This window comes from Necator americanus, chromosome X (assembly GCF_031761385.1).
Source record: "Necator americanus strain Aroian chromosome X, whole genome shotgun sequence".
In the NCBI taxonomy this organism is placed as follows: Eukaryota; Metazoa; Nematoda; class Chromadorea; order Rhabditida; family Ancylostomatidae; genus Necator; species Necator americanus.
The window spans coordinates 4,431,354-4,553,445 of NC_087376.1; the positions used below are offsets into that span (position 1 = coordinate 4,431,354).

General features: G+C 34.9%; 6 protein-coding genes across 14 annotated transcripts; 2 read left to right on the forward strand and 4 right to left on the reverse strand.

Moving 5' to 3' along the window:
* Positions 1 to 969: 969 nt before the first annotated feature.
* Positions 970 to 10,707, forward strand: RB195_021466 (uncharacterized protein; the record flags this gene model as incomplete). Its single annotated transcript, XM_064208210.1, has 13 exons — positions 970 to 1,100; positions 1,161 to 1,236; positions 1,314 to 1,404; positions 2,469 to 2,610; positions 5,044 to 5,267; positions 5,337 to 5,494; positions 5,561 to 5,649; positions 8,619 to 8,748; positions 8,815 to 8,949; positions 9,006 to 9,154; positions 9,484 to 9,636; positions 10,240 to 10,369; positions 10,561 to 10,707. The coding sequence occupies 13 exons, from the start codon at positions 970 to 972 to the stop codon at positions 10,705 to 10,707; spliced, it is 1,755 nt and encodes a 584-aa protein (XP_064064091.1).
* Positions 10,708 to 23,087: 12,380 nt separating this feature from the next.
* On the forward strand, positions 23,088 to 115,317 carry RB195_021467 (uncharacterized protein; the record flags this gene model as incomplete). 8 transcript variants are annotated; one of them, XM_064208215.1, is made up of 112 exons in its annotated part: positions 23,088 to 23,343; positions 24,427 to 24,531; positions 25,648 to 25,772; positions 26,393 to 26,482; positions 26,546 to 26,617; positions 26,681 to 26,828; positions 27,945 to 28,048; positions 28,109 to 28,213; positions 28,276 to 28,381; positions 28,447 to 28,568; positions 28,642 to 28,743; positions 29,948 to 30,042; positions 30,155 to 30,276; positions 31,419 to 31,564; positions 31,637 to 31,753; positions 33,367 to 33,535; positions 33,601 to 33,708; positions 33,833 to 33,906; positions 33,971 to 34,081; positions 34,193 to 34,283; positions 34,473 to 34,528; positions 34,624 to 34,753; positions 34,832 to 34,927; positions 35,002 to 35,153; positions 35,802 to 35,925; positions 36,310 to 36,479; positions 36,784 to 36,876; positions 37,536 to 37,663; positions 37,752 to 37,835; positions 37,896 to 37,995; positions 38,111 to 38,233; positions 38,330 to 38,449; positions 39,036 to 39,170; positions 39,238 to 39,306; positions 39,947 to 40,028; positions 40,129 to 40,187; positions 40,271 to 40,373; positions 40,428 to 40,538; positions 40,605 to 40,708; positions 40,775 to 40,864; positions 42,062 to 42,149; positions 42,218 to 42,402; positions 42,455 to 42,557; positions 46,773 to 46,888; positions 49,222 to 49,378; positions 49,655 to 49,805; positions 49,873 to 49,981; positions 50,524 to 50,664; positions 50,746 to 50,884; positions 51,501 to 51,646; positions 51,705 to 51,872; positions 51,923 to 52,036; positions 52,108 to 52,231; positions 52,332 to 52,444; positions 52,510 to 52,591; positions 52,655 to 52,732; positions 52,840 to 52,951; positions 53,599 to 53,679; positions 53,744 to 53,872; positions 54,057 to 54,225; positions 54,281 to 54,362; positions 54,438 to 54,556; positions 54,718 to 54,812; positions 55,176 to 55,240; positions 55,330 to 55,441; positions 55,740 to 55,841; positions 59,627 to 59,768; positions 59,829 to 59,921; positions 61,141 to 61,199; positions 61,543 to 61,607; positions 61,688 to 61,794; positions 62,454 to 62,628; positions 62,903 to 63,063; positions 63,216 to 63,333; positions 63,404 to 63,519; positions 75,102 to 75,173; positions 75,230 to 75,311; positions 75,382 to 75,461; positions 75,526 to 75,591; positions 75,663 to 75,786; positions 75,872 to 76,023; positions 76,211 to 76,334; positions 78,106 to 78,179; positions 78,269 to 78,399; positions 78,482 to 78,546; positions 78,640 to 78,771; positions 78,844 to 79,001; positions 79,425 to 79,489; positions 79,713 to 79,869; positions 79,943 to 80,056; positions 80,129 to 80,218; positions 80,287 to 80,368; positions 80,838 to 81,007; positions 81,373 to 81,471; positions 81,531 to 81,624; positions 82,319 to 82,398; positions 82,523 to 82,637; positions 82,696 to 82,868; positions 83,626 to 83,749; positions 85,440 to 85,577; positions 85,641 to 85,781; positions 85,847 to 86,010; positions 87,877 to 87,988; positions 88,050 to 88,161; positions 88,279 to 88,351; positions 88,415 to 88,511; positions 88,570 to 88,736; positions 88,803 to 88,908; positions 89,030 to 89,188; positions 89,473 to 89,586; positions 89,654 to 89,766; positions 89,847 to 90,044. In XM_064208215.1, the coding sequence occupies 112 exons, from the start codon at positions 23,088 to 23,090 to the stop codon at positions 90,042 to 90,044; spliced, it is 12,930 nt and encodes a 4,309-aa protein (XP_064064092.1). The 8 variants fall into 8 exon arrangements, with proteins under 8 accessions (XP_064064092.1, XP_064064093.1, XP_064064095.1 ...); XM_064208216.1 differs by lacking the exons at positions 23,088 to 23,343; positions 24,427 to 24,531; positions 25,648 to 25,772; ... (38 more) ...; positions 42,218 to 42,402; positions 42,455 to 42,557 and adding exons at positions 46,568 to 46,601; positions 95,020 to 95,086; positions 95,203 to 95,270; ... (14 more) ...; positions 112,029 to 112,111; positions 112,179 to 112,300 and having other exon boundaries at positions 89,847 to 90,006; XM_064208217.1 differs by lacking the exons at positions 23,088 to 23,343; positions 24,427 to 24,531; positions 25,648 to 25,772; ... (38 more) ...; positions 42,218 to 42,402; positions 42,455 to 42,557 and adding an exon at positions 46,568 to 46,601.
* RB195_021468 (uncharacterized protein) lies at positions 44,312 to 46,313 on the reverse strand (the record flags this gene model as incomplete). The annotated part of the gene is made up of 6 exons (XM_064208219.1): positions 44,312 to 44,362; positions 44,443 to 44,600; positions 44,671 to 44,813; positions 45,702 to 45,817; positions 45,878 to 46,009; positions 46,230 to 46,313. The coding sequence occupies 6 exons, from the start codon at positions 46,311 to 46,313 to the stop codon at positions 44,312 to 44,314; spliced, it is 684 nt and encodes a 227-aa protein (XP_064064094.1).
* Positions 65,692 to 69,841, reverse strand: RB195_021469 (uncharacterized protein; the record flags this gene model as incomplete). Of its 2 annotated transcripts, XM_064208220.1 has the most annotated exons (4): positions 65,692 to 65,818; positions 65,872 to 66,042; positions 67,032 to 67,163; positions 69,750 to 69,841. In XM_064208220.1, 4 exons carry the CDS (start codon positions 69,839 to 69,841, stop codon positions 65,692 to 65,694), a joined length of 522 nt encoding a protein of 173 aa, XP_064064098.1. The 2 variants fall into 2 exon arrangements, with proteins under 2 accessions (XP_064064098.1, XP_064064099.1); XM_064208221.1 differs by lacking the exon at positions 65,692 to 65,818 and having other exon boundaries at positions 65,868 to 66,042.
* Positions 90,660 to 93,785, reverse strand: RB195_021470 (uncharacterized protein; the record flags this gene model as incomplete). Its single annotated transcript, XM_013446016.2, has 4 exons — positions 90,660 to 90,737; positions 90,812 to 90,994; positions 91,838 to 91,902; positions 93,713 to 93,785. The coding sequence occupies 4 exons, from the start codon at positions 93,783 to 93,785 to the stop codon at positions 90,660 to 90,662; spliced, it is 399 nt and encodes a 132-aa protein (XP_013301470.2).
* Positions 115,318 to 115,709: 392 nt separating the features above from the next.
* RB195_021471 (uncharacterized protein) lies at positions 115,710 to 119,372 on the reverse strand (the record flags this gene model as incomplete). Its single annotated transcript, XM_064208222.1, has 7 exons — positions 115,710 to 115,772; positions 115,844 to 115,912; positions 116,930 to 117,013; positions 117,266 to 117,346; positions 117,423 to 117,512; positions 117,574 to 117,644; positions 119,315 to 119,372. The coding sequence occupies 7 exons, from the start codon at positions 119,370 to 119,372 to the stop codon at positions 115,710 to 115,712; spliced, it is 516 nt and encodes a 171-aa protein (XP_064064103.1).
* Between the last annotated feature and the right edge of the window lie 2,720 nt (positions 119,373 to 122,092).

The window sequence follows — 122,092 nt, forward strand, 5'->3', positions numbered from 1 at the left end:
AACGGAGAAAATATTAATCGGCCTCATTATCCATGTTCTCTACTTAGTAGTCATCTAACACTTAGCGAAAATGTCATGATGTGAACATTTTCGATATTCATCTTTATGACTATGTTTGAAAATATGATTTTGAAATTTTTTTTTAGAAAAACGTTTTCTCCCAATTACGTTTCAGATGATTTTTAAAAGAATTATAAAGTCAAATTATGTGTATATTTCGTACATTTTTTGACTTTAATGATAATTTTTGCTTTAAACATTTTAAACTAAAAACACGTACCACCACTTTAATTAATTTGCTTCTTCCCCGTCTATGAATTTGTGTTTTTTTTACTGCTACTTTTTTTCTACTGGTTAGGGACCAAGATTTCTTGCAACACTTTATTAAGATAGCATTGTTAGGGAAAATTTCTTATTAATGCTATTCGTTGACTTATTTACAGCTTAGAAAAATAAAAATAAAGATATTTTTCGAAATTACATACTTATTTCCACGAATTGATGTCGTAAAAAATATATTAGGTAGAGATATAGAAACTACTATTATCTGATTACTCTAGACACTTATTTAGTAGCCACTAAGCGTTTAAATGAAGAAGTTAGATTATCCAGAAACCGCTGTGTATCTTATCTTACTCATACATACCTTATTTTTAAGGGACGTGTCTTATCTTTTTACTATTTTTTAAAATTTTTTCTCTGAATTATATGTGTAGATGTGACCGAGAGAAAATATGAGAATTTATATTAAATTTTTATTTTTTTCTTTTTAAGCGTTAAGATCATCTCTCCTCACATATTTCCCACTCTTCGTAGCATTTAAATTCTATGAACTCGTCCGTTTTCCAACGTTCATTACATATGCACAAACGTTCATTTCGAGAAAATTTCGATGCATAAATTAATTTTTAAGAAAAAAAATCTATGGTACATATATATTTCACTTGAACCGCAATATTTTTCCAGAATATGACGAACAATTCCCTTCCACAATTCCCAATGATCGATTGGTGTTTCGATATTGAAATGTATTATGCAAGTTCGGAACAAAATATTGCTGCACAAATGCGTAACACATTCCAGGAGTATAAACAATTTAGGTATGTCATCCAGCTATTTTTTTCCTAATTTTATTGATTTTATGAACATATTACTTTTAGTTTTCGATACAACGGTGTCCTCACATCCATACTAGTCGCTCTTGGTCTCGCTGGCAGCCTTTTATTGCTTAAACAGGTTTGTACTTATAGGTTTTTGTTTACTTGTTTTTTTTTTAAATTTTCCTAGTAATCACTTAAATTTTTTCTGTTTAGATTTACAGCTCACATGTGTTCTCGAAACGCTTGGCAATCCATTTAGGAATGATTTGTATATGGGACAGCCTTTATCTTGTAGCGTGCCTCGGTGAGGTTTTTGAGGGTTTTTGAGGGATTTTAGAGTAGATACTTACTGAATACTGATATGAATTCCTCCTGAACTGCGGATAGTATTCCACAGAATCGGACCCATATAATCGTAATCTTATTTTGATGCTGAATATATGTAGCTGTCGATAAAATTAATAATATAATTTATTTATAATTTATAAAGACATGTTCTCCTCAGTTCAACATGGAAATTGTCAGAAAATTTTGATTGAATTTTCAAATTTTCAAACATGTTTACATACAACAGTGCCTATTTGTAGAGGAAATTGTTCATTTTTGTTAAAATTCATACTTATTAATATATGTTTACCTATGGTAATGAAGCGGAGTTTTTCAAATTCCATCTATCATTTCGTAGAGTCATTGAACTCTAGGAAACGTTTTCCATGAAATATAATCGTATTTCTTGTATGTAGAATAAATTATGGATGTGAATTGGCCACATCTTTTTATAACATCAATATACATACATTAATGCACGTTAAAATTTCACTTGTTTTTTGTTTGAACCTCTGTTTGAAAAAAATATACGTTATTTCCATTCTAAAAAGAGAATATTTTAGTGTATGAGAAGTTAAATAAAATTTCTTTTGTTTTTTTGTGAATAATTTGATTTTAAATCTTATTTTATTTCCTAGGTTTGATGAATCATTTTCAATTATTACTAAAGCGTGTTGTTTTTTTAAGTCAGTTAATTTCAGAAATTTTTCCTTAATTCTTTTCAAAGATTTTGTTCCCAAGGTAAATTATCATCATTTTTGTGAAGGTGCTAGGAAAAATCCTTGCTACTTCTATCAGCTGTTGTATTTCACAACTGATCAATAGTACGTCTAATCCAGAACCAATCCATGATCCATTCATGTTCGTTTTTTTTCTTATCTATCCTTAAATGGTCAACTCTGGTGGGGGAAAATCTGTGCGACTTAAGCGGTAGTGTGTACTTCTTATTTTTTATAAGGTTAACATCTTTAGAATTCGAAATAAAATAAAATAAATAAAATTTTTCACTTTATTAGCAATGTATAATCTGGTTTTTTTCAGCAACATACGGAATTCCATCATTATTGTACGGAATGATTCCCGTTTATGGAATTATGGCCTATATTCTATTTCTTCTTCAACCGTTTGCTTCATTTTGTGTCTCGTGTACGATCTGGCAAGTATTTGCAATCACACTGGAAAGGTAATATTTTTATTTATTTTTAAACTCTAAATACATCCATTCTAACTTGACAGTAATATTTTAATAGATGTTGAAGAAATAAATTCGATAGATAGTACTAGTACGGATTTCTTTAAAATATTCCCCAATAGACAAAATCCACCTCTTTCATCTTTGCTTCTATAGTTGAAAGAATCCTTAAAATCCTTCTTCGACTATGTTCTTCAGCAATGACGTCATCTCTTTGTCTCTCTTTGTTTTTTCTCTTTTACATCTTCAAAATGCCACCCGCACAATGGCATTGTGTGCTCTTAGAGGAAAAAGAGTCAGCGCAAGCTAAATTGTTTTTCTGTTTTTTTTTCTAAATCAAAGGAAACCTAGATTTACTCTTATATTAAAGTTATTACTGTGTATCGATTTTGACAGGAGGTTAGGATGATTTTTAAAAATTTTTTAGAAAAAAGTATATTGTGGACAAATTTTGCAATTTAATTTTTCTAATTTTGCAGTAGAGGAATTTTCTAAATAATTCTTTTTGTAAGACTTTTTTGTAAGACTTTTTGTAAAGCTACCAGGGGAGGAGGCCATTAAGAGAGAGGTAGGAACCAGTCTCTAAGCTCTCGTACACTCAATACTTCAATGAAACAATTTTCATAAGTTGTTGTTAAGTTGTTAATAGTAAGTTAGTTGTTATAATTGTTAATAATTACAAATCAGTAAGAACTTTTTTCTCTTTTATGAAGTAAATAAAAAATTTAGTTAATTTAAAGCTCTGATCAAATAATGGAGGTCACATCTCCAACTGACCAACTATAGCCAAAGGCGATATTGCTCAAATCGTCCACAATTTTTCGCGAATATTGATCGTTTCTAAAATTTTTGAAATCTTCATCAATCTCTACCAAATCCTGTCTTCAGATCCATCACGGGAATTCTTTCTCGTACATGTCCTATGCAATTAAATCCTACTTTTTAAAAAGAAAGTATTTTGTGGACAAAGTGTCGGAGATTACTTCAAGACCATCTAGAATTCCCATAGATTGTTTTGTTTCGATTGTATAGTTTAGTGCCGCCTAAAAATTTTATTCTGAATTTTTTTTTTCAATTTCTAAAAAGCGCACCTCAGATTCGAACGAAATTTCACATTAAGTCGACGTTCAATTGGATATTAATATAATGCTATAAGTTTTCGTTTGTAAAAAAAAAAACGATATTCTTAGAAGATTCACTTATCAAAAATAGGGGCAGTATAGTAATGAAGGGAGAAAAAAAACAAGATTACATCACTTGGTTTTGCTTTAATGGTCCCTTTGAGAACGTTTTTTTTTTTCCTCTGGCCGCATTTTCGCCAATGATGAGCGGGTTCCTCATTACAATGGGAGCGGCTACAAATATATCAAAGGAAGTTGTTTCTGTCTTCTGGATTTAACGGATTTCCGTTTCCCGGATTCGCTGATCCTCTGCGGATATTGATTGTCGTTTGAAAGCTTACATGCTTGATGAATAAAAACTCTTAGCGGTAAAATTTTCGGATAATCGTTCTACTCGTCAGGTTTTGTAATATTTCTCACTGAGTTTTTTCAGGAATTTCATTGTTTTAGAAAAAAATACTCTCGAATCACGTTTGAGGAAAACCATTCCACTACTTTAGTGATTCCAAACATTCATAAAATGTGAAATTACCCCTAGAAAAACTTTTAAGTCGAATTTCTTGGTATAAATGCTGATTTATAAACATACGATGCTAAAAGTTCTGATGAAACTTCAACGAATTCTTAAATTTTGTTTTTGATGTTGTTTCTTCTGGAAGTTCAACGCACAACATCATTTTCCTTCCTTTTCTTGTTCTCATTCCTGCAACAATGCACGAAACTATCTCTGGATTACGATCAAAATGTGAATTGGAAAGTGAAATTGTATTTATTCTATGGATATATGCATATTAGTTGTGTCCATAGCTTCATGGATTGGTTTTATGATCTAAAAGAAAAACATGGATTCCAAAATGATGGGCTGGAGTCATCAAAAATTGCTAATTATTTTATTTTTCTTTTTGAATTGAATTTGTTGGACGCTGCCACTTTCATTTGACCTTATCTTTACTAATTCTCTCTATTTATAAAAAAGATATTCAAAATCCTAATCAATATAGATTTTTGAGGGGCGGGTGTAGCGCAGTCGGTTAGTGGTTCCGCTTCCTGCGCGGTCGATCGGAAGTTCGAATCCGCCCCGCTACTTACCAAGCCTTTCATCCCTTCGGGGTCGAAAAATTGGTACCAGACTTGTCTGGGAGGATAAAAACACTGATTTGACACATCGGCTATCCATCGCAAGTCATTATATAGGCCAGTTGCACGTTCGTAAATCTCAAACGATTTTGAATTGAAGTGAATGCGTGGGCGGATCAGAAGCGGAATGATTAACGCTAGACACTTTATCCTTTATTCATTATAGATATTTGGCGGTATCGAAACCTCTGGAACAACGAGCTCGTACAGCTCGATTTGCTGCTGGATGGTTATGTGCTGCAATTGCTGCCGGAGCGTTTGTGCTCAATCTATTACCGGTCCCATTCGAGCGACAACTTGTCCCATGTTTTGAAATTGTCGGCAGCCGTCTACGTAATCATACACTTCTAAAACCATATGATGACAGTAATAGTCGTCTGTATAGATTTGGTAAATTTTTCTTTTTTTTTTCTCTTTAAACAGTATAATTATTCTCTGTGAAAATCTCCACTTTTCCAGTTGTTCATTTCTTTCCGGATTTGATATTCCGTGCACCTCTTCCTATTATTTTTATTGGAACTTTAACGGTAAAAACTATTCATGCATGTAATCAAAGAAGTGTTGGAAATGTGCATCTTACGGCACAAATAAATCGAAATATACCAATGCGGCTATATGTAAGTGATTTTTTAAAGAATTTTGAGAGGTATTCATCCAGAAAAACTCATTTCCGTTATTTATAGCTTCTCAACTTTAAATTTATTCTTTGTAATACATTGTATATGTTCAATACGATATTACTGGAATTATTTGGTTATGGAGAAAGTGTCGAGTAAGTCCATCTATTTATAATTTAACTACCGTGTCCCATAAATGCAAAAAAAAAAACTTTATTACGAACATTTCTCAGAGCTTTGTTCTGCAGAATTTGCAGAATAAATTTATCTGTAAAAAAAAATTCCTGCATATGAAGTATATGTTTTTTTCTTTCTTTGCAATTCTGATGACGAATTTTGAGGAGAAGAAGAAGAGGGAGAGAAAGTGCAAGACTGATGGTGCAAGATGCACTAAATTCTATTGTTATGATGACGTTTCGAGAACATATGAAATGCTACAATGCTAATAAAATAATGTTTTTAACAGTATAATAATTTAAATATCACGTAAACGAAACGTTATGAACCATTTTATGGTGAAATTATTATTTTATTTTATCATTTTGTGAATTTTTGAAAGCTGCTGTGTCGCGTTTTACTCCTATGCGCTTCACTGCATCTGTATTCTCTAAGCACATTTGCCTCATCAGGTTCCCAACATCCTTTCTTCAGGAAATGAAATTCAGGGAACATGAATGAAACCGGCTGCTTTAAGGTATCACCCCACGAATCTGAGGTGGTGCGGGTTTCAGGTGGGTTATGCCTAGACGGGGTCGTAAATTATGGAAGGAGGGTGATTCCGTCCATTTTTTCCTAATTGCCGTAAAAAACGGCCCGCAAAATGCAGCTTTGAGCGTTTCAGGGCGCTCTTTTCCACAATGAGTTCGATTGGAGCACGCCAGCCTTGTGCACCGCCACATCTTAGGGGTCGTTTTTTACGGCAGTTAGGGAGAAATGCACGGAATCACCCTCCTCCACATAATCTATGACCCCGCATAAGCATAACCCAACTGAAACCTGCACTGCTCCAGACTCCTGGAGTGATGCCTTTAAATAGTAGCTAACAGTTTACATGATCTGACGTAAAACCTTACCTATATCAGTAGATGATTGTATCATTTTATGTTAAATATCATTCTGTGATAACTGTTGGGAAAACAGGAAGAAAATCCATTCTTCGGCTAATGATCTCAGATTGTGTCCATATTATATTGGTATCGAAGGAGTGTTTGAAGCTAAAATTTGAATGATCTCTAAATGTAAACTGACGAATTTAGGATGAGGACCATGAAATCATCATTTCAATTAGTGGTCATTTTGTGAATGCTTAAATTTCTAAAACGAAAGAACGAGAAAAGCGTCGTTAGAAAAAGTATGAATTTAATTTTCCGGAAAATGCCACTACGTTTAATTTCTATTGATCAGCGAAAAGAGACGAGGCGGGAGAGGTTTGATGTCCCGCGCTAGCCAGACATCCAAACTGGTAATAGTACAGTAGTATAATACTTAACATTAGTTGAAGTAAAAGTTCTGAGCGTTTTTGCTAGATATCTTTAGTTAGCTATATCTGACGATGTAAACATTATATCGGGTCATACCCTACGGTGATTTAAAGGTGACATTACGGGAACAGAAACGAGAAAAGATTGTGGTCCATCGGCGGTGAACCGCCCCAAACAAGCCCGAATTAACGGTCAAGAAGGTCTGCTCAGTGTTTGGTGGGATTGGAAGGTAACCATCCACTATGACCTACGCCCATCCGACTAAACACTCATTTCGAACCTCTACTGTCAAGAATTGACCAGATTGAAGCAGTCGATCGACCAGAAGCGGCCAGAATTCGCCAATAGAAATAGTGTTGTGTTCCATCAAATTAACGTCAAGCCGCAGACATCTTTAAAGGCATCACCCCACGAATCTGAGGTGGTAGGGATTTCAAGTGGAGTACTCTTATACGGGATCGTAGATTATAGAGGGGGCTGATTCCGTCCATTTCTTCTTGTATCAGTGGAAACGGACGACCCCGGAATGCTGTTTCTTACGATTACCTCAATTGCAGCGCGCCACCGTTGCGCAACCCTCGCCTGAGATTCGTCCGAATGGGTTTTCCACGAATCGCAGGCGGGGAGGAGTTGAACGGAGCCCAAACGTTGCGCATTGCAACATAAGCGGTCACAAGAAACAGCATTCCAGGGTCGTCCGTTTCCACTGATACAGGAAGAAATGGACGGAATCACCTCCCTCTCCATAATCTACGACCCCGTATACGAATACTCCACCTAAAATCCCTACCACCTCAGATTCGTGAGATGATGCCTTTAACGACAAGACGGAAGCTCCGAGAGCGTGGATGGGTGGTTTTATCTTACCTGTCGTATAGTCCACACCTGGCACTACTATCATCTTTTTGAAGCATTTGTAAAATTTTCTTTATGGAACAAAGTTGACCTCAAGAAAGGCTTGTGAAAATAGGCGGGGCGGTCAGGTTTTTTGCCAGTAAGGACGAGGACTTCTTTAATTGCGGAATTATGAAATTCCACATTAAAATGGATAATATCGAACAAAACGCTGCATATTTGATATAGATCGGTTGATCTTAACTATGTTAATTTCATCATCGAAATAAACCGAAAAAAAACACGCTTAGAGCCCTCTACTTCATATAATATAAGAAAATTCTACTGCAATTCAGGAAAAATTCCCATTTCATAGATTTCCAAGGATTTTTTCGACTTTATGTGCCCAAGGATTTCAGTGGCATTAACACTGAGTTAGATGTAGATTTCCAGAGATCCGTATAGACAAATATTTTAGTCAGATATTACTGATTCCAGAATAACTATTAATTATGAACACGGTCACATTTGCTCGAATCAATGAGAAAACTAACCCACCTTTTTTCTACTAATTAAGTTAATTAAAATTTAATTTATTTTCCAACTAAATATGTTAGTTATAAATTTGTTTTAAGATAGATAAATTGTACTAAAGTACCAAATTCATGTGGAAATTAAAAAAATTCTTTAATTAATTATGTCAGTCTGCTAAAAATCCCCGTAAAAATTCTTACCATCCAATTTCTGATCAATTGACCAATTTTCCTATTATTTTCTTAAAATTGAGAAAAATTTTGTCAAACTTTTAGATCTAACGAAGAAGGACTTATTGATCGTTACATGAATTCTTTCTATTTAACTGATGCATCCAATATGTTACTGGTACTTCACAGCGCTACAAACTGGTTACTATTTTACAGATTTCCTACCATATCAAAGGTGAGAATGGTGTGTATATTCAAAATAAGTATAATTTGAAAAATTTATTTATCTATGTATTTTTAGAATAGTCGTCGACTAGCTAGTATAACTTTTTCGTCATCTTATCGAGTTATCCCAGTAAAACCACGTGTAGCTGAATTTGTATTGAGAAGGATAGCACCTTCAAAACGATCGATAGGAATGGAGATTTTAACTAAGGTTTTATTTTTGCTTTGGCTTTTTTTTTGTTTGAGTAAAAAGGAACATAATTTCAGATTTGTTCAACAAATCCTGAAATGGTATCCTTGATTGTGGATACACCGAAACCATTACCAAAACCAGATGGTGAATTATATTCGTGTTTACCGTCCTTTCAACAAAAAGGCGAACAAGTTGGACATTTTGTCGAACAGGTTTTAAAATGGTAAGATTTATCCTTAAATAGTTCCAAAAAACTTGAAAAAAAAACCAGAAAATCTCTTTGCTTTTAAACTTGATCCTTATTTTTAGTTTCTCCTCTTCTTTTTTATTTCTTTCTTGATAAACAGTGGAGTTTTGCATATGATTTGATTTTGAAGAGAAAAAAAACAACACGAGTTTGTTCCCATTGAAATTAACTGTCTTTTTTTAGAAACGAAGAAAAAACAGAAAAAAATGATACCGTACTCTGCGATTTTTTTTTCTTTTCTACTACATACTTTTATTATTTCTTGTAACACTGTATTTTCTTTGCGCAAAACTTTTTTTTCTTAGGTTCTGTGCTCGTGGTCGACAAGAGGAAGGAATACGACAGTTAGGAAGGCGTTTAGGTCATGCATATTTTCATTCAAATATTCAATTCTCAGCAGAACAATGGAAAATCTTCCGAGCACAAGTTGTCGCTATAATTATTCGACATACGTTGAGGTTATTATCCTTTTTTTCAATTTTTTTTTGTAAATACACAGATACAATATTTATTCATTCAAATATACCAATGACGCACTCTTAAAAGAGAACACATTTTGCATAACTCAGAACATTTTTAAATTTTTTTTTTTTAATCGGAACCCAAATTTATTATCAGTACAATCTAGTGCACTGGTTTTGTGGCGGACAACAAATCAGAGAGCGGGTATAGTGCAGTCGGTAAGAGGTTCCCCTATCTGCACGATCGATCGGTGGTTCGAATCCGTCCCGGTACTCACCAAGCCTTTCATCCCTTCGGGGTCGAAAAACTGGTACCAGACTTGTCTGGGAGGATAAGAACACTGACTCGAGACATCGGATTAGCTCCATTAGGTCACTCTATAGGTCAAGCTACACGTTTGTAAACCTCAAACGATTCTGGATTGAAGTGAACGTGGGGGCGCATCCCAAGCAGATTGATTAACGCCAGACACTTTATCCTTTTTATCCTTCAACAAATCAGATATTCTTACATAGGACCTGATCCAAAATCATTTACATTCACAATCTCCGGATATTCACACGCTTACCAGCTACCAAAATTTTTTTTCTTTCTTTTAGGGAGCCACTACCCAAGGAAGGATGTTGTTCGGCGGAAGAATTACAAGAGAATCTCACTCGAGCATTTAATTTTGTACTTTGTGAAATGCGAAGTGGTGTATTATGTGCAGCTGTAGAAGCTAAGAAAAGAGTATGTTTTTTCTTCCTTCTTTCAGAGAAATAAAAAAAAATTAAAATTTTTAGGCGAAAATTTTATTATTTGTCAGCATTGTGTGTATGTGTGTGAGCGTACGTACGTCTGTGACGATAATATTAAATAATTTCCGTTTTCCGCAAAAAAAAACGTTGCAGTAATCATAAATATTTATCATCTAATTTCAGAATAATCGCTCAATTTCATCTGGGATTTGGGCAATTACGAATGATGTGCCGAAAAAACCAAGATCTACACAGAATGGTCGACTACGTTACAGTACACAAAATAATGGATTATTACCGCTGCTCATCAATGATACATCATCACGATAGAAACACTCTGATTTATTTTCTTATACCAAAAACAAATTACATGCGATTATTATTGTAAAAAAAAAAGTTCAGCGAAAATTGTAATGAAATGAAATGTGAAACGGAGAAAAATTCCTTCGATCGATCCGAAGATATTCTAAGCAAACCCAAGAACAATTTCCTTATTTTTTTTTTCGAAGATAATTTATGTTTTTTCTACGATGAATGGAAGCGATGACTTCGATGTAAATGTCAAATAAAAAACGAATTACGGATGTTTTATGATTCATTATTTTTAGTACGGACTGAATTGAATCGAATCCATGTTTAGATAGAAATCTACGGTTCCTCATACGAATTCTTTTACATGTGAAGTAGACCATGTTTATGTACCGATGATTTTTGTTTCTTTTTTTTTCTTTCGAATAAAATTAGAAAATGTTCCAGAAAATAGTTCTCATTGTTGAAAAAATATTCTTGAGAAGAAATAGTTCTTCGAGAAAAAAAAAACGACTGGGTCCTAGTTTTGTTGTTTGTTAGCCGGTACGATAATGAAGATGTTCATTAAATGACACATCTCTATGGAATCAGTCATGTGGATCGTTGTGGATATGGACAAGTTATAATGTGCATCACCTGGAAATGTATTTATGTCAAACAAAAACTGTTTTACTTTGAATAAATGGAAAACGAGACGATTTATGGTGCAATTACGTAACCATTTGTGATCGCGGCGGGATCTTCGCAAGCTCCAATCAGCTGCAGGGGTTAGCGAAGGATCAGTTTCGCAGCGTATTTGCAATTGTAGGGCAAGTCTAGTGGTTTTGAGGTGAAAATTATATAGAAAACAACTCCAAAGCACTACGTTCACGTTATTTGTTCACGTGATTTGTTCGTGTGCACGTGCATTGATATGCACAACTGGTGAAGGCTCTGTGGAAACTCGTGCACGGAGTTCAAAACTGATAGAATTGATCCGTACTTCGACAATTTCTCCGGATCTAATTGCTTTTAACGCATTTTGATAGACAATTCTTCTTCTGTAACCTATATCATGAGAATCCATGAAAATCACATGGGACTTAGATTTTCTGTATACTGTTTTTCGTGAACAGTAAATATCGTACAGTTCACCAAAATTGTTCAACCACACCGCCGCAAGGTACGTTCGATTGCGTCAGGCAGAAAGAAGAGAAGCAGAGGTGTGTTAAGCAGAAAAACTACGTGCGTTGCGGCTATCCGCTTGCGGAATTTCGACGCAAACTATAGATCCAAAACGAGGGAGTTTCAGAGAAAGAAATCGCGTAGGAAAAAAAATTATGCAGATTCTTCGAGTTGTCCATGGTTTTTTACTCATGTCACGAGTTTCGTTGTTCGGTTATTTCAGTCATTGTCACGACTTTCGTTTGTTCATTGTATACGGCATAGAAGATTATGGGGAGGAGAGTGATCCCGTCCATTTATTTCTAATTACAGTGGAAAACGGCCCGGAAGATACGACTTCGAGCGTTCCGGTATTTTCCACAACGAATTCGACTGGAGCGCGCCAGCTTTGTTCACGCGCCGCATCTACCGGGCCGTTTTGTACGGCAATTAAAAAGGAATGCACCTTAAAACGTTCAACTTCATTTCGGACACCTCAAGTTTGTGGGGTGATGCCTTTAATCAAATATAGGCTGACTGAAACATGTGAGATACAGATCTATCCAGAAGGCGAACTCTCACAGATACAGGAAGAAAACACTATACACGAAGGGTTGAAGTGGATAAAGTGCATGGCGTTGGTCAATCCATATATGGATGCACTTATACGTTCGTGTTCATTTCAGAATCGTTTGAAGACAGCATACAACGAATCTAACGTGACCTGCATTTCTCATGGAAAGCTTTCAAACGGGATCGTAGATTGTGGAAACGGGAGTGGTTCCGCTCATTTCTCCCTACTTGACGTACGAAAACGGCGTGGGATCCGCTTTAGTTCCTACGAGGTGCGTTAGAACGCACCTCAATGTACACGTTCCCTTCCCCTCAGCAGTCTATTCATTAGTTTAACTTGAATAGGCTGGTGAGGAGACCTTATTAATCCTCGAAGGCTTGCTCGTTGATGCGGTGCGTGCACAAGGGTGACGCGTTGCAGTGCAAGCCGTCGTAGGAAAAAAAACGGCGGCCTCCGGGCCGTTTTTTACAGCGACTACGGAGAGATGGACGGGACCATCTGGTTTTCCGCCATCTACGACCCTGTATAGAAGCTTTCCATGAGAAATCCATACCACGTCAGACTCGTGTATGTTGCCTTTAAGGTTTATGATTGTGATGTGAGGATGTGTTCATCCTTACGATGACTTGCGTGGGCGAGCCGATATGGCAAGTCAGGGTTTTTCTTCTCCGAGACAGCTCCGGCACCAATTTATCGATCTCACAAAGAAAGATGAAAGCCTTTATTAGCATTAGAGCAGTTTCAAACCAACCGTATACAAAAAATCTGTAAAGGGAAATTCATAGAAAATATAAAATACCGACATTCAAAAAAAGCATAAGCTCTTAAAGGGCTCTTATTCCTCTATCTCAAACAATGTCTCGTCTCAAAATTAAAGGCTGCATACTGCAAAAATGATGTAGTGTGGAAACCTGATGGGAAATATATGTGGAGCTCGGGGTGTAGATTACGAGCATGAGCGTTGCCTCACTCAATTCCCCATAGTCATCCTGGACGATAGTGTGGAAACTGTCTTAATTAGTACGAGGTACGTCAGAACACCCCAGCCTTGCACATATTTCGGTTCTCTCAACAGTTTATTTATTGGTTTTACTAGAATAGGCTAGTGAGAAGACCCCATTGATTTTCGACCGCTCGCTCGTGGATGCGGCGCGTGCACAAATACGGCACGCTCTCACATTATATCGTAGGAATGCCTCCCCCTCACCTACATTTTGCCCGAAACTTGGAATCATTAACATCTAATGGGTGGTTTTTGAAAATGCTTTTTTGGGTAGTAATGGATTCATTTTTATTTCTACTACGATTTATTTTAATGAAAACATCCGATTTTCATGATCTTCTGCTGTACGCGTCGATACGCACGCTACACTATTGATTTTTGAGCGTAGAACAACAAATTCTACAAGCGGCAAAGAGTTGTCGTTGTCCGTCACGGAATGTGCGTAATACATCCGACTATAAGCGTAGCGAGAGTTAAAGTGTGATCTACGATTTTAGAGGCGATGACCTCTTGTTGGTCGAAAAAATCGATTGCTCCACGATAACCCTCTGCGTATGGATTGTCTTTGTCGTTGAGGAGAGCGTAAAGGATCAGTACTTTCTGGAGCAATATAATTTATCGCGGATGTCACAACAATTCCAACATCCTCCAACTGTAGAACGTCAATTCTGCAACTATTTTTCTGAAAAGATAGGTTTTTTTGCTTTTATTCCGTATATTTTAATTTTTTAAGTTCTTAATTGGAGTGAATGGATATAGTCAAGTATGTAGTTCAAAATAATAAATATACTGTGGATATAAGTTTTGTTTCCAGTAAAAAGAAAATTATTCCACAACGCGTTTACCGTTCCCTACATATAGTTTAGTCAAAACGAAATGAAAGCAGTTCCGTTACTGGCTGCGATAGAAGTTTTGCGGTGGAGCGTAGCGGTTAGGATCGAGAGGAGATCCTTGTTAGCAGCACTCATTGCTGTAGTTCGCGATGGTCCCACCTCGATTCCGACCGCTTGCTCCACCGCGCCGCCTCGAGCGCAACTGCTTACGCGACTGCGCCGAGCTTCTTGTCAGCGTTTTGACCCGGCTATACATTTTTTTTGTGAACAAATTCTTTTTTTGAGGGGGAAAATGTAGTTGGGGGAGAGGGTGAGGGAGGCACCTAGTGGGGCCCTTATTTCCGGACGTTCTAACTCACTTTTTTCAGTAAGTAGTTTTTCTTTTTTTCCACTTTTTTAGTAACTTTAGCTTACATGTCATAGATCCTCTAAGACTAATGCTTAAGTCTTAGGACTTCGATTGATTCAATTATTTACTTTGAAAACTAAGGACCACTGAATGCCGCATCCTAACCACATTTTACCCTTTTTAAAAAGTATGAACCTGAAAATTTTTGCTATTTTGATTTCCTAATAGATAAATTTTTAAGTTTTAATTTCTATCCATTTTCCTAGCAGTCATATGAAAGCTCTACATTGTATAAGAATATTTAGAATGATTTAAATCTATATTTATTGAAATCTGGACTGAATCATAATCTGTGAATGGTTTCTCAAAGTTTAAAGGTCGCATTCTTCTTTTGTTGCACTATTTTTACTGTATAATAATGACGGAAAATTTTCAATCCTTCCGTGGCAAGCCATTGATTTCTGTGTTTTATACTGTGAACATATCTGTCGAGAAGATCTAAAAAATTTGTTTTTGTCACATGGACACATTTCGAGAGCTGTTAAACATATCGTGAACACTATAGGAAGTTTCCTTTTTCTACGTCCCACTCCTTTTCTCCCTTAATTTTTGAGCTTCATTTTCTTTTGCATTTCTTTCTTATACATTAGGTATTGTTTTTTTCCTATGTGCCAGTCTTTTTCTCGCTTAGTTTTTGACGTTCATCTCTTTTTTTTTGCATTTCACTCTTTTATATTAATCAATATTAATTATATCGATTAAGATTTTCTTTACTACGTATTTTCATGTGTATTAGATCAACACAGTGAATTTGTTTTGTTTTTCTCTCACACTTTTAACCTGTAATTTAATGAAATAATGGTTTCTTTCTTCTTTTTTTTTGCATTTTGACCGTTTATATTAATCATATAGTTTTTCCTTGTAACGTATTTTCATGCGTATTAGATAAAGATAGTGAAATTTATCATTTTTTCACTCGATTCACAAATAATTTAAAGAAACAAGGATTTTCGAGCTTGCTGCTTGCGTGCGTTACGCGAACCGCACCGCATCGCTGACTAGCTGATCCGTTCAGCGATGGCTGTCGAAGGTAGAAGTAGGTCCCAGCGATAGTTTTTCTTGTTTGTGAAGTTTCTTTATGTTTTCCAAGGTTTTTCAAGTTTCTGCCCTGTCCTGTTTCTATTTTTGTTTTTGTTTCATATTATTTTGTACGATTTCAGTTGAATTTTATTCGTTTAGAGGTAAAATGCTCTCTTTTATGGCACTATAGTTTTTCTTTTTTGTTTTTTTTCTTCATCCAACCATTAATTGTAGCTATACCCTCCACAAGTCATTTCTAATTATTATTACCTTATGAGAATTTAACTATCAAACGTGGATTCATCGTAGTGTTCGAAGGCAGCAAAATAAATACGACCATAAAAGAATTGTCATGAAGAACTCCATAGCTTTTTCTAGCCTCTGAAGAAGTATGTGCTTGAGGATTTTCCTCCCAAGGACATCTTTCTGTTGAAAACAGTTTCTGTCTTCAAAATTTCTTATTGGGGTGCTAGAAATACTCATCAAAAGATCGATAACTATGCTTTGAATTGTGGTGCGCTATTGAAGTTCCGCGAATAAAGGTGGGTATTTCGAGGTGTCATAGAAATATTACCGCTTTTATTTCTTATTCTGAAATTACTTCTGATTGCTGTGTTTCTTACAGGAAGAGGAATCGAATTTAACAGAACTTTCACAAAGAAAACCAGTCCTCCAAAAACCTACGGGCCTTACTTGTGAACTAGAAAGTGTAGTTCATTGTCTGTTCGATGGAACTCATTAACATATCCTCGTTTAAACTCGAAATAATCAAATATTTCCATGTGTCCAGATCACTAGAAATATTGTTTTCTCCTGTACAGCTGAAAAAATATAAAGTAAAATCTCTTAGAGGTGTATTTGATGCTAAGATTAAAGCTATGATTGTTTTTTTTTTTTGGAGATTGGAAGGGTGGATGGAAGGGAGTTGTTCTATTGTCCGGCTCTCGAGAATCCTTCTTAGACATAATCTCTTTTGTTGTTCATCTTTATTTAAAATACGACTTACGAGAACCTACGCTTTCTACATAAAGGTGAGACAGGGAAGAGTCAACGTTTGGAAAGGTTTTCTCGGGAATCGGGCATGAGTACTCCCGCTTCCTCCTTTCCCCGTTTGCTTTACATAAAGCATGCTGCTTTATTGATGGATATGATCATCATCCTAACCCCACCATTCCCCTTATTGGCGTCTGTCACGTGCCATCACGTACTACCTCGTGACACGCGCACGCGACGCAACGCAAGTGCGGGTGCCCTGCGACGTAGGCAAGACTTACTTGCGTCTATGAGAGTCGCGTGTTTTGTAAGTACTTTTTTGTGATTCGTGTTGGCACGTGGTAGATGTCAGCAACAGACGCTTAATTGGGTTGGAATGTCACGATGGTACCTTCTTCAATGGGACCTTTGTTCGAAGTGCTAAGCCTTTTCTTCTGGCCATTTTCACCTTCAGTAGTAGCGATCCTACGGATTGTTCATGTCTTCTACCAGAGTCGCTTGGATGAGTAATACGGCCTAGGAGCATGTATCCTGTAGAGGCAGTATACCATAAAACAATACAGTACAAGAGGGAGGAACCGGGCCTCCTCAGGTGAAGGGAGTCTACCTCATGAAGTGCAGCTCAAGTGATGAGGATCCTTTCCCCAACCGTACGAAAGTGAACAGGGTTGGAGCATCGGCCTTGACTATCCCACGTATGCCATGAAATAGACGATGTTAGGATCTGGCCACAAAAAAAATAGTGTTGTGGGTGTAGATCAATAGTATGGGTGCGATTACGCTCGATTCCTCTTCCTTGTCCCATCGAACGACGTGGGAAGCGGTGTTGTCGATCGAATTTCCCTACGAGGAGCCTGACAACGTGCCACGTATGCTAGAGGAGGCATATGAGTGGCGTTTGGGAGCGAGCGAAAAACCAATCGCTGGCATGTTATCATGCGCTTTATTCCCAATTCATTTACTTCCTGGAAGGAAGTATAGTCATGTCAAAACGACGTGAAGTTGGTCACTGGAGCAACGCGGTTTCTGACCGCTCGCAAACGGCCTGCGAACGGTTTGCTTGTCAATTTGCCAGTTTTTGCCAGATGACGTCAATCAGACTAATATTGGCCGCAGTTTTTTGACTGTTTTCATTTTTCTTTTGCTTTATTTCTGATTTTTTTCCTTTTTTCTTGTTTCTTTTTTCGTATTTTCCTTACGTTTGGTGTATTTCCTTTGGGATACAGATCTACATTGTATGTGTGTTCTATAAGTTATTGTATTTCTTCTGTTCGTGTATTTATTTTTATGTTAATGTTCTTTTTCTTTGTAAGGGAGGAGAGAGTAGGCGAAGAAACAAAAAAAAAAAAACATTAACATAGAAGCAAATTCAGTTTTGAACCAAATTTTAGAAGCAAAACATGAACAGAAACAATACAATACTTGAAGGGAACATTCCACGAATCTGACGTGGTGAGGAGATCCGCGGGAAAAGCTGGAGGGGGGGGGGGGGGTTGTAGATAGCAGGATCCGCAGTGGTTCCGCTCACCTCTTCCCGATCGTTGTAAAAAGGGCGTCGAAGACGTGGTTTTTCAGAAGGATTTCAGTCGCAACGCGGCACCCTTGTGCACGCGCTGCATCCAAGTGCGAGCGGTCGGGTACAACTGATGTCTTCTCACCAGCCTATACAAGTAAAACCATTGAATAAGCTGCTGAGTGGACCGGAGCTTGTACACAGAGGACCGTTCTAGCGTATCTCGTAGGAACCAAAGAGGTTCCCACGCCGTTTATAACGACGATTACGGAGAGGTGAGCGGAATCATCCCGGATTCCACAATGTACAACTCCATCTCTAGTTTTTCCCGTGGATTCCGGTTTCACGTCAGATTCGCGGTACGCTGACTTTAACAACAATGCAGATGCAGTATAGATCTGTATAACAAAAGGAAATACTGCAAACATGGCAAAAATACGAAAAAAAGGAACATTAAAGACGAAAAAAAAAACCAGGAAGAAAAGCAAAAAGAATGAAAACAAAAAATAACGGAAAATATTGGTCTGATTGACGTCACTTGGCAAAATTTGGCAAATTGCCAAGCAAACCGTTCGCGGGCCGTCTGCGAGCGGTAAGCGGTCGGTCGTTGCGCCAGTGTGACCGCTCGTGCAACCAGACCGTGCTTCACGTCGTTTTGACCCTATATACGTGTCTCACGCCTCCTTCAGCCTCAAATGAGGCTTTCCATCCTTCCGCGCTGCGTACCTACAGCTTAAGTACCAAAAGAACTCACATATAATTATCCAGGAATTGCATGTTAACGCATTCACGTATCGTAAAGATGACATACAATGGCATATAGTCGCCTCCGAACGTGTTCGACCAAGTGAACACGACCTTGCCAAAGCAAAGGGAGGGATGAGTGTCTGTCGAGCAGAGATGGAGGGTGCGTTGCGACAGCGTCACGTTTGCACCCGTGTGAACCATTTCTAGTATTTTCCCGGGAAGACTCCAGAGCTTGTAAATTGTGAAAATGTGGAACAGCACTTTTTATACACAACAAATGGTCCCTTTCGTTCATGGACACCGTCTTCGTTTCTGGAAAAAGCTTTCCTAGCTGGTGAAGTACTTGATGACAAAAAATTACAGTTCTACCAATACATTAGTCTGCTCTAGGAATCATGATGGAGATTCCTTATATGGTTACTGTTTGGTGAAATAAGTGTACAGTAGTAGTCAGTATGAAGGATTTGAGGTGTCCACGTAATCCGTGAAAAGAAAAATGTTTAATTCTCACTGGAGCGCGCCAGTTAGAAGGGCGCAGGTAATTGACGTGTGGTACACTACGATGTGATTGGTTTTTGAGGGTGGTTACGTATAGTACTGATACTCGTTTGATTACGGTACGACTGTATGCATTAACATATATTTGTAGTTTATTTGGTTTACTTTATTTACTACTTGTTTACTTCTTCTACGGTGGAAACTTGATTTTGGCCCAAAATTTTGCACAAATTTTCAGTATTTCTATGCAAGGAACTTTTTCCGCGATGGTTTGTGTTAGTGCTTCTTGAATTTCATTCAGTTTTTACTGGATTGGTTTTTTTTTAAATGTGGTTATTGTATGGTGGAACTCTGAGGGAGGACCGTCACAGCGCTTTTATAAAGTATGCCGCATTGTACAGTGCCAAATTTTGCATATACGGTAGCTACAGTTTTTTCAGGGCATATACTTTACTTAATTATACAATAACCACATTTTGAGGAAAATAATCTAGTAAAAAAAGTGAAAAAGTTATATATATATATATATATATATATATATATATATACAGAAAGATTCAGTATGGATATGTGTATAGGATTTATATTGAATATATATTTGATCCTGAAAGAATTTCACGTGGAACATGACATTTTTAGAAAGGAATTTTTCTGCATGGTTTTTTCTCGACAGACTTGACCACCTAAAATGTTTCGTTTGAAAAATTAAGATATGGATTCTATAATTTTAATTCTATAATTAATATAAGCCTACAATTTTTTATAATTCAATATCTATTGGGAACATTTTGCGGTCGTTCGTGTTTCTCTCAGTTGTATAGTACTCGGTCGATTTGGTTTAGTGGTCGATTTTGTAGTCTGTTATCGATTAACATTCATTTCATCTTTCATTGCCGTTCAGTTCGAATATTATTCGTTATCTCGAAAATCTTTCGAAATGTTTCAAGATCATATAACAACTAGTCATCACTGTCCGTTTTTTCGGATATGTTGTGAGATGCTTCTCCTTTAAATCCATGACTCATTGCACATTCGTGCAGTTGATATCATTTACTGTAATTTTCTAGAAATGATGACCAATCCTTGAAGAGAAAAAAAGGCAGTGCATACGGTTTTATAGAATGAAATGCCGTTCAACTATCTATGACAAGCATCTGTGAATTCCTTCGAGGACAACGGAGCAAACATTTCGAGTTCGGATTCTCTTTATAAATACTTGAGAAAAGTTTCACTTCACCTCAAAATGCATACGTTTCTTCTTCTTTCATTTCATTTTAGGAGTATGAAGCACATATAGCCTGATTTCCCAAATAAGTCAATGTTTTTAATGTGTGTTGTTTTCGTGCACTCAGTTTTCCAAGAAAAAATTCATTTTCTAGAAATTTCTTTTCTCTTTTTTTCTTTCTTTTTTTTTGGTTCAAAGTGTCAGCTTTCCATGTTCATCATATTATGGACTTTTTCAAGGATAAATATATATATATGCATAGAAATATCTTGGAGAATAAAATGCCATCTAGCGCAAAGATGAAAAAAAGTGTCGGCCAGCCCAAAGATAGAGATGAGTATTAGTGGAATTTCAACATGTTTGCTGGAAAAATTACATTAAATATTCCTGACAAATATTTATGTATATAAGATCCAAGAGCAGTCATGTCTAAAATATTTCTGAAAGGTGATCTACATTGATCATTTTTTCGATTTATTGCAAATTTTCCTTATTTAGGAAAACATTTGATGCTGAATACGTTACCGAAAAAAAAAAAAAAACTACACAGATACTTTCATTCTATATGCGCCTTCGAAAATTGTATTTTCTTTATTTTTTTTTCCTGTAGATCTGACGGAAATAAAGAATTATCGATAGATTTGCAATATTTTTAAATTTAAACATAGGATCTTTTGACATAGAAAGATTTCAATCGTCGTAGAATGAAAGTACATACATGGAAATTATTTTTCTTTGTCCTATTTCCTCAATTAATTACTTACAAATATTTTCTTAAATGCTTCAAATTGTTACTAAATCATTATTACTCTTAGTAGATAGGTGAAAATACTAATATTTGATGGTGTATGGGTACCACAAATAAAACTTAATATTTTTTTTCGGAGTGCTATAATATTAGTACACTAATTTCCAATATACAACTACTTTTTTCTTCCTTGAAATTTATATTTATGGACACACGATGACGATTTATGAATTGGTGCACTCGTATGAAATTTTATATATTGTTAGCAGTTCACAAGTTGCACGCTACAATATATGTCATATGTCCTTCTTACCGGAAAAATACCTTTAATTCTCTTCATATCTATCATTAAATATCCTTTAAATATCCTCTAAATATCCTTCTTAACTATCCCTTAATGAGTTAAGTCAGAATAGCTTCAGGCGTCTTTTAATACTGTGTTTATTGTGGTTATTTCCTTTTAAATTTTGTTCTTCTTATCGTTAACGTAATTTTTTAAATTTTTACGAATTTTTTCGAATGAATTTTCTCGTCCTTCTTTTGTCCATATTCCATAGGTTTTTCGTAGTCCTTGTTTCATTGAAGTGGAGAAACTTCCATGGATTGAGAGAGAGTGATAGAGATGCTGGGAAATACTGCGTGCTTTCGTAATTGAATTTCACTTTTTAAAAATTGATTTTATTCGTTTTCCTTTTCCCTTATATGTGAGGTGTATCCTACTCTAATGGTTAATTCTAGAATCGCATGCAGTAAGATATCAGTGATTGTCGATTTTTCTCTTCATTTTACGTTGTTTTTAGTCTCTAATCCAACATTTTCTGGATGTTTCTACTATGTCACATGATCGTTTTTCGATTCCATATGGTTTCTTTCAGAGAAATTCGAAGCAATAGAGTTGTTCTGTTGTTCGTGGTGTTCAGGGCAGTCGTCACATTTCCCGCCCACTTGGGGATGGAGAGAGAGAAGGACAGAGAGAGTGAGTGAGGGAATGAGTGACCAATCCAGAATCTCTCCTGCACGGGTGCATTTCTTTCATTGATCACTAGTAGAAGTTCACTTCCTCTCCACAATTATTTCCTAGATTCACAGACAGTTCGGGTATTTTTCATTTCCTCTTTTCATTTTTGTAGAGTTCACATATGAGGTGAAAATTCGGCAAACCTCCACATTTTTTTCCGCTCACCTCACTAAAAACCAATCAAACTTTAACGGGCAGGATTTCCTCAATATTTCAACCAGTAATTATTTTGTGAAATCCATAGTACTATGAAATGAAGTATATAATAAAATTACATTACATATGCGACTATTTCATACTGTCTCTCTGAAACAGTTCAGCTATTTCTCCGGAAGAGTGGTGTCATGCTTGATTGACGATCACCTCGAATCGATGAGAGTCACACCTACCTCTGGCATCGGATCCATAGTTATTAATGAGAGATTTGTGCAGCGCTCAACATCTCCTCTCAGCGTCGAGAAGCTGTTTTTAAATTTTATAGTCTGTTGAAGCTTATGGATTCCTTGGACATCCTTCATCAGTGTTATTGTTCCTTTAGTCTCGTAGCTTTGGATGTGTGTGTGTGTGTACTGGTATTATGTTACACTTTATGTTACACTTCATTTTCATGCTTTACTGCCTTATTTACTACTTTGAAGAAGTACGGTAAATATAGTTAGATCAATTTTTTTAGGTGTATGTTTCCACTAAGGCTGCTGCTGTGCTTAGCAGCATGCGTTGGTGGAGCTGCATCAACCGGTGGTGGTCAACGTTCACAACCGGTAGATGATACGGCTGGAAAAAGTTCGCTAACATTCGTTTTCGATATTACTGGATCAATGTTCGATGATCTTGTACAAGTACGAGAAGGTGCAAGGAAAATCTTCCAGACAGTAATGCAACAACGAGAGAAACTTATTTACAACTACATTATGGTACCTTTTCATGATCCATGTAAGTATTGTTGAATTTTTTCTGGAGTCATTTCACCATTATCCTATCTTATATACACTTCTAAATAATATAATAGATGATCTACATTAAAAAAAAACTATACCAGCTCCATAGTCCTATATCCTGAAACGTGTAACAATTGTCAGTTCTTAGCGTTGGGGCTACAGGACAAAATTAATGTGGATTTAACTCGAATTCCAGCGCTGTCCGCCAGCATCCATTCATTTATCCATTTCGGGAATGTTTGCGTCTCTTTTTTAGTTACAGAAAAAAATATCATGTACTTATATTTGATTACTCGCATTTTTGCGGTAATTTTTTAAAATTTCTCATTCGAAAAATTATCACCTCTTACTGCTTGACTCGGTTTTTATTATTGCGACTTCCAGAAATTGTTTGAAGGATAGGAATGTAGCTTTATCATGGTTAATGTTTCATGATTCAGTAATGGACCAAATTATCCAGTAAAACATTTCGAATCCATGTTTTATCGCTACGACTTACCGCAGCAAACCTCTCTATACATATCAATCACTCTTTCTCCTGGTTTCATCCATCAACTAGTGTGAAAATCTGCAACAACGGTGATCGAGCCCATTAAACGTAAGAATGTTGCTCAAAGTATACGATCAGAAAAAAAAACGTAAACAACTGTTTTGAGGTGAACTTTGGATTCATTATTATCCTTGGTATGAATGTAGTTCTTTGTGCTCACATGGATCATATCCTTATGATTTTTGTACTAAGTGTGTAGAGTAAAAATTCATGTTATAAAAATCTTTTGGCTTAGTCATAGCTGCAAATTTTCGCTAATCAACGCGCTTTCTCAGTTACACTGTCGACTCTCTTCGAGGACTTGATTTATGGACGTTAATCACATGAGTCCACGATCGAAAATACAATTGATGAAAATTTTAGATCTTAAAATATGCAAAAGAAATACTATTTTTCTATTACCACTACTATACTATTTTTTCTACTACTACTAAATTATTTTTATATACTACTACTATACTATTTTTTTTCTCTCCAATAAATAAGTCAATTTCAACAATAAAATAATAATAATAGTAATATTTACAGATTTGGGCGAAATCATCAACACTACTGATGCTGCCTATTTTATGCGTCAATTAGGAAAGGTATACGTACATGGTGGTGGTGATTGTCCAGAAAAAACTCTCACCGGTAAGATTTTCATTAATCCACAAATTTTCTATGGAATGATGATGGTTTCGGCATGTTAAAGAATTCATAATTTTCGATCTAATTCTATTGATGAATAGTGGTCGTCACGGTGGAGCGATATCGCATTCTAATTTTCATATATGTATATGCAATATGAAATCGCTGCGATGTAATAACGTCGGCACGATTCGATGATTTCATCGGCGAATCTGTAAGCGATTTCGGATGATTTTAGCGTACGCTGTTGTGATGTAAGGACCGACCGTTCGAGGTCGTGGAGCGGCATCCGAGCATTGAAACACGATACCCTCTTCGGAGTATTCAGATAGCGCTCGAAAGTTGTGGATGTAAACCCAGTGACAGAGACAGCTGGCTATCGCAAGCTATCACGAATTAGAAAGATTAACAGAATATCTAAAAGAAAAGTTTTCTCGAACGAAAATGTTCATGTGAATATGTGTTTTGTTTTTTTTTTCCGGAGGTAGATCACTGCTGGATTTTCTTAAGCGGTGATTAGGTAATAACTGTGGATTGACAGTTCCGTTCTTTTTTTTGCCATTTGACAAAAAGGAAAGCGTGGGGTGATTCTATCCGATTTCTCAGAAATTCCAACTTTTGCCTTCTATGCGTATTTGATGGATATCTGGAAAACACCTTCGAATTTAAGAAATTCCAGAATTATTTATCTGTAAAACTCGTTTACTCAGTATTTATAGTAGAAAAATTCTGGAATTATTGTAAATGATCAAAATCAATTGAAAAGTTGCTTCATTTTGAGGTTACAGGCAGTACAGGATAAAAAACTAGAAAATAAATAATAAACAATGGAAAAAGTATTGAGAGCGAAAACTGCTCTCATGCTTATATTTCAGGATTTTGAAAACACGTAGTAATATCAAATTGGTTATGCAACGAGCAATCAAAAAAAAAGAAGAAAGAAATAAAGACAGGATCAGTTTTTGCTAAAATTTCGTCAACGTAACCTACATAAACACATTTGATATCCTTGAAAAACACTGTATCGTATTTTTAGCTTTATTTACTCAGTGCCCATCTGCAAAGTAAAAAAAAAAACCAGCAAAAACGAAATAATTGCTTGAACTCTAACTTTTCTAGGTATCCAAAAAGCGCTGGAGATCTCACTACCTTCATCATTCATCTACGTCTTCACTGATGCACGATCCAAGGATTACGATCTCGAGGATACCGTATTGAACATGATCCAGGAAAAACAGAGTTCTGTAGGTTTTTATTTATTAATATTTTTACTCTAATTTTACTTGTAATGGACCAATAATTATATATAATAATCATTCCAACAATTCTTTTCTTTCTAATAGTCATTTTCTTTTTAAATCAAAATTTTTGAGATCATAGCCACCTGAGTATTATTTACAATTGCCACGTACTTGTGAACAAAGTGAAATTTGCAAGATCGCTTCAATTTTCCTGAAGAACCAGGATTTGATGCATTCAGATCCGTCCTAAAACGTAGTTTTTCCATATATTTATTTTTCAATAAGAATATTTTGAGTATGTACCGTAGCTGAATTGCCCATGTGATGTCAGGAAGGGTACTCAAAAGTATCATAACTGTTTAACTGTTTAATATTTGGGTATTTGTCGTCAAATGGCTTCTTGATTACATATGTAATTTTTATTAGTATCAATATTTTGAATGTTAAAAGCTTCAGTAGTATGAAACTTCATGACGGACTAAAATGTCTGGAGTTTTTTTTTTGTGTAGGAAACATGAGGAAATGTAATTAAATTATAAATTACTAAATAATTTTTTGAACATAATTGTAAATCAACAAATATTAGGTTGATTAATGGAAAAAAATCTTGAGAATAATTTAAGGTAGTATTTGTGATGACTGGTGATTGTGGAAATAGGACTCATCCAGGATTTCGTGTATATGAAAAAATTGCAGCAGCATCATTTGGGCAGGTGGATGATTATTATATAATATTACTTGTAATTTTTGAAATATTTGTAGTATTTTTTTTCTAGGTGTTTCATCTAGAAAAGAGTGATGTTTCAACCGTGCTCGAGTACGTACGACATGCTGTAAAACAGAAAAAGGTTTGAATAATGGTTGATATTTGAAGCGAGACGGCGGGCCCATAACACGTTTTCGTTCGATAGGTGCACGTGCTATACGAGGTTCGTGAACGAGGTGGAACAGTGGTGCGAAATGTGCCAGTTGATGAACACATGACTGAACTAACGTTATCATTGTCTGGTGATAAGGATGATGAGGAAGTTCTGGATATCACACTTAAGGATCCAACAGGTTCTGTGGAATTTATCCTCTATTTTCTACTAAAATTCGAAGTAAATGGAATTGTTGAAGAAAAGAATACAATTGAAAAGCTTGCTTGGTAAATGATAATCAGTCAGAAGGTGCTAGAATTTTTTCCTGCAAAATAAATAAAAAATATGAAATTAATTATAGAACAAAGATGACATCCTTCAATAAACTAACATAGTATTTCTTGATTCGTTTAAATTTCCACAATTTCCTATCTCTTTCTAAAAATACTGTGTTTTATGGATTCCTTGTTCTGTGTTTTCTAGAAATGCTGTTTCTTTCCCCAATATGCAGTGACATTTTTTAAGATTTTTTTAAGATCGGCACTAAGTTTTTTCGTATTCCATGGATGTTTAAAATTTCCATATTTTAACCCTGGAGTTCTAATTTGAGGGAAGACTTCTCTGAATTTTTTCGAAAGAATAAAAACAAGGATTATGAATCACTCACATAGCATTCTATTCTGCACAGCGACATCTTCTTAAGGAGCTACTGATTCCATGTTTTTCTCGGACTCTCCCTCTATTCTTCTCTTCACCTCTCTTTTTTTTAGATAGTCTCAGCTTACTATTTTTACTATTATTTTTTTATTCACTTTGCAATGGCCAAATGTGATGGGAATACAAAGGAATTTTCAATTTTTAGAAAAAGTTGGAGAAACTTCAATCCATATTTTGAGCGATGTAATAGCAAATTTTATTTCTAAAGATATAAAAAAATATTTATATCTTTTTACATCGCGATGGGATGAAAAAAGAACTGCTCATTCAAAGTACTGAAAAATGATGTTTTGGTAAGTGTTCACAAGAAGTAGCGAGAAAAAAATCCTATAAAAAGAGGAATGATGAAAAAAAAAGATGGCAAATGACACAATACATTGATGTCGGTGAATGTCGATTGATGTAAATGAACATAAATCCAGGCGTGTTGCCGCTAATATTGCACTTTTTATCGATTGATCGAAAATCCACGTTTTCTTGATTTTCTTTCTTGGACCAACATTTGTCCCCTATCACAAATACAACCATTTAATTGAGGTTAAAGGAGAATACTAAACAGATGTCTTGTAAGATAATAATATAAATATCGTTATTAAAGGAAGACCTGTTGACAAAAATGTCTACAGTAAGGAAGGAGGTACAATTGATCTGAAAAATGTGAAATTAATTCGTCTCAAAGATCCACAACCTGGAAATTGGCAGGTAGAATTTATGAATTATGTGTATTATCCTGAAAACTCTTGGATAACATGTGTCTTTAAGGTGATCACGAATTCTCGTCTGAAGCATACGATTCGAATTTTTGGTCATGGTACTATTGATTTTAAATACGGATTTGCAACAAGACCTCTGGATCGGATTGAATTGGTAATAGTTGGATTCTATCCTATAGAAATTACCCAATTTTAATTAAAATTAAATTATTTTAGGCACGTCCTAGGCCAGTTTCCAATCAGAACACCTATTTACTTGTAAATATGACAGGCTTAATACCACCCGGAACGACCAGTGAAATTTCGCTTCTGGACTACTTTGGTACGGTATTTATCGAGTTTTTTTTTTGAACAATTTGTCTAATTTTTTACTTTACTTCTTTGTAGGTAACACACTTTACACAAATGCTGCTTCACCACATAGAAATAATCCTTCGATGTATTTTGTTGGTCCTTTTATTCCACCTAAGGGTCTCTTTTTCGTACGAGTTAAAGGTGTTGATGAGGATGTGAGTTATTTTGATCGGAGGAGTTATCCAGAACAGTAAAAAAAGACTTCACATAAGTGGCATAGTTTTTCAGGATTATGAATTTCAACGTATTGCTCCCACCGCTATTGGAAGTGTTAATGTTGGAGGACCACGTGCTTATATGAGTCCCACAACGACAGCATTTGCTACAACGGTTTGTGAATAGTACCATTATAAGGTCCCGTATCCAGTATATTTGTCCTCGGAGGATAAATTCATTGGAAACGAATCTGCGGGCGACTTCTTTTTCGAATCGTGCTTTGGAATGTTATTTGGCGCGGTGCGACGGCACTTCGCTGCGGGACCTAGGCGTTTGCCACCGGATCAATTCCAGGGCAAAAACGACTGGGAACGTAATTCCATCGCGTGATGTGTTTATCCTCGGACAAATTTCTACTGGATAGCTACATACCGAACCCAGGAAGATTTTCCCTCTATCCTTCTCCGCTTATCCAACTGGGAGAATTTTATTGGATACGGGTTCAGGATACATTAATAATCCAGGCCTCTGCTTTATACGAACATGTATTGATGACAGTAATCTTCAGTATCGTATACATGTGTCATTTGCATCCATATAACTCTGCGAACACTTCAGAACAGACTAATGTCAAATCATTTCATCCGGAATTCTTAGAAAATCCTCAATATTGAACCAAGTTTGATCGCTTACGACGAATTTCCGATAACTTCGTTTACATAGCCTGAGATCTGTGTTTCCAGGATCAGTTATTTTATTATTCCTGACCCTTTTACTTTCACCCCTTTTACTTTCAGTATCTAGGTACTAGAAGTGTTTATATGCGTTATAAATTATCCTTGGGTGAGGGTACCTAGTAGGAAAATCCACTACGTATAAAAATCCTTATGATTCCCACTTTGCTTAGGATATCCTTAGTTTGATAAAGCAAGTAAGATCAGTGTCGAATCGATTTTCGAGCATCGTCATTTTTCCGTAGAAATTCTACAGAAAATTATAATAAATCGTATGTCTTATGACTTTTTACAGGTGTTGGATGCTCTATATTTAGTCCAGAAAAGTTTTCTTCCATTCTCTTTTCTTTTTACTTGATATTCTTAGTATTCCTACACAAATTTCTTGTAGTTTACTTTCGTTTTTCATTTCACATTTTGCATCCAGACTTTTGCAAAAACTCGTCCCGCATCCCTGCAATACTGTAGGTTCATTGACCTGGGTTTGCCATAAGTTCATGGTGTGAAAACTTGAAGATAACTGGATTACTCTCGAGCGCATATACGAATAGAAAGCCAATTTTGAATGTTAAATCCAACCTACATAGTTGTCATCCATTCTCCTGATTTTTGATCCTGAATCGAAAATTTCTTGTAATTTTCAGGACGCTAATCTTACTTGTACCATCGAAAGTGCATCTCCGTTTACATTGTATTGGATGAAAGGTAGCGAACGTATTGGAGGACCATTATTTTACCAGTAAGGGACCGTATTCATATTCTTCTTCTAATCTAGGAAATTACCCACTAACATCTAAAATTCGTTTTTGTTTTTCGAATATTTTTTTCCAATATTCTACTCCTATTCACAGGATGACTGACACTGCGATTTGGACTTTGCCGGAAGTAACGTTGAGAGATCGTGGAGAATATTTTTGTGTTGTTGTCAGCGAAAATGGAAATCATACTGTGAAGACATTCTTGGACACTCGAGGTATGTTAAACGTTGTTTTCTGGATTTTATATGCACATACATAGATATTGATCAGTACGTCTAAAATTAAAATAATTAGCAATACGTCAGAAATATGCGGGATTGCGCTAGAAGGACCAAGTGATTTTAAAAGTTACTGAAGGTGATAGCATCGTAAATAAAAGCAAAATTATTAGTAAAAATATTATTAAATAGATTATTAGGTATTAGTAAAAAATAAGTGGCGTTGATGGATTCTTGGGAATCCATAAAGTCTTCCCGTTGCTCAAAATTGTCCGCCTCAAAAATTTAATCATTGATGAGATCAAAATAATTGATTTTACTGCTGCACTCACTACAATCGTACTGTAACGATGGGATAATCCCTTAAAAATAAGGAAACCACTGCGATATTTTCTTTAAATAAAGTATAAGAATGTTTATATCAGTTTTTAACCGTTTTGCCAAATTATTTAAATAGAAATGACGGTAAAAAAGTGTGAAGAAAAGTAAAACAAAGCTAGGGATGAAAACGTGAAAAAAAAAATCTTCAAAACTTCTCTGCTTTCGCTTCTAATCATACTCTCACAGCACTATCTTCCTGGATTTCCGGATCCTTCCATTTTTTCTTTTGAATATATTTCCTTTTTAGTGTTTATTTGCTTCTGTGTAACTCAAATATACATTGATGAACTCAATGTTACTGGAATAAAACTTCTTGGATTCATCGCATCCTACCCTAGAATTTTCTGGACTTTTCGATTCTGATTTGCTAGTTCTTTGATTATCGTAGATCAATGGTGATATGCTGGCTGTGATCTCTGGATCTGTATTAGTGTCAATTTCGTGCATTGATTTCTTCTCAAAGTTCATTCGATCCTCGTTCTTTTTTTTTCTTCTTTTTCTGCCTCTGTCTTTTCTTTTTCTTTCTTTTTCTTTTAGTCTTCTCAAATTTCGAATATGTCTAAAAAATTAGTAGAAGGGAGGGAAGACTTTAGTTTCTCCATTCTCCCGCCTTATTTCAGTAGATCTTTAACTAATCTCTAAATCCTCAAATTCCAGACACCTGCAGCAAAAGTTCTGGAGTTTTTTTTTTGCGGGTAACATCGAAAATAACATTAAATTTAATCTACGCTATTTAGAGAATATTTGTGTTTTTACAGAATCACCTCCTCTGATTACTGGACTCACGAATACCTCTACACCGTTAGGTCATCCAGCGTTTCTTCATTGTCAGACTCAATCATCCAGTAAAGTAGAAATCAGATGGTTACGTTATGGAGTGACTGTTTTAAACAGTGTGAATACTGTAAGTGGTTACTGTAGATGTTTTTTTTTTGTTCTATTTTTCTTGTTTTTCTAAAAAATCCCTTTATCGTAGATGGTATATCCAAATGGTACACTTCGAATCCATCAAACATCTCGTGCTGATGCCGGTGCATACGAGTGTCAGGCTCGAAATACTGGAGGAATGACAAGTCAGAGTACAGTACTCAAGGTATACGGTTTACGTCAAAAAAGTCCGCATAATCCTTGTAAAAAGTATTTCTAATCTCCTAAAATACTTTTTCTGTGACCCGAACTGTGCGGCCAATTTTTTCATTGCTGACCCTTTTATTTATTTTTTCAAACGAAATTTGGCAGTTTTTCTGTATTAACTGGAATAACTTTACAAAATTTGATGTAAGAGAGCCTGTTTTTCCGAATCTTCAAACCCCTATATTTCCCTTTATCTCTTCTCTTTCTCTCAATCTCTTTACTTTTCTTTGAGATCACTCCTATGTGAATACTGTTACTGTTCTCGAGCCTTCAGAATTAAAAAAAAATTCTGTATATGTCAGGATAGCGAGAAATCGGTTACAGTGTTTGTTTAACAATTTGAGACGTTTCAGTTTCAACATTAACGCGAGGGAAGTATCCAAACATCCCTTTCTTTTCTCTTTTGGAATTGTACAGCTTTGTGCGTAACACCTCGAACATAAATAACTCCTTAATGTTAGACCCCTATCGAACTTGGAAAGATAACTTTCAAAAGAAAAGGAAGAAGCAGCGTAACACGAATCCCACGAGCTGAGGGAATCAGTAGAAAAAGCTATAAATGGGCTTGTAGATTGCGGGAACCCGGGTGGTTCCGCTCATCTCTCTCTGATCGTCGTAAAGAAACGGCGTGAAATCCGCTTTAGTTCCTACGAGGTACGTTAGAACGCTCCTCTATGCACACGTTTCGGTCCCCTCAGCAGCCTATTCATTGGTTTTACTTGAATAGACTGGTAAGAAGACATCATTGATCTTTGACTGCTCGCACGTAGATGCGACGCGTGCACAAGGGTGGGGGGCTGCAACTGAAGTCGTCCTGGAAAACCATGCCTTCTGAGTCATTTTTTGCGACGATCAGGGAGAAATGAGCGGAACCATCCCAGATCCCGCAATCTTCAGCCCCATCGATAGCTTTTTCCGTGGATTCCTTCACCACATCAGATTCGTCACATGCTGTCTTTAAAACAGCTGGAAACCCCAGCGTCTCCCCAAATTTTCGGTAATGAAAGGCAGTTTTATGCCGTTACGTCTTTGTGGATATCTATTCATAAATGGACATGTAATGCGTTAAAAATCCCTCAAAACAGGTAACTTGGATGGATGGAATCTCATTAGGAAACTAAACTTGTTTGATTGTTCGAATTTCCTTTCCTGTACCATCATGCGAACGTCCCACGTTAAAATCCCATGCCTAAGGGGACTCATAGGATTTGTAACTTTATTTGGAGTTTCAATTTCATTTTTTGTTGCATGTCGACCTAGGAATTGCAACTTTATCTGGAACAAAGTAAAAGTAGTGAATCCTAACGAAGAATGAAAGTAAGTACTCTTAACGAAAAATGAAATTAAAGTACAATCAGTACAATTCTAGACCTGACAAATATGCATAGACGGTTTTTTTAAATTAATTTTTACTTATTTTTTGAATGAGTACATATACATGACAAAGGTGATGGGCACATTTTATTAATTGTCATTATTTGTTATTTATCTGTTATTTTTTATTATTTATTAGAACCTGTTGAGCTTCTTTTCAAATATCATCCGTAAAATTTTGTGGATTTGTATATTTAGGTCCTTGAGCTACCCAAAGCAGCTGTATCACCAACAACACTCTACTTTGTCCCACGAACAACATTTAATATCTCCTGTTATGTTGACGGTGATCCGAAACCGCAACCACATTGGTTCTACAACGGTCGACGAATTCATCCGGATCATAAATACTATATAACGTTTAAAAGTAAGCGGTACACATTTTTTGTAAGGATCTATATACAATTTTTGCTTATTTATTATCCTATTTAGATGATTTGATCGTTCGTGATCCATCACCAAGAGATGTTGGTGTCTATGAATGTCGTGCTGTTTCGGCAGCTGGAACTCATGCCGATTCCGCTACCGTCTACGTAGCAGGTATTGTAGATCCAGGAAGTAGAAAATCCACAAAAACTTTATTTTGGGACATTTGGATTATTTTTATTTTTTCGAAAAATAAGAATTTGTGTGTTTTATTTGTATTTTTAAAATTATTTTTAAGTTGCTCCACGTGTTGAGCTGAAACAAAGCAAAACAATGATCGGAAGAGGAGACAGCATATCTTTTGATTGCATTGTACGTTTCCGGAGAGAATAGCTCGACACCCTTCTGATTTTTTTCTGGAATTTTAATGATTTAGGTCCTCGAAGGAACACCACCACCAAAAATTCAATGGTTCAGAAATGGAAGAGAGTTATTACAGAATAGTAATGAGTATATGACTGTCAATGGAGCTCATCTAAGTATAGCCGTGCGTCCTCTTTTTTCTTGTTTATTTTTGTTCTTTCTTGTTTATTTCCTTGTTTTCGCTTAAATTGACTTTTGATGGGAGATTTTTAGGAAGAAAATCAAATGGTTTCAGGGTGCTCAGGATACAGATGCTGGATCTTATTCATGTGTTGCCGAAAATATTGCTGGAAGAGATATTGGAGTTGTGAAAGTTGCTGTAGGAAGTGAGACTTTGGAATTTTCTAAAATAGTTTAATAATATTAATTATAGTAAACTATTTAACTGTTTGTTCAATTATTTAATTTTATAATATCAATAGTAATATTTGATAAAATCACTATTAATAATAAATGATAATAAATTAGATAATTTATTCGTTATGATTATTTATTTCTTCATTTCATACGTTAAGGTATGCCTTCGATTGTTCCATCACCGGAAACTGTACGAGTGAACATTGAGAGACAAGTTTGTTATGATTTTAATATATTATTGATCACTACAGTATTTCTTTTAATATTCAAAATATTAAGAATATGATCTATTTATTGATTTTCTTCTAGGCTACTCTTCAATGCAGAGCGGTTGGTCATCCACCGCCAACGATCAGTTGGCAACGTGACGGGGTCCCACTCGAATCTATTGACCATTCACGATATACTATATTACCTGATGGAAATCTACTAATTACTAGTTAGTTTGAATGTTTTACTTATGTTTGTTTATTTATTTATTTAATTCTGGTTTACATGTTTATTTGTGCTCTTCCAGATGCTCAACTCGAGGATCAAACACGTTTCACTTGTATAGCAAAGAACGAATACGGTCAACAATCAAAAACGACTATGGTGATGATTATAGGACTGGGTATTGTGGATAATACGATATTTTTTTTTTGGTTTTTATCATGAGAAGTATGCCTAATTTACATCGTTTTACAGTATCCCCCGTATTGGGTCACGTCCCACCTGAGGAACAACTAATTGAGGGCGAGGATCTACGTCTTTCTTGTGTTGTTGTACTTGGAACACCGAAACCTGATATTAAATGGTTCAAGGATGGGGTACCGGTTGAACCCAGCTCATCACTCATTGTAAGTTTATTTTTATTTATTTTTTTACAGTAAATGTTTTGTTTTATTTTAATACTGATGGTTTCTTGCATTTGTTTAACTTTAACCCAAGGAAATCGTTTGTTTAACTCAAGGAATTTTTCTGGATTTTTTTAATATCATTTTTTTTAATGTCTTAAGCAGTTTTGAATTTTCTCCAAAAAAAAGGTTTTTTCAACAAGGATCCAGAAAAAATTGGGATTGCGCTCAGCAAATGTGAAACTACAATGGTGATAGTAATAATAATAATAATAACAATAATAATAGCAGTATTAATAATAATCTAATCAATAATAATACCAGCTATAATACCGATAATAATAACAACAATAAACATAGTTTATTAACTTACTTATGTTGACAATTTAATAATAATAATAGTAATAATAAAAATAAAAATAATAATAGCAATAATAACATTATCAATGATAACAACGCGAATCATAATATCAATAATGATAACAATTTACTTGCAATAATAATAATAATAATAATAGTAATAATACAGTAGTCAATTATTGATTATTTAATGAGGTGGTTTTGAGGACATGAACAAACAATGTAGCTTTATTTGGTAGATAGAATTTCTGATTTTTTTTTTGCATTTTATTTTTTTTTTACAAATTTTAGATCGAAGGCGGTGGTTCATCACTTCTTCTTCGTAACGGAAATCCAGCAGATGAAGGACGTTACACGTGTGCAGCAATATCACCAGCAGGCAATGCAACACTGAATGTGAATGTACAGCTAATCAGTATGTTATCCATCAATCCATGACGTTTCCATATCCATCCCTCTGTAAAAGCATGATTGCATGCTTCGTGTGATTAAAGAAGAGCAACAAAAAAAAACGGCGATGAAACGTTCTACAACGCTGAATCGGAACGGTCGGAGAGCATGCCTGGAGCTTTTCCACACTATACCGATACCGTAACCATATTACCAATATATCATACCTGGTGTAGGCGGCTAACACAGCTCCCATCACCCATACAACTCTATATACCTCTCTTTCTTTCTCTTTCTCCCTCCCTCCCTCCCTCCCTCCCTCTCTCTCTAATCACACAAAGCGTGCAATATCCTCACATCACCTCTGAGTTGTCTTTCTGTGTTGTGTGGCATGTCCGTATGTGTTCAGAGAAGCCAGAGTTCATCCTGGATGAACTTGAACCACCAGCTGAACTAAGTGTACGTGAAGGACAAAGTATGGAATTGCCTTGTCGTGTACGAGGCACTCCAACACCAGCAGTTACATGGAGTCTTGACGGAAGACCTATAAGTGTCAATTCTAAGGATTACACCATTACGGTATGCGCCAATGATCCAATGATATTTTTAACCCATTGACGACAGCGCGCTTTTCTGCCACGGTCCATGTTTTCATTCTCCATTTGGTCCATCTTGTGTGAAATATTATTCGAAAATAATAGATCCATTAAGTACAAAAATCTTCCGAAGAAAAAAATTAGAAAATTGTTGAAAATAACAGTAGAAAAGTGTTCTGTTCATCGGTTAGCCGCGCTGTCGTCAAAGGATTAATTGTTCGGAGGATTTTTTTTTCATAAAAAAAAAATCAATGCTAAGAAAAAGAATATTAATAAAAATTTTGCAGCAAGATAACACTCTGGTCATTATCAACGCCGATAAAGCAAGTGCAGGAACGTATACATGTACTGCAATGAATCCGGCTGGTGAAACTGAACAGGTACTATTGAGATATCCTGAAAATTTGGGAAAAAACAGATTGAAACAGGCGTTTTTTTTAGTAGAAAGTAGGGATTACGGGAAGTTCCCTATTATGTGGTACATTTTTAGTGAAAATCAAAGGTTAGTTTTAAGCATTTGAAGAAAAAATGCTTTGAAAGTTACCCTCTCCACAATAACTTTGGATTAAGTCCACTATTCTGCTGGACGTAATTTTGCACATTTTTGTGGGGATTTTTTTCAATTTGACTTCATTTTTTTCTTTCCAAAATTCACCTGTTGCAGAACTACTTTCGTCTGTTTTCATTTGTCACATTTATTTATATATTTATTTATTGTTTTCGGTTTATTTACGACCACTTACTCGGGTTCATAGGGGCGATGGTAGAAAAAAAGGGAATCTTACATTTCATAAATTACATTATTTAAACATCTTTCCCACCAACTGTAAGCTTTTATTTATTTTTCCATGAACAGTACAATTTTAATTTTTTTTAAATTTTATTTCTAACCTTACCGAACGTTATGGTACATATCAGATAAATGGAATTTTCTCTAAAAAAGGAGATCAAATGAGAAAAGAGGAGTTTTTATTGATTGATTTTATTTTTTGTTGACATGAATTTACCTAATTTTGTTTTAAATTTGTACTTCTTTCAGTCAACGTACGTGAGCGTCATAGCTGTTCCGGTGATATCGCCTGGTCAAAGCTCGTTCAATCTAATCCAGGGTACACCTGTGACAATTCCTTGTGACGTTTATATGGATCCAATGCCAGAAATTAAATGGTCAGATCGATATTAAGAATAAAAATCGAGAAACGATTACTTGTAAATTTTCTTTGTAAATTTCACTTGTAAATAATAAATTTTCCAGGTATCTCAATGGTGAACCGTTTGAAGGTGGTTATGTTGACGAGAATGGCGCTTTAACGATAGAAGATGCGGAAGAAATCCATAGGTAAATTATTGGATGCTTCCTGTTTTTAGTAGAAATAATTTGAGGTTAATTTTCCCTCAGAGGTCAACTGAAATGTGTTGCATCAAATGAAGCTGGAGAAGATGAACGGGTAGTCACCCTAACAGTACATACAGCACCTATTATTGACGGTAGTGGTCAGGTGAGTACTGTACTTAGCAGAAATTTCTTTCATGTATTTTTCTTTTCTTATTTTTATCGCTGTCTTTGCTTCTATCCATGTATTTTTGATCACGTCTATCCTGAAATTCTTGTAGACAATCAGCAAAATTGTTCTTGTCAATGAAACCGTATCATTACCGTGTCCAGCACGTGCTATACCACCACCGATTCGAATATGGAGTTATGAGGGGCAAAATATGGATACGATTCCTATTCAAGTACATTATTTTTGGCTTTTTTGCTGTTTTCACTCACACTACCTTGTTTTTTTCCTTTTTTTTGTAAATTTATTTTACTATTTTATTCAATTACAGCATGAACTGACCGAAGAAGGTGCACTAATTTTACCATTCGTTCAACTGGATAACACTGGACATTACACATGCCTTGTATCAAATCTTGCTGGAGACGATTCTATCACTTACAGTCTTGAGGTTAACATCTTTTTCTGGATATTCTTCCAGTGATACAATTCGAAAGCCGGTGGCGCAATTTGCCCCAGGAATAGCCACGACTTTCTCTTTTTTGTGTGTCGGGATTCGGAGTTATCCTTTAAAAAAAGAACAGTGCCTCCCACTTTAGAGTGGTATCAGTGATGGTTGATGGATGGATGACTATTTTTTCCAGAAGAAAGATGATCTTAGGAGAAATGAAGAATGAAAGAAAATCTTTTCTCAAGGAAAAAAGATAATTTTACGAGGAAAATTTTACTATTCCGGAATTCCTGCAAATTAATAATTCATTACATTTACGGACAGAAAATTCCGCGATTATCACTTTTTCCTGGTGAATTTCAACACCAATAATCCATGCTTTTTCCCTATAGAACCTCCAGAACCTTGAAAAGTCAATATATGATCCGCAAAGTTGACGTTGTAATAATAATGCCATCGCTTTTTTTTTCTTTTGGTAATCCTGTTTTTTTATAAGTATGAATGAATATTAATAGTGTTATCTGTTTAATATTTATTAAAATAAGATTATATGGGAAAACTTTGAGTTTAATTCGCATATCTTTAGGTCCACGAAAAACCACAAATTGTCTCTGAAACACCAGGAACAATTGACGTTGTACGAGGTTTAACATTGGAAATTCCTTGTAAAGCTAGAGGAACACCAGAACCTGAGAGGATATGGAAAAAAGATGGTATCCAGGTGAGGAGGAGATTTTTGGAAAAAAAAAACTGTTGAAAAAAAATATTATAATTGTAAAAAGCTTTAGATTGGTCAAGAAGATAAGGATATTACTAATATTGACTCTGCTGGGACCCTTAGGATCATGAATACCCAGGTATATTTTGCCTCATTACATTTTTACATCTATTTTTTAAAATTGTTCCATGCATTTCCGAAAATAGTTTCAAGCATCCCAATAATAGTTGAGAAAATTGTGAAAATTGAGATATTTTTGCGTGTTGAAGTATTTTTTTCAACATTTCTTACTTTAGATTGTGATTTAATGAGGAACTTTAAGAGAAACGAGTTTTAAAATTGTTCTGGATATTAAAAACTAAATAAGAGATGAATAATAATGACAAGTAAAATGATAAATAATAAAATAATAAAATAATAAAATTATTATTGAAAAAAAACTTGTCAAAAAGTATTTTGGCAGATATCGCATTATGAGTTTTGTCTGTGAATTGTGGGATTCATTTCTTAAAATTTGGCAAAAATTATTGAAAAAAAAATATATTAAACTCTGGAAGAGTTGAGTCTTCGAATGAACAAGGATGCTTATCTGACTGTACTCTACGCTATTTTAGATGGAGAATTCGGGAAAAATGTGTTTTATACTAATCAGAACGCATAAAAATTTACAACTTACTATGTAGGAATTTTTTTTTTCAATTTTCGTTTTATGGAACACATCCGGAATTGCACTCATCCGTATACGTGTTCAATGTTGCAGCAAATGAAGGTAATTTTAGACAAGCCATGGTGGTCAGTATACTTGTGAAGTGACTAACGCTGTTGGAAGCGATAGCCGTGTAACTACTGTAGTTGTACAAGGTTAGGGATAAGAATTTTCCAGAAAATAATCTCTTTTTATTATTTGAATTATTTCGTTATTAGCTAATTAATTTTATTTTCTAATTTTCTCTTGCTGCAGAACCACCTGTTATTCTTCCGGCAACAATAAGCAATTATACTTCCGTGGAAGGTGATTTGGTAAGTTACAGTTACACTACAGTAGTTTTACAGTAACCCAGTCTACTGTATGGAGAGAATTCTCTAAAATAAAAATATTTCAGGTAGAGATCCGATGCCATGTCGAGGCAAGCCCACCTGCAGAAATTCAATGGACAAGACGTGGTGTTCCGATTACCGAATCCACACCTGGTGTATCGGTGAACGGTCGGTAATAAAGAATCCAAGGTTGTTCTGGAAGAGTTCAATACTATAATTTAGGCGGTACACTAATTATACAAGCAGTTAGTAAGGAAGATGCCGCTTTTTACACCTGTAAAGCATCGAATCCAGCTGGAAAAACAGAAAAAGTTATTCGTCTTAGCGTTATTGGTGAGGATTTTATACAATTATTGATTAATCTTCCTGGATACTACTATGGTGTTGATCATATTTTAGTGCCACCTGATATCCCGGATCAGGACAGTGTCGTTATCGAATCCGTGAAAATTCATCAACCTTTCAGTCTCTATTGTCCTGTATTTAGTACACCTTTGCCAACGGTTTGTGGATTCGTCTATGTACATAGTCTTTGATCCATATTCATCTATTGAAGGTTATATTTTTAGATCACATGGTACCTTGACGATACGGTAATGTCCGATGGTGATCCAAATGTGATTTTATCGGAGGATAAACGAAGACTACATGTTATCAAGGTATCCTTTTTTACATCTAATCAATAATTAATTGTTTCGGATGATTTTGATCCGATATTCGCTTTATGCATAGGATATCAGTCATGGGCGTTTCAAAATTTATTGTCGTTTTAAAAATTCTTTTTTATTGTTAAGGCACTATAATTGATGTGATTTTAGGCAACCGTTTTATCCTTTACAAACATTTGAGTACTAGAAAATCATTATTCCAGGAAATTACTCACATCCATTTTAATTCACAGTAACATATTTTTATTCTACGGGTTTTAAGTTTAAAAAAAAGTATAGCTATGATATAACCATGTAGGTGAATATATGGGATTAAATATAGTTTTTCATTCTTTTTTTTCTAAGACATATATATATATATATATTTACTTGTTATAACCGTGAGGATTTGGGTTCTGGGTGTTTCCTGGAAGTTTCCCAGGCATCAAACATTTCTGACATGTGCACGTTTGTTGGAGTGATTAAGGTGGAATTGCTCGAACAGCAATGTTGCAGTTTACTGACGTTTCTCCTGTGAAGTTCTGGATTTAACTCTTTGTCTTTGAATGTTATATATCCACAAGTGATTGTATTTGAGAAATGTGGAGCTTTTTTCTTTCCAGAAATTATGATTTTTCACTATAGAACTGATGGCTTTTGCGTGTTTTTACTATTTTAAGGGGGAATATGTGCTTAAAGCAGTAATTTTTAGGGTCTTTAACTGGTAATGATTATCTCGAATACGACCAGATCCAGAATCTGGAAGGAGTTTGCGAATACTGCCTATTTTATCCATTTTACGGGCTCTTAAAGCTTTTTTTTTCTTGCCGAAAAGAGGATTTCCTAGGACTCATCAATGGTTGTCCATAATTTTGGATGTTATGCTTCACTTTTTTCGGTTCTTTAGGAAATAGCAATATTTTGGAATGGTTAATTAAAATACGTTTGCAAAGATGAATTTTAGGGGATCTTCTATGAATAAACTTATCAGGTGTTTATTTACACAGTACAGTTTATTTTATGTTTTATTAAATCCAGAAACAAATAATAATTATAATTCAATTTGCTTTAATTAATTTTTGTTTTTTTAATAAGTTAATTTTAATTTTTTAATTTTCTAGGAATATCGAATGATTCCTCATACACAACAATAAATAGGTCCATGCAATCGATATCGATTTCTTTCTGAAAATTTGCGCACGTTTTTAGGCACGTACTACGGACGCTGGTGTATACAAATGTGTTGCACGTAATCTAGCTGGAGAAAGTAGCAAAACATTCGACGTTGAAGTTATCGGTAAAGCTTTCTTGATTCGAATAATTCGACATTCGACTCGAATATTCGTCGAATGAACTCTTTTTCAGTTCCTCTAAACGTTGACGAAAGCCTGTATAAACGAAAAGTGACCGTATTCGAAGGTCAACGTGTTGAATTAGGATGTCCTGTAAGTGGACATCCTGCACCGACTGTAAATTGGGTAGTTGGAGGACGAATTTTGAATCCTGGCGAAAATATCAGAGGTGTTGAAGTGTCTGAGAGTGGTAATTTGGTGAGTTGCGTCTTTCATTCGTACGATTTTCCTGAATAACGTGGATTTTTAGCTTGTCATCGATAATTCGACTGTCGATCATGCCGGAACGTATCATTGTGTTGCTCAGCATAAAGCTGGAAGTTTGGACGTTGACATTGAATTGATTGTTAGAGGTAAGAAAATTCTTTTTTTTTTCGAAAATAGCTCAACCAAAGGAAATTGGTAGAAAGGAGAGAGGATTATTGTGGCTTTCTGGAAAATAAGCAGCATCCGAATACATATTTTAAGTACTATTAATACATTAAGGAGATTTCGTATCTATAATCCAGAAAAGTTAGTAGAGTTTGTAAATGAACCCATGGAAATGAGTGAGGTGCCATGACCTCATCCTCATGTTCATTCTTTATTATGGACACATCTATTCTCGTCCCCTTGGGTTATACCCTCAGGTCAGTAAATCCTCTAGGATAACTACGGACTGTAGACCGATGAGTCGTATCCGTAGTCTCCACTTTTGCATCGGTAAAGGAGCAGCAGTCCTCTCATAAGCAATCCACAGTAGTACACTGATCCTGAGAAATTCCCGTCGAGAATTTCTTACCATTAGGAAATCAGGGAATGAAAAGGAACATTTTCCAGATGTGGAAGAAGTGAAACACAAATTTATCAAAGTTCTAGGTTTCTGAAAAACTTATAAATTATCTTTCAGCCTAATCTTATTTAATTAAGCTAGTTTTTCAAAATTTCAAAAATACAAACTATATCTTTAGAATAAGTTCCAGTAATTTTTTCCATTATGTTCAGCAGTAATTTGAGTTAATTAGTGATCGATTCACTCGGAAATTTTCCTGAAAAATTTTCGACCTCTTTATTGAGTTCAGCCGGTAATTCCTCTTCCTTTCACTCTCGATTCGATACGAATATCGGTTTGAAGTACATTGTAGACATATTTATATGATATCCCATCATCTCAGTTAGTTTTTGCAGTAATTATACAAACTATATTTTCTATTTTTAAAAATGTATCCTTTAGTATTGTTTAGAAAGAGTTAGAAAAAAAAGCAACCAGCTCTTTCCTGGCTTCAATGTTTTGAGAATATTCTATGGAAGAGAGGGGAATGGCTCTTATTTGACCTACCGAACTTTTTTTTCTAAATTTATTTATGTTTTGATGTTGAAGAAACTATTGACGACATTGGCAGAGGTGCATCATCATCCTTTAATACTTCCTTAGTCTTGTTTACTTGTGTTATTGACGTATATTTAGCGGATTTTCCAGACAGCTCAGCTCACAGGATATTTATTATTTACATTACCGTATATAAACGTTCCATCACAACACGATAAGAAGGTCAGGGAAAAATAATTTTTTTCTACCATATGGGCTACCAGTTTTACTAAAATAACTGAATAACTTGACCAGATATGCGGGTCCTCAAACATTAATAGAGTTGTTTTTCTTTTTTTGAAGTGTATCCAATGAAGAATTGATGGAACTGAAGTAAGTAAGCGATAGCCGTATTTCTCTAGGATATTTGTTCAGGAAAGAAGGCGCATATAATAAATAACTAGGCGGCTTCGCTATTTTACAAAAGATTCGCTAAACTAATAGCCTACTTTATCAAAGTATACAAAAAAAAGCATCATTTCTTAACGTTTTACTAAGCAACCAGCAATATTTGCGTTTTTGCGTCGAACTCTATGGAAACAAACGAAGGAGCGAGCGAGCGAGCGAGCTTTTTTTTTTAGAATTCAACTATAAACTCTCAAGTAAACTAAATATGCGTTGTTTTTTTTCTTTTAAATTTAAAACATTTTTTGAATAAGAACACAACACTGAAAGTTAAACACGTAGTACGTCGTGATGAAAGTAAACAGATTCTTATCTGTTCACAGACACACACACACACAAAATCGTTGTTAAACTTTAGAGAGAACGTATTGTGATGTGAGGAGCCGGTGCGGTGTATCGTCCAGACTGAAAATTATGGATTATCTGGAATTTTTATGGTATAAGTAAATGCTACAATTTAAAGAAAAAATACCTACTTTACTTACCAAAATCAATTGTTCCATATGATGGAGCATTTTTCCGAGTCCACGACAGCACGCGATCATTCCAAATACTCCAGTAAATACCGTACCCATCAACGATACCATCTCAACAACGATCAGTGCAAGTAGAGCGTTTGGATTAGCCGTTGTGAACATCGCTTCTAAATATTTTTTTTCAGCATTTTTTCCTGGAAAAATCCATGAAAGCCGAGTATTTTTTTTGATATTAACCTGTACGGAAACTTGTATGAAGCTGATATTCAGTTCCATATAGTGAATAAGCAAGCCAACATAGGCTACTCATGTAAATCACCGTCTGGAACATCACCATTCCACAATACGCAATCACATGCGGATATGAACGCCATCTTCCGCTATAAAAAACACTTCTAAAATCACCTTACATCTTTTTTTTCCTATAAAAATTATGTTACAAATCATTTATCATCAAATCATGTTTTTATCTCTTTTCCTGTTTTTTTCTCACAATTTTCCTGAAGAATACTCTTAGGTCATAATTAGATATATTTATTTTATTTTTTTCTTTTATCATTTTTTAAGATATATTTCCATAAGGTTAAGAGTTTCAAAAAAACAATAATAAAATTAATGGTTATTCTATTACTATTAAATTACGTCTTATAGGTGTTTAACAGAGTCATAAACCCATTATTCTTTTCTGGATAAATCATTCCGGAGTTGTTGAGGTATTTTTGAGGCCACTGCTATAGGAAACTACTTAGGTTTTTTTTTATATCTTTTAAAATATTCACTCATTCCTGCCTGTTTTCAGGATCTATTCACCGCTTTCAATCATAAGTGCATGTTTCTCACGTATCTTAAATGTTTTTCTACGTATCCACGTTCCATAAGGGATTTTATCTCGTCATTTGTTCATTAATTTCATCATTGGATTGGGAAGTTCAGGAAATCATTTTCGATTTTGGATTTAACTGTTTACAACAGTTATGTATCATACACTTTAGTGGAAATAATTTGGATTTGAATGATTTCAAATTCAAAAATACATTTTTCCTCTTAAACTGCACTTTTCCATTTTGGATTCGCCGCCTAGCCTATTCAAAAATAGTAGTTTTATTCAAAATGCGCTATGGATCGGATATGACTTTGGTTCCTCAGGATTCTGGAAATGGTTTAGTGATTCCGCCTGAAATGTCAGTGTTTCTGGATCAAATTGATGACTTATTTACTTGTTTAATGTTAATTAATTTTAATATTGTCTTAAAAGCAATTGTTCTTACGCTCTGACTGCGATATAAGCGGTTGACATGAGGTAGGTGGTCCAAGCTGATGAGGTAAAACGTAACAGCGAGAACCCAATGATACTCATTGTTGCAAGAAGTGAGACGGAGGCGATCTGAAAACATAAATGAGTTCCAGAGATTTGAGTTAATCCAAGAAAATAAGTTAAACTTACACATGACAAAAGAAATTGTATATTTCCCATTTTTGCAATAAGATACCAATTCATCCCGAGATTGTTCTCAATCACAGGATACTCTGATTCGTTCGTATTTGTAGCCGATGAACAGTTGCTCTGCTGTTGATGCTATAAAATAAATTGTGAAATTATTGAGAAAAATATTTTACCTGAGAGAGGAACCTGATTTTTCAAGGTTTCACACAAGTTTTTTTCAAGTTTTATTTCTTCCAGAAAAAAAAATTCCGGTTTTTTTCAGAAGCTTTGGTGTTAAGGGGGTTTTTTCTTTTCTTTTTTTTTTGAGAGCAGTAATTAGCTGTACTTTTTTTTCCGGAAATAATGATCATACCTGTTCTTCTGTCTCTTTCTCAGTTGGTTGTTTTGTTTCCGGTGGTGTTCCACCTTTTTTGTTGAAATCAAAGTCGAGTTTCATTTTAAAATCTAAACAAATTGATATGTAAAATGATTGAAATGGTTCTAAGAGGATGAAATTTTATAGTGAGGTGTGGAAGAGGAGGAATTGAGGGATGAAATAGTATGAGATAATTATAAGAAGAAACAGGAAACAACTGAAATAGGAAGAACTGCTGGAAAGCATTGGTCAGCGCCAGCTGGGCGGCGCAATCAATGTGCGTTTGTTGTCGCGGCAACCGAGGTCCAAGCAAAAACAGAGTAGAAAAGAGCTGAATGACTCCTTCTATGGATATAATCCACAAGATTCGTTACATGTCTAGAATAAATCAATAAAAATCCACGCGAAAACATGCGATTACTTTGCGAACCTCAATACACTATCGTCAACAATGAATTATACGGCGCTAAAAAAAAAGAAAAATATTTTACACTCATCTGAGAAGATTTTTTTTCCCAGAAAAAAATGTTTTATTTCTAGCTCCACCGAAGGTCGGTTCGGATGAGTCAATTGAGGTAGTTGTCGGGAAAGCTGTGACATTGTCATGTGACGTGGCGAACTCAGGTGATGACAGGACAACCACGTTATGGCGATTGGTGAGATTTTTATGATTGATCCGTGAAAAATTGACACCTAAGATCCAATCAGGAACTTGAAAACATGAACAAAAAGTTTTTTTTTAACTGTAGTTGTTTTAAGTTGCAAATGTACTCAAATTCTAATTTTACTTAAACTTTAATTTTAACCAATAGTTTAATATTACTTTTCAAAGTTACTCGAAGTAACGAGTAGGTATGAGTAGGTATTCGTTTTTTTTTTTGCATTTTTTCCCTAAAAATCCATGCTGTAAGTTAAGGATAAGAAGAAGGTGCAGAATTATGGAGAGAAATCACAATTCCAAATGTTTTATGCTGTTTATTTCAATTTTTTCGGCTTTTAACGCCGGCTATTCATTTTTCAGGACTTGTGGGGAACGGAGTGCTGTCGTTTCTTTTTTTTTGTATTTCTTATACGTGGCAAGGCTACAAAGAAAAAAAAACTACTTTTTTGCGCTCCTTTCAAGTCATGAAGTATTTTCTTTACATTCATTTGTACTGTAAAAATGATAATTTGTTAAAAAGGGTTTTATTTCTGGACAAAACCTGCATTGGTTTTTTTTTTCCATTTCACTTTCAAAGATTGCTATCACCTTTAACCTAGCCGTAAATTCTTTCGCTGAATGCATCAAATCCAATTTTATAAGAACATGGAGGAATAATAATATAATATAATGATATAAGAACAAATTTGCATATGCACTTTTTTTACTCACTATTATTGGTCTTTTATTGTTATTTTTTTAAAAGTTTGACTCCGATCTGCAAGATTTGTCACCATACTTAACCCTTAGTTAATAATGCTACTAATCGGGATATATCTCTTTTTTCAATTTTTTACAGATTCACATACATTTCGATCGTACAATTTAAAAAAAAACCAACTTTTGAGGGTGATTTTTTTGTTGCCTTAGTTCTTACAACAAAAAAACTACACTAGCTGTAGTAAACTACAGTAACTTGAAGATTTTTTTCTTCTCCAGGGCAGTAGTTGTATGAGAACATTTGCAGAATTGTAGATGTTTCTTTTTTTATATCTCTATTTATACCTTTTTTTTTTCGGAAACCAATGGATACAGTGCTCTGGAATTTCAAACCACCCTGAATTTCTACATATTGTTTTTTTATTTTGTTTATTTCTTTCCTTCCTATTTGAATTGGACATGATAATTGATTAGAACATGAGAAATATTGAGTCTCTGTGCAAAATCTCTATGTTTCTGGATTGTTTCGATAGATTCGTTTTTGTTTATAACATTACATAGGTGAAAATTTTCCTTAAAGCTGAAATTTTGTCATCAAAAAAATACCGAGAAATTCGAGTTTTAGTTTTGCGTGTTAAAGATTTTGAGTAGCAATATTTGGCGGAAATGAAGAAAAAAACAAACAAGTATTCATTTTTATGAAGTTATCAAGAAATTTCTCGTTGAAAATACTGCCGAATAAATAAAAAATCAATTCAATGAAACAAAATATGTGCATTTTAAATGAGGCGCTTTTATTTATTCGGTGAGCAAATGTGCTTCAATATGAAATGTCATGCATAAAAGCTGACAAATTCTATGAACACATGAAAAGTGTATATATATATGTATATGGTGGTGTACTTTCGTACATATTTGCTTAACTCATCTTTTTTTTCACAACTACGATACGGTACGTACGTTAAAGTTAACGTATAAATGTTTATACATGTCGAATTTATAAGCAAAATATGTATTTTAGAGAAAAAATCTGGAAAATTGAACCTCTACAGTTCTCTAGGTCTAAGGTTTAAGTCCTGAATCATCCTCAAATCCATCTTCTCTGGAATCCGCTATGCACACTCATTACAATCTGACAGTGATCCTTCAAATGAGGAGATCCTCACTGAGTTCTCCTCCTCATTCACTGGATCTTCACATTATGTAACTCTACTGATATAGCTCTTAACTACGTATTTTTCATTCTTTCCTGATTTTTCTTCGTTTTTTTTTCGGCTCTGTTGTGTGATCAGAGCTTGGAAAAATTATATTCTAGGTGATAGTGGAAAATAAGTGTTGGGTTCCTCTTTAAATAAGGTAACAATCTTGTAGGAACTATTCTGAGGCTTGAGAGATCAAATCCTGGCTTAATTGTCCTCATTTAGTCCCTTCCATCAATAATTCTCAGGAATAAACACAAATATTACCGGAAAATTCTGTAGTTTTAGGGATTTTCCGTATAAATTCTAGGAAACTAACTTTCTGAAACCCTTTCGAAATTTTAATTTGTGATGTTATTTAGGTTCAAATAGTGCCACAACCAAAGCAGATATGTAAATTTTATTAAAATGAATGTGATTATTTTTCTAGAACAACTCGGAAACACTACCACGAAATGTACAAGTTCCTTTCGATGGTCAACGTGTATTCCTTGTCGATGCACTTCCTGCAAATGCTGGGATCTATACTTGTATTGTACGAAATTCTGCCGGTGAAAGTCGAAAGAACATTCATGTCACTGTCCTTGGTCAGTTTATACCTTATTTTCTTGATTTGTTTTTTTTTTTTGCACGGAATTATTCAAGAACCAGGCTTTTCTATCCTGAATGGCTACAGCTGCATTGTTTTAACCATGAAAATGCAAATTTTTCAAATTCAAAATGGTGTTGTCAAATAAGAGTATAGAAATATAAATATAATACAAATATGTAATAATATTTATACAGTGATATAATAGTATTAAAAATGTAATTGTAGGATTTCATTGGAAATATGTTGCTTCATCCTAATGAATCCATTTCAGAACCACCGGAATTCATTGAAAAACAATTCGACCAGAATGTCCGAGTAATTAGTGGATCACCATTGAGCTTAGCTTGTCTTGTCAAAGGTTCCCCAGCTCCACTTCTGGAATGGAGAAAGGATGGTCAGACAATCACTGAAAATGTATTTAGGTAACAGGATTTTTTCAATGTCCATTTTTTTTTTCTCAGGAATTGTCTTTTAAAAGCGATATTTCAGTGACAATGGACAAAGATTGACAATGGATTCACAAGGAATGACAACACATCGCTTCACATGTCTTGTTTCTAACAAAGCTGGATCTATTGCAAGAGATTTCTTCGTGCAGGTACCTTAAACTCTCAACTATCACTTTCTTCTGGATATCGGATAAGAGGTGCTTGGATTTTGAAACTAAATGGATTTTAGCACGGCATCAACAACAAAATTTCGGTGTATTTTTTCAAAATTATATTATATTTTTATTGTTATTATTATTAACATTATCATTACTATTATTATTATTATTATTATTATTATTGCTATTTTTGTAATATTATATACTACCGAGCGCGATCAATTAAATGAACAGCGAGTGATTAAATAATTAAATGTGCCATGTAAATACATTTATTTATTTGACTTACTTCTTCAAATATAATTTATATTTATAGATATATACTTATTGTATTTCTAATTTTTCCTTCCTAGTTTTTGGAGAACTATTCAACTTTTTAGGATAATGGTGACTTGAAATTTCTATCTCTAATTTCAAATTTCTCGCCTTTTTCTGGGAATTTATATTGACTAATGTGATCCTCTAATGTAGCCAATTTCTGGATATGGACGTACACTAAATAATAAAAAAAATGTTTTAATTTTACTCTACAGAGTGTTGCCCCACCAACAATCAAAGATGCCGGTGATCGTACGATTGTTGAAGTAACCGAAGGACAAACGGCTATACTTCAATGTCCAGTAGTTGGTGGAGACGTGGATATTACTTGGAGGAGGCAAGGACGAACTATTGAGGTTCGCTCATGATCTCTATTCGTGGATAGCTTTTGAGGATATGTAAAAAAAAAATGAAGTGATGAACGATTTTTCTTCCAGGCATCTGAGGGGATTTTCACTGTGGATAAAACTCGGCTGATGTTAGTGAATGCACAAAAAGATCATGAGGACACGTTCACTTGCATAGCAAAAAATAGTGCCGGTGAAGCGGCACGAGATTTTGAAGTTGTTGTGTTAGGTAGGTCCGATTATCCTCATTTTTTAAAATTCGATTTTGTTCTATTTTTACTGGGAACACATAGATAAACTTGTGTTAACTTGTTTGATAACTAGAAACAGACTCTGTTTTGCGCTTCCACCAAGTGTGCATCCACAATCGAATATGGCTTAGTTATTTCAGTCCACAAAATTAGATCGCAAATTCTTTAAGATTACTCTTTTGAATGAAATGCAGCTTAATACTTTGTGGTTGACAAATCTTAAAAAATATAGTTTTTTTTTTCCAAAATCATGCCAGAAATACATGCAACAAAAATTGGAATAGGTTTCCACGTTTTTTCCCTTACTTTTAAGATTTAATTTCTTCGTCATGCGTGGATAATAATACCATTATAAAGATGTATTATGGCATCGTTTGAACGGCGAGAACTGATCCCTGCTATTTTAATTCATTCAGCGCGTAGCAGTTAATCACCCTTACATATACATACCATCCTACATTCGATTTCTACATGAAAGTATCTGCAAACTTCTCACCATTCCGGATTTCGTTAATACTGTTTTTTTTTCTGAAAATCTTCCACCATATGCTTGACGAGTTTCTGGATCAACTTCCGAAATACAGTGATTTTTAGTTGCACCGCATATCAAAGGATCACTGGTAGAAGATGTGGAAGTAGTAGAAGGATTCGAGATGACTCTGGATTGTGACTATGATGCAAGTCCTGAACCAGTCGTACAATGGACCAAAGATGGTGATTCTCTTCCTAGAACGGCACAGGTACATGTGTTATCCAGAAATCCTGATGTTGTTATCCAGATAATATCGTTTATTCCAGCTACTGAACGGAGATCATACTTTGGCGATGAGCGGTGTAACACGTAACAGTGCAGGCGTGTTCCGTTGTGCATTATCCAATAAAGCTGGATCTGCTGAAAAAACGTTCAACGTTCGAGTAATCCAGAAACCCGATTTGGAGGGTAGTGATGAGATCACGATTGTGAAGGTATGGTCTGTTTTACTGTATGCATGGCATCCATATGTATCGATTTTTAGGTGAACATAACTCGTCCTGTCACTCTGGAATGTCCTATTAAAGATCCAATCGGTGTCGAATTATCATGGTCCCGACATCAGCTACCTGCCGTTAATGGTGTGGAAAATGTACAGGTAGTTCAATTGGCAAAAATTTCATCCAGAGATATTGTATGAGGAGAAATAACACATTTTTTCTTTTCCAGATCCTATCCGGGGGACGTCATTTATTCATCCCATTCGCACAAGTGAACGATGAAGGAACGTTCACGTGTACGGCAAAAAACGCAGCTGGAGAAACGTCAAAAACTTATAAATTGGAGGTCCAAGGTTAGTAATAATGACGTCATTCTCTCTCCATATCCGTGAATATACAGGATTATTTGGCTATAAAACCGCATAGAATTTCCTTCATCTCTCAATCTTTTAGTTCCACCAACAATTTTGAATGAAGGTGGAGAGTATACGGTAATTGAGAACAATTCGTTGGTACTTCCTTGCGAAGTGGAAGGTAGTCCTCAACCAGTGATCGTTTGGACAAAGGTTGAACTTCTTCTGTTTTTTTTTCTTTTCTTTCTTTTTTTCTGAATAAAGTATTATTTTTGTAGGATGGACAACCTGTGAATGGTTTGAAATCAGTCAGAACACTTTCCGAAGGCCAACAATTCAAGATTAGCCACGCTGAAACCAGTAAATTATGGATAACGTTTGGCGTTCATAGCAGAATTATTTAGTTTGTAAAATTTTTTTAAGGTCACCGAGGATCCTATGCGTGTCACGCTAAGAATGATGTGGGAAGTGCTGAAATTAATTTCGATGTGGATATTATAAGTACGTTTTATCGATTTTTCCCCTATCATTCCTTAAAATTTAGTAAAAAAAAAATCGTAAACCGCGATTAAAAATTGCACCATTGAGCTGGAAAATTTTTTTTAAAGCTCGTCCGGCTGTCCTACGTGGTATCAAGGAGACTGTAGAGGTATTCGAAGGTGGAACTGCACATTTCCGTTGCCCTATCGTTGAGAAAAACTTTAAAGGACATGTTGGATGGCGAGTTGTTCCCTTTTTTCAGGATATAATTTTACAATTTTATTCGACAGATTTTTTTCAGTGATATGTATATATGTGATATTTTTGTGCGCTTTACTCTTTTTTTTTCAAAATTAGTATTGGTGTAAGTGTTGAATTTGGAAAAAGGAAAAAAATCTCAACACATGCGGCTCTTCTAAAACTATAGAGGTCCTGTATAATTTGTAATTAGTCCCTGTTCTAAATTTTTTTTTGCACTGGGATCCAACAATTCCATTAAAAATTTTGCGGAAACGTGTGTAGCATTTGAATAAGGCTAATTTTAGATATGAATGAAAATAGAGCTTTGCACGAGTTTCTGTGTTATCTATGATGGTTACTAATTTTGTATTTAAAATGTGATAGAAAAATGAGGATATTTTTTGTTAATGTTGTTATAATTGTGACTTGCTCTACTCGCTTCTATAATATACATTGTTATTTCTATTTATTGCTGAAAACTCTCCTATCACGTACCTTTTTAAGAATTTTTATCTGGATTTATTTTTTTTTTCCTGTGTAGTCACTGTTTCATTTGCTAGAAACTGCCTTGAAACGTTTGGATCGTTTATTCATATTTTTTTATATATTTTTTATATTTATATTTTTATTCTTGTATATTTTTTCAGGTTATACGATTTCAAGCCAATCCCGACAAATAATCCAAGATTTTCAAGAGGACATGGTGATAGGCGGCTTAATGTGCAAAAGTTTGTTTTTAAAACTTTTTAAAATTTTTTCACAAATGATATCATCCAAACCGTTTTTGTTAAGCGTTACGCTATCGGACGAAGGAGCATACAGCTGTCGAATAAAAAATGATGCAGGCGAAACACGCGTCGACTATAAACTCGTTGTTCTTGTACCACCAAGTATTATTATGTTGGATAAGGATAAAAACAGGTAACAATGCCATTTTGTGCCAGAATTTCTAGAATTTTTTTTTTAATTTGGTCATTTATTGATCCTCTTAGATTTGCAGATGATGTTTAATGAATTTTGGATTTTTTTTAGAATTTATGTATTTATAGATTGTTTACAACCTCGCGTAAAAAAATCTCATCAAAAATCAATACAACAATTATAGATCCGTTACTGAAGACAGTTCTATCACCTTATCCTGTCCAGCAACAGGAAAACCAGAACCGAAAATCACTTGGCAGAAGGATGGAGAAGTTCTTCATCCGGAAAACATCAGCAATGTTATCAGATCAGCACAAATGTCTGGAAGTGAAATAAAAATTGCCAGGATTAAGGTGAGGTTGATTAAAGTTGTTAGTTTTTGTTTGAAAACACCTCATTACATTACAGCAACATGATTCTGGACGATTCACCTGTGAAGCTTCGAATAAAGCCGGAACATCCGAACAAGATGTGTTAGTGAATGTATTGAGTGAGTTTTTTTTTCAGGATTCTTGAGTTTTTCTTCTTTTCCTTCAAATTGGATCTAATACATATCTTTCTTAAGCACCACCACGAATCGAAAAAGATGGAATTCCGTCGGATATTGAGGAGGTCGCTGAGCGTACTGTCACTCTTTCCTGTCCAGTTCACGGAAAACCAACTCCTGCTGTTACATGGCTCAAGGTTTGAGTTATTTTGTATGTGAAAGCTATATTTTTGTAATCGGCTGAAATATCTCAGTTAATTTTGGTAATTTCCTTTTTTTCTACCTACTTTATATTTCTGCTACTTGTAATTTTTCTTTTGATTTATCTTTTTTATTTATTTTATATTTAAATTTACAGGCTGGTCGTCCATTGAGCCAACAACAAAACGTTAAAACTTCTGCAAACGGACAGAAGCTTTACTTCCTTAGTTTGAGCAAGGACGATGCGGGAAGGTAGGAGAAAATTGAAAATTTTTTGCCTGATCCTTACGTAAATTTCGTAAAATATAGAAAAAAAAATGCAACAAATTACCCTAATTCGCTTTTCTGTGATTCGCAAAATGATAACGGTTTCGTACGTGTTGGGAGGGAGTAAAGCACAAAATTTTTGTTATTTCCAGAGAATGATATTAATAATTTGTTCAGGAAGAAAATTTCTTTGTTTGTATTTCCTGGATATCAGAACTCATGTAGCACTTGAAGAACCCTACTTCACTTTTTTTACTGCTATCTAGTACAAAAATTACGTACAATTAGAAACTGTTAATGAAATAAAATATGTGTAACAATTTTTCATAAGGTTATCCTGAATTTCAGGTACACTTGTGTCGCAAAAAATCCTGCTGGCGAGGATAAACGTGATTTCAATGTGAAACTGCTAGGTATACTATTTCACTTTTTCTTTTTGTAAATGTCAATAGGAAAAAAATTTCACTGTTTGATATGTAAATATATTTAAAAAAACTTCCAGAAGCACCATCATTCGAAGGTCCAAATCTTGTACGTCGTGTACAGGTGAACGCTGGAAAACCTTCAATACTTACTTGTCCGGCAACTGGATCTCCTCTACCGGCGATTACTTGGTGAGTTTTTGGATGAAACAAGGATAATCAAATTATTACGAATGATGCTGAACTTTACTATGCAATATCTGGTCAAAGATGACGAATTGTTGCAAAGATTTCCAATTCTGTACTTGTTTGCTGTCTTCAATAACAAAAGGAGATCCTTCGGTAATCCTGAGAAATTTATTTGTGGTTGAAAAAATAGAAGAGCAAAGGACCCGCTCAGCTGTTTAAAAATAATATTATTACCTCAAATAATAAAGTGTGCCTTGACTCCATTCCATTTTTAATTTTTTAAAATTTAAACATAATTTAGGCTTCGAGACGGACAAACATTGCTACCATCACCACGACATGTGTTCCTGGATGGCGGACGTCAACTACAAATCAGTAACTCACAGTTAGAAGACAAAGCCAGGTGATTTACAGGAGAAGGAGAACAAGGATAGTTAATTGCTGTATAGCCTTTCCCTGGATTATTCGAAATAATCCTTGGAGAATGTTGATAAAAATGTGTTAAAATGTGTTAATCTGCATAATGGAAGAAGAATCTTCTCAACATAAACTGTTGTTCTGTTATCCAGAATGTAGTACCGTAACGATGGACAATGTTTAGTTCCATGGTGAAAAGGTTCTCTTTCCACAAAGCAGATTAACACGAATTTATTCTCCAAGGATTTTTCAAATGATCCGGAAAAAGGCTATAACTGAACTATTTTATTGTTAGCTGGGCGTAACAGCGGGCGAATTTCAGACGTCATCTGAAGTATATGAGCTATTTTGTGGATAACATACACCTATACAACATCTCATAAAATTTTCTGGGATGTAATGTTGTTTTGTTGTTATTTGACAGATAACAACTGTAAACATAAAGGGTATACTATCTATAGTATTCTTTGTGCTATATATTTATTTATATTCACTATTATTATTTATTTATTGTTATATTATAGTACTATTTATAGTATACATTGGGGGATTTTCTGATGGAATCTTTTTTCATGGATTTTTTTTTCCGGCAGATACTTTAACAAGTGGGTAGGTCGCCCTCATGTATTTAAGCATGAGGTTCATAAGGAGATTAAGGTTAGGAGACACGGAATTAATCCACTATTTTGAGCTGCGTAGATTTTCCCCTACATACTTACAATCCTTGAGACGGTCCCAAGATCCAGGATGAACTTCTGTGTCAGTTTTTGAATTATTTTGATTACAATTATTACCGTATTACTCAGAGATTGATCAATTCCGTACAACTTAACCTTTATCCTTTTACCGTGTCACTTAATATCCTAACGAAGGTGTGCTACAATCCAGAACTGGTCCCGGAACTATTCACTAACGTATTTTTCCCCCTTTTAATAATATCTTAGAATGAAAACACAAAAACAGGATATAAATCTTCGTTCAGAAAATGAGTATGTAAGGAGGGATCGAAGTGAAAATGTTCATAAAAACAATCAAAACGTTATGTTTAGGTTAGGAGGAAACAAAGAAAAGATTGACATTTGTAATTTTTAATAATGGATACATGTAGAAAAATACTATAATATACGTTTGCGCTCTTAACATATAATTATTGATCATAGATCATCAGAAAATAAATTTGTATGGTGCAGAAATAACATAGATAACATTAGGATGTGAATAAAATGACAGTTCATTGCCGTTTTTGTATTTGTATTGATTAAAGTGAATAACAAGTAAGTGGAATGTTCCTGGATAAAAGTTTTTTTCTCCTGAAAAAAATGAAAGATAAAAATGTTTTCTTGAAAAAAATGAAAGGAATACTTGACTAAATCTGACTGATATGTATCATTTTTGGAATAAAGTTATCATCTAGAATCCTGCAAGTCCATGAATCCTGCAAGATTCCATGAATTGAAAATCTAATCCCAAGCACTTTTTTCAGTAATTTCCTTTTTAAAATGCGAAGATTATGACGTGGGACCTATATGAAGCTACTTATCGTGATGTTCTACGTGGATTCCGGTTTTTTCATCTGATGTTTTTAAATATTGCAACAAAATTATATATAAAACTATAATATCAAGAACGGGTCACTTTTTCTCCTACGAACTTGCTATAAAATTGTTTAGAAACCGGTAAAAAAGCTATTATTTATGTAAACCGGGGTTTACCTGATCCTGTAATTTTTACAAAAAGATGTTTTTTGTCATTTAAAAGGGCTAGAGTGCTGCATCGTTCAGGCTATAAAACTGAAGCAAGGAGATTTTTTTTTGAAAAATGGAACGATAAACCATCTCCATCAGGTTAAATATTTTATAAAATTTCTAGGATATTTCAGAAAAATTCGATCTAGGAAATTCATAATTTTTTAATGGAAATTGTTTTTTTAGTATGATTAAATGTGAAACAGACATAAGGTTTTTTCATTATCTATTTCCTTATCTCTCAAGGGTTTTTCTGGATCTTTTTCCTCATCTCTCCTTTTTCCTTATACTAATTCACTTATTTATTTACTACTTATACTATAACACTTTATATATTTATTTTATGTTTATTTGTGTGTTGTTTCATTTTTTTCGCTTGCTTATTATTTATTATTTATTTATCCGGTTATATTTAGAAAGAAATCGTAGAATATGTACGATTCCCCTCCTTGTTTTCATTTCACTTTGACCATTAATTACGAAATTTAATTCGACTAAAATGGAATGTCCCTATAATGATTTTCGTGCCAAGACCTGCATCGTATGATTACTTGGATGAAGTGGAAAGGACTACACAGCTGCTATAAAAAAGGAAATATTCATCTGTTGACATTTATGAACTTAGGAGCTTGGTTTGTATGATAATCGAGACGATGTAATATGAGAAGTTTATCCAAGCATACTTGTGTGTACTTTACTTAAAGGCATCACTCCACGAATCTGAGGTGGTACGGATTTCAGGAGGAGTATTCGTATACAGGATAGTAGACTATGGAGAGGGGGTGATTCCGTCCATTTCTTCCTAATTGCCGTAAAAAACGGCCCGGAAGATACGGCTTCGGGCGTTCTGCCGCACTATTTTCTACAAGGAGTTCGATTGGAGCGCGCCAGGCTTGTGCGCGCGCCGCATCTTCCGGGCCGTTTTTTTTACGGCAATTAGGAAGAAATGGACGGAATCACCCTCTTCTCCGTATTCTCCCCTCCCGTATAAGAATACTCCTCCACCTGAAATCTGCATCACCTCAGATTCGTGAGGTGATGCCTTTAAGGAGCTAAGGCAGTAGAATTATGTTGGGTGAAGTATTATTAAGGTTTTTTATTTTATTCCATTGTCATTCTATCAAATTATTTAATGATTTATTATTTAAAAAAATAAATCAAATCAATATGTTAAAAACTTTATAAATAAATTGAAGAACTACTGCGTTTATAATAGTTTCCAGAAGAGGGATCCTTTCCCTTTGGCTAATTTTTTTTTGAGGAATTAACTTCAAATAAAGAGTGTACCTGAATTTTTTCCGCTCATTTTTGGTTATGATTTAAATTTTGCAGCATTGCTGAGCCGTCAAAAAAAAAAAAAACTAAGTCCGAATAGAAGTAATTTAGTATTCATAAGGGTAGAACAACCTTCTTATTTTCATTTATGAATTTTTTTTTTGAAGGCGTGCTATCAGAGGTACTGTTAACCCTCTCCATATTTCGTATAGCTAACCCGATACAATAAACAATTCCTCAAAAAAAAACAAACAATTGACTAGTGGATTACAGGTGTATTGATTTTTGCAGAGTTTTCATAAATAATTTTTATTTTGTTCAAGAAAATAACTACATAATTTTTCTATATTTTGTTACATTACTGTTATATACTTGTTATACAAGTAGAAATCTGTTATGATACGTATATACGCGACTCGACACGATGAAGAGATTATTTGAGGTGGCGACAGAAAGATTTAAAAAAAAAGATTTTATTACTGTTTACTTTACTGACAATTACTTACTTTGCTTACTAATTATAACTAATTACTAATTACTATTACTGAAAAATGATTACTGTAAAAGGGAACGTGAGTGTCGATGAAATCGGGCATTTTATTGCTCTGAAAAATTCTTGTGGAAATGACAACGTATGAGATTTTTCCCCACAAAAATTCTTTTTTTTTTAAACTGAAAACCTAATTAGTTATTTTTTTCAGGAAAAAATCAAACCTATGAGCTGTACTTTTTTTGAAAAATAACTATTTAGATATACCTGCATTGCAACAAATGCTGTCGGCTCAGATGATTTGGAAACGAGTCTGGATGTGGTTTCAATACCGGCAATTCTTGGTGATAAACACGAGAAGCTTGAAGTGATCGAAAATTTCCGTCAGGATTTGATTTGTGATGTAAGATATTTTCTCAAATATATCTGGTTATTTTAGGATATCCTAAAGTTTCTGTTACAGTTAAAAAATACGGATTCACCTGTGGATATTGAATGGCAGAAAGCTGGTCAGACAATTACACAACAAACTCTACGAGATGATAGTTATTTGCAGGTATGTGATTATATGTAGATAAAATTAAGGTTTTTTTTCCAGAAAATTTCAACAAGACTAAAATGTGTTTGTTTGTTCCGTTTATTCTCGAATAATTCCATGCAATTCATTCAATTGTGAAGTGCAAACTTGCTGCTGAGGGCTGAGGGAAAAAAAAAACCGGGACACTTGAGAGCAAACTTTTCCCCCCATCCGCATTATATAGCGCAATGCCTTTTAAGCGTGAAGCGGTGCTGAAGAACGAATCCGAAAGCATCGAACTGCAGATTGCTTCCCGAAAAAAAAAGAACTCTGCTAGATCCAGAAAGAAAGCTAGGATGTTGATTCGTTTCTGAATTTGTGTGCTTGAACAGAATAAGGATGAACTTGGGGACCATCTTTATCTCGAAAGGAATAATTTCGAATTTTCTCATTATTTTCGAGATTAATAAGGTAATATTATCCATTATTTTGTTGTTAGTAATATTTTTTAAAATAATGCATTGTTAAAAGATTGTCGAGACTGAGAGACTGGGAATTCAAACTCGACCAATTTTCTCGTATTCTTTAGCATTTTTTCAATTCTTAAAATAAGATATTTACTTTCTGAAAAATATTATTTGAATACTTTTGTGATATAGTTAAAAGTAGTGGCTGATTGAACGTTAAACTACAAGCCAAAACTCGGAAAATGTGAATTTTCTTTTAATCACCATAGATCATCATTTTTAAACAGACTCAGCTGTTGTTCTGGATTTCTGATTTGAAAATTTCAGCTTTCATCGGAATATGTTCTTTCATACGGGGATTTTTGTGTTTTTTTCATAAACGGAATTTTATTTTCAGACATTTCACATTTTTTCTCGTTTTGCAGATAAGTTGATAGCGTAATGAGAACCTTGGAAATCCTTTAATTTTTCCTTATTCAAGGAAAAATCGAGTCTTTTTACTCCTACTTTTATTTCCTTTGAAGAAGATTCATTTCCTAGGGAAGTGTAGCATGGACGAATAGGTATAGTAGGCAAGTACATCATGAATACTGAAATTTTCCCATGAACTTACTATCCATGAAAGATTTTCCGAATCAACAGTTTCCTAGAATAAATTCCTTATCAGATCTATGAGAATTTCTCTCCAATAACATTGTTATTGTGATATTCTTCTGAAATAGAATTTTTCTGCTACTTAGGCTACAATTGTGGATTGATCCAAGCGTTCAATCGGCAGAGCTATATTTCAGATCCCGTCATCTGGTCGACGATTGCACATTCTATCCGCCCGGACAACGGATACCGGAAGGTTTCAAATGATCCTTTTCGCACATAAATGCACAATATAACCTCCAAGCTGATTTCTGGAAGGATTCTTGATTAACATCATGTACATCAAAATATAGAATGCTATTCGTCTCATTGGATCCTATCAATGAAACAAAAATCCTTCCAAACGTCTCTAGAGGCCAAATGTCAGTTGTTTCGCTTCCTGTTTTTCCCTGGACGAAGTCTTTTATGAGAACATCAGGACACCAGTGTAATTAGTCTCTGGTGGCGCTGAAATCTGCAAAGCAGCTTTCCAGGAGGTTATGACGTGTGTTTGACATCCGAAAATATGTTAAATGCTAGTAATTATGTCAATCTTTGAGGTATACATGTATTGTTCGAAACGCTGCCGGTGAAGCACGAAAGACTTTCGATCTGAAAGTGCTTGGTGAGCGTTTACACCTCATAAATCATGTGAAAATGTCAGGATAATGGGAACAAGAGCCGGCGAAAACGTTTTCGTTTTAGTGCCACCATCCATCAATGAATTGAGCTCGTCGGAATCGCTGCAGAATGTCATTCCAGGATCTCGTTTAAGTCTTGACTGCATCGTTGACGGTGATCCATTTCCGGAGGTGCTTTTTATTGGAATTTTTTTTTTTCGGGCAAGGCTAGGCTATAGAAGATTTATATACCTTCAATTATTTTCATCAAAATACTGGAAAATAGTTACGGGGATAATCCGTAGGGGTATTTATTGAAATATTCCGGAACTCTATAAGCAGTAAGCAATTACGTTCATAATTATTTCATAGATGTCTTTTGTTGTTTATAACAATTAGTGAGAATTTGCCTTCATAGGATAGCTTCAAATAGCTTCATTTAATATGAACGAACAATTGTTGACATAAAAAAATATTTCATAATAACGTTTAAAAGAGAAACAATAGAAAAAAAACACCAAGAAAAAAAGAAGAAATTGTATGAGCTTTGTTATCACCGATAAAGGCTAGTATTTCACTGGAATAGGTGAGCTCATTTCGAGAAGAAGAAAAAGAAGAAGAAGAAGAAAAAAAATAACCATAGAAAAATCGTTTACAATGACCAGAGCGTTGGAGATCACTCGGAGATAAAATGACACATTTTATGAATGGATTTAAATCCATACGAATTACTGTAACGTTGCATAATTCTGAGCATTGCACATACACAAACATAGATACATAGATGGATGGATAAAGATATAGGATTGCCTAATAATATTACAATATATGAAAGCATTTTTTATTTTCAGATCAGTTGGACACGTGACGATGTTCCTATTGAAGATGATGAATTATATAAAATAATAAATCAGAAAGAAACAGTTGTTATCACGAATGTTGATGGGCAGAATGCTGGCAAGTATACTTGTCGTGCAAGTAATAAAGCAGGAAATGTTACCAGAGATTTTGTCGTACGACTAACAGGTATGTATATAAAAAATATTTTTCTAATCAAAATTTATATTAAAGCAGTAGATAGACAGATAAAATGAGAAGAAGAAATTTTTTTTTGAAATAAAGAGAAAGAAAAAAATTCTATTCAAAACCCATGTAAGGCAACTGAGAAGTGAGAAAGTCAGGAATGAAGGCATTGTTTACCTCAAATCCAGCATTTGATTTATTATACGCTCACATACATACACACACATAAACATATCTGGCAGAACACTCATATATTCACTAACATTCTTCACCTTAGGACCACCGGTGATTGATCAAGGTGCTGAACAATTGGATATGATTGTTGGTGATACGATGAGTATCACATGTCGTATAGTTTCCGGAACAGGAAATGTCACCGTTTCATGGATAATTGATGGGAAACCAGTATCGAACGGTGTGCTTAGTCCTACGGTCGAGGTGGATTTTAAGGAACTTTTTATTTTTCGTTTTTTCCAGCGGTTGGAATCGATTAGCTTTTTGGACTACTCTAAAAAAGGAACTAGATTATGTGTGTGTGTTCAGTTTATATAGAGGTGATGATCCAGAAAAAGTTCCCGAAATCCTTATAGGTTCTGGATCGTCGTGTTGAAGTGAGTAATGCACGTTTAAGTGATGCTGGGAAATATATCTGTGTAGCTCGTAATGAAGCTGGTGAAGCACGTAAAACATTTGATCTATCCGTATTAGGTGAGTTATTGTTGCTGAGGGAATTCAAGTGAGGAAGAAAACTGAGTGAAAATCGTTTCTTTTACTTCAGAAGTACCACGTTTCTTGGATATGACAAATGTGAATCCGTCAATTATTATCGGACGTCCATTAATACTTGACTGCTCCGTATCAGGCACACCAAAGCCGATAATCACATGGATGAAGGTGAGCGGGTATATAAATCAAATGCGGATCCATTATATATAGAAGATTTAAATTGTGGATTTATTTTTTTTCCATCTATTTCACCAAAATACTCGTAACAATAATGGAATAAGTAGAATTAAACCGGTATATTTTAATTTGCATGCAGCGCATACACCGTATTTATTACAGGTTTTACCACCGGCACATTCTAAACCTACCCTCCATATAGGTTTCTGGAATAAATCCATCACTTTATATTTACGATATGCATTTTGGCAACGTCGATTTGCTGGTTTCTGAAAAGAAAAGTATTACAAGTACTATTAAATTCAATATTATGACTACGTTCAAATTAGAATTCCTAGAAATTCGGATAAGCTACTTCTGGAAGAAGCTTTTCAGCTAGCTTCTTCTAGGAGTCGATTTGAGGAGATTCGCCTCTAAATTACACGTTTCGGATGAGATTGATGGGCTGACTGGGTTTTGGTTAAGCGGCGCCCCAATACCTAATCGTCAATCTAAATTCCAATTCCAACTTCATTTATCCAATGGTTCCCGTTAGATTTAGAAGAAAATTTTTTTTTCTGGCCTAAAATGTTCTATTATTTTTTGTGGTGCACCACAGAAGCGCCATTGAACGTTTAAGAAAAAGCATACTTTGAAACGGACGTGAAGGTAAAAATTCCAATTAAAATGTAATTTTTAAATTTTTATAAAGTTGAAAATATATAAGGCTAATTAGAGAAAAAAATCCATTACTGTTTCCCCTCTATTCCTGGCCAGATTATCATAAATCAAATTTCATCTCCAACAGCTTATAGTGCGTTTCCATGAGCAATAATTCCAAATGAAGTTAATGCGAAGAGATGCGTATCCAACGGAAACCGAGTCAAGAGCGATGAAGGATTTTTAAAAAAAAAAAAAGAAACAACGTCAGAAAATTTATCGTACTTACTAAATTGAAATCATAACAGCATAGTTGACATCGATCCTCGGATGCGAATCCTGTATCCTGATCGATTGCCGGACAATCACAAACCATAAGATGTGGTGCGAAACGTGCACATGGATTCTCACATGTGTTATCCACACAAATTTTCTCCATTCTAAATTTTAGGATTAAGCGGAAACGCACAAAATTCGTCAATATATTGAACTATTTGAATTGTAAGGTTCTTTCGCGAAAAGAATCGACAGCTTTCGAGTTAGATATCCATTTTTTTTTGTTTATTGCCTTTGCCTTTTTTTTTGCTTTTCAAGGCAATTTTTAACTGGTTCATATTCAAAAAACTAAATAATAAACGAAAGAATAATTAAATAATTCAATAAACTAAATAACTATTCATCAAACTTATTGCAATTCTGCAAAATGTTTTGAGCATTGCGGAATTTCTCACATCAACTTTCTGGATGTTTGTTTTAAATTTAACAATAATTCTCAGTGCTTTTCTTCCGGAGCGTTCGTTCCCGGCGAGGAATGTTTTGAAATGGTAGCCTTGTGTTTAGTTTTATTTTTCTCGTCAACTCAAATACAATCAGTGTAACGTTGTGAACATGTGAACATTAAGCGAAAGGAGAAAATCTGGGGAAAAAAAATAGAAATTTCTTTGTCCCATATCTAGTCCACACGCTCTTTTCTCATCCAAAAATCGAACACTATGGATCTTATACGGCTAATTATAGCAATGGTGTCGCATAAATCGCATTGGCGACGATGTTCTCGCACAATCCAACAAAACCCGCAGGAAAACCTCATTTCCTCCAATCTGCACATGTTTTGCTGGGATGCATTTTTGCTGAACCGTCGCTAATAGCGCTAACTGATGAGAATCCCCCCCGTTCAATCGAATATCAATCCCGGCGGAAACATTTTTAGTGGTTTATGTAGTGGATTTAAAAAAAAAAATGTTTTGAATCTTTCTATGGTGACCTTTTGGTACTGCTTACACGCTTTTTCCGCACATTTTACCCCTTCAAGGTATCTAGAAAGTATTCGTATTTCGGTTCTCGTCAAAATTGCTTGATTTTGAGGGCGATAAAACAATTATGTGGCTACGTTGTATACACAATGCCTCTAATTCCGGCATATTGTCCTTTTTCTGAGCGAAGGTGCTGGGCGCCGTCGTCATCGTCAATAGAGAGAAAAGAGCCGTAAAGAGCTGTGTGTAGTGGAGTTACACGACTGGAGATTTACTCAAAAGCTGGACTCCTGGATATGAGTAAAGCATCGAGAAACATTATGCAAAGTCCTGATAATCCACCCGAATCCAGAACACTTTGTAACACACCAAACACCCCGTTGAAGAATTTTGTAGTTCTGGATTCTCGATGAAAAAAAAGATCATGGATACATGTGCAAATGACACTTACTTGCGATCACAAAATGATCCAGGTTGCCGTGTATGACATACAGAATTCGAACAACGTCCAGTAATACAAAGTCTTGCCGAATCCGTATCATCGCATGGTAATCCTTCCAATTCTGCACCATGCATACGACATCGTGAACATGCTTCACGTTCCCATCGTTCACCGTTTGGCCTGAATAAAATCGGTGAGAATATTCCGGAATAATCCGTAAACGACGGGAAACAATTTTAGTTGTGGAATGAGACGTTACATATGGCAATCACCGTTGTATTCCGTAAAATTTTGAAATTTTCTGACGGATACAACGTATTGTACGCATGAACACATTTGTTAAAATGTGTAATTTCATTAGAAATTTATTACAAATTACTTTCACGCTTCTACGCGCATTTCTACTAGTATATCTGTGTATTGAAGCATCGTAGTATGATGAGGGTGTATGAGGCGTTTTGCACCTCCTGTCCTAACACCTCCTCATCACTCACTCGCACTCACCTTACACGTCCTCCTCTCCACGCACTATATAGCTCAGAACTAATGAGTTGACGAGCGTATATGTCACTGAATTTCTGATTGCCTTCTTCGATTCTACCTCAACCTCACTACGGCATGATTTGAAAGAAATTCCATGGTGATAAATGAGGTTAAGGGATTAAACATTACCTACATACACCTGGTTGAAATTGTGAAATAAAATTCGTACACATTCTATCATATCACGTACATATACGAAAGTTCACAAATATATATCTCTCTCTCAATGCTGCACATATGACTTCATTTCCCACAGATGTGCGCATTTCACCTTTCACTGCTATCGAGAATTGGTTAGTAATTCAATACGTGAGCGGCTTCGTTCATCTCTCACATCGCTCTACGAAACCAAATTAATAATATTATTAAGAGTAGAGAGAGAGAGAGAGAGTGATAAAGGAAGAGGTAGAGAGGGAATGAGGGAAATTTCATTCACGCTACCTTCCCGCCTCAACTCAAACTCTTAATACTTTTCAAAACGCTAACACGAACGCGAAAAGCTATTATGCGTGAATGGTAAAATGGAATCAAAATGTGCTGGAGCGGAAATCCACGAAATGTAATACACATCAAAACTTCCACGATGAGCTTGAATATCGTTTTAATTCAATTTTTCGAAATATTACCGTAAAATATTATGATGATGTGCGGGAAGACATTGATGATCCGCATTTCCACAACATAAATAACAATAGTTGTCCTCTTCTGCATCGCATTGACATTCCCTCATACCTCGTAGAGAACAAGCCGATATGCATCTAAATGAGAGAAAGACGAGATTTTCCGAGATTTTCCATTAGTCCCATTGAGTAATGGTGAATATTCTCGCTCGTTTTTTTTTTTCTTCTTCTTCTTTGAATTTCTAATGTGCTACAGTAATCATGAAGTGAATGGTGCAAATGGAGTATCTTGAGAGGAAATTGTCATCTATTTTTTTTTCGTCCAGAGTTAACGACCTCGTTGAAATTTGAACGAAGCTATTAGCTTCCGCATTTCCCACTGACACCCACTCACGTCAATATGGTCATTGTTGTTTGTTTGTGTTTGGATTGGTGGGAAAATTACGGCTAAAGAAATGTAAGACCTGTTCGGATTACCATTTACGTTGTGTGCGTTTCCGGTGGGTATGTTGGCCTGGCCGCATCCCTCAATGCTTTATCCTCGTGTTTGGCGGCGAGTTTCAGTTTCGTGGATAGATCGATACGCAACATAATGGGGGGTCACTGGAGTGGCTTACACCACCCCGGAAATCCCCGGCTCTCCTTCTCGACTCCTCGAGAGAACTTCTTCGGCGGAAGTGAAGCGCTGAAGTTCATGCTAAGTCGCTCGATGCTACTTACTTAGCAGTACGCGGCGGGGTGAGATCTGAGTTGTAATTGAATGCAGCGAAAATGCTCGCATATTTTAGCGCATGCAAATTGTTGTGTAGTCTTCGGAACGAATCCGTAAATCGCCAACACACAGAGACAGACACCCGTTCACACATGAAGACAGGCAATTAGAGGGCTTTTAGGCATTAGGTGAGACAATGCCCGAATGCATTTGTCGGGGAGGTTTGTGGAAGAATGTGTGCGCCGTCTATAGCATGAATGCTAAAAGAGCACTTACATAAAAGAGAGAGCATCAAGCCTTATAAGTAGGGGGCGAAGATTTTGTGCCAGCCAGTTTTCGTGAATCCCTAAGGACTTGAAAATCTCGTCCAACTATCGCAAACGAGGATGGATGGACGAAATGATCGTTAAATAATGCACATAGTTGGTCCGCTAGCAGCGGGTTCTTCTGTGGGGACCCGACAGAACTGCGGGAAATGTTTATGTGAATATTTAAAATGACTTGAAAGTTAAGAGTTGTTGAATTATTGTTAGCGATTCGACATAATCGAAGGAAAAATATGTGAACAAAATCCGAGTGTTGGACACCATCAATTATCTTCCACGAAAGCGGCTTTTCCCAAAGGAATTGGGCCAGTTTGGCCCATTATCGTAGATTTAGTACAAACCTCCCCCCCCCCGACATGGCAATGCACTGAAGCATAAAATTGGCATATTAGCGTTTTGCCATGAATCATGAGTTGTGTGATGGCGTTGACAACTTGTGGTGCATTACGGACGTATCCACACGACAAGTGTATACGACACGAAAATCCACAATATTCTGTGAGTCGGGGGCAGGAGAAATTAAGGATCAAAATCCTAAGAAGAAAGCTTAATTTGAAGAGGGATTTGTTGGTGCAAGAGCACATGTCATGACGAGGCCACAAGGGGAAACTTCAACTTATGTTTATATACAACATTGCGCGCCGAAGAGTCGCTTTTCCACACTCGACTCGATCAGCTGTTTCTCCGGATAAGACTGCCTGGCCTGGCTAACTCTTCTCAATTCTCGTTTTACCCCATCGTCGGCCGGCCATGTACATCGAAATAGATTTGTAAGCAGAAGCGAGCAGATTAAAAAAAAAAGTGGCACAAGCCAAAACAATAACGAAGGTAATTGCTGGTTGTTGTCGACGCACATTTCTCGTGTGCTTCCAACATTCATCTCGATGACAAGCTTTGTCATTGCTAATAAAAAAAATGCTAATATAATTACAACTAATCGTAAACTTAGTTCAACTTTTGAATGTGTGTTCGTTTGAAATTCGCGCCTATTCCACGTATCACTGACAAAAATACACATAGATATTAACTGAAATTTCCTGTAGAAGGTGTAAAACACGTGTTCTATGATTTTTTTTTTGCGAAAGGGATAGAAAAAAATCCTTGAACTATTCGGTCAAGTTACGAATGTCGGTGGGCAGCGGATATCATTTTGTTTTTGTCACCAGCAACTCGAGACGAGTAAGTGTCACGCAATACTATGCATGAAATACCTTTTTCCTCATAGAAGTAAACAATATTTCCTCGTAATGGAACAACAATTCGTATACAAAAATGAAGTGCAGTTATTGAAAAATTTTAATGACGTTGAATGATGTTGAATTTTAGCATGATGTGTTTTGTTTCTATAGAATTCGAAACAAGCTGCAGCTTATAAAAGAGGATATGCAAACATGCTTTCGATAAAGAGAGGCTGAAAAAAAAACCTCAATTTGAGCCCTAGGAAAAGAGGAGAAGCTGAATGAAGTAACAGAACTAAGAAATAGAACTGCAAAATCGACTGCAATACCCGGATATTTGCCGGATTTCCTTCCCGATGTTTAAGACGGCGGATTTGATTTAATAATCTATGCAGTAGAGCATGATAATAGAGAAGTATTTTATGATTGGATAGATTGGGAATTGGGAATGAAAGGAAAAGAAAGAAGAAAAAGAAAAAAAAGGGAAAAAAAGAAAAGTGGTACTCACGTTCCATTTTTGCATACGCTAGCATTATTCTCCGAACATATCGTACCCTCTTTTGTACATGTTTCACTTGTAGTACCAGCAATAAGTATCATATAAATATAGGTAAAAATGTAACGTGATGAATTTGATCCTAATTTATAATGTAGAAATCGTATCATTATTGTTATTGATTCCACAATATACCAGGATATTGATGTGAATAGTTGTGAATATATTCGAAAGTATGAGGTATGTGCAGACAGTTTGCGCGGTTTCATAGTCACGGGCAGAATTACTGCGGTGGGGGCATTTGCGATCCCGCCCTCCTGCTTTTCCCCGCCCCATCCCGGATATATGCAACAAATGCACACAAGCGTGTTCAAAAGCATATAGCAACGTTCGTCGATCATCATCTACCTCAACGATTGTCGTCGTCGTCGTCGTCGTCGTCGTTGTCGTCGCATCGTCCTCGTCCTCCTCCTCCTACTCCTCCTACTCCTCCTCCTCCTCCTCATCCACGTCGTCATCGTCGTCGTCGCCGTCGTCGTCCTCATCGTCGTCGTAAATGCATGCTCTTTGAAGGGAAAACGATTAAGAATATGTTTATCCGGAAGTTTGTATGGATTCCTGATCATATATTGACCGGAAACAACGAAACAATCGCTTTCCGTCTGGACGCTGATGCCGGAGATGAAGGGAGAAAAACGAGAAACAACAGAAAAAAAATCCACATATTTGATTTCTTGAGCAATTTTGAAAAAATAATATCAAAATCGTACCTAATATTTTTTCAATCCCAAAAAAGCTGATTTAAGCCTTATGATTTGTTCGCAGACAAAAATTTTTCGAATGAACTTTGAACTCATTTATGGATTCGTCGACGGCGGCAATCCTTTTAATTTTTGGAACAGACACCTTAGAACTCTTTCGATGCCGTTTTTGAAGGAAAAAAATCTTTGCAGTTTTTTTCTGTTCCTCAGTTCGTGAAGAGGTTTGTGCAGAGTCAAATGATGCCACTGCAATTACCATTACTTTTTCTCGAACTTCACTATGCTTAGTGGATTTTGGTGTCTGGAATTTTTTTTTTTGTGCTGAAGTTGAAGCATTGAATGATCCTAAAATGATAAACTCTCATATTGTGGTTTTTGATCCCTCTTGGAGATAATCTTGTTTTCTTTTTGCTGGATTCTAGGGCTTCAAAAATTTTTGGATTTTTTCTATAATTCGAAATTAGGCAAAATTATCATAAAATGTAAATATATATAAACTTATTTCAATTGATTAGGACAGTAAATAAAAACCAAAGAAGATATGAGGAAAAAAAAACACAATAGTTTTTATCTCAACGGAAGTTATCCGTTGTTATTTTACTTCTCCTTGTTTCACTCCTCCTATTGTTAAATCCTTAGAATTGTGTGATTAGCCTAAGCGACTGGCATCCTGCTTTGATAAATTAATCCTCTATGTAAGCATCAAAATCCATTAAGAGTGTCATATAGTTGGGGGTGAAAAAACAACTGTCAAGTTATTAGATGAAACGATAACGATGGCGGTAATTTCAAATTTCTCCGGGGGGATGTAAGATGAGCTGAACTCGTTTTTTTTTTCTTTGTTGGTAAATACACATCAAACATTCTACCAGTTAGCGATAAGCACATGTGGACGTTGTGTTTTTCCGATCGAGGGCGACATATGTTTTCCAATACGCCTATAAATAAATGATGTGTCTTGTTTGTTCAAATAGAAACGCCCCAACAAATATTACATCCAGAAATACGTTTGAATGTTTTCAAACATACACATACAAAATGACCAACACGTATTTATTTCGATGTGGCCGTCATTTCCCTTCGTTCACAAATTCCGGACAAGCTGCTCAGCTGTTGCAGCATCGATCGTCTTCCGTTGTTCGTTCTCTTACGGCCGTTTTCTCTCTATGTGTGTGTGTGGCAACGAAGAAAACGACGCTAGGATTCGATCCGTGTCACACGATGAAAGTGATCGCATCCTATATGGGCCTCGGCCGAGTTTATGCTGTTATAAAAGGGCCGAACGTGTACACGGATAGCTTACATGCATATTCTAATTAGAGAATCCATCCAGAGAATCCAATGCACATCACACAAAATGTGGTTAGTGTTCGCATCAATAATGTTAATTTTATTTGTATACCGATTTTAGAGTGTGATACCCACGTTCTCCTCCTCCTCCACATCATCGTCAACACCTCATTTCTGAGGAAGTGCAACGAGTACTTCATCTTAAAGAGGTCGTTGTTACGGGAAAATCTACTTACATTAATATCCGAACTCATACAAATACGGTATTCGGATCATTCGCTCCTAATACCGGATAGTACTCGTGTTCAACTTATAAAGCAATCATAGTATTTGATGAGAAACATCCGGTTATTAGATTACGTGATATTTCTGGATGTGCGTATAGCGTTTAAAAGCCCAAGGAAAAGAAACCGTGAAGTGCAACTTTAAAGCGAAAACGTTTCAGGATTTGAAAATCAGGAAGTCAAGGGCTGTTTTAAGTAAAAAGAAAAAGTTAAAGACCTTACATAATAGATTTTTCTACTGTTTAAATGCGTATGTTTCAAGTGACGCATTCCAAACAACAGACGATGTGTGTTCACTGGGATATAATCCTAAAAATTGATCTTAATATTATTTTTTTTAATCTCATGCTAATACCTTAATTTATTACATCAACATACATGGGATTATTAGCATGCACATTTCAATTTTATCAACTTTTTTAAAATTTTTTCACTATTATTTTATTCTTTTTTACTAGTACACTTCAATTATAATTATACTACAATTATATAGCATTAACAATACTTTCTTGTTTTTATTTTTTCAGTGGTGTCAGAAATTTCAACAGCCAAAAAGTGAGGAAATAATGAAATTGTTAAAAAAAAATTCATTTTTTTCAGCGGGAAAGTTTAGATTTATTCCAAATTCACGCCATTTTCCGAACACCGAAGCTACACTGTTAATTTTTCATAGCATTTTTTTCGAACCAGTTTTTTTTTTGGAGGTTTTTCTGCTGACACGCTATGAAATTCCATGAAAAGACCTCTTTTTCGTAGAAAAAAAGGCATTTTCGATCCGTAGGATGACATCAGGATAGATCATTCCTCAAAAAAATTGTGGACTGCTGCTGTGGAAAGTTGTTCTTATTCTAGAAAATTCACGAAATTGGAGTTTTCTTGTAATAATTTAATTTAATTTAATTGTAATAATTTAGGTAATTTATCTCCAATTTCCATGTATAGTTCAACAAGAATTTTTAATACATATTGGGTTTTTGTTAAGCTCAACGGTGTTTGTTACCTTGTCTTTAAATAATTATAATTAACAATTCTGAGTTCTTGCGATAAAAATTCGTTTTATTTATACTCTTCCTCTCATTGGTACAAGTTTCTTCAAATGTTTTCACGCTTTATTTTAATTTTATTTTTTAAATTCATTTCTCAAATCATGGAAATATGTGTTGAACTAGAAATACGATGTTTGTGAATGTTTGAATAAGTCTCAACATCCTGTAATTATCCATGAAGTACAAACTAACTGCATTGCATTTCTGGACTGCTTCCGAAATGTTTTCATAGCACAAAGGGAAAAAAGGGGAAAGTTTGGAACAAACGACATTGGCATTGACTCGCATTGTCCAGAAAAAAAAAGTTTGACGTTAGTTCTGAAACATAAACAAAGTTATTTGAGCTGTAATTCGGTGAGAAGAAATTGTTTTTACTTTTTGAACTTTACATATAACAGTCATTCCTGAGAATTGAGGATATGTATATGTTGTGTAAGGATCGACCTTAACGCTTACCTCTTTTATTTCTGTTCTGTCGTGACGCACATTCACGGACACGTCCGTTCGACGGACGTGCATCCTATTCACTTTTCGTGCACTTTTAGTTTGAAAGTTGTAGATTATCTCATGCACGAGAAGGTTTCGCACTCGACTCTCGAAAAATATGAATAATTTAAAATTGTGCAAGTGAGCAAGACAAGAGGGCATGCGTTCTAATTTTCTAGAATACTTCTCTATTCTTTTTTTTCTCTGGATGAAGTTAGCTTATTCCGTGACCAATTTAATTATTCAAATAATGTGTATGATGTGCAAGAAGAGCACTGTAATTATCGGATAGCGAGGATATTTTGGATGTGGGAGAATAGGAGCGAATACCTCGTATCTAGGCCTTACTTACTCACTCATTCACTCACTTTGCTTTCCTTCTTCCTTCAATTATCATAATTTTCGGCGGTAGAAGCAAATGGAAAACAAGTGGTAATAAAATTGATTAATACGAGCTAGGAGACTAACAAATAAAGCAAGATAGACTGCTGTTTGTGCTAGCTTACACAAAAAAAATCTCTACGATTTACATAATGTGAGCCAACTCGATAGTGAACCTCGTAATTCTGGAATATTCATCCAATTTTCTGCACACGTTGGAAAGTAAAAACAGTGCAGCATGTGTTTTAAAGCGCTCTATTTGGTTAGAAAAAATGTGGTCAGAAACAGATGTTGATCTGTTTACGGCCGAAGATGAGATCCAGAAAAAAAAACTCGAATAAATTTTGTCATAAGATGGATTTTAAATGAGTCGCCGAGGGTATTTGTGGAGAAAAGCAAAGCGTTGGGAACAAATGATTAAGGGAACTGTCTAAATTAGAAAAATAAAGAATTAAAGTAAGAACCTTTTGTCTCTGCTAATTCATTATCGATTCGAGCTATTTTTGTCCTCTAATTCGTTAATAACAAAAAAAAATCTCATGTTTTATTTTGTATTATTTTTTCGGATCCATACATGCTTGTACCCGAAAATCAACATTCACCACGAATCCGTAGGTTTCCAGTTTTTTTTCCCTCAAATAATTATAGCCACAGATTTCTGGATGTCTAAGTTTTTTCCGTTGATTCCTCAATAGTTTGCTTTGCTAGATATCCTCAATTTTTCTTTAAGGTAAACAATTGCTCTCCTATGACGAAGTGCCTGGATAGTTACCGCACCACAGTATCCAACTTTACGTAAGAATAAGCAAGCGGCTGTTCTCTTGTGCCTCTTTTACGACACTTTTCTATGAGGCTGTAACTTTAGCGGAGTGGAAAATGATTTTTTCTTTCTCGGATCACTAGTTTCATAGCTATTCGGAACATTTTGAACGAAAACTGCACGTTTATTTCCTCAAAATACTGGATTTCAACCGGCATTCTCGTGTGTAACTCAATGTATACGATTGCACAAGTACAAACAATTTTTTTTTCCCATGACCTTCTTTTCCACTTGTACCTTAATGAACCTTATTGAGGAAGAGATGAGGAAAAACCAAGTTTAATTTTCTTTTCCAGAATGGCTATAAACTCAATGATACCGGTGTTTACATCAATGACAAGCAACAGCTTCACATCCAGGAAGCAAAGGTTCTCGATTTCATAACGTTCACATTAATTGCTAGCTATAAATCCAGAAATTTTAGGCGGAGGATGCTGGCCGTTATTCTTGCATCGCTGAGAATAAACCTGGACGAGCTGAAAAGGATTTAGTAGTGTCAATCCTTAGTAAGAAATTTTTTGACATTATTTTGTATTAAATACAATAGAAAACTAAATAATTATTATTTATTATTAGAACCTCCACTAATGGAAACACGTTTTGCACCGAAAGAAGTTCAACAAAGCCATCAATTGACGTTACAATGTCCGATAGATGTAGGTGTTTCGGGATTTGTTTGTTGTATGTCATCAATCGATATTCCTAAGGATAACATTTCAGGATCCTACAGTCGAATTCTTTTGGACTAAAAATGGTATTCCAATTACAACATCTGAAAAGATCCAGGTGGATTTATCTTATACTTTTTTTGAAGAAATAATAATTAGAAAAATAAAAGAAAATATCCACGTTTTTAGATTTCTGTTCGTCGTGATAAACTGTATCTTATGGATGCTGAACCATCGGATAGTGCTCAATATGCATGTATTGCACGAAATGAAGCCGGAGAAGATCAATCCGTGTTCGATACGATTGTTAATGGTAAAGGGAATTCAGGGGAAAAAAACAAGAAATGATCTAACTGTCCAGAATTAATATTATCCAGCTATTTTTTTTTCGTGTTTAGTGGCACCAAAAATTCTTGGCCCATCATTTCGATCAGTGGATGTGATCCTTAATCAAACGGTTGAATTAATATGTGATGTTGATGGAACACCTGCACCAACAATCACCTGGTTAATGGATGGAAAAGCTTTACTTCAAACTGAAAATGTTCAGGTAAAAGTACATTGTAATGTCGTATGTACGGAATTGAAAGTTGCTACTCGTGAGAATAATTCACTTAGATTTCAAGAAACTTCTTTGATGAAATTTTTTCTTTTCGCCTGGAAAAATTAGATTTGTGGGAAAACAAATCGTATAATGAATGTTAGATTGAGAGGTTTTTTTTTGTTCTTCTGTTTAGTTCCTGGAAAATGGACGTATACTTGTACTTAATCATGTACAAAGTGAAGAAGAAGGACGTTACACGTGTAAAGCAGAGAATAAAGCTGGTAAAGCTGAAGCGGATACATATGTACAAGTTACTGGTAAGTTAATCGATAGTTTGCTATAAAATCAATCTGTTGTATAGGTTTTCTGGATCGCTTCCGGTAGCGAAACGGGCTTCGTCAAATCTTATGTTTGGTTAACGAGGTTTAGTTTAGAAAAAAGGACCTTTTTCGAAAAATTTCAGGGGAAAATTTTTGTGGATTTTGTGGATATATGTAAGCTTTGAGCAGATGATGATCATCTGTTATTCGTTATGTAACGCAATACTCGTAGAGAACATCGAACATTTGAACTTGTTTGCAAGTTATGTGCACGACAGCCAAAGATTTGTGCTTGTTATTGGGACATGTCCCATCTCAGTGCAAGTGCAATTCGAACAAACACAGCATCATCTTTGTGCTGATCCTAGCAAAGAAAAAAAATGTCACGAAATACTACTGTATTAGGGTGCATAATGGGGAATTTCTTGACAAATATCTATTTGCTGTGTAGGAATGATCCTTAAATCTAAAGATCCAGAAAATCAAGAAATCTTTAAATCAATTTAAATCAGATAACAAACTAAAGATAAGAGATTAATTAGATGTGGATTTTCCCCTGAAACTAGACTACCCTGATATGGATTTTGCAGTTACAGTCAGGATTTCGACTTTTTTTTTTTTCGCTGCAATGATTTTACATATATTTTCGAAATTTTTCAAAATGCAGAGATTGTTGACTTTTTTTTAAAGAACACTTGAAGCTATACGAACTAGGTGTGGATTTTCCGGTTAGATCCAGAACTTCAACTCTTTTTTTTTCTTCTACTGATGATTTTGTTTGTACTTTCAACATTTCTCAAAAAGCACAGAATTTTGACTTTCTCAATAAAAGACTTATTTAATTTAGTTTAATTATTTAGATTTCAATGTTTTTTATCTGCTTTTCACCTAAACCTAAAACAATTAGGCCCACAGTATTTTTTTCAGTGTAGCACTGTTTACAATAAACTTGCTGGAATCCACATTTCATATTATTTCCATTAAAAATATGGAAGTGTGGTTCTGCTCCCGTTGTCGTTCACTCTATTTTCTTTCATCTAATATTGCTCTAAAAGTGTCAGCTAGGAATTCTTCTGGATCCTCTCTAACTTTTGACGTGGTAATTCTTCTGGAATGAGGATTTCAAACTCATTTCATCAAATTTTACTTCGATGAACGTTGAACGCTGATTGAACGAACCAACACATATTATTGCTTGGATATTAAACATCATACGTTTCGTGGCAAAAAAAAAACTCCCTCCATTTCCTCCTCAATCTCCAGTTTAATGGATCGAGCTTCGAGGTTTAAAATATGAGAACATCTATCAAATTTTCTTCTAAAAAATATCATACCACCATTTCACATAAAATCCACCATATGGAGTGGAAAATTTATAGTGATTGAATAGAATAGAATACTTTTTTCCTATACTTTTCATCATAATTCTTTATTTTGGAGGTACTACTGCCACTCATCCTAAATCAAACCTTCGCCTTCAATTTTTTAAAGGACGGGGAGACGCTTTGAAATAGGATATTAAGGATTGATGTATTGATTCCGGAACGGAGTGTAAATTTAGCGCATAGGGATCCTTATCTCATGTGATGCATAGACGAATCCATAGATATAGAAGTGTTTTATGGATTCATACATGATATTTTTCCAAAAAATTTTATTAAAGAGACATTATAATGTATATTATAAGCGTTTCATCATTAAAATTTAATAGAGAGTAGGATCCGTTCCATATGTTTCAAGAAACTTTAAATACCTCTAAATATTTTAGCGCCACCACGTGTATTCATGCAATCCGAGGAAATGAAAGTTGTAGCGGGAAGAGGGGCAACGATACGTTGTGAAGTTTGTTTCGAGATTTTTTAGGACATTTTTTTACTTTTTTTTAAAGTCAAATTTACATGATATTCGCACTTTTTCACTTTTAAATTTAGGTTTTCGGTAATCCTCCACCAAAAGTTGATTGGTTAAAAAATGGACAACTATTCCAATCGGAACTTTTACAAAGTTCAACAAATCTCCGATATTTACATCTAAGAGAAGCAAGTGTTGAGGATGCTGGAAGGTGATTAGAGAAATACACTGATCTGTAATTGAAATTTATTAGATTCGTGGATTTATTATCCATTTATCTGTATATATTGTAGATACACATGTATTGCTATGAATCGTGCTGGTGAACAGAGAGCAAGCACCCAACTTCACGTATTAGGCTAGTTAAAATTACATATTCGCAAATTTTCTATTTAAATACTAGCTGATCGCTTTCGTTTTCGATCGATATCTATGTAAACCACATTTTCAGTGATTCCCGTCATTGAAGATGGTGAAAGAGTGATCCAAGTGAAGGAAAATAACACACTAAGCATTGATTGTGCTGCTGGAGGTATTCCTCCACCACAAATTACATGGAAGAAGGATGGTCAACCTCTTGATGGTAGAACCCTTAATTTTTCTGGCACTCTTGGCGTTTATCCTTAATGCGTTTATATTTTAAAATTTATTTCAGATGTCCAAGGAAATCGATTAATCGTTCCACACGCGGTCCCATCGGATGCAGGACGTTACACGTGCACAGCACGAAATGAAGCTGGTCACGTATCCGCTGATTTTGCCGTGGACGTTTTCAGTAGGCCGAGATTCAAGGATATAAAAGCGGAAGTTCAGGTGAAAAAGAGAACGACTTTATAAGATTTGCGATCTTATTTTGCTCTAAAATTACGCTTTGAGACACGAACTTTTTCCTTTATTCCCGTCAAATTAAATAAAATTTACACGGAATGTTGCACGGTCACCTGTAGTGGTGCAAAAGTTGAAAAAAACTGGAAACTGGCTTCAGAAATCATGAAATTAAGGCTCCCTATAGGACTTTTATTGGCTTTTTCTGGCTTATCTAGATTTACGTCTACCCAACTAACCAGTAGCAGAAGAGCTTCAAAAAAAAAAAAACACGGATTGATTCCAAGAAAACATCCTTTGGAGATTGTTTTAAAATTGTGATTTTTCTCCTCGTTCTTTCGTCCCGTTCAGTCGATGAAGCATTGAAAAACAAAAATATTTTCTATTCATAATCATGGATGAAATTTTCAGGTAATTGATGGGGATCGAGCTCGACTTGAGTGTAAAGTTGAAGGACATCCAGCACCAACTGTCAGGTAAAACTTTCTCGGATACTTTTTGGAAAGAAATACAATCATCGAAGTCTTGTTGACCTAACATTACTTTAATGTTTCTTCATAATTTATCCTTTCTTTAATCATTTCATCCTAGAATTCTTCTTCGCTTTCATACTACTATTTATATGAAATTTATTTTTCTCATTAACCCTTATTTTTACAAGTAATATTATTACTACCAATTAAAATACTAATTGTTAAGATGGCTACGTGGAGGTCGTCCAATCGAAGACATGTCAAACTTCATACTGTCACCTCGTGGAGAGACCCTTATGATCCTGAAAGCGAGACGTGCGGATGCTGGATCGTATTCATGCGTGGCAAAAAATGCGGCTGGCGAATCAGAAGCCAGTTTCACCGTTAGTAGTAATTAAATAAAGCAATTATTAGTTAAATACACTTCTCCGGATCTTTTGACGTCTATTCTCCTAGGTTTCTGTACTCACTCCACCACATATAGAGGAATCCGTGGATCAAAATCCTCATATTGTACAAGGTAAAACGCTCACTCTCTACTGTCCAGTGTTGGGAAATCCTGATCCTAAGGTGATTTTTGTGGATGAACCTAGGTTTTCATTGAGAAATTTCCGGATCTTTTCGCAATTATTTTTTTCTTAGGTGGAATGGCGTAAGGACAACGTTCCTTTGGTGGATGATCCACGGTTTACTGTTATCGATGAGAAACACCTACAGATTCAACAAGCAAAGGTATGATTTACTTCGGGTTACTTGATAGTTATTTTAAAAAGTAATTATTACCATTTTCTTATTGACAGAAAGAGGACGAAGGTCGCTATACTTGCCATGCGTTTAACCAAGCCGGCACGTTGGATACGGATTACAAATCCGAAGTTATTGGTAAGTATGAATAAAGCTAAAAATAAAAAATAAAAAAAATTATTCTTGAAAAAAAACTTTACAAAAGTTATTGTTGACGTTACCCAGTAGTGATGTGGTCCAGGTCTTTCCTGATCTTCTATTCCATTATTTCCGCAACGAGCGAAATCTAACAAGAAAAAGAATACATTTAAAGTTTGAAAAATTCGTAATTTTTTATTCGTAATCTCCATTGGTCCTAATTACGGAAAAAGGTGTGGATTTCATTCCGGGTACAACTAAAAAGCAACTTTGTGTTTCTTTTCTTAATTACTCGGGTATTTTTCCATGTATTTCATGAGATTTTCTGAATAAATGGAAATAAAGTCGTTTTCGGATGTCTTCAATGCTAGAATTTTGTGCATTGATTTCAAGGATTTTTTTTACATCTTAATAATATTAAGAAATAAATTACTTCAATATCTTTGCTACTATTGTCTCATAATTTCAGCACCTCCTAAATTTCATCGCACCGGAGAATCTGTGTATGAAGTTGTGGAACACGATGCTGTCACTCTGGATTGTGCCGTTGCTACCGAACCAAAACCTGAAGTTATATGGTATAGAGGCGAACAACCACTTTATCTGGCTGGAAATATGGCACTTTCTCCGGATGCAATGGTTAGTGAATCAAATAATAGTATTGTGAGAAGAAATAGAAGAAATATAATACAAAAAAAAATCAGATATTACCTCTTCGCTTCCCTTCTAAAAATACCATTCATCTAATTTTTATCATTTATCTTTTTTTTTTTACTTTTAGTGCTAGAAAAAAAATTCATATTTTATTTTTGGATTCGAACTTTCGTTTTCAGAATTTTCACAACTTTTGTTGACACAATTTTTCAGCAAACATCATTTCTCGTAACTTCCCTGTAGTGTATGCTCTCCTATAAAAATTATTTTTATTGTAAAACATTAAATAGTTTTTTTATTGATCGAATGTAATTGAAGAATTTATTCAAAACATAAGTATCTTTTTTCAGCAACTTACCATTCGATCCGTATCACTTTCGGATGGAGGAAAATACACTTGTAAGGCGAGTAATGAAGCCGGTTCTTCAGATATCGACCTCATCTTGAAGGTATTCGTGAGGAATTCGTTCTACAGCTTACTGCATGATCTTGTTGTTAATAATTTTAGGTACTTGTTCCTCCAAAAATCGACAAATCCAACATTATCGGTAATCCTTTGGCGATAGTGGAGAGAAATATCTACTTGGAATGTCCTGTATCAGGTGAGCGCTGTGACTCGGAAAGCAAGGACAGTCTTTTTTTGTAACCGTAAATTACTATCGGAAAAAATTTTATTTTATTTTGCAACTGAAATAAAAAGGTGCTTTTGAAGAAGGTAAATGATACAAAATCCGTGACAACCGGAAATATTTGGGATTCAAAAAGATCAGCATGGATGCTCTGAATCTTCTGATTTGCTATTTTACTGCGCATTTTGTTCTTAATTGGCCTTATATTACGCAAATATATCTATACTATAATAAAATAATAAAATATTTATTTTTTAGATCGATTGACGAAGAATAGGTGGTGTAAGGTTTCAGTGTTCTGGAACTCTTAAAAAATTATCGATTCTTTTCTGAGTGTGTTCAAAAAGTATCGAGAAACTTCTGTCGTCGCAAGTACTCTTGTAAAAACTCAAAAAAGTGACTTATGGATTGTGCGATATCCATGAGAGTTTCTGGTTGGAGCAGTAGCTGCTATGGTAGGAAAAATTTGGCTGAACTTCTAATATACTATATTAAATATTCTAATATAGGAAAAGTTCTCCGGACTGTTTACATCTACAGTATGCTCGGTTCGAATAATTACTAAATGTAATTTTCTTCCGAATACATAGCCCTTTAAAGGCTCGCATACCGTATTGAGTCATTCTTTGAAAAAAAAAGAGGTTTTCTCTATGAATGAGCATTTCAGGAATTCCACAACCAACTGTTTCATGGATAAAAGATGGTAATCCAGTGGATGTGAACGACAGTAGAATTGTTTTCGCTCAGGTTCATTTCTCAATATAGAATATATTTACTGCTTACTATTTTTTTCTCGAGTTACCGTATTTGATTGTATTTATTTTCTATGCGAAATAATCTAATTCTCTGTTAATCTGTTTTTTTGTTCCAGAATAATCAAACATTCGGAATAGAAGGTGTACGAGCGTCAGATCAAGCAAGATATACATGTATTGCTTCGAATAAAGGGGGATCCGTTGAGCAAGATTTTAATTTGGAAGTATTAAGTAAGTTTTCTTGTACTTTATTAAAGTTAGATAAGTTATATGCTACAAATTTTTAAAGCACCACCTGCTCTCGAATCCACTGAGACTCAATCGCATACGAAACGTGAGGGTGATACCTTGACGATCACATGTCCGATAAGATCCGCTGTTGATGCCACGTCAGGAGTTTCGGATGTTAGCTGGATTAAGGATGGACGTCCGATTGAAAGAGAGAATAACGCTGGTGTTAAGGTTCATTTATTGAAAATTTACTAAGAAAATTATTACTTTAGATTCTATATTTACTAGATAGATTACTAGTAGATTACATTTATGAGAATTATACGAAAAGATTGAATTAAAAATTAGAATCCAGAATCATACAAATTATCTTCGTAATCTGTCTTTAAATCGTTGATCTTTTTTTCCAATGATTTCAACCATCTTATTTTTAATTATTTAATCATTTAATTCTCTAAAAATTGAGAAATTAAGATAACTCACGTATTTACTGTGTAGAGAATCAAATATACGAGTTTTTTTTCACTCCAACCGTGTGTTATCCGAGTATCCACTAAATTAAGGATAGTTCGGCTGTTTGGCTGCAGTATATTTTTAAAGAAAATAACGCTAACAATTCTAGAGCAATGTCTCACATTTCTCGGACGTTGATGCTCTTGAAAATTCTTGAAATAATTGGCAGTATTGAATTCACATTACGTAAATTGAAATAATTTTGATGAAAAATATCGAATACCCAAAATTTGTTAGGATATTCGGGGGAATCACTTTATACAAATGATTTTGGGGAACACCTTTATTTATTTAATCATTTATTTGACGAATTATTAGGATGATCTAGGTGTGATTAAGTAGAAAATAATTGTAATAATAAAGGCTATCCATGTCGAGACTGCTCCTGGATAAATTTTAATCGTATGATAGCATTTCTTCTGGTTTTTTTTTCTCAAATGTTTGTTAAAATCCAATAGATTAAAAATTTTTTTAGATCTCAAGTGATGGACGACGACTACAAATTCCGGTCACATCACTTTCGGATGCTGGATTGTATACATGCGTTGCGATAAATCGTGCTGGAGAATCGTCGTTGGATTTCAAAGTGGAAATATTGTGTACGCATCTTGGAACCCAGATATGCCGTGATTTAGAAGATCGACATCAAAAAACTTATCACTATACACAAGCCTCTACTAATTCATATCCATCTATTTTTCGTACTGTACCGATCATAAGACATTCGGATACAGCACCATCTGAAAGATTACCTAACTCAAATACGGTACTGGATCCTATTCATTCAAATCGTACTGACCCTATAAGGCAATATAAACGGCGCATAAAACGAAAACGGGAATATGAACGCAATTTTTTCGAGTATATCCTCAAAGAACTGGAGGAAAAAGATGATTTGGAGGCGTTAGCGCGTAATCAGAATGATTTGGAAGTCGGGAAAAGAGTGTATGATGACCCTATTTTGGATACACGTCGCGTTAGTGGATCTAAATTCTCAAGGAATTCTCGCCGAAATAATTTGCGTCGTAAAAAATCAAGGATTTCACGTAGACATTTGAAAAAACCTCATTATTCTTGTAAATATGGCAGAGGTCATAGACGTCGTTGTAATTTTTGCTGCCGTAAAAATATCGGATACAATAATTATTGCCGTTGTCGGCGGCGGCGTGATCGTTCCAGAAGATTTCCACTCAGTTGATCTCCATACTATATTTCATTATTTTTTTTCCAGGGAACTCTGGCTTGTCTATGTCTTGTGATATAACATTTCCGAAATTTCTAATTGCTTGTGAATAAAAATAATTAACTGCATGGTTTGCTGTGTTGCATGTTGTCTTTATTCGTATGATTTATGTGAAATTGTCGGATTTGTCATTTGAGTCCTCCATTGAGGAGTTCAGGATCCTCCATAATTGTGAAATTATGAAGCATGATGACCTAGTTCACTAATTTTCTGGAATATTACCTCCAATACAGGGAAATCATCCAAAATCTCATAACTAGTGGTATACAATAAAAATCCTTTACAGAGGAAAGTCTCTTATACTTTTAATATTATTTCGAAACGCATATTTTTGTCCACATCTAAAATTTATTGCGGATGTACTGTCGGGACCAATTTTTCTTTTCGATAACAAAAAAAGCTTTGCCGGCTAAAAGTCTTTTGAAAAGATATTGGGGCCATTGCTAGCTTTTCCGTAGTAATTTGTATTAAAGCCGATTTTTTAAAATTCTTTTTGTCCTTTTTTTTTTTAAACATTCGCATTTCTTAGAATTGCGTAATTGGAATGAAAATTGAATGAAAAAGAATGAAAATTTAAAAGATTGTATGAAATTTGAATAGGTACGTAATTTTGAGAAAATACGAGAGGGTTGCGATATGTTTCAGTTCTTGATCTTCTGATTAGTTTCTAAATAAGTATTAATATAAATAAAATATTAGCCAAATAGTAGTTCCTTCTAGAATTTAAAATAACTATTCGATTACTAAATAAACATCATGTAAAATTTTTTATGGGTACTTGCACATATGTCCTTGAATAAATGTTGGAAAATTCCTGAAAATCTCGGATATTATCTTAAATTTCCCTGACATAATGTAGGACCACCAAGGTGTAATCAACGTTAAATTTTTTTATTATGGACTTGGAATATGTTTGACCAACAAGGTCCCTATTCAAGAGGTTTTTCTTTATTGTTCTTCTGTTCTGCGAGAATGCATGTCTTTTTCTTGACTTTAGCCTAAAAATTATTCAAAGAGTCAACGTAGACAATGCTGATCGCTTTTAGCACCACCAGCTATTGATGCATCCAGAAATGATGCTTCACCAAGAGTAACAATCGGTCGTCCTGTAACCTTATGGTGTTCCGTTAGTGGACATCCATTCCCAACAATAACATGGAGAAAAGATGGTGAAGAAGTGAAACGTATGTCATTTCGGGGGCGCATTCTGAATTTAAAAAAAAACCTTTAAAAAGAGGATATTTTAGCTAGTGACGCGATTCGTATCCTGGATGATGGACAAATGCTTGAACTCTTGGATACTAAGAAAGAACACGCTGGTACATGGACATGTACCGCTGAAAATGATGCTGGTGCACGTGAACTTGAGATACAATTAGATGTTTGGAGTGAGATTGATTCATTTATTGTTTCTGGATACATAATAATTCGAGAAAATCACCACTTATTGCAGTTCCTCCGGTTGTTCGTGTATCATCAGAAGCTCCTATTAAAGCGATCGGTGAAACTGTAACATTGTTTTGTGAGGCAAGCGGAAATCCACCACCATCGCTAGGATGGACGAAAGGCGGTCAACCGATCATCAACAGCGTTGAAGGCGTTCGTATCTCTCTTAAGGTACGGGATGATCTTTTTTTTTGGCCAAGAAGAGTGAATTTCATCTCAAAAAAAAACAAAGTAACATTTACCTTTTTAACATGTCTGTCGCGTTCCCGGATGTTAGGTTCCCAGGTCCAGTTCCGGACACTCATTGATGTGTGGGTCCCGTGAGAAACTGGCACCAGGACCCTAACATCCCAGGGAATGTGTGCGGACAGTCGAGGCCGGAGTTGATCCGCACGAAGACATAGTAGCCACTAGGCTTGCGTTCGACCTCGATGGTTCACTCCCTGCCTCGCGGAGCACTACCTTGGGAGGCCCTAAGGCCACTTTACCCTTACTCTCGCCCCATACCGGCCTTACAATGGGCTCTGGCACTTGTGCGGTACCGCTGACCACCGTCCTGTGGACGCGGACGTGGGCTCTTTGAGTCCTTGGCAATACACGTACGTACACTTACAGTGCACGTACGGTTTGCCTAGCCACTTCCTTGTGGCTCCTGTGTAGTCTACTGCACTCAGCACACTGAGTACTTAGTCTTCATCCCACTCTACGCATATATACACAACTACAATACTTATGCGGTCGGGACCTAACCAGCCACTCTCTACGGGTCCGGCATGTACAAATCCCCGAACGTATGAGCGAAGTCCTGGTCGCGAGAGCACGTGCTCCACTCCGTCGGATAGCCTCAGGGGCGTCGGTTACCTGCTGTTCGTGCCAGCTCCTCCTCCTCCCTTTTGGCAGATGGTATAGCTCGAAAGTGGCGCTGGTGTTCGATATCGATCGTATCCGCTCTTTGAGTCCGTTCCGGTTGCCGCTTGCCAGGAGACATGTTGATGGAATGAATTTCGAAACACGGAACAGCTCCTTTTATAGCAGCTAAAATGGGCGGGGCGAAAAGCGCGCGAAACGGAGGAGAGCTGCGGGACCTTTGTCGCGTCCGCGGCACGCGCCCTTTAGATGTTGTGAAAAGAGTCGCGCGCAGTCCGCGACAGTGTCCGTTAATCCAACATATACTAGAATAACCAGGATCTTTCGGGATCTTTACCTGACGGACTTCTCTAGCTTTGATACTTACTGTTAGTGAAAATTCATTAATATACGAAGTAATTAACTGTTAATGTCAAGGTACGATCAGGTCCTAAAATTCCAAGTCACCAACTTTTAGCTTGTTCTAATTCTAATTTTATTCTCTAAATTCTTATTCTATTTTCTTTCTCTAATTCTCTGACAATGTGGTGCAGTACGAGTGAAGACTAAGAAGTTCTCTAATTTTGTTAGTTTTCGCTCGGATTACACCACATTTATGTTGAGAAACCTAGCAAACAATATTATTAAGTTGTATTAAATTAATTATAAGTCATATAGCGGAGAGATCCGAGCAGCATTCGCTGTCTGGAAATTTTCTCATTTCTGGACATCTGCGTTTATTACGAAAGAAGAATTGAAGGCAACATGACATGAATGTGACGATATTGGGATCTTTCCAAGAAAAGATAGTGTCAGCGGCATGAGAAAACGTGTTTCCGTGCGAATTTTCCTACGAGACGCCGTATAATGCACCAATTACTGCACGCCCCGTGCCTGCAGACGAGCAGATAGCACGGATAATCAGTGAAGCTCTTCCTGCTGCCCATGCAAGTAAAACCAATGAAAAGGCTGCTCAGTGGACTGGCGATTGTACAGAGGTGGCATTATAAGGTGTCTCGTAGGAAAATTCGCACAGGAATGCTATTTTCCTCGCCGTTTTTCGTGATGATTGGGGGGAATTAGACGTGGAGATACGTGTAATTTACATCTCCTCGCTCTATTTTTTTCTGGAATATCCCAACATCTTTAATTTCCTGGTATGCTGTACTTAATCAGAACTACTTATTATAGGGCACTCGCTTGGATATTCCACATATGGAAAGATCGGATGTCGGTGACTATACGTGCAATGCACATAACGAAGCTGGAAGTGCTGAATCCACTATCCATGTCGATGTTCTTGGTACATACTTTTTAATGAGTTTACTGTAGACAATCCATGAAATCCATAAAAATCTTTTCAGTACCACCAATAATCGCTCGAAATAATATCGATATGTCACCACGTCTTCCAACTGGACAAACACTTATGCTTATATGTGATGCAGGCGGGAAACCACAGCCTGAACTTAAATGGTCCGTGTTTTTTTTTCTCTTTTTTTGGTTTGAAATAAGAAAATTAGAAAAAAAATAGCTCAATTTTATTTATTTTACCATAGAATTTTCATCGAAGTCAACGATTTGTGATTACAGGTACGTCAACAACACCGAAATCACATCTTCAACTGAAAATATTGAGTTAGGAAATACTGGAAAATTCCTTAAGGTATCGGGGATGAAACGTAAATGTCCAGAAAAAATTATTTACTTATGGAGAGTTCTGTTGTAGATCACAAATATTACTTTACAAGACAAAGGATTCTATACATGCGTTGCATATAATGTAGCTGGAAACGATACAGTACTCTATAATGTGGATGTTGTTCGTAAGTCTTAGAATAATAGCCGGCTTCAAATTCCAGAATTATCAAATCCATATTCCAGAAGCTCCTATTATCATTAACGGAGGTGCACAACAAGTGATTGAAGGTGAATTGGCCCGGATAGAATGCTTAGCGGAAGGACATCCACCACCAATAATTAGTTGGCTACGAAATGGAATACGAGTTGAGACGGGTGTACAAGGAGTACGGTACATTGCTGAGGGGAAGGTTTGAATATCTTTTTTTTTTTCAAGGATCATAGCTGACACTATAATTCCTAAATATTAAATCCAGGTTCTGAATGTGATCGAAGCGAGAAGTTCGGATTCTGGAATCTACGTCTGTGCTGCCACCAACGAGGCTGGCACCGCACAACAAGCGTACACCTTAGAAGTGTTAGGTGAGCAACGTTTCTTGAGTTCTGGAAATATTATCCATGCATCTCTTACTGTTTTATCTGTACAAAAAAAAATTGAACAGTTTTTTTGTTTTTATTGCATTATTTCATATTTTTGGTTCAGTATCACCAAAAATTGTCACGACATCTCCGGCGAAGATATCCGTGCCAGTGGGTTCTCCGTTCACCCTCAAATGTGGCGTACGCGGTTATCCTGAACCGAAGATATCCTGGACTGTTGACGGTCAACCACTTGTTCATGGAAAGGATGGAGTATCTATTGGTATGTTGAATACGGAGCTTTTATTGACTTAATGTTATCTATTATTATATTATTGTTATATGTTTTTTATATTATTACAGTATATCTTTTGTTCTATATTGTATACTATATTATTCACTTGCCATTAATTACTATTTATTATTTATTATTCATTATTAATGTTGTTTATTTTATCATAATATTATTATTGTTACTTAGTCATTTGATTATTACCCGTACTCATATTATATTATATATTATTCTTTCGTCGAAACATCTTTAAAAAAACTTTGTAAAATTTCCAGCTGATGATGGAACACTCAGTGTGGACGCTGCGTCTGGGCGTAGCTCAACTTACAGATGTACTGTAAAAAATGATGCTGGTACTGATGAAATGGAATATGAAGTACATACAATAAGTAAGTCGACGTGATCTGATCATTTAGGATGATCTTATCCGGAAATTCGCTAATATTACAATTTTAGGTGCCCCAGTAGTGAGTAATGAAGGTCATCGTACAGTAAATTCCACCGAAGGTGAACCGACATCGCTTCCTTGTGATATTGTTGGCGATGAACCACAAATTCAATGGTTTAAGGTATATTTTGACAACTTTCTGTTCGTTCCTGGATTCGAATCCTCAGAATAAGTTATGTGCTTTGATTTCTATGATTCCAGAACGATGTACCTCTACTACCCAGCACAAATGTTGAATTTAATGAGGATAAAACAATAGTAAATATACTTTCAACAAGGCTAAGCGATGAAGGAGAATACACATGTGTGGCAGTGAATTCAGCTGGAAAAGCAACACAAAAGACGCAAGTTTACGTAGGAGGTAAATTTTCACCTCTTTTTCCCCTTCTCTATAATTAAAATCCATTGAAATAGTGGAATTCTGTTCCACTGAATCATATGATTCCAGGAAAAGAAATTCCATATTTTCTAAAAAAAAATGCTCTTAGATCATCCGTTGTCTTAAATTTCTGTTGGTAATGCTTAGAAGGTCTTTTTCATTGGTTTTGGTTTCATAAATCGACCAACAGGTTTCTATTACTATTTAAATAATAATAATGAGCAATGTATCCTTTAATAGTGGATGTGCATCGATTATGGTTATCGATTTTTTCCGACGGATTTTTGTTGCGTTATTTGCCGCTACGTACAGTTAAGAGGTGAAAACATAAAAAGGAATTGAATGCACCTTTCCATAACAGTTGATTTCATAATTCTTATGGATCAGTTGCTGTTTTACTAGTAGCCGTAAGTAACCATGTTTATGTTTATGTTCATCACTGTTGATTAGAAGTTTGAAAAATATGGATTTGCACAATTTTCGCTGAAGGTCGTCGTTAAAAATTACACGTTCATATATTTTCTGTAACCATTTTACCATAGATGAATTAATTAAAATAGTCACAACGTTAACTTAGATTGAAAAGATCATTAAGATCATTTTCAAAATTTAGTTTATTGCTCAAAATTGCTGAATTAATGAGGTGGAGGAAAAACTATATGGTTGTTCGGTTTGTGCTGTTCTCGTTGAGAAACATCTCTCGGATGGATTACCTGAATAAGGATAAGAATTGTAAAATATACGCTAAGAAGTGAGGATTAAGAAAAGAGATAGAAAAGATAAACACCTGTATTTTTCCTCTGTTCGATGGTTCCTGGCTATTTTGTGATTGAAGTTTCTCTTGAAAACGATTTGTTTCATGAAAATCCTCCATTCTTCTTCCGTCATCGTGATCATTTCTTACAAATCGAGAAAACTCCTTCAATACTGCATCATAGATTTCTGGATCAAATGTGGCACCATGTTTCTCCTGAAAAGAATCGAACTGTGTGGGAAATATGCTAGATTTCGAGAGTGTTCTGCAATCTATAAACACTCTCTTGAGCTTAAATTTAAAAAAAAATATTTTTAACTGATTTCTAATAGGACTCGATCGATACTATGCTGGGTCCTCTGCATCTACGGACCCACTGTTTTGCATTTTTGTCCTTTCTTCTGTTTTTATATCTAAATTAAAATGAGTCTATTAAAAATGCTCAGTCTCGACATGAGGCGTTAATTGGGAGAAAAAGGAATTCATTCTCCCTCGATTTTTTTACCTTCATTACTTTCGTCAAAATGTAGTGAAAACTTCAGAAAAATCCTTTTTGTTTTCTGGACACAACAAATGGTAGTCCGTATTTTGAAACCCCTAACAATTGTTTAAATATCCAATCTGATAACCAGTGAATGCGCAAGAAAAATATTTAATTAGGAAAAAAATCAGATAAGAATTGGCATGAGAAGTAATTTCTTTTTCAACAACGTACCATGCCAAAACATTTTTCCATCCTGAAAATGAACCACTCGAATAAACTTCATCTTTGATCAACTAAGGAAAATGGGTTGAGATTTATCCAGAATCCATGGTATGGTAACATTTAAAAAAATATTAGGAATTCTTCGTGAGTTTTGGGAAAATACGCTTGATTTTGAAAAAAGGCAGAATACTTGTTTCCATCGTTTTTTAGAAATTTCCTTTTTGTCAAACCAATCAAATTGGCGTAGCATAAAATAGGAAATAATCCTATGCATGTCTTGACTTTGTTGTGATCGGATGAATAATATAAATTCTAATGAAATAATTTTTTAAATAATAATATTCTATGCTAACCTGTACATCGTATTGTTCGAGATCCTTCATAATCTGGTCTGGATCAAAATTCATGAACTTTGTTGCTGAAAAATGTTATCGTTTAGTTGAAATAGACATAGCAAATATACATATTCTATTTTTATCGAATTCATTACCACGACCATTTCTGAGTTTTCTGATTTTTACATTTTTGAAAGGAGCCCTTCTATAATTTCGTTATTTATACACTGATCTACAGCTGAAAAATGAAAGAAAAAAATATCGCGTGAGACGACATCATTTTTCAATTTGTTTATGTGCTGAGGTGATCTCGTTCCTATGTTGAATTATGTACGTCATATTTTTTTCGTCCGAAAAAAAATTGTTTATCAACTCATCTGTATAGATAGGAAACATACTGAATCATATGTCCAAATATACTGAATTGTTAAGTATTTCTGCACATGGCGTGTTCAAAAAAACCGTATCGAGTATTTTTAGGAACTCGTTATTTTATCAGAAACCATTTTTTTTTAAATCCATGTTGTTTCCCCGGTATTTCTCAGTTACCTGACACTAAGAAATGAAAACAGGGAGAGAGTGTTTTCTTGAAAAAAAAAAAGAATAAAGAGTTGTGATTCCAAAAAATAAATAATGAAGTGAGAAAAAAAACGACTAAAAAGTTATGGAAAAGCTTTATTCAGGTCCTAGCCGCGGACAAATATATTAATTAAATGTGATTTACGATTATTACATACTTGAGTGGAAAACTATTGGATTTGACTGCTATGACAGCCTACATACAGTACATGTATAGTATACGTATACGTACTGTAGTACGGTATATACAATCGCTCTAATATTGCGGCTACATATGCACTCGGCAAATCCACGTCTTGTTTTGTGCAATCAATTTTGTCCTTGAATTATTTACTGTATTTTTATTAAGATAGTCAATTTTTATCTAACGGATTGTAGGCGATTAAAAATTTTATCCGCCGCCACGTCCTGAATAAAACTACTCCTCTCCCTTGATTTTTTTATTTATTTATATCTCATTGTTTATTTTTTACTACTTCAATTATTCCACACGTAGAATTGGATTACTTTTTAATTTTAAAAAAATCCGTTGTTTTTATATAATTCTAAGTGTTGGAGCTTGATACATGTGTATGAATTATAACTTTAAATTTTCGAAGTAATGAAGATATACTGATAGTTTTGTTATTGTCATTTTTTTTCTATTATTTTCGGCTAGCAGTTAGTCGTTATTTGAAAATTTTAAATTTGTTATTGTTCTCGAAATTGAACGGAAAACTGTTTTTAAAGGAACAAATTGAAGAATATCGATGGTTGATGCTAAACACCAAGAAACAACGCAAAAATATATAGCCAAGTATAGAAAACTTGGTAAACAATTGTGTATTAACCTAGATTTTTGACCATCCTTTTTGATCAATAGAAGCAGAAATTAGAAAAAAAAAACGCTTTTACGTTACAAATCTAATTTTTATCGAATGTGAGTAGTGAGTAGAGTAGTCCGAATATAAAACAACTATTAATGGTTATCCACAATATCCCAGCGATCTTATTTTCAGTTAAAAAAAAACTTCAGTATCAGATGTTCTTTTAATTTTGTTCTATGAAAATTATTAAATTTGGATCCAGTAAATGAAAAATCAATTCTGGATTGGCTTAGAACTTTCAATTGTAACCGGGAGCTTATAGATTTTTTCGTCCAAGTATAGAAATTCGTAATAATTCTTTTCCTCTAGTGACATTATAATCTTTCTTAGTATATTTGTGTTTTTTGCTACAAGTTTAAAATTCATTCAGATTATGTACCTGTAGAAAGTGGCTTATTTAATGTTATTCTAATTTTTTTTTTGCAAAAATTCTCAGTATAAAACTCACCTGATATCGTTTCCAAAGAAACTGCAACGATAGCAAGGATATAGATGGCATTGGGACCCAAATTTCTCAGCATCTATTCTAAATAGATTGTTCTTTTTTCACAAATTTTATAACAATCACTTATCTATTATTCGTAAATGTTTCAAAATTCAAATAGGAAAATAATTAGTGAATAAAAGAGAGGAATAACACAAGGTTCCAGGTGCTAATAAGATGAAAAACATCATTTAAAAAAATTCCTTAACATGTCTGAGCATTGTTTGTAGCAGTCTGAACAGATGAAACATATGATACAGGTGGGACTGCGTCAGGAAGTATTTATTCAAAACTATATTGTGGAAAATATGTTAAATAAACAAACAAAAATAAATAAACATCAGCTACGAACTGGTTAGTATTTCTGTTGTGGATTTCTCCGAAAATAAAATAGTTTATACGATTTCTTTTCCTCAATAACTTTTTTCTATGTCAGATAGTACGAATTCAAAGAAGTCATCTTTTTTTAAATTTTGAATATTAATGAAAAATTTTGAAGAGAGCATGAATAGTCAGACGAAAGTATCAGAAATCACAGTTTAATCTCCAGGATTGTTTGCAAGCAATCCCTGATCGGTTTCCTCACAAAAACACTCTTCTATGATTTGGAATAAGTAATTTCCATGTAATTTCCATCTTTTGATGTAAATACAACAATTATACAAGCCATTTCATTATTGATGTTTATAGGAAATCATATTTTTCTATTAATTTTTTTCGTGATTAGTTTTGCTCGATGTTTGACGCAATTCAATGGCAATGTATTATGTCCTTCATCTGTTTAGTCGGCCATAACAAATTCTTTGAGTCGTTCAAGAGAAGAATAAAAAAAATAGAAATAAGAGAAAAATATAGTCATGAAGTTAAATCCTACATACATTTACTTAGTGATCCTGGCAATCTAAAAAGCTCTGGGAAGATTTCTGGTCATTAGAATCCTTAAATACACAGCAGAGGCGTGATTTTATCTCCTTAAAAGATATAAGAATGGACAAAATATCATATGACACGCTTTTAATGTCATCAATAACAATCCAAGAATCCAAAAAAAAAACTTGCTCCGGATAACAGTTTTATCTTTCCAGCGCTTTTATCAGTCAGAAGATTACCAGAATGATTCAGTTATGCCACAAAATATTTTAATGAATAGCCTTGCCTCGGTTATATCTCGCATATACAAAAAAAAATATTCCAAAAAAGTTAAAAACTTGGATTATAAACAATTAAGCAAAAATAAATACGTACTAGTGAATTTGAAGATAATTTTTCAGTTCCACCAAAAATTATCGAAAGTGCCAAGAAAGAACTTGTGAAAAGCGGTGAACTAGCAACTATGTGGTAGGTTTTGTTTAAAATTTGATAATTTCTGAAAGGTTTATGGCGAACTTTGATTGATTTTATTTGATTTTTATTGATTTTAGTTGATCATTATAGCTGATGACCTTTCATTCCAGGTGCGAAGCCGTTGGTGTCCCGAAACCAATAATAACTTGGTTAAGAGACGATCAAGTGCTAACGAATAGTGAGTATTTTTGGGAAAACTTTTCCAGAAAATATTTTCCATTATTCTAACTGAACAGTTTAATGTTAAATGAGTTGAATAATTCATTAACTATCTATTTTTACATATTTATATTTTGCAAACCAGTAAAAAATGAAAATCGTTATCATTTTCTGTTGAAAGAAAGATATTTATCGAAGAGTAAGGAATTTTTCCTTCTCATCCCTCAAAAGTGACTGTGTTAGAAAAAAAAGCTGCCTTAATTTATTAATCTTATGAAAGTTTGAAAATGGTCTTTGAAAAAAATTATTTTTTTTCTTCTAGAATATAAGGAATTTCCTATCGTAATCTGACTATTCCAGAAATTATCATTCAAGACGTCAGACTCATTTCTGCTTTGCCAAAGATTAACCTCAAAAATTTTTTTATTTTAGATACTGTGCTAAAATTATAGTTCAGTGCTAGAAGTGGAAGTCTAGTAAAGTATTTAAATGAAATTTCATATATTTACCAAAAAAAAAAGGGTTACACTAACTAACTGTGATCATGTAATTACCATTGTATCCATGGTTTTAGGAAAATCCGGACCCCTTTTTATTTATTTTGATAACACAATATGGCTATAATGTCTGGAGAATTTAATATTAATTGAAGTTATTCATTGATTATACTGGAAATTGATGGAAATCCTCGAAGGTTTTCCATGAGAAAAAAAAGAAAGAAGACGTTTTCATTTGTTTGGTTCTGTGCAAACTGCACCCGCGTCCCTATTATGGAGGATTTGCATTGTTGTGGAAATTTCTCAGTGTTTCCGAGAATCCAGAGGGTTTAGCTGTGAAAAAGATAAAGATACTTTTTCTACAGTAATCAATAAATTCCAGATTTCCAGTCACAGAAAACAGACACATTTAAGCTGATCGTTTTTTTCTGGAAAATTTCCTTTCGAAACTCTTTTCATCACAATTTCACTCTAGGAACAATATTGGAAATGAATCTAAGTGGAACTGACAGCGACGCTTATTTAGTCACGAACAACGCATCCAATTGTCATTAGTTATTTAGAGAAACGGGAAATTTAATATTTGCAAAAATCCCCGTTGTTTGTTTGGAAACAAAAACTATATGATTAGTTATTTATTTTATTTCCTATATGAATAACTAGTAGGAAAAGGCTTGACAAGTAATTATCAGCATTACTGTATTAGTCAGAAAAATGATGGTGATCTTTGGATTAATTTACAAGAATTTTTAAGTCAAGAATGAGTACAAGTAATTGAAAAATGACGAAAATTTGGTAATTATCCAGAAATAAAATGACGTGGTAGAACTATTCAATCTTAATGGTCTCATAACGATTTTACAAAATTAGTGTTATAAAGTGTTTCCAAGTGTTATTTTCTTCATTAAAACAGTTATAACCACTATCGAGAAAATTATGATAAAGGAGTTTTTTAATACACTCATCTAATATTTTCTAAAAAAATCTTTTGAACCTTAGTAAATTTTTCCTTATATTTTATCACAGAATGAAATTTAGTGCAATCTTTTTTTTTCTCATTACAAGCTAAAATTATCGAAATATATTCATTAATGTTTCAGCAGCACTCGATGATCGTGGAAATACACATAGAAAATCCTTAATATTCGACAATGTATCCGTGGATGATGCTGGTGTGTATACGTGCAAATCCGAGAATTGGGCTGGTGTTGTTTTGAAGGATTTCGATCTTGTCGTAATCAGTAAGTAAATTTACATTTTCGTTTATAATCAAATTCATTCGGCATTCAACAGCCAAGAGCGGAATAGCTCGGATCTCCTGTGTCAATCCAGAATATTTTTTTTTTTTGCAAGAACGCTACAGTAACTGCTCGAATCATTCACTCTAAACACGTGAAACCTAGGAAATAATTTGACATCTGCATGCAAATCCACGATCTGCAACTATTGTTTCCACATATACCTCCTCTACTCCTTAAAATCCATCCTAATTATTAAGATCGAAGGATGAAAACTTGAAAAAAACTGAAAAAATTTTTTAAAGATAATATATAGAGGATAAAGTTCACCAATGTTAAAAGGAAGAAATTTTTATTTTTTCGGGAAAATTCATTCTATCTCATGCAATTTTTCTGTACTTCTCCTTGTAAACGCAACATTCTTACAAAAATTGTAAGTATTCTCGATTGAATAATTGAAAATACAATCCTTTTATTTTTTTCGAACAGCTGTAATAACTTAAAGCGATAGAATAATACGGTTTTTCAGATGCCCCAGAAAAAAAAGAGAAAAATCTGGCTTCTCAAGGACAATTCACCTCCATACTGTTTGTTGATTTCGAGTAGATAACTGCGAACTCAGAATATGCCAGAAGATTCTCGGATCAAGCAAACACATGCAATTTTACCAGACCAACGTTAAGCTAGTAATCTTAAAAATAAGCCGCGAAAATAATTAATGAATATATTCATGGATCAGCTGGGAATAATGGTGAAAAATAGTGGAAAAATTATGGTGAAAAATCCATGTTAATTTCAAAACGTAGTAGTTACACGTTTATTTGGTTTATAACATATTTTAGCTTTTTTTTAAGAGACGAAAGAATGACATTAACAGTGATATTTTTTCTTGAAAGAATTGGTCGGGTAAGAAAAAATTACTTCGATTTGGTCCATTAACTAAGGTAAAATACGCTAGTTGGAGTTATTTTACTGTTTTAAAAATTGATTTTACCCTCAAAGCTCTAATTATTTTAAAAAATCGAATCTTTATTATTGTAAGATCACTATCCTTCTAATTTGATTTGAATAAAATGATTGAGTTCTCAATTATTAAAGACAAATAATAACCTAGTTAATTATTTCATTTAGTTAAAGAGGATTCATTCCGGAAAGTTGATTTCCTCGTGAAGAAAAATTAAAATGTTTTTTTTTTCTAGTAAAATGTTCCGATGTTACATACATATGACAATGTACCAGCTCAGATATTCCAATAATTGAATAATTCAAATACGAAGAAAAAAGATATACTAGCAGAATATTGTTCTATATTATAAAGTACCTGCAGTGTTTTTATGTTTACAAATATTTGCAATAAATGTTGTGGTTATGTCTTTGCACAAACAGGAAGATATTATTTTGCTTGAATGCTCCGCGTTCATTCGCCGAAAAAAAAGGAATTTTTCTACAAAACGAGTTCTAAAAGTTCTGAAAGACTTTATTTGTTCTCATCACAAAAATTATGGTACCATTTTGAAGTCTAAAATAATCATTATTTCGGAAAGAAAACTTGACAAATTACAAAAAAAAACCCAGCGACATGGTAGTTGTTATTTTTAAACTTGAGATTCCGAGAAGAGATTTGTTTAGCCCCGACTTATGATGGATATTAGAACTATTTTTATGATACTATTTTTTCTTCTAATTTTCGTCAAACACTTCTAAATCAAACACCAATCATCATAATTTCGCTCCTCGTCTAAAATAACTTTTTAATTCAGAACAGCTCTCGAAGCGGTTTTCTCTATTCTATAAAAGATCTAATCGTGAAAATCGTATCTAGATTTCTAAATAACATTGCCCTCAGTTTTGATGCGGGTTAATGAATATATAGATGAATAAATAAATAAATAAATAAATAAATAAATAAAGCAATGAGAGGGAGAGCGAAAGTAAGACATCCGGAAAGAGCAGGAAACTCTGCGAACATAATAGTTGTCACGAACATACATGTAAGTATGTTGGAGGCGTGGCCTGGCCCTGAGGTGTCTACGCGTTGGCCTCGAAAATTTTGTAAACAAACCGAGTATAAAAGTAACATACAATACTGAGCTAAATAATAAATGGAACATTTCCCTAATATATATTGCATTATTCCACAAATATTGTGATATATTAGCAGCGAAAATTAAAGTCTGAAGAGAAATTTTGGAAGCGAGGCATTTAATGTCCATTAGAAAGATGGGAGAGGATCGCAAAAAATGAAGTATAATTATATAATTAAGTAATACAGTACGCGCTATAATTAGATTTAAAGGAAAGTCTTGTTTGTTCTAATTTTGATGAATAAAAAGGTATAGAATACCGTATCCTTCACCCCTTAGGTCAATAACTTAAGGAAATGGAGACTTTCAACTATGTCGTTTTAAAAATATTCCAAAATCGGTTTTGTTGTTCCTAGCCTGAAAATGATGAGAAAATCATGAAATCGCTTACTAGTGAAAAAGAGATAGAGATTGGATTATATGAAAAACATCCGAGAAAGGAAAATATTCCAGCCACCAACACTGAGTATACACCATTTCACTAATTTTCCTTCATTTTATTTTAGCGCCGCCCACAATTCAACCGGAAAAGCTGAACATAACAGCGGATTCACGAAAGACTGTGATTCTACCGTGTAACGCTACAGGAATTCCGGAACCAGTTGTCTCATGGGTGAAAGCGCCGAATATTCAGATCGAAGCGAATGAAAGTGAGTATATTCAACAAAATATAATATTATTAAAAAATGGATACTAAGATTCTGAGTATCCTGAGTTGCGGAGTAAGAGCAGAGTTTTCTTTGAGGGAAAAAAAAATTATCCTGACTGCTTATTTGTCTTCAACAGTTTACACAGATGAGGTAAGTGAATTTGATAAATGAAAATTTCAAAAAAAAAAAAAACGTTTCAAGGAAATAACGAGGCACTTTAGAATGAACTTAATTTTTGAAGCTCATTTTTGAGAAAAATGGAGTCATGCATCGATTAGTTATGGAATTTCAAAGCTGGTTTTTATTCGCTCTCTGAGAAAATTCTAACTCAACAGCTGAAGTGAAAAGTGTGAAAGCGGTTTTGATCAAGTTCCTCCTAAAATCTTCCATCCTGAAGTTTCTGTTTTTATCTCCTACGAAATCTGCTTTTTATCCTTTTGTAGGGATCTAGGAATGACTGATAATTATTTGGAATTGCGAGGTCCTACTGGTGATCTTAGTCCCCATGATAAACTCGGAAAACCTCCGTGTCCTGTCCATTGCAGACCGTGGATCCCAATGTAAAGTCATTCAAGAGTTCTTCTGGTATCAATTTTGGCGTTAATATCGCCAACAGTGACGTATTAGAATATATGATCTTCTCCATTAACCTTAATGAAGAATGTTTCGGGTTCGTTCTCGTTGTAACCTGACGATGGAACTAAAACAGGGAATATATTCAAAGCTAGCGTTGATCCACATCTTCTCATCCACAAACATCCGATTCCGGTCGTCAGTTGTTCGATAGAGTCAATACTCATTCCCATATTGCTATTTAGGAAGATACCGACTCCACTAACCCTACTTACGAACCTATTCCTAGGAACATAAGACAGAAGAGGAGTTAGTGGAGTCGGTGTCTTCTCTAAAGTCATGTGCTGCTGGATAGCGTCGTCTCGGCTCCGTCAGTCCGATGACGTTGTACTTAATAATCCTAGCTTACATCATCGGATCTTCAAGTCTTTCTTATTGCTGTGACATGCGCATAACTTCAAAATCTACGGCCAGGTTGCAACTCCCACAGTTTTGTGGTGGAACGTTGCATTCTTCCAGAGAGGAAAAATGGAGCTTACTTGTTGAGGGCGATTCTGAGCCGCCTTTCTTGTACCTCCAAGTCACTTGACTGCAGCCATTTGGCCGGACTGACGTGCAGTATACAAGGATGTTATGAGCCAATCCTGCCACAGAAGAAACAAGAAATTCGTCTCATGAATCCACCTGGGTCCCAGAGCAAGAATGAGGTCGCTTAGGGCCCGCTGTTAGCTCCCTATCCGCCAGCTGTAGACGCACCACACAGCTTTGCAACTAACCGGCTGCGATTCCTCTAATGACGGATAACCATGATTGTTAAATTCAGGTTGAATTGAACCAAGAGTCGTTTCCTAAACAGTTGATGTCAACTACGTATTGATTCTATGCTGATCTACATTAACATTACACAACAATAAAATGAAAATTCTTTTAGAATATCAACTAATTGGAACATCACTAGCTGTACGAAATGTGCTACCAACCGATGCTGGATTCTATCATTGTATAGCAAAAAGTGAAGCAGGTCAAGCGATTGGTAATCGACGTCTTCTTGTCGATCGTGAGTTCGTGAATACCGATACCGAACAGAATTATGCGTATAGAATTCGAATTCGATAAAATTCTCTACGAATGGATATTTTATCTTTCGACGATATAATTTCACTGATGAGCTTTTTCTAACGCTGTTTTTTTTTTTCTTACGCTTCTCCACTAATTTTAAACACAAACACACGAGTTATTGAGCTTGTTACACACTTTCACGACACTAATATTTATGAAGATTGAACTTACTTTTGTCCTTCACAACTGTATGGATGGTTCTTGTTGGAGCTATTCGACAGTAATATTGTCTACTGTCTACAGTAATATTTGTATTCTTAACTACACTTTTTTTTTTCTGTGTGAGCATAAACGTTTTGCATGGCTTATCATGTTTTGATGTTATCGATTTTGAGGAAGAAGATCCTTATACTTTGATTAATGTGGTTGATTTTATGTGTTCTATGTGATTTTTAGCAATTTTCAACGTTACCTGAATGGATTAAAGAAAAATTCATGAAACTGATGTAATTTTCTCAAATCGAGTGTAGCGCAATGGTAAAAGGTCACTACTACGTCTACACGATCGATGGTTCGATACCTCCAAAGATTCCTTAAGTCTTTCGTTCTTCCCTGATCGGTTTGACTGGAAGGATAAGGATTTCGAGTCGGATACGGTGCATACGAAAATAGGTTGTCAAGGTCAGGAACTTTATTCTTTATAATTTTGTCTACATGATTCAATCCCTAAAGATGAAAGGATATGGAGCATTAAACATTTCCATAACTTTTACTTTAAAAAAAAGAAATAAAATAATAAAGGCAGCTACTTTGTAAAAATTTCCTGGATTAAAAGGAAAGCCGCACACTTCCTTGAAAGTTGAATATTATTTCAGAGAAAAAGTGTAAGAATCGTTCTCAATTTCTGATTGTAGTTACTCCTAATTTTCTAAATTCAAGAAAAAAATTCGAGATAAAAGAATCATGTAAGAATCACATTCGGTTGGTGAGGAAAGAATACATTTGAATTTATAATGCTCTGGAGATTATTTTCTGGTTGAAAAGCTGAAAAATTTTGGAAAAAAAATTCTACGGACACCTATGAGACATCGTAATTTTGGGTGACCATTCTAATTTCATACCTTTGAAATGCATACTTTTTACGTTTTTGAAAACGTTAAATAATTGACAGTTGTTCCTCAAGTGTTTATTTATTTTATCAACAATTTGACTTTTATCAATAGTTCAGATATTTTCTTTCAGAAAAAAATCCTTATGGACCTTAGCTAGGAGAAATAGAAATGTCAGAAATTGTTACAAAGCTAAGGAAAGACACTTTGTACTGAGAAAACATACGGACTTTTTTCAGGAAGCTTTGACCTATTTTTATCTGTTATTAAAACGAATTTTTTAAGGTAGTCATTCTCCAGAAACAAATCGATACATCTGAAAAAGTATTTTTTTTCCCACAAATAATATCAATGGGAATCTTTTCTAGCCTCTCTTGGGAAGTCAGAATTTGTATGTAGGTGGAGAATCGTTAATTAGGAACAAGTAGTACTCGAATCCACTCAAAAACGACTAATTATTCATAATATTATTCTATTAATTTGTTCTTCGGATGCGAACATACTTAGTATCCAACTCGTAGCTACCTGCAAACAAAACATCTGGATTCAAAAAGTAGGAAAACATCATTGAGAGGATCGACAGGTACGACATTTTGGAGGAAAAAAGTGGATCGAATATTCTACATATTAATCTAGAAATATGAAGTAAAATTTAAATGTAGCGAGAAATACACTAATCCTGAAGACTGATCCTAAGTCTGGGGGCAACAAAACAAGAAATTCCCACAGAGCATCGGGATTTTCCGGAAAAAACCCCATATCTTATTTTTATGTCGTAATGTTCAGGGTAGTTATTCTGAAGAAAGCTTACAAATAATTCGTAATTACTAATAATTATTATTAATAATTACTGCGGTAGATTAAAAATTCAGCGACAATAGTAAAAACCTGTAATAGGCTATAAAATATGCAATAAAATAATCCATAAACAAATGTATTTACAATTTCTTTATTCTTTCAATCGTGGTTAGATTTTCTCCCTAATAATTCTCTTCCACTTGAAGAACTATCACATTACCTAGCGTATGTGATCATTCAAAGTAAATCCCAGCAAAAATATCAAAATCAACATAGAAATATATTTTCGATTATTTTTTTTTCTCGCGAAATATCCTATTTCAGCAGAGCAAGAAATGAATAAATTCTGAAGAATGTTGATTTATTGTTCAAATCATGAAAACAACCTTCGAGATAACAAAAACTACGAATTAATATGGAAACTAGAATAAAAATCTAATACATCTCAACAAAAGTAAAGAAATTTAAATGCAGTGTACCACGAAATTGAGGCGGTGTGAAAAATTGATGAAAAATATAGAGTTCATAGTGACGAATATATGATCGTTCTCACGCTCAATTTCCCCTAACCGTCGTGAAAAAAAAAATCCCATGGAAATGGAATTTGTTCCTACGAGGTGCGCTAGACCGAGCCCCTTGTTCACGCTTCGATGCTCGTAGCAGCCTAATCATTGGTTTCACTTGAAAAAAAAAGTGGCTTAGGAGACCTCATTGATCTTCCACCGCTCGCTCGTGAACGGCACGCGTGCACAATTTTGAACTGTTGTCACGTACCATGTAATCCACATCTCGAACTCTATTTTTCCATCAGATCAGATTTTTTCACACTATGCCAATTTTGTGGTTCGCTGCCTTTAAAGATTATCATAAAGTAAATTACATATTTACGAAAATAAATATGGTTATTTTGTTTTATCGGGGAAAATTATAAGATATATGATTACCTTGTGAGCGCTTAATGGGTAAACTACAACAAACTGAAATACTCAAATGAGAGTATATTCGCGTTTGAAAAAATCATAATTATTTTCTAAAATTAGGTATTATTTGTCACAAGGATTATGTTCATATTCATGGATGAGTTAACGTCGGACCATCGTGGATGACTAGATCAGCACGCATGCCATGGAATAAATAAACAAATAAATAAATAAATGAGGAGATGAATCCGCTTCCAATCCAGATAGAGTCAATGAGATTCTAACTAGTTCGGAACGTGAACAAAACTCTACAATAACCGGCTATGTTATCCTTTACTGATTGACAAGGAGAATAGATAAAAATATGAATCCAGGGTCGCGTATACATGTCTGATTGCTACCTGCTCGCGGTGGTCTTCCTCTTACTAAATGGAATCAGGCATTTGAGTGTACGTGCGAGCTATATAACGTGCACAATTATATGGGGCAAGATTTTAATACATTGCAAAAAAATACTGTCGTCTAGCACATCGCGAAGGCCTATAATCTGAAACGTCAACTGCCTGAAGGGAGCATAGAATATTTGGCAAAAATCATTCGTTTCGTCGCGCTAAACTGCCGGATACTGTCGAGTAAACTCCAAAAAACCCAGTCTAGGCTTCCACGATACCTCTGTGTGCCGTTTGCAGAACTGCAGGAAACACGCATCAGTGGTCGCCCCATCGTCAGTAGCGACAATTACACCATCTACTGCGGCGGTACTGATTAAAAGAAGATACTTGGCTGCGCGATAGCTGTGAGAAATGACTACAACAACTTGGTGGAGGCATTTGGCTCTACGTCGCCTAGATGTGCTTTTGTACGACTGCGGGATCGCAGAAGGCGTAAACTCTGGGTAGGAAGTCCCCACGCGCCTACGAAAACCACTGACGACAATAATAGGGACACCTTCTATGATAAATTCAATACGTTGGTGATTAACAAAAATCTGATTTGCTAGGAAAATGATATTATACAGCAGAGCGCACGACGGATAAAGGTGGCCGTCTCATTTGCTTATGTGAATAGACAGGCCTCTTCAAAGTTTAAGAGGAATCATCGATGCTATCATCTCACGTGGCAGGGTTCAACCCTTTTAACGTCTGAAGAGCAGCGCAAGCGGAAGATGAGGACTCTTAAACTTCAGCTCGACTACGTTCTGACGAGGAACATCCCTCAGTCCGATATCCAAAAATCCAGAGCTGTTTGGGACGTTGCATTCGAATCTGTCCACCGTTCAGTTCTTTATAGCTTCAAAATATGATTCCACAAGAGAAACCGAGAAGTTCCTCTTCAACAGAAAATCTACATGGCAGGTTTGAAAGACGAAGAATGCAGAACGAAATTCCGCCAACAAGAACACGGACAAGAAAGAAGCTTCGGGATGCGGCTTCCTCCACAAAGCGTATCCCACTTCAAATGCCCCGGAAGAAGTTTACTTTTGCATCTGCGGAGACAAGATTAACGCACAGTTCTGTATGCGTCGCCCGCACCACTAGCGATTTCAACTAGAAAAATCGTCGTAGAAGGAAGTCGCGTCGTCAGCTGCAATAAGACCGCGATAACGAGTGGACGTCGAAAGCGAAGGAGTTTGAAAAGGCGCGGGAGGACAAGAACTCGCCAAAAGCCTATGCTTTCTTAAAACAATATAGCGGCAACATGAAATATATGAAATATGAATATCATCCGCTCAGAACGGATAAGCAAAAGGATGTCTGATTCGTGTATACACGCAATCGTAATCCTTCTCCACAAGAAGTTATCCGTTGCAGGTCTTAGTAACTAGTAACTAAAAGTCGAGGAATCTCCTTGCTGCGTGTTATGTTCAAGGTTTTCGAACGGATTGTCTTTGACCGACTTATTAAAAATCGCGAAGGAGCAACACGCGACGAGCAACCTACTTTTGTCCTGGATGATCTGCGATTGACCTGATGTTCATTGTCATGAGAGTACCCTTAGCCCTTCTTGGCTTTGAAGATGTCTTTAACTCTATTTATTAAGGCCGTCTTCCCAACGCGCTTCGCGCCGGTCGAGTACCAGGAAAGTTCGTTCACTTACTCGATGAGATGAATCAATGAACAACTGCTGCAGTAAGAGCACAAGCCGGATGTACAACACCGTTTGAAGTTGTAACTAGAGTAAGACAAGGGATAGTGCCAGGACGCTTCCTGTTCATCTTCGCTATCGACGACATCACGCGAGAGACAGTCGACCAGCGTCTTGTCGAAACCGCCTTAGCATCATACGAGTGCACCTTGACCGATCTCGAGTACGCCGACGATGTTGTTAAAGTCGCGGAAAGCAGTACAAAAGTTTAGCATGTTGTCAACCTTGAATCAAAGCTAACTGCAGCCTACGAACCATGTCTACGCCCTGATTAGTTCAACCAGATGTGGATCTCCTCGAGACCTCGAACGGGAATCAGGGTGGACGGACAACCGATAGAACGCGTCGATGAGTTCTGTTATCTGGGCTGTACGCTGAAGAACAACGGCAGCTACGAGAGAGATGTTCAGCAAAGGGGCCACTTCTGTATTTAACTCCTTAACGAGGTGCCTGCGGTAGACCCCCATCACCAACGAAGTCAAGCCGGAAGTTTAGCTATCTGGAATTCATCTCATCACGATGTACGGATCGGAGACTTGGGCAACACCAATAGTTCTAAGGGTTTCGGAATTATCTCACTAGCTACTTCTGTTCTATTCGTCAAACTCCTCCACAATGAACACCAATTTGTCTATCGTTTTTGCTTCATCTCTTCTGAACCTTTAGAAATTATTAACGTAGTTTTAGGAGAAGATTTTACGGCGCATCCTATTGTAAACTACTTGCAAGACTTTGTATTTTAAATAGGCACAAGTTCTCCCAAATAAAAGCCACTACCTAATTTTTCTTCTTTTTGTTTTGTAATTTGCCGTGTCTGAATAGCCTGTACAATCCGCATGCTTCTTGCTTCTTCTCTTCTTGTCTCCGCAATGATTTTATCAACTAACTGTTAACATATACAGTAGCTAGTCGCACTAACCTACCGTAGCTTAGTTTAGTGCCAGAAAAGGAGAATATTACAATCTGGGTTGATTGTGATGAAGAAAATAGACCGGTCAAGACAACGTACATGCAGAATCGTGGTGATGTACCTGATGATGATCAAACCTTATTGCCGTGGAAAGAAAAAGTGGTGAGCTTTTGAGACGTTGTTCTACAGATGTGGAATAAAATATAAAATCAAAAAAAAAAAAATAAAACGTGGAAAAAATCGAAAAAAAAGAAGTTACGAATGAATTTCTTGCAGAATTTCGAAAATTAATAGCAGTGTGATTTTAAGGATAGAGAGTATGATCATTTACAGGAAGTTAAGACAAATAATCATGTAAGGTAAAATAATTAAGAAGAATAAAAGAGTAAAGAATTCATGTTACAAATAAGTTATTAGGATAAAATGAAAATGAAGAATGAATCAAAGAAGAAGCAAGTATAAGTAAGGTAAGAAAGGAGGAAATACCATATACTGGCTAGTAAACTTCATAGTATCCGGCAAATGTTTATCTTTGTTACAGTAATTTCATATCAGAGCCTTGTTCGTTTATTTGATTTTATAGCAGATCAACCAAATGAATATTCCAATCTACAAAAGCAAAAAAAAAGTCCAATTTATAAATAGAGTTCATATAGCTATGTATTTGTTGTAGGATCTTAACGTCTTCGACTTACATAAACTATTTCCTGGATATGTCCTAACGTACCTGGTAAAATATTAGAAAAAATTGTACACGTTTACACCTCATTACAGTATACTTTCTATGTCTATTTTTTACTTTATTTTATACAATTCACGAAGGAGCACTAGGAAAAAATCGCTCTGATTCGTTTCTGATCTGTCTAAATGGGCCAATCAATAAATCTATACACTCCATTATCCACACTTAATTGATTTGAAACGAAAGGATTTCTTTTTTTAAAGGATTGGTCGCTAAACGGAACAAATGGTGTCGTTTATAAATGTATACCTGGACCTCGTACACCAAGACTCGTGAGTTTAAGGGTCGGTGGTTTTTTTTTCTAAGGATTTCAGATATGCTTCTATTTCCAGGCAAAATTACACGTTCCACCTACATTTGTTGTAATGCCGATGAACCATACAGTACCGCCTGGATCCATAATAGAATTACATTGCAGGTGTGTACAATATTTCTCCAAATTTAATTGTTTAGAATTATTTGTGAGATTTTTCTTTAAGCGCCGTTGGCCCACCTAATCCATATATTCATTGGCTAAAAAATGGTGAAATAATTCGATCAAAAGCTCCTGAAGGCGCATCATCAGTGCTTCTCGTTAATGTCACAGAAGAAGCGGCTGGAAATTACACATGTCATGCTAGGAATAGTGTCGGTATTAGTAAGGTAATCCACGAATTTTTTTCTCATTGTTTTTTTTTTTGATATTTCGTGACAAAAAGAAATTATTACTCACTATCACCACTATAGCTCGAAAATCATAACTTTCCATTAAAGCAACAAATGTCTTTGTAAATTTTACGATATAATCCTTGAGAGGACCTAATATTCGTATCATATCCATGGTCATATATCCATGGTCGTTTTCGCATTACTTATTAGCAATGTCGCTCGTCCCGATCAAATGTTTAATATATATTTTGTTCAGAACGAGTTCACAAATTCCCAATTTATCCTAGAAACCTTGCGAATGAGGTTTTATTCTTCCTGGAAAAATATTCCATTAAACTCCATAAATAGGTAGTATCGATATTTTCATGAGTGATCGTCGCATTCGTAATCAGCATAAATCTAGATTCCCGAAAAGTTCTATGGATGACAATGCACAAGAATCAATAAGTGGGTAAAAATCGATATGTTCAGGCAAAACGGTATCACATTCGTAGTGAGCAATTTTTTTTTCACAAAAGAAACAGCGGCAGAAAGTAAAATAGTTATTTTATTGTCCAGAAAAAAAAGTAGAAGAGAAGGTGCGCATGACTTCCTAAACATTGTCCAAGACTTGAAAGTTTTCCTCAATTCTCTTCTCGGTTACTTTTTTGTGGATAGTCTTCATCAAAACAAACCTAATCACTCCTTCTTTTTATAGAAATATGTGCTTACCTGTACATATGATACCTAACAAATTATTTAGATAATTTCCATGAAAATTCAGGATCTTCAACGCTATGGAAACGTACATCCTTGAATTTTTAGGCTACTGCGGTACTGGTAGTTGATAAGGATGCTCTCCCGAATGTTGAAAAACCATCAAAACGTCAAGTTGCTGTATTAACATGTCTGGAGAGGGATAGGCCATACACTCGAGGAGTCACGTGGTTCTTCCAGTCAAGACCTCTGGATCCAACGCTTGGTGGACTACATTTTATGAATAACGGAAGTCTGATCATTACCGATTTTGATCCACTTATGGTGAATCCTTACAAAATTTTCCACGAAACCCTCGGATTTGATTTCTTCACATTTTTATTGTTTTTTTATGAGCTTCAGGCGAATGATCTAAAACAATACATGTGCAAAGTTCGTGGTCGAAGAAAGCCGAGTACTGTCTTTACAGTAAGTTCATTTGACTCTATCAGTTTGCTATTTAAGGTTGAAAAAAAATCTCCTAAGCTTAAATTTGGTAAATTAACTGGCAAATCCCAAATTTCAGGCCGTCATCACAGATGAATTGCCGGAAGTTTCAGTTGAACCTAAGGAACTAACGCTTGTGCCTGGCGACGTCCTACAATTATCCTGTAAATTAAAAGGTTCACCGTTAACAACAAAAATTGAATGGACAAAGAACGATATGAAAATAATTCCGGATGAAATTGTTCATATACTGGTATGTCTATGCTCTTCTATAGTTCAGGATCGTTATCTTCGAGTAACCTAGAATCGCTTCCAGGCAAATAATACTCTCGTTATAACAACAGCAGAAGAATTTGATAGTGGTCTATATAAATGTGTAGCAACAAGTCCTATAGGTAGCGCTTATGGTCAAGCTGAAGTCCTTGTGGAAGGTAGGCGAGAGTTCATATTTTATCCGAAGATTATTTATTTTATTTGTTTTTGTTTTCTCATTTTCTTTTATTTTCTTAATCTACGTTTCAATTCAGATCCTCTTCCAATGTTATCCGAAACATCAGAAATCCCTATTTTAAAGCATGACATGGATAATTTTGATCAGCTGGAAAGTTCCGGTGATCTTCTGAATCCCAGCTCAACTGAAAAACCAGATTCTATCAAAGCTGTGCTTGAACCAAACATTGATGAAAGTCGTGAAGAAACCACCACATCGACATCTCCATCAACAACATCTTTAGCACTAACAACAACAACTCAAACTTCAGCGATTAATTTGGATGGATCCGGAGATTATGAGTACACAGAAAGTGATGGAGAACATATGCAATACACATTAGCTGATGCTGATTCATTATGTCCATCTGGATATTGGCTGAAGAATGGAATATGCACAGGTTAACCTTAACTCACAAATTTACTACTTTATAATTTTAGATTATAATTTTTTTTGAAATATTCTTAAACGATTTTACCTCACCTACATGACCTACAATACGTAAGGATAAAATGGATTTTGGCCAGGATGGTTATGTATGATAGGATAAAATTTTAAAATAAACTCGAAATTTTGGAACGAATGTCTTGTCCTGAGTGGGATTCCGTTCTTTCGATTCTATGCATTTCTTTAAAACTTCTAATCAATGCTGTACTTCCTATCAAATGCACAGAATTAATTCTTAGTCGCTCAGTTTTGAGGATCTGAAGGCATTTTTTTCCTATTCTTTTCGATCTAACATTGATGAAAAACAATGTCAAATGTGATCCGTACCACTCTCGCATGCATCAAAATTTTTCCTAGACATGAAGTCGAGGAGAAAAACCCTCAAAGGGGCTGCATCTTCCAAAAATATTCGCTTAATCTTGTTAGGTCACCCACAACATCAAAAATTTTCCAGATACACAAAAAAAAATGGACATATTTTGTGAATTCCTTAATTTTTTAACAAATCTTCTACAAATAACATAGCATATGGTAACGCTCTAGGATTATTAAATGTTCTGAAAAAAATCCCAGATTCATTTTTCCTTTTCAAGCAAGTGTCTCACGTTAGTTTATGTGAATTAATAATAATAATAAATAATAATAATAATAATAACCACAACAACATAATAATAGCATAATAACAACAACAGCAGCACAACAACAACCTCCCTGTGCTACCCGGACTTCTGTTGAGGGATGTGAATTATAAAGCAAAAAAAAAAAGGAATAAATACCTCATAGAAAAGTTTGCACAGGAGTAGACAAGGAACAGCAGGATCATTTTAAATCCAGCTCTACATCCAGAACATCCAGAAAGTTGTTGATTTGTTTCTAAAGTATTAATTATTATAAATAATTCTTAATTTAGATGTGGATGAGTGTGCTCAATTAGCTGATCAGTGTGATTATAAATGTGAGAATACACCTGGATCATACGTATGTCTTTGTCCTCAAGGATACGAACTTGCCAATAATTTCCAATGTTTTGGTTCGTTCATTCTTCGTTTTCTTCTTTTTTTTTCTTTTTTTTTTTCATCTATAGAATTCAGAACTAATTTTTACAGATATTGATGAATGTGATCTCGTATCATGTTCTATTGGTCAGATGTGTCTGAACACCTTAGGCGGTTTTCACTGTATTCCAAATCCATGTCCAGAAAATTACTCACTTTATGAGAACAGGTAATTTCCATTATTTCTATCTGATGAGGTAATATTCTGGATATATTTGTGCTATGAGCAGGCATTGTATTCCTGAATGTGAATCCTGCTCGGATCAACCTATTCATATCCAACAAATTCCTCTTTACAAAGGATATCATACAGGTGAAATAGCAATGATAATGAAGTTTTTTTGATTACCGTATACCTATAACAATGAAAAATATTACAGAAGAGGGTATTGGAAAGGTAATTGCACACGATAGAACTGGAAACATTCTAAGGGATACAATTTTTGCAATATCTGATACTGAAGAAGGATTAAGATTGGGTAAGCAAATTTCTTCAGAGTGATGCTAACCGTACGATATATAATTTTGGATATTTTGGATTCTGGATATAATTTCCAATATTATGTTTTCTAATCAAATTCATCACAGTTTAGATTACTATTATTTAATTTATTAATCAATTTTTTTACCTAACAGATCGAATTTAGCGTCAAAAGCAATAATTTGAAGGAATTATTGCGCAAAAACAATCCATACAGTCCATATAGACATATAAACATAGGCTATATGAGCTCCCATACAGTAACTTTTATTTTTTTTTCTCTCTCTTGGCTCTCATTCTACAGTTTACTCGGTTGTTTTGCCGATCTGCCTTTTTTCACCGTGGGTGGTCATCATCATGACAAGGATCATCCCTTCTTTAATCCATGCCATCGCAAAGAGATGTCTATTTATAGGCTTAGGGGAAAATTTTTTAAAGAGATTTTCTTAGAAAATTTTTACCAGGTGTTTATTGCGATAAATTGTTTAACTCTGTTTACCGTGTTTATAACAGGGTAATGAAAATTATGCAAAAACATTTCATATGGCCTTAAGTTTATCGAATTTGCCAAAAGTGTCATCCGGCATTGAGCTGCCTATCTTTTTAACGTAAATAGGCTACAAGCAATCGTTTGTTTATTAATTAACCATAATTCAGCGTATCTACTATCTATACCGTATCAGATGCAAAAGATAAACAGGTGACAAATATATTTTTGCAAAAAATTTGTCAGAATATCACTGATGTAATAATCCAGTAATGCATTCCTGGAAGACAGGTAGCGACGGAATGATTTTCTGAGGTCATGGAAATAGTTTGTTGTCCAGAAAAGTTGTAAAACGAGTTTCTCATTAATTACCTTACTAAGAAATTAATTAATTATTTAAATGTTTTTTTCCGCAATCACTGAAAATAGTAAACCCCTATTTTGTGAAGGATTTCCGCAATGTTCATGCTTAACTACAACAACAACGAAATCCAGAATTGTGTTTGTGCACATCCATGTTGTTTTCGTTGTGGGTACGGAAAAATGGTTTATGTGTACTGATCATTGATGCTTTGTTGCTATTGCTACGTTTGCACTTCTGGATTTTTATTCCAGTTTCTATCCACTTTTCTCAATTCTCCAGAGAATCCACTATATAATATTCGTGGAAATAACTACTGCGTGGGTTCCCGGCCAATATCCTCCCGATCCTTCCGTCCTGGATTCGATTACGAAATTCGTCAACTCACACAACATCCACAAATTATATATTGACAAAAAAAAATTATAATGAGTAACTAACTTATGCACGTTGGAAGTCTAACGCTTTTTGCCTCATTTTTCTGTTCCTTGACGTTCGCGATCGGCAATCACTGTGGGCCACGTCCCACTGATTTCTAATTTCAACGCATCTAAGTGATGCCACATCACTTCCTCCTATTACCTCTGTGGGACCCGTCCCACCTCACCTCACTACTTTCTGACGAAAATATGTGATGATGCTCAGGAGCTCAACTTATTCATAACGAACAAAAAAAGAATTAAATGCAAAATTTTGTTTTGCATTAAATCTTAGCAGTTTTTCCACAAGATGTTCGGAAAAAAATCTAGACTACTGGAAACTTCGTGATTCTTCTTCTATGTTTCATTCTGATACAAAACAGAACACATATGGAGGAACTGGTAAATACAGCATATGAAAAATTGAAAAAGAATGAAAAAATCACCAAATAAACACCTAAACTCTGCGTAGAAATGCTAAAAAGATGAAAACATTCGAATTGAAGAAAATCAGGGATTGTCTCGATATTGAGCCTGCCGTTCCCAGTCTCATTGATCCATAGTTGATCACATCTGGTTGAAATAGGTTACGATCAGTTCTAGATCATTCTGTTTACGTGTTTATCAAGTAATGCTGGGAATAAACGTATGCGCAAACTTTAGCATTCACTTTTTTTTGTTTTTCTCGTGTTTAAATTAACATCTTGAACATCCACTATATTTTCTCTGTATCTAAATTTAAAAACATAGTTGTTATTTCTAGACGTTCTATCGGTAAAATCTGCTGAAAAAAAACTTATCAAAAAGGTTCCTGAACGGAAATTAATCGTAAATCACAATTTATTAGTTCTATGGAACTCCAAAAAGAGAAAATCACATTTTTTTTAGCTTTATAGAGCTCTGAAAAAAAGGGACTCTGCCTTTGATAAACTTTAGAAGACTTTTTTTTTAAAATGAAAATGCGGTAGTTTTGTGATTTTTGAATGATCTAAACAAAAACATTTAATTTTTTTTTGTTCATCAAACTAGTAACCACTTTTATTCCTGTGAAAATTGGAGGTATACATACTTATAAAGTAATGTTTTCTTCTTTAAAATGTGATTAAAAATAACTTGTCCTATCGAAAGCCTCGCACAAATTTATATGGTTGGTGATTCAGTGGTTCAGTGGCAGAATGCTTGCCTACCGCGTGATCGCTGCACAGGTTCGATTCCAGGTCGATGCGGTTTCCTTCAATTTTATGAAGTATTTTTATGATTAACAGACAAACAAACACGCAAAGATTAAATTATTTAATTTATAGCATATTTTAGTAACGCACAGACAAACAAACAAACAAGCAAACAATCACAAGACATCCCCGTTGTCATATAGTACAACAAGTTAATTTGTTTCCTTTCTTCCTTTCTTATTCCAGCTTTTTTTCTTCTTTTTAACCATTCATGGATTCTTTGAAAGAAAATTGAATCATCTTTTTAAAATACTTTTGTGTACTTCTTCTTCATTCACTTTTTTCTCATTTTCGTCGTTTTTTTTTTGCTTCAACTCTTTTATTCGGTACCTTAGTACAGAGTTTTTTCTTCAGGTCGTACAAAATCGGGACCATTTTCTATTCGTTTCCGACAAGGTGAAGGTGTAGTGTATACATCATCGCGGCAACTTCAACCTGGATCAATCCATTATCTTCGAGTTCGAGCACATTCACAGTCAAGTAATCATCCGGATTCACATTTCATGTTAATAATCTCTACTGGAATGTATCCATTTTAATCGTTCCTTGAAATTTTTCCTTGTTTCTTTCTTTATTCATTTCACTAAATATTGCTGTTTCTTGCCATGCATTTTTTTATTCCAATAAAAATTTATTATTCCTTAATGCGATTTCGTTCGGAGTTGTACAGAATCAGCTCGAACTGTCTACTTCTCTGATCTACTCCCTTAGAAAAAAGTAGGTCAACATCAATTATATCGATAATTACTTGAAGGCATTATTTACGACGTGCCGATATCCGGAATGGTTTATGTAATAGTCGACAATATGTACGTTATAGATAATGGGAAAGCATTTAAAATATGTCTTTTTCTGGATTGTTATCCATGGGACCGCATGCAAAAATGAAAATCAATACCCGTTGAGGTTACAATGTAAAACTCAACAACTTTTAACTGTTCTTTTCAAGGAAGAGATCGATAGTTTCGTGTATCTTCAACTCAGCAGCTTTTGCCTGAAAACAATATTTATTTTGTTTATTTTTCTTTAATATTCTTGCCAAAATTTCAACAAAAAAAAACTTACATGAAACTCTTTTTCGATGGTTTCCTCTTCTTCCCGTTCTTGTTTATTCAATGTAGACTTGATTTTATTCTATAAAAGTTTTTTTTTTGGGAGGGGGAAGGAATTGCTAATTTTCTTAATCTACGAGTAGGACAACGAAGAATGCAGAATAAAATTAAAATAAACAATAAAAAAATTAAAATAAGCACAAAAATAAAATCGCTGAGGTTCGATTTATCCTCACTTCCATGATATATACGATCTACAAAGTCTGTCGTATGAATCCGCTTGGGACTCACCTACTCACCTATACAACGAATTGCGAAGGCCAGCCGATGTATCAAATCAGTGTTTTTATACATTCAGACAAGTCTGATACCACTTTCTCGACCCCGAAGGGATAAAGGTCTTGGATAGCGCCAGGGCGATTTCGAACCATAGACCATGTGGCTACAGCGGACCCCTAACCGACTGCGCCACACCCGCCCAGTGATCTACCATATAATTAGCTATCTATTCTTAAATGAAAAGTCTTCAATCACTTAGTCAGGAGAGATTTAGTTTTTAACTTGAAATTTTTACATACTATCATATATTTCATATTAATACCATGATAGGTCCGGTTATTAGCATTTTTCTTATCCCCTCGTAACCGACACCTTTTCCACTCGAGACCTTTCACATCGAATATGTACCTTAGCAGTCATGACAAACTTAACAAAAACTTTAGTGTTATTCTCATAATTTTTCGAACCCCTCAGAAATAATCATGGGGAACAGTTATTCCCGTTTATTGAGGTGAATCCAGAAAAGGTAAAGTACATTTTTGCAAAGCCACACACTTCTTATTGTTCTTAGAGACGGAGCTATAAAAAATGAAGAAAAAAGTCCGACTGTTCATTCATTTCCATAAAATTATTATTAGAGTGCAGATGTTTTAAGTTAGTTCATTAAAAGTGAGAAAGCAGTAGTTGAGCAAAATTAAATTCCAAGAATTTGCAAAAACGAAGCTTTGAAAAAAAAATTAAACATTAAAAAATATTGAAACGTAGAGTAAAGTAGAGTTAAAATTGACAACATTAAAAAAAAAGGTAATGTAAATCTCACCGCTTTATGTGTCAACTTCAAATACAGTGGCGAACCTTTGAGAGCAAATAGTAGCTTGAACTTTTTCTCATGGATTGATTTTACCTGAATGAAAAACTATTACAAAACATTTAATTGTGTTGATTTTTTTAAGAGCTACTTTCTAATAGATAAAAAAATAAATGGCAAAAACAATGAAATCTAGAGTTAGCAGCGATTATGAGCCATTTCTGGAGAAAGAGAGAGCAAAGATAAATTATTGATGATCAAGGATTGATCTATTGTTTCTGCACTTTTGATCTTAACACAATTTGAGGAAACAAATGTTAAGAAAGTTTAAAATAAATTTGATCGAACTTTTTCCTCAGCTTTTTCCAATCTATCATCGAGCCACTTCTTTAATTCCACTAATTGCTTTAGGAGTTCGAATGAATGAGGCTAAAACAATCCACTTCAAAATTTCTTCATTAGAAGGAAAATACCAAAGTGACTGTGGTAATAGTCCTTTAAATACCTCTTTGTTGACGTAATCACTCGTCAAATTCCCGACTTTTTCGATTTTTTGCGCTTTGTTGAGTGACGGATCGATGAGTACTCTACCAGTCTGAATATTATTCATAAAAAATTAAAATTGATCTATTAAAGTACAAAAAAAAACCTCCCACCACAACCATTCGTTCCTCTGATGTCATATTTATGTGGAATTCGTCAGGATGTTTATAGCCGTTTGGGATTTCTAAGAAATATATACTTCTAAGTAAAATAATGCATAAAAGTTTTTTTCAGAATGCTAAATGATCTCGTCTTTTATTATACTGTAACATTATTAGTATTCCGCTAGAAAAAAAACAAGGTTAAAATTTCCGGCATTAATCAATCCGTTTGGGATTAGCCAACTATTTCACTCTTACTCAGAAGCCTTCACGGTTTACGAACGTGTATACCGTCTCCAAAATTATTTCCTGGACCCACCCAATAAATGAAATCAGTGATTTTATCCCCCAGGTAACTCTAGTATCGATTCATCGACTTCGGACAAATGAAAAGCCTTGAGGAGGTTTCGAACCACCAACTATGCATTCACAGCCTAACCTTTTACCAACTGCGCTATCCAGAACTCTAATGGGTATGAACGCGCTAACAAGAAGATTGAGACTCTTTATAAACTCTGAAAGAATTTAACTGAAAAAATAAAGGAGAGAGGTGCCTATCCTGAAGTTCTAGATCTTAATTACAAAAAAAAAAAAATGTTTCATATAGGTATATGAAAGCGTGTATAAGAACTTAAATAATTCATCTTTGTTATCCAAACTCTTACACCAACAAAAAAAGGTCTCTAATTTTTTTATAATTTGTACCAGTTAGAACTAGTGTAGGATATTCTACGGTGCTTGCACAATTTTCTGGATCTCTGATGATAACTTGCAACAACCGAAGGACTGTTTCCTATACTTTTTCTATGATGTGAATGAAATAGTTGAGGTGATAGTTATTTCTACGTTGAAAACTATAGGTTATTCAAAATTTTAGGAATAAATTGTTAAAATTGCTTTATAAGATTATTATAACTACTATTTCGGATAAAAACAGTGTTATTTCTGCATTTCTGACTAAGTAAAAACAAATTTTCTCTCAATTTCTTCTAAACAACTGATTTGTGGAACATTCCGTCGCTGAACCCGGTAAAACAAAGGGAAGTGACAAGCTGAAATCCATTTATGGATAACTAGCGGAACAATTGGGCAAATCAGTGTGAATTTGCAACGTCTCAATGTTTTCCAGACGGAATCTGCCTCATCCACACAACCTTTCTGCTTCCAAGAAACAAAAAAAAACACCAACAACGATCTGTTTTGATGAGCGGAACCCTAGTAGAATTGTCGATTATTAGCATGGAATTTTTCAGAGCTGTGATCTACTAGTATAGCGACATGGATTCAGCACCATACGAAGGATGGGATCTTCCGGATGTTTGCCCTCTTAAAGTAGGAAAATAAAATGGATTTGAACTCATTAACCATAGACAGACAGACATACGATGTGTTCTTTCCCTACCTACACTATGTATGAGCCCACTTATTAGAAGTTCCTGGAAAACACTGTGATACTTTTTAGGTGTTCCTTTGTTTGACCATTTTACCGTTAGCTAAGTGTAAGTTAAATCCAGAAACATCAAAGACAACAGCTCACTTCAAAAATTAAAGTTTTCATCCGTTTTTTTTTGTTGATTTCATCGCTTTTATTTAGAATTAAAATAAACATAGTAGTTTAAATTGAGTTGTTCACCTTATTTTAAACTTTACAAATATTTGACTATATCCTCCTTTATAACGCTTGACTGCTAATTTCTTAAATGTTAAATGTACTTATGTTCACTTTATTAAAAAAAAATCGATAAAAACTCACTAAATGGAAAAATATTGGAAATGAGAGTCAAGGCAACGAATAAGCACTGATACATCATTTCTGAAAAAAAAAATGTTACAACATTAGCAATTTAATCCGCACCAAAAATAAACGAAAATAATCCAGAATTAGTGGAAGAAACTGAGAAAAGCATCTATACATAATTCAAGCAAAATTGGCTATGATAAGTAAAAAAAAACCCATGTTATTTGTTTGTTCGAGGACATTTCTCAAATTTTTGGCTATATTTTAGGTCGATAGACGAGGTTTCTCTCTAAAACAATAACAAATGATGCCAAACATTCAAATAAAGACATTCTTTGAGAATTGTGGCCGGGAAAACGAGTTCCAGAAGAAGAACCTTGACGATCAAATATCAAACGATCAAACACGAACGAGAAGTTCTGATCGTCGGAAACAATGCCGTAGTTGTGTTCGCTTAAATAAAAACGGTATGCTTGATAACTTTAAAAACTTATTTAAAATATAAGGAGTAAAATCCTTGCACTAATCAATCCATTTGGAATGCATCCACGTGCACGTGATCCTCTTCAATTCAGAATCGTTTGAGTTTTATGGAAGTTTTCGGCTGTACGAAATGATCTACTGGGACACATTGATCTACCAAGTCAATGTCTTTATCCATCCAGAAATGTCTGGCACCAATCTATCGACGAAGATGAGATAAAAGCCTTAGTCGGCCTAGAGCGATGTCAAACCACCGAGAATGAGGTCGCTGTAGGACTTCTTGTCCATTTACGATGATTCATGAAATTCCAGAAACTTTTTGATAATATTCTCGATTTTTATTTTTATTTACTTTTTTCTATATTTTTATTATTATTTTTATTATTTTTTCATCATTTATTTTTTTATATTTTTCCATAGCAGCGTTTTTTCCCCAAGATCCTTGATAGCTCGATACTTCTATCTTTTCAGGAAAAAAGTCGACAAAATAGTTTATTTCTAAATCCTTTCAGAAAAAAAATAAAAATAGCAATTATTTTTTATGATAATATTTTCTTGGAAAGAACGATAATATAAAACAGTGTACCGTATCATTCCGTTGATTCAAACCTCCGACGATATCATAGAGGTAGATCACGTATTCTAAATCCATAAAAATATTTTTTATGATAGCAAAACATGAGGATACAAGCGTAGGATCACTTTATTCGGGAATTAACATAACAGTATGCAATACAATACAGTACAATGCTAAGGATTCGATATGTTTATGATTTGAGCCGGAAATATTAAGTGTAGAAGCCATGGTATGGTAGAGAAAAATCAATAACCGGTGTAGAGAGATCACTAAAATGTACCACCCAAAGTGTATTTTGGTTGGTACACTTGCCTCCTAGGACTTCGTCCACCATAATTTTGGGATTTTCGTTTACTATTTTCTTCATCAAATCCTCTTCGCATATACATTATTATCATTGAAACCTAAATAAGAATATGTGATAAGTTTATGGATCTTAGTTCCCGAGAAGATAATCCTTGATAACGTACATATAATAAATGGCACTATGGTATTCTATGATGATAAATGATGGGAAAGATGATGAAAAAAAGAAAATAGGGATGAAGCGCATTTTTTCCCCTAGACAAAGCATGTAGGATGAAACTAATTATCGAGAACTAAAGGAAAAAAAAACACGAATCAGCGGGTTTTTTCTTCCGGATTTTTGTCAAGAAAAACTCCTGTAGTCATTCTAATTAACGGATCACTTAGCTATTTTGAGGAGGTAACACTAGTAGTATGTAGTACGTGCAGTACGTGCACAGACAAGACATCGTATCATGAGCTGCGACAAAAAAAATACATATTTCCAATTTCATCACTTTGCATATAATAAAAAGAAATCAATAAGAAAAAATATGATTTTTTAAGACATTTGAAATTGTTGTTCTCAAGAAAGTTTTGCACTAGTTCCCATCACTCAGATGAGTTCCACAAAAAACGAGAACTCTTTATTCCTCGGATTCTAAACATATAAACTTGTGACATGATTGTTCTCTGGAAATATTGCGCTGATGCTACCATTTTGCCTCCGAGAAAATTAGGAAAATTATCTTACTCTCCACTATTTGTATCTTCATTTTAGTTCAACAGAATCATCGCATCTCCAGAAATATCCACTTATTATCGATTCATCGCTATTTTCCACTCTATAATAGGCGAAATAGTTCAGCTGAGGTAACTTTTGGCTTCTCTTTGAGTCTCTATGACCCAAAGATTGGTAAAATTTGTCCATAATCCATTCATCTGTCCTCTCTCACACGTTATTACTCGCTTTCGTCGAATATCCGCGAAAAATGTGATCTACTTAATGATAAAAAAAAGATACACCACAAGAGGATTACTAATATTCAGCTTATGCAGTGCCTAAGAATAATAATAATGATAATAATAATGATAATAGTAATAATAATAATAATAATAATAATAATAATAATAATAATAATAATAATAATAATAATAATAATAATAATAATAATAATAATAATAATAGTAATAATAATAATAATAATAATAATAATAATAATAATAATAATAATAATAATAATAATAACAATAATAATAATAATAATAAATAATAAAACCATCCAATTAATTATTGCACTTTTACAAAAGATTCTGCCCTTATCTACAATCCGTCGAAAGTGACAATTTCCCGTAGATAATTAATATTAATTAGTAGGATAGTGTAACTCGTTCGGATTTTATTCGGATCCGTCAAAAAAGTTTGAACAACGCTATCTAGAGTATCA